Below are 144,179 nucleotides of genomic sequence, written 5' to 3'. Positions count from 1 at the left end.
TTCATTTGCAAAATGTAAATCGTACCTTGCTGTAGGCAGGTTGTGAGAATCAAGTGTGGTAATCTTTTTAAAGGACCCAGGATGCACTAGGTACTTAAGCAATGAGTGCACCACTTCATGAATTCACATACAGGAGGAGAGCATTATGGTGCTTGGTTTACCTCCTCTCCTTCCCCATTCCCCTAACCCCCAGCTGTTTTGACCTAGGCATAATTAAGTTAACATGTTTGTTTCCTTTTCCAGGACCAGCAAATTTCCTCAGAGGTTACTCGGGAATCCCTTTGGAAACGACACCACTGTATTCTTCCTGTAAAGCTACAGGTAGCAGAGGAACCGGAACTTTGCTGAGCTCTGTGCTGACATCTGTCGGTGCCAACTATGACACTTTACATCAAGGGTGAAGAGGTTCAGCACCTATCATGACTTGCTAGGTTTTCTCACACTCTGCTCGCTGGAGGGTGCCTGTTAACTGGCTGTGTGACAGGGGTCTCTGTGTTTTCTCGCCTGTATAGAGTCATTTATTGGGAGGTGATTTAATCATTGCAATTCAGGTGAAAACATTTGGCAATTTGAGAGAGGGGAATATGAAATGTTCTTAGATGGTTTCAAAGAGACTTCTAACCTTCTGTCTCAAAGATACCCCCAGTTCCTCTACTTTTCTATTAGCATGGGTTTTACTGACAAGGCGGCATCACAGAGTATGAAGTTCAATTCTTTTTTACTAGGAACCAGAGAGTCTGTGTAAGCTCTGTGTAGCAAGTGAACGTTTCAAGTCTAGGTTTAATCCTCTAGGTGGTTAAATCACTTTAAAATGCTCTAAGGTGGGGTCCATTGTTATATCCCAACCCAGTGAAAAACTGAGGCCTGAGGTTTTTACAAAAGGCTTTCCTCAGACACACTTAGTAGGACTATGCCAGTGATGTTCCTTCACGAAAGGTGGCCTACTTGTTACTCCAAAACAGCTGTAAAACTTAACTATAACTGAGGCCCATCCTTCTCAAGCCACGCTATCTTGTCGTGCCCTCTATGCGTCCCAATCATTTTAGGCCTCTTCACGTGTCAAAACCAGAAGTGAGTGGTTTGGTTTAATGGAAAATTCCACTGAGTATTGGTATAGGAGAGAGGATTCAAAAATGGTTACTGTTTCATTGGGGTAATTTCAACAGTTGAGGGCCTCGGGGAAAGAAAAGGTGATCCTCTTGAAAATTAAAGGTACGGCCTTGTCCTTGGAACTTTCTGAGGGTTCCTTTCCTATGCCAGACTTGACAGGTAGGCACCACTATCATATAATCAGTGAACGTCTACTCAGATGGGAATGGTAATGTACTGCAAGTTCTTGATCGTATTCCATGTCAAGCTTAGCTATCTTATCACTTTCAAAGTGAGCTGGGGCCTTTGGGAGATACTTACAAAAAATGAAATGCTGTTGCATAAGTATACTTCCAGCAGCCTCCAACAGACTCAGCCTGTCATTAGTAGACTCACAGAGCTGAGATATCTTGCATAATATCAAAGAAGTGAGGGCACACTGATACTGGTAATATCAGGAACATGGGATATGTTGAGTCCCGAGGAATGAATAGACAGTGGTCCTTGGTAGGTCTCCTTTGATCTGATACTAATATGCTGCACATGATGATGTGCACATTGCATTACAGTGAGATATTATTTACCATTAGGCGGCCGATCCTGTTTGGGATGGCAGTTTCACTACTAGTCAACCAGTCTCTAAGATCAAATACTGCCCCTGGCTTTGGCTACCACTTAGCATATTTGTGTTTGGCGAACCAAAGTGTGTGTTTTGCAAACATTTCTGTAAGAATTTCTTGCGCTCTAATTCTGCTCATTCTCTGCCAGTGGTGTTGGCGGTGGGGACACAAAAGTTGCCTGGGTAGTTCTGGAATCAATAACCTGATATTGATTCCTTTTGCAACCTCATGGCCATCTGCACATGGAACCGGGATCCGGTAACCTATAGGACAAAGGTCCACATAGAATGACTAAAACGTCCTGTACTCAAACCCGAGAGGACAAATTCTGTCCCTGCTTTGGAGATTCCATATTGGATTTTGGGAAAGCAAAGTGAGGGATTTGCAAATATGTCTCTCAGAATTTCAGCACTGCTCTGCTGCTCTTCCTCTGCCAGTAGGTGGGAACACCAAAATGACCTGGGTAACTCTGTAATCAATGAGTTGAGTTTGATTCCTTGTGAATTCTCATTACCATCTACAGATGACCCCGGGATTCAGGAACCTATCACGGCAAGTGTCCACATAGAATGCCTGACACCTCTTGTATCTCAGAGTGTAAGAACTCCAATTCTTTCCCTGACCTTGGCTGCTACTTTCCGTATTTGTGTTCAGGAAACCAAAGTGAGGGTTTTGCAAACATTGCTCTAAGAATTTCTTGCAGTCTTCTGCTGCTCATTCTGTGCCAGTGGTGGTGATGGGGGGGAACACAGAATTGACCCGAGTAACTCTCTAATGTAAAACTTGAGTTGGAATCTTTTTTGAATTTGGATTGTCATTTAGAGATGATAGTGGGATCCAGGAACGTATCAGAATATGTGTCCACATAGAATGATTAATAACTCCTTGATCTCAATGCCCAAGAAATCAATATCTTTCCCTGTCTTTGGCTGCCACTTTCCATATTTGTGTTTGGGAAACCAAAGTGAGGGTTTTGCAAACATTTCTCTAAGAATTTCTTGCACTCCTCTGCTGCTCTTCCTCTGTCAGTAGGTGGGAACACCAAAGTGACCTGTTGTAAGTCTGAAATCAGAGACTTGAGTTTGATTCCCCATGACCATCTGCAGATCATACCGGGAGACAGGAACCTATCACGGCAAGTGTCCACATAGAATGCCTCACACCTCTTGTATCTCAGAGTGTAAGAATTCCAATTCTTTCCCTGGCCTTGCCTGCCACTTTCCCTATTTGTGTTCAGGAAACAAAGTGAGGGTTTTGCAAATATTGCTCTTAGAATTTCTTACACGTTTCTGCTTCTCATTCTCTGCCAGTGGTGCTGATGGGGGGGAACACAAATGTGACCTGAGTAACTCTCTAATATATAACTTGAGTTAGATTCCTTTTGAAGTTTGATTGTCCTCTGCAGATGGTAGTGGGATGCAGGATCCTATGCGAATATGTGTCCACATAGAATGATTAATACCTCCTTGATCTCAGAGCCCAAGAAGTCAATGTCTTTCCCTGTATTTGGCTGGCAATTTGCATATTTGTGTTTGGGAAACCAAAGTGAGGCTTTTGCAAACATTTCTGTCTGAATTCCTTGTACTCTTCTGCTGCTCATTCTCTGCCAGTTTGGGGGGGGGGGTGTGATACGAAAGTTGCCTGGGTCATTCTGTAATCAATGACCTGACTTTGATTCCTTTTGCAACCTCAAGGCAATCTGCACATGTAACCAGGATCCGGGAACCTATCAGAACAAATGTCCACATAGAATGACTAAGACCTCCTATATATCAAATCCAAGAGGTCAGAGTCTGTCCCTGCTTTGGAGATTCCATATTTGAGTTTGGGAAACTAAAGTGAGGGTTTTGAAAACGCTTCTCTAAGAATTTCTTGCACTCCTCTCCTGCTCTTCCTCTGCATCTGTGACCAGGATCCGGGAACCTATCAGAACAAATGTCCACATAGAATGACTCAGACCTCCTATATCTCAAACCCAAGAGGTCAGACTCTGTCCCTGCTTGGGAGATTCCATATTTGAGTTTGGGAAGTCAAAGTGAGGGTTTTGCAAACACTTCTGTAAGAATTTCTTGCACTCCTCTGCTGCTCTTCCTCTGCCAGTAGGTGGGAACACCAAAGTGACCTGTCGTACGTCTGAAATCAATGACCTGAGTTTGATTCCTAATGACCATCTGCAGATGATACCGGAATGCAGGAACCTATCACGGCAAGTGTCCACATAGAATTCCTGACACCTCTTGTATCTCAGAGTGTAAGAATTCCAATTCTTTCCCTGGCCTTGGCTGCTAATTTCCCTATTGGAGTTCAGGAAACAAAGTGAGGGTTTTGCAAATATTGCTCTAAGAATTTCTTGCACTCTTCTGCTGCTCATTGTCTGCCAGTTTGGGGGGGGGGTTTACGAAAGCTGCCTGGGTTATTCTGTAATCAATAACCTGACTTTGATTCCTTTTGCAACCTCAAGGACATCTGCACTTGTAACCAGGATCCGGGAACCTATCAGAACAAATGTCCACATAGAATGACTAAGATTTCCTATATCTCAAACCCAAGAGTTCAGAGTCTGTCGCTGCTTGGGAGATACCATATTTGAGTTTGGGAAATCAAAGTGAGGGTTTTGCAAAAACTTCTGTAAGAATTTCTTGCACTCCTCTGCTGCTCTTCCTCTGCCAGTAGGTGGGAACACCAAAGTGACCTGTTGTAAGTCTGAAATCAGAGACTTGAGTTTGATTCCCCATGACCATCTGCAGATCATACCGGGAGACAGGAACCTATCACGGCAAGTGTCCACATAGAATGCCTCACACCTCTTGTATCTCAGAGTGTAAGAATTCCAATTCTTTCCCTGGCCTTGCCTGCCACTTCCCTATTTGTGTTCAGGAAACAAAGTGAGGGTTTTGCAAATATTGCTCTTAGAATTTCTTACACTCTTCTGCTTCTCATTCTCTGCCAGTGGTGCTGATGGGGGTAAACACAAATGTGACCTGAGTAACTCTCTAATGTATAACTTGAGTTAGATTCCTTTTGAAGTTTGATTGTCCTCTGCAGATGGTAGTGGGATGCAGGATCCTATGCGAATATGTGTCCACATAGAATGATTAATACCTCCTTGATCTCAAAGCCCAAGAAGTCAATGTCTTTCCCTGAATTTGGCTGGCAATTTGCATATTTGTGTTTGGGAAACCAAAGTGAGGCTTTTGCAAACATTTCTGTCTGAATTCCTTGTACTCTTCTGCTGCTCATTCTCTGCCAGTTTGGGGGGGGGGGTGTGATACGAAAGTTGCCTGGGTCATTCTGTAATCAATAACCTGACTTTGATTCCTTTTGCAACCTCAAGGACATCTGCACATGTAACCAGGATCCGGGAACCTATCAGAACAAATGTCCACATAGAATGCCTAAGACCTCCTATATATCAAACGCAAGAGGTCAGAGTCTGTCGCTGCTTGGGAGATAGCATATTTGAGTTTGGGAAATCAAAGTGAGGGTTTTGCAAAAACTTCTGTAAGAATTTCTTGCACTCCTCTGCTGCTCTTCCTCTGCCAGTAGGTGGGAACACCAAAGTGACCTGTTGTAAGTCTGAAATCAATGACTTGAGTTTGATTCCTCATGGCCATCTGCAGATGATACCGGGATGCAGGAAGCTATCACGACAAGTGTCCAATAGAATGCCTGAGACCTCTTGTATCTCAGAGTGTTAGAATTCCAATTCTTTCCCTGACCTTGGCTACTACTTTCCATATTTGTGTTCAGGAAACCAAAGTGAGGGTTTTGCAAACATTGCTCTAAGAATTTCTTGCAGTCTTCTGCTGCTCATTCTGTGCCAGTGGTGGTGATGGGGGGGATCACAGAATTAACCCGAGTAACTCTCTAATGTAAAACTTGAGTTGGAATCTTTTTTGAATTTGGATTGTCATTTAGAGATGATAGTGGGATCCAGGAACGTATCAGAATATGTGTCCACATAGAATGATTAATAACTCCTTGATCTCAATGCCCAAGAAATCAATATCTTTCCTGTCTTTGGCTGCCACTTTCCATATTTGTGTTTGGGAAACCAAAGTGAGGGTTTTGCAAACATTTCTCTAAGAATTTCTTGCACTCCTCTGCTGCTCTTCCTCTGTCAGTAGGTGGGAACACCAAAGTGACCTGTTGTAAGTCTGAAATCAGAGACTTGAGTTTGATTCCCCATGACCATCTGCAGATCATACCGGGAGACAGGAACCTATCACGGCAAGTGTCCACATAGAATGCCTCACACCTCTTGTATCTCAGAGTGTAGAATTCCAATTCTTTCCCTGGCCTTGGCTGCCACTTCCCTATTTGTGTTCAGGAAACAAAGTGAGGGTTTTGCAAATATTGCTCTTAGAATTTCTTACACTCTTCTGCTTCTCATTCTCTGCCAGTGGTGCTGATGGGGGGGAACACAAATGTGACCTGAGTAACTCTCTAATGTATAACTTGAGTTAGATTCCTTTTGAAGTTTGATTGTCCTCTGCAGATGGTAGTGGGATGCAGGATCCTATGCGAATATGTGTCCACATAGAATGATTAATACCTCCTTGATCTCAAAGCCCAAGAAGTCAATGTCTTTCCCTGTATTTGGCTGGCAATTTGCATATTTGTGTTTGGGAAACCAAAGTGAGGCTTTTGCAAACATTTCTGTCTGAATTCCTTGTACTCTTCTGCTGCTCATTCTCTGCCAGTTTGGGTGGGGGTGTGATACGAAAGTTGCCTGGGTCATTCTGTAATCAATAACCTGACTTTGATTCCTTTTGCAACCTCAAGGCCATCTGCACATGTAACCAGGATCCGGGAACCTATCAGAACAAATGTCCACATAGAATGACTAAGACCTCCTATATATCAAACCCAAGAGGTCAGAGTCTGTCGCTGCTTGGGAGATAGCATATTTGAGTTTGGGAAATCAAAGTGAGGGTTTTGCAAAAACTTCTGTAAGAATTTCTTGCACTCCTCTGCTGCTCTTCCTCTGCCAGTAGGTGGGAACACCAAAGTGACCTGTTGTAAGTCTGAAATCAATGACTTGAGTTTGATTCCTCATGGCCATCTGCAGATGATACCGGGATGCAGGAAGCTATCACGCCAAGTGTCCAATAGAATGCCTGAGACCTCTTGTATCTCAGAGTGTTAGAATTCCAATTCTTTCCCTGGCCTTGGCTGCTACTTTCCATATTTGTGTTCAGGAAACCAAAGTGAGGGTTTTGCAAACATTGCTCTAAGAATTTCTTGCACTCTTCTGCTGCTCATTCTGTACCAGTGGTGGTGATGGGGGGGAACACAGAATTTACCCGAGTAACTCTCTAATGTAAAACTTGAGTTGGAATCTTTTTTGAATTTGCATTGTCATTTAGAGATGATAGTGGGATCCAGGAACGTATCAGAATATGTGTCCACATAGAATGATTAATAACTCCTTGAGCTCAATGCCCAAGAAATCAATAACTTTCCCTGTCTTTGGCTGCCACTTTCCATATATGTATTTGGGAAACCAAAGTGAGGCTTGTGCAAACATTTTTGTCCGAATTTCTTGCACTCTTCTGCTGCTCATTCTCTGCCAGTAGGTGGGAACCCCAAAGTGACCTGTTGTACGTCTGAAATCAGTGATTTAAGTTTGATTCCTCCTGACCATGTGCAGATGATACCGGAATCCGGGAACCTATCAGGGCAAGTGACCACATAGTATGCCTAACAGCTTCTATATCTCAAAGCCAAGAAATCAAATTTTTTTCCTAGCTTTGGCTGCTACTTTCCATATATGTGTTCCGGAATCTAAAGTGAGTGTTTTGCAAACAATTCTGTAAGAATTTCTCGCACTCTTCTGAGGCTCATTCTCCACCACTATATTTGCGGTCAGAACACAAACGTGATCTGAGTAACTGTCTGATCAATAACTTGAGTTGATTACCTTTGAATGCTCATGGCCATCTGCAGATGATACCGTGATCTAGGAACCTATCAGTACAATTGTCCACATAGAATGCCTAACACCTCCTATTCCTCAGTACCCAATAGGGCAAGTGATGTCTCGCTTTGGCTGCCGCTTTGTATATTTGTATTTTGGAAAGCAGATCCTGAATCCCATGGTCATCTGCAGATGATAGTGGAGATTCCAGAATCATTCCCAGTAAGTCTCTCCATACAATTCCTCACACTTCCCTTTCCTCACTTCTCAAGGGGGCAAATATTGTTTTTCTTCAGCTGTTACTTTCACTATTTTTCTGCTGCAAACCTTTGGGTGTTAGACAGACAGCCACAATTACATTATGTCAAGCCCAATAGTACATTATCCTCTTGTGGCCTCTGTCCATTGAAGTCTAATTGGTTCTCTTTAATGTGTGCTAAACAGAAGGAAATATTGGATAATCCCACTGAGCATTGCCATGAAAAATGGTGTAAAGATTCAAATGTCCAAGATGATGACTAATTGATGGTAATTTCATGAACCAGTCCCCTCTGAATGTACGGTGTGTCCTGGTCCTTGGGTCTTTCTGAGGATTTCTTTCCCGTGCCAGCCTTGTCATTGATGCATCTCTGGCATATATTCAATGAATGTCTACTGACGTGGGAATGGTAATGTGCTGCAAGTTCTTGATGCGATGTAGTCCTCATCAAACTCAGCCACCCTGTTACTCTTACAGTGAGCTGGGGTCATCTGGAGATATTTTTGAAAATGAACAGCTGTTTGTTGTAGATTGTTCCCACCTACACTGTTCCCCCAGACATAGCATTCCCTTACTGTATACTTGTATAGCGCAGATGTTTTCTTTAAGGTCACACAGGAAAGCTTCCTGCCATTGGCAATATCTGAGGCATGGGAATTTCATGTCCCAGGGAAGAAACTGGAGATGGCCTATTGTCAGATGCGCATGCTCTGACACTGATCAGCTGTACAGTACAGTTTCTACATTGCAGAACAGTGGGATATTAGTAACCATAAGAAATCCTGATCCAGTCTATGAGAATGCCATTTGAGTTTTTAAGTGTTTTCCTAATAGCTTCCTGCACTCTTCTGCTGAGCATACTCTGCGTGTTTGTGGAGAAAAAAAACGTTCCGTGGAAACTGTCATTAAGCAGGAACTGATGCTGGTGACTTCTGAGCTCAGTAGTCATCTGCATATAAGACTGCTTATTCAGGGACCTCTCTAAAGGTGTTCAGTGTATGTTCAAATTGTGCCCACTACTCTAGAGTTGGGTTTACGTTCTTGCTTGCTCCAAATCACAATATACACATTAGGGACTGCCACCAGGCAGGACACCCAGCATTGCAGGTGTGGGTTGACATTTTGAGCTTCCCTTGCCCCTTCCTATTCATAGTGAGTCTCACTGTACTGCTCTTTATCATTTGGAAAAAGAACAGTGGTGGGAGGATGCCTAGTCGGCTTTAATGATTTTCTTAGTCTACCCCTTTAATTATAAAAGCCTGTCCTATACAATACTGGAAAGGCCTGATAAAGAATCCACTAGCATTTCAGCTGGGAGACTACAGGTTTTCCAATCAGGGTGCTCAACTACAGGCTGTAGAACGCGGTTTAGCAACGAGATAGCTAAGCTTCTTCTCCATAGTCCTGAACAGAGGAATCTGGGAACTTGGGCTAAGAAGTGATCATAGTACTTCCCATGATTACAGGGAGCACCACACCGTGACACCTCCACTTTTCTTTGTATGTGTAAGGATTTTGGAACCCAAGGGTAAAAAATATCTTCATGAGGGGAAATGCATAATGCTAATTACGGCTTCTATATAATTGGTTTGCCTTGATTTCTCAATTTGTATTTCTTTTAGAGGTTTTAAAATGTAACCTTTAGTTCATATGTTACTAAATGTCAGAGAATCACATTAGTTCTACAAAAGCCATGAATGTCACCTGCCCTACTTTGACTCCAGGGGTGGCCCGGGAGGTTAGCTATTCAAAGATATGACTGGATTTCCCTGTGGCTGCTGTGATTTTGTATTTGACTTTGGCTTGTGCTTTGGGGTTTTTTTCCTAGGTCTACAATATCTGCATTTGTGCTAACACAGGGACCTTGAAATGATGCTTATGGGGAGATGACAAAATGTGTATGTACTGTGTTTGTGTACAATACGGTGGAAGACAGTAGTCACGGGATATTGGTACCTTTTGTCTGAGATCTGCACGCTGCATAGACACCCTTGTTTGCCCTGTGCCTGAGTTCCCAGCCCATAGATTCTTACTGTAATACTTGTCACCTTACCCTATGATTACTGTAATGTGAGGCAAATATGTTGTTTGTCCTATTAATTTTGGAGTTGAAACTAGACTCCAAGACTGAGGGATTCTCTGCTAAGTGTCACGAATGCCATTGCTTTTAAGAGAACCTTACTTAGTAGACTATTTCTTGAGTTCTTCCAGGCTACCTTCATTTCTGTACTATGTGGTATATGTCTTAGAATGTGTAAAATCCATATGTTCTTCCAATAAAACTGATTTGTTGGAGAAGTTCCTAATTGTACATTTGTATTATTTCCGCTGAATACAAGCAAGATCAAAGAAGCTTGTGGCTCTGTCACGTTCATCATCAAGTGTACCAGGGCAGAGTATGGGGTATTGAGGACAGGGGCTTGGTGGTAGAGGTGTGGGAAGAAACTTAGTGGGGAATCTAATGCATCCCTATGAGAAGGGGTCCTTTTGGCTACCACTACGTGAAGGCCACAAACACCTATTTGGTGGTAATGGGGTTGTGGCAAATCTCCTGATCCTGCCAAGTGTAAGGCAGGGTAGGTTGACCAGCATGGTTCTGCAGAAGATCAGTTCAGAAATCATTTGGACCTGAACTGGAAGCGATGGGCACTCAGTTAATTCTTGGTCAAAACCTGCATTAGCGTCTTGGTCCCTTGATCTGAAGAATTTTCATTTCTCCACTCAATCTGGATTTCAGGAAGAAAATCCTCCTTTGTTTAAGGAACAGAAAGAAAAGAGTTTGAAGTTCTGGGCAGATACCTTTTGCGTTGTCTGTTCCTTAATAATACCAAATACATCAAACTATTATTTACAATTCTTAATTTACTATAATTACAATTCCTAGCGCAACTGAGTCTTATTTAAACATTTTATCAATTAACATCTTAAATTGGTAAATGTCCAGAAGCCCAGCTCCAAAGAATTTTGAGATAAGTTTTCAGCTGCCTATGGAATTTTTTACATTGTAGTTATTAAACCTTTGCCCTAGGAAAAAAGAGAGCAAGACTGTGGCAGTTTGCCCTGCCTGTAGATAGGCCATCCTGGGTGGTTACTCCCAGGTCTCTCCCTGGGAATTCTAAAGAATTTCGGCTGCGAGTGTCAGTATCTCTGTCCTTGACATTCAGTCTAGAGGGGTTTAAGCTGGAAGGGTTTACCTACTGCCTAAGGTATTCCTCAGCTTGCCAAGATCAAAAATCACTTCTCCTGTTCTCCCATAAGAGCTGGAACTTAATTTCTGAACTTTCATTAGATCTGTTGTGTTAAATAATGAGTCTACCATTAGGAGACCCCTACCCATGCCCCCCTCCCAAGGAGAGAGCGACCTCCATAGTATGTGTCCCTCTCCCAAGACATTCTCTGGAATGCTGCTTTGGGAGGTGAGTTTGTAAGGGACTGAGGGTGAGGTGAGCTGGTGGCCAGTGACATTAAGAGTATTACTGCTTAGCCTTGCTTCTTGAAGGAGGCTGTACGACTCTATGGCTTTTGCAGCATGACCGTGTGATTGTGAAAACCTTGTGTCTGACGCTCCTTTTATCCAGCTAATGGATAGATGAGTAAAAAATAAGGATAAAAATGAATAAATAATAGCGGGAGATAAAGGGTAAAAATTGGGTAGATTGAACATTGTGGGTCAACGAGAGAAAGGGGTTGGGGATGTATGAGTTCTTCTTTCTTCTTTTTATTTCTTTTTTTTTGGAGTGATACAAATGTTCTAAAAATGGTCATGGTGAAGAATACACAACTATGTGATGATTTTGTGAGCCACAGATTGTATAATATGGTTGGACTGTGTGTGTGTGTATATTTCTTAAGAAATATATTTTTAATAAACATGCTCAGAGAAAGACTCAAATAAGAAGAGAAATAAGTTCAAGAGTATAAAATGCTGCTTGAGCTGTAGAAAGTAAAATTTTCTGAAAAGGTCATGGGAGGGAAAGGGAAGAAGAGAGGGAAGCAAGAGAGAACGAGAGTGAAGAAAGAGGGAGAACAAGAGAAAGCATAACTGTAACAACAAGAATTAAATTTTAGAAATTCTCAAGATGGTACAGTACGGGAGGAAGGAAATGGCAAAACTAAAGGATGTAAGAGTACTTTTCTTATTAAGGGGAATAAAAAAAAAAAGAGTATCACTGCTAGCCTGACTGCGTCCAGCACCAGCAAAGCCACCGTTGACCACAGATGGACTTCTCAAGCTTGAGATGTTAGCTCAGTAATGAATAATTTTTCGTATGACGCTTGCAGTGCCCGGTTCCATCGCCCACCCTGCCCCAAGCTGATGGGAACGTTAGCCATGTATATAATGTCATCCCTCAGCCCAACTGCAGGAATGTGTGAGTTAAGGTGTCTAGGTTCCTGAAATCCAAGGTCACGCTGAGACAAGGATCGCTGCTACTGGACGGTCTCTGAGCTGTCATCCTCTGCAGAGCGGGGATCCTCTGGGGATGGTTCACCTCTTTAAGAGGTTCTTTAAGAGGTAGTGTGAGAGATAGCCAGCCTGGATGGCAGGGAAAGAGGCCTGGGAAATGAGACATTAGAGGAAAGGCAAGGAGTGCTAAACAACTTCAAGAGAGAGGTAGGGCCTACAGGGCAGGAGCAGAAAGAAAACTTGGTGAGAATGGAGTATTTCTCACATTGAATTTCAACTCAGGATTGGCAAGTATCAATACTTAGAAAGACGGGCATGTAATCAGATAGACAAGTTATGTACTTTCTGTGAGAGAACGGAACTGTGAGACTGGTATAAGTCTTAAGATGTGTAAGTAATTTCAAATACATAGTAATGATTGCTTCCATTTATTGAATCAATTTATTGGCCCATTCCTTTTATGGGCCAGGACCTATGCTGTTTCCTCATAATCATCGCCCTCGGTATAAATTTGAAGACTGAAGGGAAAGTCCCTTGGGCCCTGGACACCCTGGTACTGAGAAGTAGCCGCCATGAGGTGCATGCATGTGTACTACAGGTGTACATAAGGCATGGGCTGTGTGCAGATACACACTTCCCTCATTCCAGAGAAGGGTGAGGGTCTCTGATCTTCCCCCACAGCACAGATCACTCTGCCCTCTTCAGGGGGCCCCTACCCCCTTCTCCCTTGTCCATAAAAGTGGCACCACCTTGGGTAGGAGCTAGTGGAAGGAGAAGTAGGGAGGGTTAGGGGGCCTGCCCCTTGTGGCTCCTTTCTTTTTGTTCTGGTTCTGGTCAACGCGTAATGAAGGCTAAGGCCTGAAATGCATCAGGCTTCCTTTGCCAGGACCTTCGAAGTGACTGAGGACCTTTTTAGGACATCCGGGATTGGTCCTCCAGGCACTGGATGAGGGGACTTTGTCAGGCCCCAAGGTAGAGCAGACTCGGTTCAGAAGAGGGCTGGGAGTGTCCAGGCTTTCCCTAGGGCAGGAGCCGTGGACATGGCTGACCCCGTGCAGCAAGTCCTCAGCTGCTTACTCTCAGTCTTCCTCTGCTCCTCCCTCCCTCACCTCCTCCATCCCCCTCTGTATTGTTGCAGACCACTGTCCTGACACAATCTGCTGTGAAGGAGCTACTATTATTTCTGGTGAACTATCACCCTTGGTTGAGTTGACCACTCATTCTTATCACTTTTTTAGTGAGCTGGGGTCATCTGAAGAGATGAATGGAAATGAACTGACATGCTATTCCCAGTTGCCTACTCCAGAAAAAATAACACACACTCACACACACACACACACAGATACCTTTTTATTGCACACTCACGGGGCACATCTGCCTTGTATTAAGGTCACAGAGTAAACTGGAACTGAGGGCATCGAGGCAAGGTGATGTCCAAGTGTTTGACTCTTGTGCTTTTTACTAATGTAATGAACAGGGTGATTTCCACATTGTAGTGTAATGAGATATTGGTCCTCATCAGGCATCCTGATTCAGTGTCTGGGAAGGCAGTTCTCAATCTGGGTCTCTTCTCTGTCCATTCTCTCTCTCAGGAATCTTATCTATTGACCCTATTCTCAACAATGCTCTTGGTTTTCATGGGGATCGATTTTGCAGGGACTTTCTTGGCTGCATAAGTGCAGATTCCATAGATGCTTCTTCATGTCATCATACTCATCATCATTCTTAGCCTCGTTGTCTTTCTCATCTTTGTCTTCCTCAGCATTCTTGTCCTCTGAAGTATGGGTGGTTGCTGCTGCTTTAATCACCACTGCCTCCTATTCATCCTTATTATCATCGTCTTCCTCACCCCTGTCCTCCTCCTTGGCGTTGTCATTCTTTACTCTTAACTGGGCTGGTGGCTCCCTATTTGCCAGGGATTGCTACAGCTACATTTTCCAGTGTGGCTCCCTTCTTGCCAGCTCTTGTGGCTACTCTGGCTGGTATGATTGTCTTCTTGACCCACATGACTGGGGTGATAGCTGCTTTCTCAGCAAGTGTGGTAACAGCAATCTTTTTGCTGGGGAAACCACCACCTTTTCCGGAATTGTGCCTTCTTGCTTTTTTTCCTGAATGATGCTAACCTCTTCGTCACTGCTCTCTTCTTCCTCTTCTCACACTTCCTCCTATTCATTTTCTTCTACTTCCTTTGAGAGAGGCAAATTTTTCTTAGGTTCATCTTGAGTTTTACCAACCTTCACGAGATTCACTATGATGGTGGCCTGTGAATGCGGAGCACATGGCAGGAGACTGGCACAGATGAGCCCAGAGGAACTTAAGGAACATTGATGGTTACTGAAGATTTTGGAACATGCATGCCTGGCTACCAGCTCGAGCTTGAGACTGAGGCAAAAGAATGGGGATGCTTTTTAAAACAGCTTTAATAGGAATGATTTACTTCTCATGATAGAATGTGAAATATGTTTCTATGTATTAAATTATACTTCTGTATAATTGTCTGTAATAAAAATGTTAGCATTTCCATTGGATGTTTTCAGGTCATGACTGTTCTTGGATCTTTGTGGCCACTTTGTGTTTTGCCGACATCTTAGTATTTATGTCTATAGCTCTATTCATTGATTTATTGCATTTTAAAGATTTTGACCAATGCACTGTTTTGTCCTCCCTTTGCAATTTCAATGTGTGTTTGTTATGTTTCAATGATGGCCCTAATATTTATATATATATAAATATTTTCTGGGTGTCCTTACTTTCTTTCTCCTTCTTTGAATGCTTTCTGGTTGAATTCTCTGTAGATTCATCTGGGTGCCATATTCGAAATGCCCCTTTTTAGAATCCAATTTCAATATTTTATATGTGGCAGGATGTCTTGAGCTAATTCTAATTTCTTTTGTACTTTGATATTGTTTTTAATTAATAATATTTAAAGATAAATTTTATTTTAAATTCTGATTCTTCAACGTAGCTTAGAGTATAAATTAAAAACTCAATTTTAATCCTATTTAAATTAATTGGTACTTAATAGAAAATTGGATTAAATGTAGCTTCTAAATTCAGTTTATTCATCTGTAATTTTAATTTATAATCACAGGAAATCAAACGTCAGCCTAATATAGTACCTGAGGAATTTGAAAAAGAAAATTCGAAATGATTACTGTTAGAAAAAACTGGATTCTAACAAGGGGCATTTCGAATATGGCACCCAGATGAGTCTACAGATATATATATATATATATTAGTGCCAAAAATTGAAACATAATCCAAAAGTGGGAGGGGAGAGAGAGAGAGAGAGATGACATATAAAATTCATAGGAAAAAATGGTGGCCAGAGTATTACCTTTACAATAATGACGTTAAATGTTATTGGATTAAACTCTTCAATCAAAAGATATAGAATGGCATAATGGATTAAAAAAAACAGGATGAAACAAGACACAACAAAATAGGATCCATCTATACACTTTCTACAAGAGACTCACTTTAGACCCAAGGGCAGAAATAGCTTGAAAGTGAAAGGCCAGAAAAGGATATTTCATGCAAACAACAACCAGAAAATAGTGGAGTAGCTACAGTAATATCAGACAAATTAGATTTCAAATGTGAAACAATTAAAAGAGACAAAGAAGGACACTATGCATTAATAAAAAGGACTGTTCATCACGAAAAATAACAAACAGAAATATTTATGCACCAAGCCAGAGTGCCCCAAAATACATGAGACATATACAGACAACACTGAAGTGAGAAGTATACGTCTTTACAATAATAGTTGGAGACTTCAATACACCACTCTCATCAGACAGAGTTTCAATAAGGAAACAGAAATCTTGAATAATATGATAAATAAATTAGACTTAACAGACATTTACAGGACATTGCACCCCACAACATCAGGATGCACATTTTTCTCAAGTGCTCATGGATCACTCTATAGTAAAGATGCATGTTGGGTCACAAAGCAGGTCTCAATAAATTTTAAAATATTGAAGTCATGCAAAACACTTTCTCAGACCATAATGGAATGCAGGTGGAGGAGGGCTGGAAAATTCACAAAAACATTTAGGTTAAAAAACACACTCTTAAACAACCAGTGGGTCAGGGAAGTAATTACAAGAGAAATCAGTAAATATCTCGAGGCAAATGAAAATAAGAACATAACAAAACAAAACTTATGGGGTGCAGCAAAAGCAGTGCTGAGAGGGAAATTTATTCCTTAAATGCCTATATTAAAAAAGAAGAAAGAGTCAAAGTGGGTAAATTAACAGATCACCTGGAGGCAGTAGGAAAAGAACATCAAACCTCAAAGCAAACAGAAGGAGAGAAATAACAGAGTAGAGCAGATATAAATGAAATTGAGAACATGAAAACAATAGAATCAACAAAACCAGAAGTTGGTCTTTGAAAAAATCAATAAAACAGAGACCCTTAGGTAGGCCGACAAAGGAAAAAGAGAGAGGATGGAAACAAATAAAATCAGAAATGAATGGGGGGACATAACTACTGACCCCACAGAAATAAATGAGAAAATGAGAAGTTACTAAGAGCAACTATATTCTACAAACCACACAACAAATCCAAAATGGACAACTTCCTAGAAAAGCAGGAACTAACGTTGGCTTGAGAAGAAATAGAAGACCTCAACAAACCAATCAAAAGTAAAGAGATCGTGGGCAGTGCAATGGTGGCTCAGTGGCAGAATTCTCGCCTGCCATGCCAGAGACCTGGGTTTCATTCCCAGAGCCTGCCCATGCAAAAAAAAAAAAAGAAGACAGAGATTGAATCAGTCGTCAGAAAACTCAAAAAAGAAATCCAGAACAAGGCGGTTTCACATGTGAATTCTACCAAGTATTCAAGAAAGAATTAGTGCCAATCCTGCTCAAACGCTTCAGAAAAGTTTAAGAGGAGGGAAAAGTACCTAAATGATTCTGTGACGCTAAGATCACCCTAATACAAAGCCAGACAAAGGTACAAGAAAAAGAAATTGCAGACCAATCACTTTAATGAACAAAGAGGCAAAAATCCTCAAGAAAATGCTTGCAAACAGAATCCAGCAGCACATTAAAATAAGTATACACCATAACAAGTGGGTTTTATTCCAGGTATGCAAGGTTGGTTCAACATAAGAAAATCAATTAATATAATAGACCACATGAATAAATCAAAGAGGAAAAACCACATGATCATCTTGATTCATGCAGAAAAGGCATATGACAAAATTCAGCATCCTTTCTGGATAAAAACACTACAAAGGATAGAAATAAAAGGAAACTTCTTCAACATGACAAAGGGTGTATATGAAAAGCCAACAGCTAACATAATTCTCAATGGGGAAATGCTGAAAGCTTTCTCTCTAAGATTAGGAACAAGATAAGGATGCCCACTGTCATTATTGTTATTCAATGTTGTGCTGGAAGTACTCGCTAGAACATTAGGCAAGAAAAAAAAATAAAAGGCATCCGAATTGGAAAAGAACTTGTGAAGAATTTTCATTCTTTGCAGATGACATGATCGGATATGTAGAAAATCCCCCAAATCTATAGCAAAGATACAAGAGCAAATAAATGAGTACAGCAAAGTGGTAGGATACAAGATCAACATGCAAATATCAGGAGTGTTTCTATGCACTAGTAATAAGCAAGCTGATGAGAAAATCAAGAAAACAGTCCGTTTACAATGGCAAGCAAAAGTATCAAATATTCAGGAATAAATTTAACCAAGGACATGATACCTAAACACTGAAAACTACAAGACATTGCTTAAAAGGAATGAAGGAAGACCTAAATAAATGGAAGGACAAACTGTGTTAATGGACTGGAAGACTGAATAGTAAAGATGTCAATACTACCCAAATTGATTTATAGATTCTATGCAATACCAAATAAAATCCCAACAGCCTACTTTGCAAAAATAGAAAAACCAATCATCAAATTTATTGTAATGGCACAGTGCCCCAAATAGCAAAACATATCTTGAGAAAGAAAAATGAATTGGCTGGTCTCACACTACCTGTCTTTAAAGCATATTACAAAACTACAGTGGTCAAAATAGCATGGTACTGGCATAAAGATAGATATACTGAACAATGGAATGGAATTGAGTGTTCAAAAATAAACCCTCTCTTCCATGAACAATTTTTTTTGGTAAGGCAGCTAAGTCCACTCAACTGGGATACAGAAGCCTCTTCACCAAATGGTGCTTGGAGAACTGGATATCCATAACCAAAAGAAAGAAATAGGACCCCTATCTCACAGTTTATACAAAAATTAACTCAAAATGGCTCAAAGATCTAAGCATTAGAGCTCAGACCATAAAACCTTTAGAATAAAATGTAAGGAAATATCTTTAAGATCTTGTGTTAGGTGGTGATTTCTTAGACCTTATTCCTAATGTGCCAACAATGAAAGAAGAAATAGATAAATGGGATCTCTTAAAAATTGAATACTTTTGTGTGTCAAAGGACTTTGCCAGGAAAGTAAAAAGGCAGCTGACACAATATGAGACAATACTTGGAAACCACATATCAGATAAGGGTTTAATATCCAGAATATATAAACAGATCGTATAACTCAACAATATAGGGACAAACAACCCAATTGAAAAATGGGCAAAAGACATGGATAAACACTTTTCTAAAGAGGAAATACAAGTGGCTCAAAAGCACATGAAAAGATGCTCAACTTCACTAGCTATTCAGGAAATGCAGATCAAAACCACAATGATCTCACCCCATACCTACTACAATGGCCATTATGAAAATAAACGGAAAGCTACACGTGTGGGAGCGAATACGGGGAAATAGATACACTTACTTACTGTTGGTAGAAATGTAGAATGGTGTAGCTGCTCTGGAAGGCAGTTTGGTGGTTCCTCAGGAAGCTAAGTATAGAATTCACATATGATCCAGCAATCCTATTACTAGGTATATACTTGGAAGAACTGAAAGCAGGGCCACGAACAGACATTTGCACACCGATGATTACAGTGGCATTATTCATGATGGCCAACAGATGGAAACATCCCAACATTAACAGCAATGAGTGGAAACACAAACTGTGGTGTATGCATACAATGGAATGTTGTGTATCTTTAAGAGGGCGTCAAGTCACCAAGCATGGAACAGCATGGATGAAATTTGAGGACATTATGTTGAGTGAAATAAGCCAGAAAAAAAAGGGCAAGTGCTGTATGGTTTCACTAATATGAACTACCTGTAATGAGCAAACTCTGAAAGGCAGATACTAGGCAATCGATGATTAAGGAGTACAGAATGTTCAATGAGGCCCATTATCATGGTTCCTAGATTGTAAACTCTTCAGCAATCACATTTATTCCAGAGTTTTAACTGTTATTTCTAACTTCTGAGATGCTGTTCTCTTTGGGTATAACCTGGTAGTTCCCTGGAACTTTAAGTACCTGTATAACACTTGAGATGCAGAGTTAGAGTTCTGCAGCTCTGAAAGTCAACATTACTCCGTATGGCAAAGATTAAGGAAGCTGAAAAGAAGATCAGACTTCAATTAGAGATATGAATGGCAAGAATCTGGTTAGGACTAACGTAAATCAGAATACAGGGTAAAGGATGATATGTCTGTATTTTTAAACACTAACTTCTATGTGAGACCAAAAGAAGAGATGTTTATTTTGTCCAAAATTTAAATTTTCTGTAACTGAGTTGTAACCGAGAAGTTAGAATTTAACAAACAACTATGCTCCTGAATCACTTATACAGATATTTCTTTTCAGTCTCCAGTGTATTAAGGCAGCTAGAAGGAAATACTTGAAATAGTTGAAATGTAATCTGGTAGCCTTAATCTTTGATAATGACTGTATAATTTTTTAGCTTTTATCATGTGACTATGTGTGCCAGTTTGAAACTATTAAGTACCCCAGAAAAATCATATTTTAATCCTGATCCAATTTTCTGGGGCCAGACCCTATTGTTTAGGGTGGGAAACCTTGATTGCATAGTTTCCATGGAGATGTGACATTCAGTTGTAGCTGTGACCTTTTGGTTAGATTACTTCCATGGAGATGTGACACACGAAATTGTGGGTGTGGTCTTTTGATTGGATGGAGATGTGATGTGACTCCACCCACTCGAGGCTGGTCTTGATTAGTTTACTAGAGTCCTTTAAAAGGGGAAACATTTTGGAGAAACCTCAGAAGCAGATGCTTGATGAACAGTTTCTTCAGAGCTGACAGAGACAGGGGTGCTTGGAGATGCTTGGAGTGCCAACAAAGAGAGCATGTCTCCCTCATTGAGATAATCCAATTAGTTGAAGGTTTTATGGAAAAAAGAGAGACATTCACTGCTTCTTCAGCCTGCAGGCCTCTCTGTGGAGTTCATCCAGACCCTTCATCAGAGCTGCCAGCTTCACAGCTTGTGGATTTTGGACTGTTTCATCCCCATCATTGTGTGAGACATCTTATGAATTTCATATTTACAGATCTCTCCTGTTGATTCTGTTTCTCTAGAGAGCCCTGACTAACACAGTTGGGTATATGCGGAAAAATACCCCTTCATAAACTATAGGTAATAGTTATAGTACTACTTTAATGATATTTCATCAATTGTAACAAGTGTAACGATGATGAAAAAAATAGAATTACAAAAAAAGTGTTATCATCAATTGTAACAAAGTTTCTAGACTAACGCAAGTGTTGGTGTTGGGGTGCTCTGTGGGAATCCTGTATTTTATGCATGATTGTTTTGTAAGCCCACAACTTCTCTAATAAAAAAATGTAAAAACAATGTTTATAATAAATGCTGTTGATGTGGAAATCACACTAGTCAAGAATCCATTCATAAGATTTCTGTGGGAAATCCCTTTGAAAAAGTAAAGAATACTGTGTTTCATAAATATTTTCATTTTTATCTCTGCTGTAAATTCACACAATTCTCTTAAAGGGTGGTACTAGGTTAACAGATTGTGTGCTCAGCACTATGTACTGCCGTCAGACTAAGCTCTTAGCATGCAGACTTCCAGACAGACTGTTTATTCTATCAATCCCTACTCTCCCTTTTTAAAGTGGAGACTTCCATCTGGAGCCCTTCACTCTCCCACTCCAAGCAGTCCTGTTGCTATCTAGACTAACTGTAAGTCATCATCCTCCAACTTCTCCACACTCCTTTTCACCCTCCTGCCCCTTCAAGATTGGTTTAGTCCTCTTTTGGGCATTAACCCATCTTTAAATAGTTTCCCCAAATGACTCCTTGGTATGTGAACTCCTTGATATAGTGCATCTCTGAAAATATCCTTAATCTGCCTGTGCCATTGATGACTATTTTGCAATGGCTTGGAAGTCCAGGTTCAAAATCTCTCATTTTCAGAGCTTTCCTGAAGTTGCTTGACTGTCCTCAAGCAAATACTGTTAGTAGGTTTTTGTCCATGTGTCCCCTTAAGTTATATTCTATATGTCTACAGATACATGCCTGTGAGATGTGTGCCTGAGAGTATTTATAAATAATAGCTTTCTTGATATTGTCTTTTATTCACTTAGTCATAGATCTTGCAAATCACTTCAAATTAACACTTGAAGAGTTGCCTCATTCTTATTAATAACTCCATAGCATTATATTGTATAGCTATTCCATAATTTATTTACTTAATGAGGCTTCTCTTATTCACTTGGTTTGTCAATTTTTTACTCTTACAAATAATGCTATAATATATATATATATTATATATATTTCCACAGGGTAAATTCCTAGAAATGGAATTATTTGATGAATATTATATAATTTTAAAGTTATTTTGTCTAGAAATATTCCTGATTGTTTACATTATTATATGCAACCTTTTTTGTGTGAAATAACTTTCCTTGTCTCTAATTCTTCTCTCACTGATAGATTACAACTTCAGCTTGACTTTTGTTTTTCTCTGTCTATCGTGCCTTTGCTTAGGTAGAGGCAGAGAGCTCAGAGTTTTAACTCTTATATAGGCCCCTCAATATTACTCTCTGTTCAGTTTTTCAGAAACATTCCACTTATGTCATCATCCTGGATGTTTAATGCCTCACTCTAACCAGGAATAAACGCCAGGCAACTGATATGTGTATATTGTGCTGGACACAGAAGTAACTTCCTTCAGGTTTGGATAATAACTGAATCTGGGATAGGCCTTACTTAAAGGCAACAATTTGGAGTAGGTTTTTCTCAGACTTTGACTCACAGACTTATAGCATTAAATCTTTCATATTCTTAATACCTATAATTCCATTCACATCTATCATTTTGGCCAATGTCATAACCTTGAACTTGACCCCACTCCACTGAGTTAGTAATCCCCCCTTTTGGGCAGTGTCCATCATACCTCCCTTGGATCTACACCCCCCATCTTGAGCCCCTCTCGTGATCATACAAAGAACCTCTCTGGGAAGACGGTTGAGTAAATTGGTTGGGGCTGGATTGGTTAAGTATTTGCATAGAGTAGCTAAAATGGCATGGGCTCATTAACAGGAAATAACCACATTTTGTTCACAGAAGAGATAGATCCCATTTGCAAATCAGGAAGCCAACTCTGAGAATAAGAATAAGTTAGAGGTCAAGAGCCTGAGACTAAGTCTAGAGATCAGGAGCTGGTCACCATCAAGAAAAGAGCTTAAGGGAAGGAGCAAGGGAAAGAGCGATGATATACCAATCAGGTCATAGTCAAGGAGTGTGTGGGGTTGGATCAGCTTTTATTAAGCACACACTGTTCAGGAATAGGTTCTGCTCTCTGTAGCGGCTCTAGAAAAGATTGACCTTAAGGTTCTTGAGATTAAACTTTAAGTTTGAAAGGCTAATTCTCTGGTGGATATGACCTGTTCACTGCCCCGCAGCAAGGATCACTGCTGGGATGTATCCTCCCCTGACCCCGAAGGGTTATTCATTACTTCTCAGCCTGTCCACATGTTGTGATCTGCTTCCTGCATTTTAGGATAACAGATACTCCAACTATGATAAAGTTCCCTGCACTCTCGGGGAACGTTCCCTCTGATAATCAAACTTTCTGTAACAGGGCTCAGTTTCTAGGACAGAAAGAGTAGGTTCAAGTTGTCATGGAGGTGTAAAGGGCACAATTGTCATCTTCAGTTCATCCTTTGGTGCCACTCCTTTTGTTTATTATTTCTTCAAATATTCTTTCTACCTTTTTCTCTCCCTCCTCTCCTTCTGCTAGTCCCATTATGTGCATGTTGTCATGCACGTTTTTGAGTGTTCATTTTCCTTCATTATTTTTTCTTTCTTTTCCTCATACAGGATAATCTCAAGTGACCCATTTTCAAGTTCAATGATTCTTTCATCTGGTTAAATCAGATGTTGAGCCACTTTAGTGATTTTTTTCACTTGAGTTATTCTAATTTTATCCTCCAGAATTTGTATTTGGTTTCTTCATATAATCTGTATAATGAAAATTTCCTCAGACTCAAAGGATGAAGATTCTGATGCAGGCCTAACCCAAAATGAAGTGTGCTGACTCCTTCCAATTCAGGTGCAAATGACTTCTGTCCACCTCCCTCTTCCTTACCTTTAGCAGGATCCGGAGATTCCCCTGCACCTACTACAATCCCCAAACATGTATTCATGGCCTTCTTGTAATAGCCAAAAGGATTCTTTCTCATAAGGAGATATTAGATTACCCATGAACTTTATCACCTAGAGGAAGGGTTCAGCCTGTGGAGTGACAGTTTAGGGGACATGGTAACTCCCAGTGGGTTGTTCAGTCTCCAAGCAGGGCTTAGGTCAATCCAAGTGAAATAAAGAAAAGGTGAAGACAGCATGGGCTCTCTCTAAAACACTAGTTTATATAAATAAGAATTTCATCTTGCAGTTTACCGCAGGCTCCACAAAGCAACCTGATATGCTGCAAAAGCACTCCCATGTACATCACACTTCCTGGTACAGTTGCTTGTATTATAGTTTGAATCATCTGGAAAAGTTTCTTCCCCTATAGGGCTGGATACCTTACACATAAATAAAAACCCAATAAACTACTCCAAGTCAGTCAGCTTGCCAGCCCAGTCCATTAATTGTGAAATAATTCACAAGCCAATAAAAATGCATGTGTCCTAGTTTGCTCGGTGCCGGAATGCAATATGTGAGAAACAGAGCGGCTTTTAAAAGGGAGAATTTAATAAGTTGGTAGTTTACAGTTCTAAGGCCAAAAAAATGCCCCAATTAAAGCAAGTATATAGCTATGTTCAATCTCAGGCATCCGGGGAAAGATACCTTGCTTCAAGAAGGCCGATGAAGTTCAGGGCTTCTCTCTCAGCTGGAAGAACACATGGCGATCACAGTGTCATCTGCTAGCTTCTTCTCCTGGCTTCCTGTTTCATGAAACTCCCCGGGAGGCATGTTCCTTCTTCATCTCCAAAGGTCACTGGCTGGTCGACGCTCTGCTTCTCGTGGCTATGTCATTCTGCTCTGCTCTCTGAATTTTTTTCATTCTCCACAATGTTTCCTCTTTTATAGGACTCCAGAAACTTATCAAGACCCACCAAATGGGTGGAGACATGTCGTCACCTAATCCAGCTTAACAACCACTCTTGATTAAATCACCTCTCTACGGAGACCATCTGATTACAGTTTCAAACATACAGTATTGAATAGGGATTATTCTGCTTTTATGAAATGGGATTTTGATTAAAACATGGCTTTTCTAGGGGACATACATCCTTTCAAACCAGATGAGCATGTAAAAGAACAAATCAGCACATTGCATGGTAAGAGTCAGCATTCTAGTCTTCCTTTTCAAAGCTCTCTTCCTTAAATTCTCATGCAGTACATATAAAGTTTATTTCAAAATAATCCTGAGGTGGCAGAAAGGAGGAGGGAGCAGAGATCAAACATGATTGACCATGAGTTGATAATTGTTGTAGATAGCCAATCGGAACATAACCTTTCTTTGTATTATTTTTCAACTTTCATGGTAAAAATAGATTAGAGCCACAAGGAAAACTTCATACCTGGACGTATGCAGCACAGAAGGGGAAGGAGACAAGGATGACGTGGGGCCCCTGTTGGGAAAGTGGGCAGAGGGACAGTGGTGCCACCAAGCAGAGTGTGGAGAGGGGAAGAGCAGAGTAGGGGTGGGCTCAGGTGAGCTCTTCCTGCCTTGAAGTCTCCCTGGAGGCGTTGGATGCTCAGCGTTGGATGCTCAAGCTGCAGCCTGAGGAAGACCAGGGACAGGTGCTGCACAGGCTCGCTGGAGACAGAAGCCATTTCAGACTGGAAGGGGGCTTGGCACTTGGGGAATGGAGTGATACAGACCACGAGGTGGCCAGGACACCTGGCAGTGCAGGAAGGACCAGTCAGGGACTGCAGGTGGCACCTGGGAAGCCCTACAGGACAGTGCTGCTGAGTGGGCTACAGGTCAGGGCCCTTCTGCAAATGCTTTGATACTAGTCTGTGACCTGGTAAGTGCCAACTTTCTAAATATGCATTTAGAAGTGTTTATAGCTATGTGACAGAGCAATGTTATGACTGTTAGATCATATAATGAAGAAATGAGGCCCATTTCATTTCTCCTAGAACTTCAGTTAAAAGTAGTTTACTAGAGTATTGTTTTATGATGGAGCAGAAATTGCACAGCTGAGTTCTTTGCCACAGCTATTTATCCCAGAAGTAGAACTCTCAGGTCTGGCCAAAGGGAATTTGAGACAGGCACTGTGTAACACCTTAGGCACAGAAGGAGCCAGGCAAAGGCAGAACTGTGAATATGAAGGAATATCATTCCAGTGACTGGGTCACTAATCAGCTGACTTTGAGGTCCTCAAAAGGTAGAATATCCTGGGTGGGCCTGACCTAATCAGAAGAGCCTTTCCATGAAGGCAGAGCTCATCTCTGAGATACCTGCTCCTGCTGGCCTGGAAGAAAGGAAGCCAGTTCTGTTGTCAACTGCCTGTGGGGCCACTTGGCTAGGAATTAAGGGCTGCCCCTAGGAGCTGGGAATGACCCTGTTGACAGTAGGTAGAACATAGGGACCTCAGTCTTAGAGCCACAAGGAAATGAATTCTACCAGCATGCAGTGAGCTTAGAAGAGGGCCCTGAGCCTGAGAGGAGACTCTCAACCGCAACCGATGCCTTGATTTCAGCCTGGTGTTGACCAGGGCAGAGGACCCACCTTATTGGTTCCTGCACTACTGACCCTCATCCTTCTTGTCCTCGGCATGGCCTTTTTCCTCCCAGGCCCCAGTTCAGAAGCAAAACCCTTGGTCCAGGACATTTGAGCAGCTTTGCAATAATGGAGTGAATTTGCACAACTCTCCCCTTGATCCATGGAACCCAGAAGTCTTTCATGCGAGGATGCTGTTGGGAAGTGGCCAGGTAGCGAGGAAAGAATTTTGCTTTTCCACAGTGGCATCTATCCCCTGCACCCCCCTGGGATACTACTGGCCCCACGGAATTTGCAGAGTTCTGGCGAATTGCTCTTGTGAAGGGATCATTGTTCCTCAGCTTCCCCCTGGTGCTGCAGAGCTTTCACCAGCTGCTTCTGTGTTTATCTAATACCCTGAGGCAGACGTCAAAGGACACAGACCATCGAAAGAGTCCAATCCCCACTCATACTCGGCATCGTGAGCCAAAATCTAGCATGAATGCCCGTGATCTCCTCAGATGTATCTCAAACTCTTAAAACCTCCCTGGACAGCAGAAAGTTTTCCCTTCTACTGATCAGTAGCCATAAATTGCTGATAATAACCCACCCTGGCTAATCTCACCTGCATAAGACCCAGTACCTGCTTTCCCAGCAGAGCAATGCATATTGCATTCAGGGATATCATCCACAGGACTGTCTCATTCTGGCCGTTAAAGGTATTGAAAAAAACCCGTGAATATTCCAATCTTGTCGGCTTTCTTCCTTCTTCCTTCTTCCTTCTTCCTTCTTCCTTCTTCCTTCTTCCTTCTTCCTCACTTCCACCACTGGAGACACGCAGGGATTGTGAGCTTTGGAAATGCTCACCGCAGTTCTTTAACCTAAATCTTTCCTCTCCAGCAAATCAAGCCCCAAAAGCCCTGAGTCACTTCAGATTATAGGGTCCTTCTCCCCTGATCCACGCCCACAGCCCATTGATGCGGAGAAAAAACCTTGGTACTAGCTGGAAGGCTTCTTCCCAGCCTGGCCTTCTACTCAGAAGGTTCTGGGAGTCCGGAGGCGAAGCTACCAGGACTCAGAGGTTTGGATTTCCCAGAGTGAAGCCCAGGAGGGAAGAAGGGCCGGGTTGGTTTCCTTCCCTCCTCAGCCCCATCTGCTGGTAGATTGCTGCATTGCAGATGTGCGCGGAGAGCCCAGTTAAATGTGGAGTGCCAGCCTGCTGCTGAAAACAGGGTGTGGGGACTGGACCGAGGCGTCCATTCCCGCAGTCCCGGTGAGGACTCCACACGGCCTCCAAGCACCCCTGCTCCTTATTTGACTCAGGCCAGTGGGCCCAAGACAAGGGCTGCATCCAGCACCCCCAGCCTCAGTGGGAGGGATTCTGGCATCAGGAATCAAGAAACTAAGGCTTTCCATGGAAGGGGATTCTGCTGTAGCCACTATGTCCTAAAGAGGTCTTTAGAAGGAACAGGGATGACACGTTTGTTGTCGGTGGTAACTGTCTTGCCGTCCTAGACCTCTTTGCATTAGGTTGCCACACCCAGCAAAGACACTTTCTATCAAGGACTGGACCCCAGCTCTGGGGTTGTTGAGTAAGGAAGCAAGTCATGGATTTGGGTGCAGGGACGTGAGACAGGGGCCCTGCTCGGAACACCAGGGATAAGGCTGGGACTTGGTCTGGGGAGTAAATCATGAGCCTAGCCTCTGGGACCAGAGGAGGATATGTCACAGGGTGGAGCTGACAAGAGAAATGCAGAAATCACTGGACTGAGAGTCAAGCAACCTGGATTCCAACCTTTGCTCTCCCACTGGCTAGTTGTCTGACACCAGCATGTCATGGTGGGCCTTGTTTAGACCATTTGTAAAATGGAGGAGTAAGGCACTGGGTTCCATCTCTAGAGCCTCAGGCTACCACGGAGCTGGATGACTGACACTCGAATGCGCACTGGAATCACCGGGGAATCTGGTCAGATGCAGGTTCTGATTGGGTAGGTCTGGAGTGCGGGCTCGCGGGCTCGAGGTCTGCATTTCTAAAAACCTCCGAGGGGAAGCTGAGGCTGCTGGACCTCCCTCGGCGCCGCAGCAAAAGGAGCCGAAAAGGAGCAGACACGTAGCTCAGGGCCGCCCTCTGCTGGCCGGCAGCGAAGGCAACGAGCAGGACCAGCCCCGCCCCGAACACCCCGGCTCCCCCCAGAGCCGCTCTCCTCTGGTTTGTTTTACACGTAGGCGTTTCCATGTAAGATTTCACGGGGAAAATCCTGCTTTATAAAACAGCTTGAATATTATTGGATTAGAGACCTTCCTGCGCGGGGGTAGGGGGGGTGGGGATACTTTAACCAATTTTTATTATCGAAAACTTCACACACACACACACACACACACACACACACACACACACACACACGACGTGGGAAAGAAAAGTACAACTCCTCACGTACCCACTACCCAGCTTCCACAGGTGTCAACCCCCTTCGTCCATCTCCTTTCATATCCAGCCGATAGGAACTTGGAAAACAAAACCTGAACGTAAGGATGACGTCTGGTTTCTGGAATTCTGTAGTTGCGGATTCTCCCGGCTCCAAACGAGCTGGGCTCGGAGCCTCGCGGGGCCGGGAGGAGCCTCCCCGGGGGCATCCACGGGCCGCGCTCTGGAAGTCGGCAGGACGCAGGGCCAGGGAACGGCAGGGACGCAGGGACCAGGTCGCGGCCGGGGCTCGAGCGGGGCAGGAAGGCGGCCGAGCCCTGCGCTCTTTTCCTCCCAGGGGAACGAGTGAGGAGCGCGCGCCCGAGGGCCTTGCTCTGGGGGCCGCAGGAGCCTAAAGGCCAGCAGACGGGAGCCCAGCACCGCAGCGCGAGGTCCTGGGCCCGGGGGGAGGGGGCTCGCTGTGGGGCTGAGCCGCGCCACAACCGTGGCTGATTGAGACCCTGCAAGGCATGGGAAGGCCGAGGCCCAAATTACCCGAAAAAAAGTCGAGGGATAGAATTCCCTCGATTTCGCATTTCCTTCCCTCCCTTTCTCTTCCCGCCTCGCGTCTGCTGCCCCTCTCCGCAAGACAGGTGGCAAATAGCTGAAGGAGATGCGCAGGGCGCGAGGAGCGGCGGGCGCCTGCCCCCCTGGAGAAGCGCTCTCCGCGCCTCGCCCTGCTGTGCTTGGCTTTGGGACCACAGCGGCTGCCTCCCGGGCGCCAGGCACGTGCCTGTCGCCTTCCAACTCCGCGGCAGGGGGAACGTGGGGGTCGGGTCCCTGCCCTGAGGCGGAGGCGCAAGGAAGTGATGTCCCCACGCGGTCTTCTTGAGCGCAGGAGCTGTGGGGCTGAACCACAAAGCTGTTGCCCTTTACCCAGCCACCAGGCTGCTTTTTGGGTTCCCTGAGACGGAGGAACTCAGCCCGCCCAGTCACTAATAAGGCCAGTGTTAGTAATAAAAACGGGTCCCTGTCCCCCGGCCACTCCCACGGGCCAGGTGTCGGGCTGAATGCTCACCCTTTCCCGCCATTATTTCAGTGATTCATCACAGAACCCTGTGGACATTTTGTTTTGAAAATGAAGAAAGTGAAGCGGAGAAAGTGAGGGACTTAGTCATCCAGGCCTTAGCCGGCAGAGCCAGGACTCCAAGCCAGCGGGTGCCGCCTGCGGAAGCCTGCTCTGCGGCATTGCGCCTGGTTTAATCCATGGGCCCCACAGTCGCCCATATGTAACGCTGTTCTGAAAAGAGCCTCGGGATTTGCTGGGGTGCTCTGTCCTCCAGTCGTATTTGCGGAGTACCATTGACATGAGGGGGGGGTGCAGTAGGAAGCACATAACTGGCTCATGGGTCCTTATTTGCTTGAGGTCTTGCATAACTTGTGAAAGGCGATGTATCTTGTCCTCAGGGCTTATTTCATTGACCGACAGCTAGCTTTGTCCAAGCTGGTGAATGCGCTTTACTCCAGCGCCAGTCTGGGCTGTGCCAACGAGAAGCGCGCCACCTGCTGCCACTTCTGGGAACTACATCAGAAAGCCCCAGGAGAGTGTAGCTCAGCCCTTCAGTGTGAGACGCTCACCAGCGCTGCAGCTTCTGATAACCCGGGAGGCCTTGGGGCGGGGATGGGACCGTGGGGGGGGGGGGGTGCGTGTCTGTGTGGCGCCGTCTGCTCAAATCCTTTGCCCGGTTTTTAATTGGGTTGTCTTCTTGTTGAGTTGTAAGAGTTCTTTATCTGTTCTGGATACTAGATATTTTTCAGATACACGATTTACAAATATTTGCCCTATTCTGTAGGTTGTCTTTACACTTTCGTGGTAGTGCCCAAACAAAAGTTTTGAATTTTGATGAAGTCCAACTTATCCGTTGTTTCTTTTGTTGCTGTGCTTCTGGAGTCATATCTAAGAATTCACTGCCAAATCCAAGGTCGCAAAGACTTACCCCTGTTTCCGTCTAAGCATTTCATAGTTTTAGATCCTCCATCTTTGATTCACTTTGAGTTAATTTCTGAATATGATATGAGGCAGGGGGCCGGTGTAGTTCTTGTTTATGTGTATGTCCAGTTGTCCCGGCTCCACTGTTGAAGAGACTATTTTTTTCTTTCATTGAATGGTCTTGGCACCCTTGTTGAAAATCAGTTGGCCATATGTGAGATTATTTTTTGACTCTCAATTCTATTCCATTTATTTGTGTGCCTGTCCTTATGCTAGCACCATACTACTTTGATTATGCAGGTTTGGAGAATGTTTTGACAGGGAGGTGTGAGTCTTCCAATTTTTTTTTCTCAAGTTTTCGCTATTTGCTCTTCTTGAAATTGCATATGAATTTTAGGATCACCTTTTCCATCTCTGCAACAACAAAAAAGGACATTGGAATTTTGTCAGGGATTGCATTCACTGAATCTGTAGCTTGATTTGGATCATATTGCCATCTTACCAGTCTTCTATTTCATGTACATGGAATAGCTTTCCATTTATTTAGGACTTCTTTACATATTTTCATCCATGCTTTGTAGTTTTCATTGTATAAGTCTTGCACCTCCTTGCTTAAATTTATTCCTAAGTATTTTACCTTTTGATGCTATTGTAAATGAGATTATTTTCACAGTTTCATTTTCAGATTGTTCATTGCTGGTGTATGGAAATATACCTAATTTTGCAGGTTGATCTTGTATCCTGCAGATTTGCTGAATCAGCTCTAATCGTTTTTAGGTTTTTTTTTTGGTGAATTCTTTAGGATTTTCTATTCATATGATCATGTCATCTGTTGTGCTGGTTTGAAATGATGTATAGACCCTAGAAAAACCATGTTTTAATCCTAATCCCATTTTGTAAAGGCAGCTGCTTCTTCTAGTCCCTATTCAGCATTGTATGTTTGAAACTGTAATCAGATCATCTCCCAGGAGATGTGATTTAATCAAGAGTGGTTGTTAAACTGGATTAGTTGATGATATGTCTCCACCCATTTGGGTGGGTCTTGAGAAGTTTCTGGAGTTCTATAAAAGAAGAAACATTTTGGAGAATGAGAGATTCGGAGAGAGTAGAGAATGCTGCAACACCACGAAGCAGAGAGTCCACGAGCCAGAGACCTTTAGAGATAAAGAAGGAAAATGCCTCCCGGGGAGTTTCATGAAACCGGAAGACAGAAGAGAAAGCTAGCAGATGATGCCGTGTTCGCTATATGCCCTTCCAGCTGAGAGAGAAGCCCTGACTGTGTTTGCCATGTGCCTTCTCACTTGAGAGAGAAATGCTAAACTTTATCGACCTTCTTGAACCAAGGTATCTTTCCCTGGATGGGTCCCTTTGATTGGACATTTCTATAGACTTGTTTTAATTGGGACATTTTCTCAGCCTTAGAACTGTAAACTAGCAACTTAATAAGTTCCCCTTTTTAAAAGCCATTCTGTTTCTGGTATTTTGCATTCTGGCAGCTAGAAAACTAGAACATCTGTGAATAGGGATAATTTTACTTCTTCTTTTGGTATTTGGATGCCTTTTGTTTCTTTTTCTTGCCTACTTGCTCTGGCTAGAACATTGAATGGAAGTGATAAAAGCAAGCATCCTTGTCCAGTGCTAATCTTAGGAGGAAAGCATTCCATCTTTCACCACTGAGTGTGATGTTAGCTGTAGGATTTTTAAAAAACACCTTTTAGGAGGTTGAGGAAGTTCTCTTCTGTATAAGTTTCCTAGGGTTGCCATAACAAAGGATCAAAACACTTATGTGGCTTAAAACAGCCGAAATTTATGGTCTCACAGTTCTGGAAGCAGAAGTCTGAAATCAAGGTGTTAGCAGGGCCATGCTCCCTCTGAAACATGTAGGGGAGAATGCTTTCTTGTCTCTTCCAGACTTTGATGTTTTCTGGAAACGCGTTGTGAGCCTTAACTTATAGATCCATCACTACAATCTCTCCCTGTCTTCAAGTGGCCTTCTTTGCTGTTGTCTGCATCTTCTTCTTATAAGTACTCTGGTCATTGGAGTAGAGCCCACTCTAACTCAGTATGGCCTCATCTTAACTTGAATACATCTACAAAGACCCTATTTCCAAATTAGGGGGCATTTGCAGGGAATTGGATTTAGGACTAAAGCATATCCGTTGGAGGATGCAACTAAACTCATTCCACATTCTGTGGAGTCCCAGGGCCCGGGTCCCACCTCCATATTGAGAATAAGTCATTGCACGGAGCCACCTACGATGACCAGGACATAAAGGTCATCACACTTCCCGGGGCAGGGGGAGGGCAGAATGTTCCAATGGAATTGTAAACAAAATGTTGAAACTCCCCTCCCTTGATCACTGTTGATAATAAACCGCCAGACCTCTGTGTCACAAGACCCTGCTGAAACTCTGTTCTCTCATCCTTGTCCTAAATCCTTATAAGCTGTCCCTTGCACGCCCAGCCCCTCTGCAGAGCACTGACTTCCATTTTCCAGATGGCTGCCACTGGGAAGGATCTTCTGTTCTAAGTCCCAATGAAACCCATGCCTAACTCTTTGCTAGCGTGTTCTTTGGTCTTAGGGCTGCGCCCACCCGGCTCTTCAAAGACTGGGTTGGAACACCGTCTGTTCCAAGTTTGTTGAGTATTTCCATCATGACAGGGTGTTGGATGCAAGCCTTTCCTGCATCAATGGATACAATCATATGATGTTTCTTCTTTAGCCTATTGATATGGTACATTACCTTGACTTTCAAACTCTGAGCAAGCCTTGGTTGTGGCATGTAATTCTTTTTATAATACTATCTTGATTTGATTTGCCAATATTTTGTGGAGGATTTCTGCATCTATAAAATATATGTTGCACTGTAATTGTGTTGGTCTTGGTATTAGGGTGTTAATGTAATGTTGGCCCCATAGACTGGATTAGGAAAATTCTCAGAATTTTGGCAGTTTGTCAAGGAATTGGTCCATTTCATCTAAGTTTTCAAATTTGTGGGCACAGAGGTGTTTGTAGTACTCATTTTATCCTTTTAATGCCCATGGGATCAGTATTGATGCTCCCTGCTTCTTTTTTTTTTAAATTTTTTATTCATTTAATTTTTGCATGGGCAGGCACTGGGAATCGAACCTGGGTCTCTGGCATGGCAGGCAAACACTCTGCTTGCTGAGTCACCGTGGCCTGCCCCCTGCTTCATTTTTGATATTGGTAAGTTCTGTTTTCTCCCTCCTCCACCCCCCACCCCCTTCTTTGCCTAGCCTGGATAGAAGCTGATCATTTTGTTAATATTTTCAAAGAACCAGCTTTTGGTTTTGTTGATTTTCTCTATTGTTTTACCATATGCAATTTCATTGATTTCCACTCTAATTTTTTATTATATCTTTTCTCCTGCTTCCTTTAGTGCTAAACTGCTCCTGATTCTATAGATTTTTAACATGGTATCTTAGAATGATGATTGTAGATCTTTCTTCTTTTCCATCATATTCACTTAATACTATTCAATTTCCCCTGAGTATTCTTTTCACTGCATCCACAAATTTTGCTTACTTGTATTTTCAGTACAAATTAAAAAAAAATTCTCTCCAGACATTTTTCTTTGATCCATGTGGTTTATAGAAGTGTGTTATTTAATTTTCTAATATTTTGGCATTTGTCAGCTATCTTTCTGGTACTGATTTTCAGCTTTATTCCATTTTGGTCTGAGAACATACTTTGATTTTTATTTTCTTAAATTCGTTGAGGTGTGTTTTATGGTCCAGGATGTAATCTATCTTGGTGAGTTTTCCGTTTGAGTTTGAGGAGAATGTGTATTCTGCAGTTGTTTTATTGAGTATTCTATTCTCTAAATGTCAGTTAGATCATGTTGATTGATAAAGTCAGTGAGGTCAACTATCTCCTTACTGATTTCTGCCTGCTCAGTCTATCAGTTTGTGAAAAAGATGAGTGACAGTCTCCAACTATGATGATAGATTTGACTACTACTCCTTTCAGTTCCATCACTTTTTTTTATGATTTTTTTTATTAATTAAAAAAAATTAACAAAACATTTAGAAATCATTCCATTCTACATGTACAATCAGTAATTCTTAATATCATCACATAGTTGCATATTCATCATTTCTTAGTACATTTGCATCGATTTAGAAAAAGAAATAAAAAGACAACAGAATAAGAATTAAAATGATAATAGAGAGAAAAAAAAACCTATACCTCACATGCAGCTTCATTCAATGTTTTAACATAATTGCATTACAATTAGGTAGTATTCTGCTGTCCATTTCTGAGTTTTTATATCCAGTCCTGTTGCACAGTCTGTATCCCTTCAGCTCCAATTACCCCTTCTCTTTTTTTTTTTTTTAATTAACGGAAAAAAAGAAATTAACCCAAAATTTAGAAATCATGCCATTCTACATATGCAATCAGTAATTCTTAACATCATCACATAGATGCATGATCATCATTTCTTAGTACATTTGCATCGATTTAGGAAAAGAACTAGCAAAACAACAGAAAAAGATATAGAATGTTAATATAGAGAAAAAAATAAAAATAATAATAATAGGAAAAAAAAGACACAAACAAACAAACAAACAGACAAAAAAAACACTATAGCTCAGATGCAGCTTCTTTCAGTGTTTTAACATGATTACTTTACAATTAGGTATTATTGTGCTGTTCATTTTTGAGTTTTTGCATCTAGTCCTGTTGCACAGTCTGTATCCCTTCAGCTCCAATTGCCCATTGTCTTACCCTGTTTCTACCTCCTGCTGGACTCTGTTACCAATGACATATTCCAAATTTACTCTCGAATGTCCGTCACATCAGTGGGACCATACAGTATTTGTCCTTTAGTTTTTGGCTAGACTCACTCAGCATAATGTTCTCTAGGTCCATCCATGTTATTACATGCTTCATAAGTTTATCCTGTCTTAAAGCTGCATAATATTCCATCGTATGTATATACTACAGTTTGTTTAGCCACTCGTCTGTTGATGGAGATTTTGGCTGTTTCCATCTCTTTGCAATTGTAAATAACGCTGCTATAAACATTGGTGTGCAAATGTCCGTTTGTGTCTTTGCCCTTAATTCCTTTGAGTAGATTCCCAGCAATGGTATTGCTGGGTCGTATGGCAATTCTATATTTAGCTTTTTGAGGAACCGCCAAACTGCCTTCCACAGTAGTTGCACCATTTGACATTCCCACCAACAGTGGATAAGTGTGCCTCTTTCTCCACATCCTCTCCAGCACTTGTCATTTTCTGTTTTGTTGATAATGGCCATTCTGGTGTGTGTGAAATGATATCTCATTGTGGTTTTGATTTGCATTTCTCTAATGGCGAGGGACATTGAGCATCTCTTCATGTGCCTTTTGGCCATTTGTATTTCCTCTTCTGATAGGTGTCTGTTCAAGTCTTTTTCCCATTTTGTAATTGGGTTGGCTGTCTTTTTGTTGTTGAATTGAACAATCTCTTTATAAATTCTGGATACTAGACCTTTATCTGATATGTCATTTTCAAATATTGTCTCCCATTGTGAAGGCTGTCTTTCTACTTTCTTGATGAAGTTCTTTGATGCACAAAAGTGTTTAATTTTGAGGAGTTCCCATTTATTTATTTCCTTCTTCAGTGTTCTTGCTTTAGGTTTAAGGTCCATAAAACCACCTCCAGTTGTAAGATTCATAAGACATCTCCCAAAATTTTCCTCTAACTGTTTTATGGTCTTAGACCTAATGTTTAGATCTTTGATCCATTTTGAGTTAACTTTTGTATAGGGTGTGAGACATGGGTCTTCTTTCATTCTTTTGCATATGGATATCCAGTTCTCTAGGCACCATTTATTGAAGAGACTGTTCTGTCCCAGGTGAGTTGGCTTGACTGCCTTATCAAAGATCAAATGTCCATAGATGAGAGGGTCTATATCTGAGCACTCTATTCGATTCCATTGGTCGATATATCTATCTTTATGCCAATACCATGCTGTTTTGACCACTGTGGCTTCATAATATGCCTTAAAGTCAGGCAGCGCGAGACCTCCAGCTTCGTTTTTTTTCCTCAAGATGTTTTTAGCAATTCGGGGCACCCTGCCCTTCCAGATAAATTTGCTTATGGTTTTTCTATTTCTGAAAAATAAGTTGTTGGGATTTTGATTGGTATTGCATTGAATCTGTAAATCAATTTAGGTAGGATTGACATCTTAACTATATTTAGTCTTCCAATCCATGAACACGGTATGCCCTTCCATCTATTTAGGTCTTCTGTGATTTCTTTTAACAGTTTTTTGTAGTTTTCTTTATATAGGTTTTTTGTCGCTTTAGTTAAATTTATTCCTAGGTATTTTATTCTTTTAGTTGCAATTGTAAATGGGATTCGTTTCTTGATTTCCCCCTCAGCTTGTTCATTACTAGTGTATAGAAATGCTACAGATTTTTGAATGTTGATATTGTAACCTGCTACTTTGCTGTACTCATTTATTAGCTCTAGCAGTTTTGTTGTGGATTTTTCCGGGTTTTCAACGTATAGAATCATATCGTCTGCAAACAGTGATAGTTTTACTTCTTCCTTTCCAATTTTGATGCCTTGTATTTCTTTTTCTTGTCTAATTGCTCTGGCTAGAACCTCCAACACAATGTTGAATAATAGTGGTGATAGTGGACATCCTTGTCTTGTTCCTGATCTTAGGGGGAAAGTTTTCAATTTTTCCCCATTGAGGATGATATTAGCTGTGGGTTTTTCATATATTCCCTCTATCATTTTAAGGAAGTTCCCTTGTATTCCTATCTTTTGAAGTGTTTTCAACAGGAAAGGATGTTGAATCTTGTCAAATGCCTTCTCTGCATCAATTGAGATGATCATGTGATTTTTCTGCTTTGATTTGTTGATATGGTGTATTACATTAATTGATTTTCTTATGTTGAACCATCCTTGCATACCTGGGATGAATCCTACTTGGTCATGATGAATAATTCTTTTAATGTGTTGTTGGATACGATTTGCTAGAATTTTATTGAGGATTTTTGCGTCTATATTCATTAGAGAGATTGGTCTGTAGTTTTCTTTTTTTGTAATATCTTTGCCTGGTTTTGGTATGAGGGTGATGTTGGCTTCATAGAATGAATTAGGTAGTTTTCCCTCCACTTCGATTATTTTGAAGAGCTTGAGGAGAGTTGGTACTAATTCTTTCTGGAATGTTTGGTAGAATTCACATGTGAAGCCATCTGGTCCTGGACTTTTCATTTTAGGAAGCTTTTGAATGACTAATTCAATTTCTTTACTTGTGATTGGTTTCTTGAGGTCATCTATTTCTTCTTGAGTCAAAGTTGGTTGTTCATGTCTTTCCAGGAACCCATCCATTTCATCTAAATTGTTGTATTTATTAGCATAAAGTTGTTCGTAGTATCCTGTTATTACCTCCTTTATTTCTGTGAGGTCAGTAGTTATGTCTCCTCTTCCATTTCTGATCTTATTTATTTGCATCCTCTCTCTTCTTCTTTTTGTCAATCTTGATAAGGGCCCATCAATCTTATTGATTTTCTCATAGAACCAACTTCTGGTCTTATTGATTTTCTCTATTGTTTTCATGTTTTCAATTTCATTTATTTCTGCTCTGATCTTTGTTATTTCTTTCCTTTTGCTTGCTTTGGGATTAGTTTGCTGTTCTTTCTCCAGTTCTTCCAAGTGGACAGTTAATTCCTGCATTTTTGCCTTTTCTTCTTTTCTGATATATGCATTTAGGGCAATAAATTTCCCTCTTAGCACTGCCTTTGCTGCGTCCCATAAGTTTTGATATGTTGTGTTTTCATTTTCATTCGCCTCGAGGTATTTACTAATTTCTCTTGCAATTTCTTCTTTGACCCACTCGTTGTTTAAGAGTGTGTTGTTGAGCCTCCATGTATTTGTGAATTTTCTGGCACTCTGCCTATTATTGATTTCCAACTTCATTCCTTTATGGTCTGAGAAAGTGTTGTGTATGATTTCAATCTTTTTAAATTTGTTAAGACTTGCTATGTGACCCAGCATATGGTCTATCTTTGAGAATGATCCATGAGCACTTGAGAAAAAGGTGTATCCTGCTGTTGTGGGATGCAATGTCCTATAAATGTATGTTAAGTCTAGCTCATTTATAGTAATATTCAGATTCTCTATTTCTTTATTGATCCTCGTCTTGATGTTCTGTCCATTGATGAGAGTGGGGAATTGAAGTCTCCAACTATTTTGGTATTTGTGTCTATTTCCCTTTTCAGTGTTTGCAGTGTATTCCTCATGTATTTTGGGGCATTCTGGTTCGGTGCGTAAATATTTATGATTCTTATGTCTTCTTGTTTAATTGTTCCTTTTATTAGTATATAGTGTCCTTCTTTGTCTCTTTTAACTGTTTTACATTTGAAGTCTAACTTGTTGGATATTAGTATAGCCACTCCTGCTATTTTCTGGTTGTTATTTGCCTGAAATATCTTTTCCCAACATTTCACTTTCAACCTATGTTCATCTTTGGGTCTAAGATGTGTTTCCTGTAGACAGCATATAGAAGGATCCTGTTTTTTAATCCATTCTGCCAGTCTATGTCTTTTGATTGGGGAATTCAGTCCATTAACATTTAGTGTTATTACTGTTTGGATAATATTTTCCTCTACCATTTTGCCTTTTGTATTATATATATCATATCTGACTTTCCTTCTTTCTACACTCTTCTCCATGCCTCTCTCTTCTGTCTTTTTGTATCTGACGCTAGTGCTCCCTTTAGTATTTCTTGCAGAGCTGGTCTCTTGGTCACAAATTCTCTCAGTGACTTTTTGTCTGAGAATGTTTTAATTTCTCCCTCATTTTTGAAGGACAATTTTGCTGGATATAGGAGTCTTGGTTGGCAGTTTTTCTCTTTTAGTAATTTAAATATATCATCCCACTGTCTTCTAGCCTCCATGGTTTCTGCTGAGAAATCTACACATAGTCTTATTGGGTTTCCCTTGTATGTGATGGATTGTTTTTCTCTTGCTTCTTTCAAGATCCTCTCTTTCTCTTTGACCTCTGACATTCTAACTAGTAAGTGTCTTGGAGAACGCCTATTTGGGTCTAATCTCTTTGGGGTGCGCTGCACTTCTTGTATCTGTAATTTTAGGTCTTTCATAAGAGTTGGGAAATTTTCAGTGATAATTTCTTCCATTAGATTTCTCCTCCTTTTCCCCTCTCTTCTCCTTCTGGGACACCCACAACACGTATATTTGTGCGCTTCATATTGTCCTTGAGTTCCCTGATACCCTGTTCAAATTTTCCATTCTTTTCCTGATAGTTTCTGTTTCTTTTTGGAATTCAGATGTTCCATCCTCCAAATCACTAATTCTATCTTCTGTCTCTTTGAATCTATCATTGTAGGTATCCATTGTTTTTTCCATCTTTTCTACTTTGTCCTTCACTTCCATAAGTTCTGTGATTTGTTTTTTCAGTTTTTCTATTTCTTCTTTATGTTCAGGCCATGTCTTCTTCCTGTCCTCTCTCAATTTATCAATTTCGTTTTTGAAGAGGTTTTCCATTTATGTTCGTATATTCAGCATTAGTTGTCTCAGCTCCTGTATCTCATTTGAACTATTGGTTTGTTCCTTTGACTGGGCCATATTTTCAATTTTCTGAGCGTGATCCGTTATCTTCTGCTGGCGCCTGCGCATTTAGACAGATTTCCCTGGGTGTTGGATCCAAAAGTTTGGAAGATTTTTCTGTGAAATCTCTGGGTTTGTTTTTCTTATCCTGCCCAGTAGGTGGCGCTCGTGGCACACGTTTGTCTGCAGGTCCCACCAGTAAAAGGTGCTGTGGGTCCTTTAACTTTGGAAAACTCTCGCCGTCCGGGAGGTTCGCTAGCCGAAGCGGCTTGGAAGAGTGCCAGCCGGCCCGGGGTCCGAACGTGGGGAGGGTCGCTGGCTGCCGCAGCCCGGGAAAGCGCCCGTCCGAATTTCCTAGTCAGCCCGGGGTGCCAAGCGTGGCGGGAGGGCACCAGCCGCAGCAGCCCGCCCGGGAGAGTGCACTGTTCCCAGGGAGTCACGGGTTTGAAGGGCCCCCCCCCCGTCACCGTTCTCCGTGGCCTGGGGATTTCCGATCCAATTCTCTCAGTTGGTCCGGGGGGCCGCGCGTGGTGTGGGCGCCAGCCGCCGCGGTTTGAGGGGACCGCCTGTCCAAATCTCCCAGCCGGCCTGGGAAGGGGGAAGGGAGTGACTCCGGCCGCTTGCCGCCCCGCCCGGTGAAGCCCACGCCCCTCGGCGATCTCACCAGCGCGGGTTCTCTCAGCCAGCCAGCCGTTCCAGGATGGGGTACGCTGTCTTTTTTATCTCTGTTGTGGCTTTGGGGGCTGTTCTGTATCGTTTCTACTCCCCTAGTAGCTGTTGTGGAGGAGAAACTAAGATCCGCGCGTCTTACTAAGCCGCCATCTTCTCCGGAAGTCCTCCATCACTTTTTGTCTGCTCTGTTATTAGGTGCATAGACATTAAGATAATTGTGTTTTACTGCTCTGTTATTAGGTGCATAGACATTAAGATAATTGTGTTTTCTCAAAGAATTGATTACTTCATCATATGCCCCTCATAATTTCTGATAATCTTCCTTTTTCTGAAGTTTGCTTCTTCTGAAATTAATATAGCTAATCTAACTTTCTTTTGATTAGCATGAGCATGGTATATCTTTCTTCATCCCTTTTCTTTTAACTTATCTGAGTTTTTAGATTTCACGTCAGTTGCTTGCAGGCAATATATAGTTAAATCTTGTTTTTTTTTTAACCTACTCAGTCTAAACTCAGTCTTTTACCTGGTGTATTTAGACCCTTCAAGTTTAAAATGATTATTGACATGGATTAATATCGACTTTATTTATAACTTCTCTATTCATTGCATTTGTTCTGCCCGCCCCCTCATTTTTGCCTTCTCTCATTTTAATTAAGCATTTTATGTTATTCTGTTTTCTCTCCTCTATTAGCATATCAATTAGCCTTCTTTTAGTGATTAATATAAAGTTTACAATGGATCTTTTTAATTAATCTAAGTCCACCTTCAAATAACAGTATACCACTCCACGTTCACCCCAGGTGCCCTATAACGACATATCCCCAATTCCTCCTTCCCATCCTTTATGACATTGTTACCATTATTTCATTTATCCATATGCCATACCATCCAATACCTTGTTACTATTATTATATAAACAAACAGTTATCTTTTAGATTGATTAAGAATATGAAAAATAAAATGTTTTATTTTAGCTTCGTTTGTTCCTTGTCCAGTTTTCTTCCTATATGTGGATACAAATTTTTGACCTATATCATTTTTTCCTTCTACCTGAAGAAAATCTTTTAACATTTCTGCAGTGTAAGGCTTCTGGTGATGGATTCCCTCAGGTTTGTTCATCTAAAAAAGTCTTTGTATTTTGCTTTCAGTTTTAAGGATGATTTTATGGGATATAGAATTCTAGGTTGGTGTTTTCTTTTTTCTTTCAACACTTTAAATATTTCACACCATTCTCTTCTTGCTGGCATGGTTTGTGATGAGATGTGCACTAAAATTCATATCCTTGTTCCTCTTTAGGTGAGGTATTTTTCTTCTTGTTTCTTTAAGAGCTTCTCTTTGCCTTTGGTTTTCTGCAGTTGAATATGATTTGATAAGGTAACTGTTTTGATATTTATCCTGCTTGAGTTCTCTGAGTTCCTGGGTCTGCGGTTTAGTGTCTGTCATTAGTCTTGTAAAGTTCTTACCTATTACTCCTTCAAATATTTCTTTTGCTCCACATCTTTTTCTCCTTCTACTTGGTATTTTTATTACGTATGTTATAGGTTTTGAAATGATCCCACTCTTTGATGTTCTGTTTTGCTTTTTAGTTCTTTTTTTCTCTCTGCATTTAAGTTTTTTTCCTAAGCTGTATCCAGTCCAATAAACCCATCAAAGTTTTCTTTGTTTCCTTTGCAGTGTTTTTTACTTCTAGCATTTTCTTTTGTTTCTTTCTTAAAATTTCCATCTCTCTGCTTACATTATCCATTTTGTTACTGGGTGTGGTCTACTTTTTCCATTAGAATCCTGAACGTATTTATCATAGTTATTTTTAATTCCCTGTCTGATAATTCCAATATCTGTGTTATGGTTAGGTCTTGTTCCAATGCTTGTTTTGTCTCTTGATACTGTAATTTCTTTTGCCTTTTTGAATGCCTTCTAATTTGGGGTTGAAAGCCATAGGTGCTATATTGGGTAATAGTAACTGTGATAAATAGACTTTTAACATGAGGATTTATGTTAATACTGGCTTAGTTTAATGTTTGCTGTATCTGTAAGTACCAGAGGCTTCAAATTCCTCTGGTGTCTTTGTTTTTGTTTCTTCTTTTGACTTTAGGCTTCCCTACGTTCTCCTTCTTAGAGAGACCTTGCATCTCGCAGCTCTTTCACCTGTAGTTCACTGCTATTATACTGGATCCCTGTTGGTATCATCATAATTTGTGGAGAAGGGGAAGCACTCTATAATCATATGAATAAATCTCTTTTGATGGTACTACCGCTCTGGGTTCTTTATAGAGATATTTCTTCAGAGATATAGCTTTTTCTATCCTTTTGTGAGACAAGACAGCTAGAGAGGCTGGAGTGGAAGCAATATGCTTCCTCCATGTAGCTAAGGCTCTGGTAAAGCCTCTTCCCCTGGACAGTAAGTCTCAGCAATGCAAAACACTTAGGGCACAGTTCATGATTACATTTCCTCTCCCTGCTGCCAGAGCCACGGAGGAGGGTGTCTTTCTTGGTTCTTCCTAGTGAGATCCTAATGGCTCTCCTGGAGATAAAAAGCCAGGACAGCGTGAGTCCCCTAAGGCTGCAGAACCCAGGAGTTTCTCTCTCTCATGCTGGTCCCCACGCCATCTCCTACAATTCGCCACACTCACTGCTCAGGATTCTCTCACCTTCTGGATCCCAGAGTTTTTCCTATTTTACTTTGAGGCTGCATACAAATTTTAAAATATTTGTAAAACATATTTCACCCACTGTCCTGATGTGTTTGGAAAAGAGGGTCAAGATGGAATAGGTCAGGATGTGGTTTCAGGGTAATTTCAAGCTGATATTCTGACCTGCAGTCACTTCTCACCTCCTGTCTAAGACACATCTTATTTCCTCTTTTGAAGAAAATCACTCCTCCTAGTTGAAAAGAGAAGTACAAGTGTCCAAGAAGCATATAAAGCATTTAGTCCTGATGTATTCAAAGAACTGCACAGTAAAATAACTTATCTTGCTCTACGAAATTGAGATTTTAAAACCAGCTGTGAGACCAAGGGGCAGGTTGTATGTGAAAGGGAGGGGAGAAAGGGAAGGGCCGGGTTCCCTATCCTCGGAGGCTGGGAGATGGGATTTAACTCTAGCCATTCAATGGGGAAGATGCGGAAGGGAATGGTCTAAGGAAGCAATGGGTTAAATTAAAGATATGCTGATCTGGAAGGGACAAAAATGCATCCAGCTGGAGACATTTAAAGGTGGTGTTAAATTAAGAAAAATCTGCTGTGACTCGGAATTGTCCCTCGTCTCTACCCAACTGGAGCAAGTAGAGTAACTTCGTACTGCCATTCTGGAGGGCAGGCTATTAGGCAGAGAATCAGGGGCCCCAAAATATGCTTATGCTTATCCTTTGGCCCAACCATCCCACTTCTAGGAATATATATTAAGGAATTTAATATATATGTTATGCCACAGCATTTATCCACAATAACATCTGTCACTGTGTCATTTATAAAAACAAATATAAAATAATGAAACAGAAAACCCGATTTTAACAACAACCAAATAAGTAACTCTCCTGCAAACAAACAAACAAACAACAACAAAGGCAAACAACCAGGTGTTGGGAAATGCATGGTAACTTTCACACAAGGGAAGAGTAGACTGCTTTGGATGTACAAAAAAACCCACAAAAGTACAAAAAAAACATGGTCTTGGGGTGCATGGGTAGTTCAGTGGTTAGAATGCCAGCCTTTCATATCGGAGACCCGGGTTGGATTCCCGGACTATGCACCCACCCACTCCCAAAATATATATATATAGTTAATAACATGAAAAGATGAACTTGAAGAGTAAAACAAATTTCAAAGTAGTATATTGTTAATTATACTTATATAAAACATGTGCATAAAATGTATATAAAAGTATATGTATATAATGCACAGAAAATGAAAACTCATCTCAAACTCAGCACTTTACTTTGCAGGTGAGGGACCATGGTATTTTGCATGCCTTTTATTGTTCCTCATTTTCTGAAGGCATTTGCCCTAGTACTGGTGGATCTGCCTGCACAGGGGCGTGTTGCCCTCTCCTGACTCAGTTGTTTGGGTCGCAGTCAGTGTTCTGTGTTCTGAAGGGAGGGAGAGGGAGAGGGGAGAAGAGGGGAGAAGAAGACTGGGCCCATCTCAGCAAGGCTCCAGCTGCTCCAGCTGGGAAACCCCATTTTGTGGACGATCCAGGGACCCAGGCTCAGGCCCCTCCCTTAGCCTTACATTTCTCATCTGTCTCTGGGACCCCACAGAGAACGAACATCCTTATCCTTCATCACCTGCCACCCCCTCCAGCCCAATTCTCTGGCCCCTCTGGGGAGGCATTGGGGCCTCCTGTAAAGAGCTTCTGCTTGGGGTTCCATTGCAGACATGGGCTTCCAGCCTGCTTCTTTGTAAAACGGGATAACAGGCCGTTGTGGGATCATGATGAGAGGAGGGTCAGAAAGCACTTAGCGCGGTGTTTGGCTCAAGGCAGCTCTGTCCCGCATTGGTTCCCTTCGCCTGGCTTCCTTCCCTCACAGTAAGAAGGCTGCCCGAGGGGAGGCCTGATGAGAGATGTTTGATAGACATTATCACATCTCCTGCCCATAGCCACCCTAAAGGATCCTTATTTTAAAAACAAGAGTGTGCATGGCTTGCCCTGGGCCACGTAGTAGGTGGAATGGCTGGGTTCAGGGCACAGGGCTTCGGTCTCCCAGGCTCTGTTCTCGAGCGGAGAAGGAGGTGCCTCCTCCATAGGAGGGATAGGTGACTCCCTCGTCGCCAGGCGTTGGACTGCGGGCGCTGACCTGATTCTCTCTAATCTTGGTTGCATGGGGCTGTGCGCCCACTGGGGAAAAAGGGGAGGGGCGCACACCAGGGCCGAGTCCTGCGATGGCCACAGGCCATCGCCACCATTGCTGCTGGGAGGGTCCCTCTTGCCAAGGTGCTCAGACCCCTGGGGGGCTCTTGGTGACAAGTGAGAGGTGTACCCAGGGCCCCGCCCTCCAGACTGGGCTTCTCAGACCACCCTGACCATAACCCTGTGCCCTCAGGGGCCCTGAGGGCCTTCCCCTTGCATGCCCTGCTGCCCCGTCTCCCAGCCTTCTGCCCACTTGCCAAACCCTCCCATGACTGCGACCCGGGGGCCTGGCCGGGCTTCTTGGGGGAGCCACCAAGACTGGGTTCTGACGGGCAGCATTTCATCTAAGGTGGAGGGAAGGGGCCCGAGGTTCCCAGGTTCCCGTCGTTTGTCTTCGCCAGTACTCAGCCCCGACCTGGCCGGCAGGGAGGCAATGGTTTCTTCAGCACCTGCTGCTGCAGACGGGTCTCCGGGCTACCCCAAGTGACCCACAGACCAGCCCTTCCTCTTCACTGTGCTCCAGCGCAGCCTCGTGGATGCACCGAGTTGAGCGCGTCTGAACACCAGGCTCTCAAGTGGAAGAAAAGCCTTACCTATGCGGGTGTTCGCACCAGAAACAGGAGGCCTTGTCTTTGTTTCATTTTATTCTTTTCCCATAACTTAGAGAAACGACGAAATTTGACAACACCAGAAACGAGAACATTTCCCTGATCAGACTGTGCTGACCAGTACAGAGGTAATCACACACAGCAAAGAAAAAGCCTTCGGACCGGGGTGCTGTCTCCGAAATTTGGGACGTGCCACCTGGAAAACAGACTGCAAATAAATAAAGTGCATCGAGAGCCTGACACACAGCAAGGACCCAGGGGAGAGAAAGCAGAGCTGGAGAAGCAGAAGCACAACAACTACCCAAGGCCAAAATGGTAAGAAAAGCCGTGGCGGGAACACAGTGCCCAGGACGGGGCCATGCCCCCTCCCCTAGTCCACCCCTTTGAGCCGCAGCCACAGCCAAAGCACAGCCGAGTTCGTGTGCCTTCGGCCCGGGGGCGGGGCCTCCTGGGGGCGGGGCCTCCTGGGGCGGGGCCTCCCGGGGGCGGGGCCTCCTGGGGGCGGGGCCTCCTGGGGGCGGGGGCTCTGAGGCCGAGGGAGAGACCCCTGAGGCTCTGACTCACATCCGCCCCACCCCCCAGAAGGGAGCCTCCTGCCCCAGACAGCTCCAACGAAGCCCTTGCACCCAGCTAGGTTCATCCTCTCAGTGACTCCCACACCCACCTCACACTCACCCCACATGCCACACACACAACACATACACTCATCCCCCACTCTCACACCACATACACTTACACCACGTACACCCACACACACTCTTACTTCATACTCACATACACCCGCACCACATACACACATACCACAACACACACACACACCACATATCCTAACATTCACTCACACACTCACCACACATACACCACATACACTCACCCCCACATGCTCACACCATAAACACAGAAAACACACTCACACCACATATACCAACATTCACTCATATACTCACACTCACCACACACATGCCACACACACACCACATACACTCACCCCAAATGCTCACAGCATAAACACAAACCACACACACATCACTACACTCACACACTCATACTACAGACACTCAAATACACTCATTCATACACACCACATACACAGACATACCACATACATTCACACTCACACAACATCCACACATATCACATACTCAAAAACACACTCACACCACAAAGACACACGCCACATACACTCACACAGTCACACCACATACACTAACATTCACTCATACACTCACACTCACCACACACAAACCACACACCTCCACAAACTTACACTTACCACATACACTCACTTATACACTCATGCCATGTACACACCACACACACTCTTAGATCATATACGCTTACATACCCCACATACTCACACATACCCCATACACTACACACACAGTACACTCACCATATATACTCACACACACACCACACACACTCACACACACACACACACACACACACACACGCACGGCACTCAGCGAACAGCTTCCCGCAGGCCACCATTGCCTTTCTACCCTCTTCCTGGCTGGGCCCAAGAAAAGGCTGGGGCTGAGGATCCCGTCAGCCAGAGGGTGAGCCCTGGGTCTGAGAGGGAAACATCTTGTGGCAGATCCAGGGAGGCCCCTTGCTCGTCCGCTTTCACCCAGCCCTGTAACAGTTTTCCCTCACAGAGGCTGCCCCAGAGATCTAGTATGGAGCGAGCAGGCTGACAAGCGCCCAGGGGTGGTCCTGGGTGGGGCGGCTGGGGTGGATGAGAAGGACCACCAGGAGCAGGGCTTCCAGTACACTTGGCACATCAGGAAGCCGCTGGGCCCTGGCTGTGGGAAACTGTGGGGAGCCCGCTCCAGCCTCATTTCCCGGCTGGACGCCGGAGGGGGGAAGATGGTATGAGACTGGCCCACTCTGTCGCTCAGCTGACCCGACTGCCGCCATTTTCAGTCCTGGAAAAGGTGTGGGTATGTGGTGAGTGGCGAGGGCCAGGGCCTCTCTTGGCCCCCTCTGGGCTGCTCCTGGCCACTTGGGTTCCCCAGTTAGCAGCACACACAAGGGCCTTCAGGGCCAGGTCACCCGGAGAAGCATCTGCACTGTGATCCTGGGGATTGGGGGGGCCAAGCCTGGGGACAGAGAGATAGGGGTAAGCCCCAGGTCCCAGGCCCAAAGCACCCCAGGTATAAGCCTTGACTCTCCCAGGAACCACGGCCCCCACTCCCATTCCACCACCAGAGTGGGGACACTTGTGCCATTCAAGTGCCGAAGAACCCCTGGTCAATCGCTGGGCAGGGAGGTGAGGCCTGTGGTGAGGAAGTCGGCTTCCCAGTGGCTCTGGGACTCGTCTCTCCTGTCCCCCATCTCAGCTCAGACTGTCCTCCTGGCCTTCTCTGTGAACTTCAGTACCACCCAGATTCCCTAACCCCTAATCCCCCTCTCCCAGGCCTCTTGGGTGCCCTGTGCTCCCCTCCCCCATCCCACTGAGCTAGATCTTGGAGAAGCTGGGGAGGCAGGGGCAGTGGGGCAGTGCAGGTCCAGGGGCTGACTCAGCTCTGCCCCTGCTCACCCGTGTGACCAGGGGCAAGGCCCTACCCCCCACCCCCAGCCCTGCCCTCCCACCACAGAGCCTGGTTTCCTCAACCCTGAGGTGGGAAGGATGTATCTCCTTCACAGTGTCCTCGTCATCTCAGTGCCCAGGTGACAAGGTCCTGCCCTTCCCATGTCAGAACTGGATCACTGGGCCATTCCACCCCCCGGCCTCTGCCCACGCTGTGCCTCAGCCTGGATGCCCTTTGTCTCTTCCTGCAGGCCCTTGCCTCAGACACTTCCCAGCAGCTCCTGGGCCAGGGGGCCCCCTCTGCAGGGATCTGACTCTGTTGACAAGGCCAGAGAAGTGGGGGTCACCAACTCCAAACGCCAAGTTCTGAAAGAGAGAGAATGAGATGGAGACTTGAAGACTGCCCTCTCACTCAGAGACCTCCTTGTTTTCCCCAGTGCATCCTCTTCTGTGGGCCCTTTCTCCACCTGCCTCTCCTCTGCTCCCACCACCCGAGCCTTAGGACACTGCCAGCTCAAGTAGAGCCTCATTTCCCCAAATCCTTCAGGTACACCGGGCTTCTCCAGGAGCCCATGGCTGGAGAAGGGCCTCTGTGGCCCTGGGAGGGCACTGGGAGCCGCTGTGGGGAGCATATCCTGTGAGTGGAGAACACAGAAAAATCGAGGGGAGGGCGAAAGGAAGGGGCACCTCTTCCCCACGCTTCTATGTCTCCAAAGATACAGCTTTGGGGAAGTGCCAGAGCGAGAGGTGTGAGCAAAAGGGGCAGCAGGGGCAGGCAGAGACCATGGTCCTGGCCCCCTCCAGACAGGGCGGGAGGCAGTGCTGTGAGGGCAGTGCCAGGAGCTGCAGAGAGTCCGAGCCTGAGGGCTGAGACGGGGTCCACCTGGAGTTTGGCCTAGAACAGAACCATCTTAACTCTCCACCTGCCCATGAGCGCTGTGGAGGACGGTGGGAGGCTGTTCCTCCTCCGTCAGGACCTTCCCTGGAGATATTCTCCCCAGAACATTCCTGTCTGCAAGTGACAGAACAGGGTTTTCCCCGCAGAGGGGGAGGGGACTGGGCTGTGGGCGGGAGGGGAAGGCCCCCGTTGCTCCGCAGATGATGGGCGAACACTTCCACAACGCTGACGCTGCTGTCACCCCCAGCTTTGCCCCGCTGCAAGGGAGTGGTGGACACCTGGGTCTGCCCTGCTTTTCCTCGGCTCGGGTGCTCTTCGGCTGCTTTACCCGGGACCTTCCCTATCCCCCCCCCCCAAACCACCAAGGGGCCTTGCTGTCTGGATTTCAGGCAACCGCCTCCCTCCACCCCCCAATTCCAATCTCTCTCGTCTCCTACCTTTTTGGAAAGGGCCAGACCTAGCTACTTAGAAATGCTCCAAAAGAGGCCGGTTTGTTCTGTTTCCCGATGTCAGGCAACAACAGGTCGGCCGGGCTGAAAGAATCTTCCCGAGGCCGACGGAAAGGGCCCGCGCTGTCAGTTTCCGCGCGATGTCACCAGTCCGCGGTTGGGTACGGTGGCCGTCCTCGCGTCCTTCTGTCCTTCCTTCCTCGCGCACAGTCTCCAGCCCAGGGTTCCTGCGCGCGCGGCCTGCTGCCTCCGCCGCTCACTCGATCCGCACCTGCAGGCGGACATTGAGCATCACCGAGGCCACCACGTAGAAGTAGGGGAAGTTCATGCGCAGCCGCCAGGCCAGGTCGAAGAAGGTGAGCAGCGTGCGTGTGAGCCCCTTGCAGAAGGCGCCGTACGAGCCGCGGGCCGCCGCCGAGCGCGACAGCCGCACCGCCAGGCCCGACAGGGCCGCGGCCGCCGCCGCCGCCGACAGAGCCGCCGACGCCGCCATGGGCCCGGCCCGGCCCTGCGCAGGCCCCGCTGGCCACAGCCGCGCGACGCTTAGAGTGACCGCGGCCCGCCGGGAGCCCCGCCCCCGGCCGCTCCTCCTCCCCGCGGGCTCGGGGCGCCGCCGCCTCTGGCCCGCCCGCAGAGCTCGCCTCTAGATAGCCTGCATGGCGCAGGCGAAGCCAAGCACAGGCCCGCCCCCAAGGACCCGCCCACCCCGCAGGTAACCACTCCGCAGGCACAGCCCCGCCCCAAGGGCCCGCCCCGCAGGCGCAGCCCCGCCCCAAGGGCCCGCCCCGCAGGCACAGCCCCGCCCCAAGGGCCCGCCCCACAGGCGCAGCCCTGCCCTAAGGACTCGCCCCGCAGGCGCAGCCCCGCCCCAAGGGCCCGCCCCGCAGGCGCAGCCCCGCCCCAAGGGCCCGCCCCGCAGGCACAGCCCCGCCCCAAGGGCTCGCCCCGCAGGCACAGCCCCGCCCCCAGGACCCACCCCCCAGAATGACCCGCCTCCATGGGACACGCCCACAGACTTAGCCCTGCTCTCCTTATCAGCCCAGCCCCGCCTCCTTCCCGGTTGCAGAGGGTGGAGTCCCGGTGCCTGAGCCCGCTGTGAGGTGGTGTTCTCCCGGGTTCGCTTCTGCGAGATCCGCTACAGTGCAGTCAAGGGCCAGAGTGTCTGGACCCCTGTGTTGATGCTGTATAGATTGCCCACTCAAAAGGCCCAACGCGTTCACCCCACACACTGCCCGGTCTCCAGAAAACCCGCCAGCCAACCCATTGTACCTTTCTTTCCTCTGCATTTCTCTAGTAACTGTGCTGGGGAGTTCCACCAAGCACACGCATGCACTCTTTTCTTTCAGGTTTATTTCCTGGCCATGTTTCTCTATTGCGAATTGCCCTATTGTCCTTCCCTTTACCGCACAGTGATTTCTAAGCATTCCTCTTCATTGTTCGCCCCGATACCGCCCAGGATCTTCTCAGGCTTTCATTTGTGCTTCTTTATGGACTTTTCGCGCTAGCGTGCTTAAAAAGCCCTCGCGTGGTTTCATCTACTCTTTATTCTGTGTCTACGAAACCTAGCCCAACCCAAATCATACCACGTTTTCAAAACTATTTAAAGAAGCGGGAAAATGCTCAGGCTTCATTATGGTCATGACTTGCTATAAACATTCTGCAAGAAGGTACATTCACCGCAAACCCACGCATCCCTATTTTCACCTAACCTGAGTGTTTGGGCCCTCCCAAAATACCTGTTCAGTGTCACACTTGAGGGCCTCTGTGTCATCCCGTGCAACTGTTTTAGGAACCAGCATATTCACATACGCTGGAGCCCACCTCCAAAGTAAGGTAAAAAGGGCAAAACTGCAGCAGCAAGGAAACTGAATGAGGTGGTGCGGAGCAGGAGGCAGGGTGTGGCAGGGCTGCCTAGCACTCCGCTTTCCCACACACTGCCAAACACAAATTCTATAGCCAGTGAATACATCCTTCAGGAACGAAGGGGGATTTAAGACAATTCTCAGATGAAGGAAATCTAAAAACATTTGTTGCCAGCAGGCCTATTCCTCAAGAATGGCCAAAAGAAGTTCCCCAATTAGGAAGGAAATGATAGCTAGAAGGACGCTGGCACTTCAGGAAGGAAAAAGAACAACTGAAAGCGCTAAAAACAGGGACAAGTATAATAGACCATCCTTCTTATGAGTTTTTAAAATCATGTTTGATGGTCGAGGTGACAGTTAGAAAGTCATCAGAAGTGGTGCTCAATGTATGTAGAGAAAAATCTTACAACATTTACATATATAAATGAGGAGGATAAAAAGACTTAAGTGGAAGTGAGGTTTCTACACCTCACTGGAAGTCGTTTAAAATGCCAATGCCCGTAAACAGTGATCAGTTATATATATATAAATATATATACAGTAACACCTAGGGTAAGAACTGAAAAAACTATACAAAGAAATAAATGAAAACAGCATAAATAAATCAAAATGGAATTCTAAAAAATGCTTAAGTTACCCACCGGTAGGCAAGAAAAGGGAAACAGAAGAATAAGAAATCAAATAAACAGAAAACAAATGGCACACTTAATACCTAACATATTAATAATTACTTTGAATGTCAATGGTCTAAATATACAAATTAAAAGAAAGAAATCGGCAGGATGGTTAAAAAAAAAACAGCAACTAAAACCTAGTTCCTGTTCATAAGAAACTCACTGCAATTCTTCTTAAGTGGTTTTACAGATTTCTTTGTTCTTAAGCATGATGTTATACTTCTTATGAACAAACCATTTCTCCCCTCAAGGACCATACTTAATTTTACAACGAAAATAAATATTAAAAAACTGAACTCGGAAGCACGAAACCCTGAAATTGGAAAGGATCTTTCAAGCCACATAGTTTAACCTTCCTCTAGAAACACTCCTCTTTACCAATGTTCTTTTAAAGATGAGATACCTAAAATGGAATAGTACACTACATACGGTGGGTACTTGTTTTATTTTTTTTCCTATCCACATATTTGGCATCTTACAGATTAAGAAATCTGTATGAACAAACCTGTGTCTCTTTTCTTTTTAAAGTAACAGGTTTATTGAGATATAATTCACATACCATAAAACTCAATAGTTTTAAGTATAGTCAGAGTTGTGCAACCATCACCACTATCTAATTTTAGAAGATTTCATCACCTCATAAAGAAACTCATACCCATTAGCAGTCACACCCTATTCCTTCCTCCCCCCAAGCCCTGGAAATTACAAATCTACTTTCTGTCTCTATGGTTTTGCCTTTACTGGTGATTTCATATGAATGGAAAAAGATCCCAGCCAGCAATATTGAAACAGGATTAAAGAACACGTCTTTTCTGCGGTACACAACAGTTTCAAACATGCACTGCAACTTTTTTTTTCAATTTTTTAATTTGTACATTTAGTCACTAACATTATATACTCTAGGCATTCCTAGATTATACCATCTCAGTCTTTATAGCTTATCTTTCCTTCTGATTTCATTTGTGCCCCCAGCTCTCCTCCCTCTATCACTCTCACATTCAGCTTTATTTAGTGTACTAACATTATTGTATTACAGTTAGGTACTATTGTGCTATCCGTTTCTGAATTTTTACAATCAGTCCTGTTGCACAATCTGTATCCCTTCAGCTCCAATTACCCAATATCTACCCTATTTCTATCTCCTGATGGTCTCTGTAACTGAAGTTCTCCAAGTTCATTCATTAATGTTAGTTCATATCAGTGAGACCATACAGTATTTGTCCTTTGTTTCTGGCTAATCTCATTCAGCATAATGTCCTTAAGGTACATCCATGTTGTTACATACTTCATAACATTATTCTTTCTTACGGCTGCATAATATTCCATCATATGTATATACCACAGCTTGTTTAGCCTCTCGTCTGTTGATGGACATTTGGGCTGTTTCCATCTCTTGGTAATTGTAAATAATATTGCTATAAACATTGGTGTGCAAATGTCTGTTTGTGTCCTTGTCCTCATGTCCTCTGAGTTGATACCTAGCAATGGTATTGCCAGATCATATGGCAATTCTAGACTTAGTTTCCTGAGGAACCACCAAACTGCCTTCCACAGCAGTTGTACCATTTGACATTCCCACCAACAGTGGATACGTGTGCCTCTTTCTCCACATCCTCTACAGCACTTGTCGTTTTGTTTTATTGATAATGGCCATTCTGGTGGGTGTGAGATGATATCTCATCGTGGTTTTGATTTGCATTTCCCCAATAGCCAGGGAAGTTGAGCATCTTTTCATGTGACTTTTAGCCATTTGTATTTCCTCTTCTGAGAAGTGTCTGTTCATGTCTTTTGCCCATTTTGTAATTGGGTTGTCTATCTTTTTGTTGTTGAGTTGAACAATCTCTTTATATATTCTGGACACTAGACCTTTATCTGATATATCATTTCCAATATTGTCTCCCATTGTGTAGGCTGTCTTTTTACTTTCCTGACGAAGTTCTTTGATGCACAAAAGTGTTTAGCACAGCATCTTTACATGTGCTTTTTGTTTGTTTGTTTTTGCATGGACAGGCATCAGGAAATGAACCCGGGTCTCCGGCATGGTAGGCGAGAACTCTGCCTGCTGTGTCACTATGGTCTGCCCTTAATACATGTGCTTTTTAGCCATGTATAACTTCTTTGGAGAAATGTCTATTCCAGTCTTTTGCCCAGTTTTAAATTGGGTTCTTTGTATTTTTATTGTTGAATTGTAGGATTTCTTTATATACTCGGTATATTAAACCCTTATCATGTATGTGTTTTCAAAATATTTTTTCCCATTGAATATGTTGTCTTTTTACTTTCCTGATAAAGCTCTATGATGCTCAAAAGTTTTTACTTTTGATGAGGTCCCATCTATTTTTTTCTTTTGTTGCTTGTGCTCTGGGTGTAAAGTCTAAGATACCATTGCCTACCATAAGGTCCTGAAGATGCTTGCCTATATTTTCTTCTACTTATAGTTCTGGTTCCTATATTTAAGTCTTTGATCCATTTTGAATTAATTTTATATTAATTATTGTGAGATAGGGGTCCTCTTTCATTCTTATGCATATGGATATCCAGATCTCCCACCACCATTTGTTGGAAAGACTAGTCTTTCCCCCTTTAAATTACCTTGGTACTCTTGTCAAAAATCAAATGACCGTAAATACAAGTGTTTGTTTTTGGGCTCTCGTTTCTCTTCTAATGATCTATCCTTATGCCAGTACCATACGCTGTTGATTACTGTAGCATGTGTATCAGGTTTTGAAATCAGGAAGTGTGAGTCCTCCGACTTTGTTCTTCTTTTTCTAGATTGTTTTGATCATTCTGAGTCTCTTGTATTTCCATATCAATTACAGGATGAGGTTTTCCGTCTTTGAAAAACATGCAGATGGTATTTTGATAGGGTCCCTTCAAATTTAACTATTGGTAGGTAGGTGGAAAGTGAAAGGATGGAAAGCTATAGACCCTGCAAACGTTAATTTAAAGATAACAGCAAGACTAGGTGTATTAATATCAGATAAAGTATACTTCAGAGCAAGGAAAACTGACAGGAGTACGAGGAGCAATGAGGGACATTATACAGTGAAAGAAATGGTGAATATGTGAAGAAGACCTAGCAATCCTAAGTTTGTGCATACATAAGATCTGAACAATGCATTTAACCAACTGATTCTAATTCTCATATATAGAACAAGCCATCCAACAGCAGCAGAAAACACATTTTTTTAAGTGCCCTTAGAACATTCACCAAGATAGACTTTATCCTGGAACATAAAAGAAACCTCCACAAATTTAAAAGAACTGAAATTAAGTAGAGTTTTCTCTGACCATAATGGGATCAACCTAGAAATAAATACCAGGAAAATCTCCAAAATTTGGAAGTAAAAAATTCATTTCTGGAGGTGCAAGGGAGTTCAGTGGTAGAATTCTCGCCTGCCATGCGGGAGACCCACGTTCGATTCCAGCCCATGCACTTGCCCCAAAACAAAGCAAGCAAGCAAAATAAATAAAAAACAAACACAAACTCAACAAATGGTGCTGCAATAACAGGACAGGCACATGAAAAAATAACGAACTGTGACCCCGCCATACAGTGTACAAAAATAAAAACATAAAAAATTCATTTATAAAAAATCCATGGGTTAGAGGGAAAGTCTTAAAAGAAATTCTGAAAGTACTTAGTGTGGCACAAATATGAAAATACTATATTTCAAAATTTGTGAGATGCAGCAGTACTGGGAGGGAAATTTGTGGCATTAAAGTGCATTAAAAACAGAAAAGGTCTCAAATCAATAACATCAACTTCCACTTTAAGAAACTAGAAAGAGAAGAAAGGAGATAATTACTATAAGAACAAATCAGGGAAATTGAAAGGTGAAAAAGAACAGAGAAACCCAGCGGAACAAAAAGTTGTGTCTTTGAAAAGACCTGTAAAAGTGATAATCCTCTAGCAAGATTGAGAAAGATAAAAAAAAAAGAAAAGACACAAATTACCTAAATCAGGAATGGAACACTGGATATCACCACAGCTCCTGCAGCCATTAAAATGGGGAAAATTTTCGACAGTAAATGCCATATTAGAAAAAAGGAAAGCCACTTTAAATTTCAAGACAGAGATAGATTAAAGATAATGGGATTCAAAACAGATATGCCACATGGGCACTAATCAAAAGAACACTGAAGAGGCTGTATTAATAGCAGATAATCTAGACTTCAGAGCAAAGAACATCACCAGGAATAAAGGATATTTCATAATGATAAAAGACTTAGAGAACATACTTTGTGTGATTTAAATCTTTTTCTTTTTTTTTAAATACAGAAATGTATTTAGAAACTGTTTAAAGTGGAAAAAAAAAAACAAAACCCTGTCAAGAAAGACCAGGTGGAAAATGCGTTCCCAATAAAATGGAATTTTAGAGCATCAAAAGTCTAAAAAGCCACAAAAGAGAAATAGCACCACTGTCATTTGAACAATGGCTAGTTATTTACATTTTTTGGCACCGTTAATCACTGAATCTGGGTTTTCCTCTGACTTCCACACAGAGCAGGCATTACACAACAATTTCCTTGCTTTCTACACACATTTTAGGACAAGCTACCAGTAGAAACAAATCAATACAAATCTGTCAGGGGCTGAACAATCTCAGTAGTGGGTGACACGCATTTTGCAGAATTTTTTCAAAGGGACTGAATAGGCTGTGGGCAAAAGCAGATGAGGGAGAGTTAAGGAATGGAGTATTTTAAATATTGATAATTAAATCAGTCTCGGTACTGTGTTTTCTGCAAAAGAAAATTAACATTTAGTAATATGCTAACGAATTTATCTCCAAAGAGATTATGCACTGGCAAAGTATTCCGATAGCTTGGAGAGCTGTGGACAGCAAGTACCCAAAAGAGCCCCACCTTGCAGGTCCAAGGGAGCGGAATGGGCTTCACTGATTACTCCCTTTGTCAGAGGTTCAGAAAGAACTTGCAACATGACCACCTGCCTGCTGTATTTCACTCTAAGCAGCCAACTTTCAGGAGTCAAAGAGGAGTCCCCAGTGGGCAAGGAAAGCAGAGAAAAGAAACATGTTAAATGTAAACTTAAAAAACCAGTAAAATGGGACACAACCTCCATTCAAATCCCAGTGATGTGGGCAAGTCCCCCAAAGTAGTTGTTAGATTAAAAAACTGGGCACACCTCATTTCCCAAAATATGCAGTACACAAAAATTTGTAGGATAACTGTAAAAATCAGAGAAATGCTCAATGAAAATAGAACTCTTAAGCTTAAATATTTCAGGGTTGAAACACATTCTGTATTCATCCAGGCAACAACGCCTCTTGGTTTTTAGCAGAGATGCAACTGGTCAGTGACACCAAATGGCAACTTTCCTTTTGAGCCAATGTCGAGGCCTACAAGGATTCCAGCAGTCCTGCAAAGCTTTGTGAATAGCAGGTTACAAAAGTTTCAAGATCTGACCCTTTCTTCCCAAACACAATGTTAAACACATAAACTCGGTCACGTTACAGTTTATATTTTGAAATATAGAAGCATATTTTAAATACCCTTAAGGTATTTATTTATTAAAACTTTCTCTGCCAAGATTTCACATTAGTTTAAGATTCAATTCAGTCTTTCCATTTCTCTACTGAGGTCTCCACTTCATCGTATGACATAATACCTTCTCCAGCTATCAGAGTTTCCAGCAAATCCACGGTGAGCCCCAGGGTCAACCTCTCTGTTCCCCAGGTGAACCAACCAGACGTCAACACTGCTCTGCTACAAGGGAAAAGCTCCTAACTCCTACTTAATGGAGTTAAAGAACTTAAAAGTTCTTCAAAGTGCACTTTTTAAGAAGAGGTACTTTTGCTTATGTAAAGAAACCAATGGGTCCTCTAAAAATAATAAAAGGGAGAATTTTACAGTTAAGCACATGATTTGGCGTGAAGAATTTTGATGTTGCTCTCCTGTTTCAGGCTGTTAATACACTGTCTTGTTCCTCCTGGGGGTCCCTTTATCGGATATCACAAAGCTTCCATCTGTGGCATAAGGGAATGTCCACAGCGCTCTGCAGTACAGCGTCATTTCCCCCCTCATTCTCCTGACAAGTCAATTCAATGTTCCTTAGTCTCCCAAAGTAGGAATCTCTCTTCTCCAAGTCTTCTACCTTGAGTTTCAATACATTGACCTGCTGCAACAATGCAGCTGCTTCATCATCCGCACTGCCCACACCAGGATTCTTTCTCCCCACACCTGGACCAGCCTTAGGAACTGCAGTAGTTCTCTGTGTTGAAATGGGCCTCTGTGGAGCTGCACTGGCAGAGCTGAGAGGTTCCTTCGATTTATTTAGAGCTGGAGCAACAAGGCAGGAAGCTACTGTGGTCTCTTGACCTTGTCTAGCAGCTACAGGATCTGTCTTTCCCATCATAGTTTGAATCAAAAAACTTCTTGAACCACCGAACCAATTCGAAACTTGTCCGGAAACTTTCCTTTCACTAATTTATCCACAGGAATTATTTTGTCAACACCCATTCTCTTAAAACCTGCTTGTAGTATTATGAAGTTCTGGATGCATTTATGTTGTAACTTAGCTTGGACTTTCACCTTTTTCAAAGCAATGGAGACAGGGAACAGCATGTTCATAAATGGACAATAGGCAGCCCTGTTCATTCTTTGTCAACTTTAACTGCAGAGACTCATTGATCCATGCCAGCATGTCATGTGGACTTAAGTTATCACTGGTCACAGGTCAAGTATACGTTCACTGCCGTCTTTGACTCTCAGCTGGAAAGGTTTACAGCCTGTACCCGGCTTAGGTTCCGTCTCCGAATTGTTCAAACTGCCAGACCATGCCTGCCCTTCCATGCGATGACCACACACACACACACACACACGCCCCTTATGCACAACTCTGAGTCCTTTTCAATTTAATGAGACTTTTTTGTAGTCCAGAATATGGTCCATCTTGGTAAATATTCTCTGGGCAGTTGAAAGGCTCATAAGGGACTATTATGAATGACTCTATCCACATAAATTTGGCAACTTAGTTGAAATGGATCAATTTCAAGAAAAACAAAGTACCATATTTCACCCAATATGAAATAATATGAATAGGCATATAAATAGTATGGAAATTATAGTCATAAGTTAAAAATTTCCCCCAAAGATATTTACATGCCCAGATCATTTTACTGGAAAATTCTAACAAAAATTTAAAGAAAAATTAATACTAAATCTACACAATAACTTCCAGAAAAAAAAGAAGGGGACTTTTCCCAAGTAATTACAAGAGGCTGATATTATCCTGAGGCCAAAACTAGATACAGGCAGTATGAAAAAGAACAAAAAGGTAAGTACATACCAATATCTTCCTTAGCCATTGGCCTTGTTAGTCCAACAACATTTGTTGAGTCAATCTGGCACCTGAATCTGTACATCTAAACTCACAGAAGTACCGTGTGGTCTTGCTTACTAGCTTTATACTAAGTCTTGAAATCAAGTAATGTCCTGGTTTGAAATGATGTATGTACCCTAGAAAAGTCATGTTTTAATCCTAATCCCATTTTGTAAAGGCAGCCATTTATTGGAATCCCTATTCGGTATTGTATGTTTGAAACTGCAATTAGATCATCTCCCTGGAGATGAGATTTAATCAAGAGTGGTTGTTAAGATGGATTAGGTGGAGACATGTCTCTACCCATTCAGGTGGGTCTTGATTAATTTATTTGAATCCTATAAAAGAGGAAACATTTTGGAGAAAGCAAAAGATTCTGAGAGAGCAGAATGATACAGCCACGAGAGGCAGGGAGTCCACCAGCCAGCAACCTTTGGAAATGAAGAAGGAAAATGCCTACCAGGGAGCTTCATGAAAAGAAGCCAGGAGAGGAGGCTAGCAGATATTGCCATGTTCACCACATGCCTTTCTGGATGAGAGAGAAACCCTGACTGTGTTCACCATGTGCTTCCTCATTTGAAAGAGAAACCCTGAACTTCATTGGCCTTCTTGAACAAAGGTATCTTTTCCTGGATGTCTTAGATTGGACACTTCTATAAACTTGTTTTAATTGGGACATTTTCTAGCAACTTATTAAATTCTCCTTTTTAAAAGCCATTCTGTTTCTGGTATATTGCATTCCGGCAGCTAGCAAACTAGAACAGGTAGTGTAATGCTATCAATTTGTTCTATTTCTTGAATTTCTTTTAGCTATTTAAGATCCTTTGAAATTTTATGTTTCATAACCCTTCTGTCAAATTCTATAAAAATCTCCATAAGTGCTGCTTCAGCAGCATCCCACAAATTTGACATGAGACGTGTTTTAATTTTCCTTTAGTACAAAATACTTCTTAATTTCCATTTGGATTTTCTTTTTAGACCCACTTATTATTTGGGAGTGGATTATTCAGTTAGCTCAAAATCATACAAATCATGTCTTGAATAAATAATACAATTAAACTCGAAACAGAAATATATATAGAAAATTCACAAATATTTGAAAATTAAACAATACATTTCAAAATAACACAGGGTCAAAGAAATATGACGAAGAAAATTAGAAATATTTTAAACTAAATGAAAATGAAAAAACATCATGTAGAAATTGCTGGGATGAAGCTAAACAAGTGCTTAGAGGAAAATGAATTGTTTTCAATGCTCAGATTAGCAGAAGAAAGGGCTAAAATATTTGTGGTAAGGTTCTCCCTTAAGCAGTTGGAAAACAAAGAACAAAAACTCAAAGTCAGTAGAATGAATGAAATAATAAAAGTAAGTGCAGAATTAAATGAAATAGAAAATGGACAAATGGGGAAAATCAGTGAAACCAAAATCTGGGCCCTTAGAACTGATGAAACTAACACATCATTGAAGATGAGAGAGAAGACACAAATTGCTAATATCAGGTTTGAGACAGGAGAGCAGAGGGTGCAATTGTCAAAAGAATAGTAAGAAAATATTACGAACAAATTTAAGCTAATAAATTTGACAACTTAGATAAAATGGACAAATGCCCTGAAATGCATATACAAGTTACCAAAACATACTCAAAAAAGAAATAGGAAACCTGAATCAATTAATATATAGTAATATGCTTAGTATCCATTAAAGTAATTAAATCCATAAGTAAAACTCCTCAAATAAAATACAACAAGATGGCTCTGCTGGTGAATTGTATCAAATATTTCAAGCAGAGTAATACCAACTGCTCACAAGCACTTCCAGAAAATAGAAGCAGAGGAAATAACCTCCCAGCTCATTTTATGAGGCCTCTTTCACCCTGATACCAAAATCAGTAAAAGACTTTAAGAGAGAAGTAGAGGACAATTGCCTCATGAGCATAGATATAGACACACACACACACACACACACAAATCCTTAACAAAATATCAAATCAAATCCAGTAATATACACGGTATAAAGGATAATATTTCATGACCAAATCTGGCTTATCTCATGAATGCAATGTTGGTTTAGTATTCAAACCTCAGTCTATGTAATTCACCATGTAACCAGAATGAAGAAAGAAAGCCTTTGTTCATCTCAATAGATGCAGAAAAAAAAACATTTGACAACATTCAACATTCATTCATGAGAAAGCAAAGCAAAAGAAAACAAGTAGTCGCTCAGCAAACTGGGAAGAAGGCTAACTTCCTCATTCTGACAAGGAGCATTTATGAAAAGCCTCCATGTAACATCAGACTTAATGGTGAGGAACTGAATGCTTTTTCTCTAAGCCTAAGAGCTGGACAAGGATGCTCATTTTCTCACTTCTATTGATATCGTATTAGAGAACAGGCGACATGGCAGGGAAAAAGAAATAGAGACTCTATGGTTTGGGAGGGCAGAGGCAGTACTGTTGTCTTTATTCGTTGATTACAAGCTCATACACAGAAATAATCCGAAAGAATCTCCAAAAAAAAAGCTATTGGAACTAACAGCATTTACCAAAAACCTACTAGAACTAATAAGCATTTAGCAAAATCATGGGATACAAATGTGAAAATCCTTTGTAATTTATATCGTGGCAATTACCAATTGGAAATTGAACCTTTACCATTTTTTAATAGCATGAAAACAAGGGCATTTGATTCTGAAGGAGATGTAACAGCTTCAGAAATGCACAGATCTTTTGATAAGGAAGCCACCCTCGAGCTTCGTGGTATAACCAAAAATTCAAGAATGATTACAAGTACTGATTTTTTTTTCTTTCTATATTGTAGAATACTGAGGTTAATACCTGAAATTACTGAAAGTCAACTAGTCTATACCTATTGCTGTAATGGTTATTCTAGCCTAGTCTCAACTTTGTTTATACCTACTATTGTAATGGCCGTTCTAGGCTCGTCTCAGCCCTGTTTATACCTGGTATCATAATGGTAAGAAATCCCCCTTCCCTCACCTTGTTTGAATCCATAAAATCCTTGAACTCCTTAGACTCAAGGAGACAGATTTTCGGGCTGAGAGGCTATTTGATCTCCTGCTTCACACACAGCAATGAACTCTTTCCCTCTTCAGAACACCAATGTCGTGGATTGGCTGTTATGTGCCATCAGGCAGAGAACCCTCCAATTGTTCAGCATCAATCTGGCAACTCTGGTGGAACCAGGCTCCTAAGAAGCAAGGACTCCAACTGCCCGAAGTTTTGGATCCCCGGCACGACAGGAAGACATGGTAACTGAGCCTTTTGCAGCCTCTAGACTAAAAGAAAAAGGCTTGACAACCGGGTTTTCTTCCGTCACTCCAGGCCCTCGGCACTTCAGAAAGCTTCAAAGACAGAAAACAGTGTCTAGTTTCAAGTCCAGACATCCGACTGGGTGAGTGTGTCATCAAGATAAAAGCGGGTCAGAAAGTTCCTACAGAGGTTCGAGGCCCTGAACCTTGCTTCCAGAAAGATCGCCCTTTGCTCTGACCTCTACACCTTTCTGTTTTCTGAGTACCATGCTGTATGGTGCCCAAGGCCGACCTGAGATTTTCTGTTGCGTATATTCCTTGAATAAGGAATCCCATAATTAATTGGTATTCAATGAAATTAAGTGTATGATGCCTGTTTAACTGTTAATTGGTGTGTTGCTTAGGTATAGTGTTTACCTGTTTAATTGTTAATTGGTGTGTTCAGTGTAGTTATTAATTGGTGTGTTACTTCAATACATAGTAAGTGTTAAGCATCTGTTTCAATGTGGTAGTTGGTTGTGTTACTGCATTTGTGTTATGCAAGTGTTCTAATTGGTTACTGATTATGGAAATTCTTTAAAATGGGAAGTTCTAATAGCATTCCTGAATAGAGCCCTTTGGGATGTATTTTGAAAAACAGGAAAGATTTTAGTTAGAAACCTAAGGAAAAAAAATAGTTTATTTCTGCAACACAGTCTGGCATCAATATGATTTAGAATCAGGAGAGAAGTAGCCTGAGAATGGCTCTGTAGAAAAGAACAATGAACTAGAGTTGTTCTGCAAAAAAAGCAGAATAAGTATTCAAATATAAAAAACTTTTAAAAATTAAATAAAAAGAAGCAAGGCAAGTATATAATATGCTCTACCTGTTGATTAAAATAACCCTGGTATTCTAGTCTGCTAGCTACCAGAATGCAATATATCAGAAACAGAATGGCTTTTAAAAAGGGGAATTTAATAAGTTGCTAGTTCACAGTTCTAAGGCTATGAAATTGTCCAAATTAAAGCAAGTCTGTAAAAATGTCTAAGCTAAGGCATCCAGGGAAAGACACCTTGGTTTCAGAAGGCCGATGACATTCAGCATCTCCCTCTCTCAACTGGGAAAGCACATAGAGAACATGGCGATGGCTACTAGCTTCCTCTCCAGGCCTCTTGCTTCATGAGGCTCCCCCGGGGGCAGTCTCCCTTCTTCTGTCATGCTTCAGTGGCTCTCTTCTTATTCTCAAAAGGGAACTCTCTCCAAAATGTCTCCTTTTTTATAGGATTCTGGTAAACTAATCAAGACCCATGTAGAATGGGTGGAGACATGTCTCCATTTAATCAAGCTTAATACCCACAATTGATTGAGTCACATCTCCATGGAAATGACCTAATCAAGTTTCTAACATACAGTACTGAATAGGGAGTAGAAGAAACCATTGCTCCCACAAGATTGATTGGTATTAAAACATGGCTTTTCTAGGGTACATAAATCCTTTCGAACTGGCAGACCTGGTAAATGTGTAAAGGTGAGACGTGACAAAACTTCTGCTATGGTTTTTGGTTCATGACCACGATATACGTGAACTGCCAAATGTTTTTATTTCAGGAAATTGCCTCACTTAGAAGATGCTTAAAAGAAAATGAGGGCCTAGATGGTAAGCTCTGACAGTAGTCACATTTTTTTTCTGAGCTTTAACTGTTATTTCTAAATTTTGGACAGAATAAATCTCTCCTTTGGTTTCACAAACAAATTAGAGTCATAAAATACAGACAATATCATCCTTTACCCTGTATTTTGATTCACCTCAGTCCTAACCAGTTCAGCCCCATTCACATCCCCAGTTGAAGTCTGACCCCTTTTTCACTTTCTTCAACAACTGCTATATGGAGTAATGCTGTTCCTTCAGTACCTCCAGAGCTGGAGAACTCCAATTCTTAGTCTCAGGTGTCACACAGACCTAAAAATATTCCAGGAAGCTACCAGGTCTCTTTCTTTCACACACACGCACGCACACACACGGAGCAAAGCAACTCAAAATTTAGAAATAACAATCAAAGCCCAGGAAAAAATGTGACTGTTGCAAGAGTCTATAATCTAGGCCCTAATTCCCTTACTCACATTTTCTGAATGAAGCTATTTACCAAAATAAAAACATTTGACAATTAACTTAGCTGGAGGTCATCAACAACAGACCATCGCAGAAGTTTCTTCCTATCTCACCTTTACACTTTTACTAGGGTTATGTTAATTAACTGAATTAATTTACTAAGGTTGTGTTAATTAATTAAATATATAGTTTATATATTTACCTTACTTCCTTTTTAAAATGCTTCATTGTTGGAGATGAAGCTCTGACCTGTAGCTGACGGCAAGCACTTTTTTTGTTTTGCATGGGCAGGCACCAGGAATCAAACCTGGTTCTCCCGCACAGGAGGCGAGAGCTCTGCCACTGAGCCACCACTGCCCACCCGACCGCATGCACGTTTAGAGAAGCATCAGAATAAAACAATCAGAAGCATCAGAGTAAGACAAGGAAATTTGGTTGTTCTTGTGCTATACAGAATTTTCAAAGAATAGCTAAAATTATGACAATAACATTATATTATTGTTTAATATCGTTTAGATTAGAATCAGAACATCTCATGTACAGTGAGAACACTGCCAAATCTCTTGGAATTCTGTACTATTTCTAAATATTCATACAAATAATATTTTACCCACCAAATTCAACCTGCAGAAGGTTAGAAAATCCCCTTTGATTTGACAACACTTCCTACGCACCCATAACATGTCACATAAATTTAACTATTTCTAGCACCTCTTTCTGTCAAGGCAAAAGAACAAATCCCCTGAGATTCTCCAAGGGTTCACTAGAAAATCCCAAAGACAGTTTGAATATATAAAATGCATTCTTTAGAGTTCGGCCTTAAGAAGACAGGATGTCAAAATTTGTCAGGTTTCAACATTGTTTAGCAAGAAAGTGGGCAACTGTGAAACATTTGATTCCTTATTTAACTAAGGGTAGGGAAGTGTCATGGTCAGGTTCATGTGTCAACTTGGCCAAGTGGTGGTACCTGTTTGTCTGGTTGGACAAGTGCTGGCCTGTCTGTTGCTATGAGGCCGTTTCATAGAATCAAATCATGATCACATCGGCTGCATCCTCAGCTGATTCCATTTGTAGTCAGCCAAGGGGAGTGTCTTCTGCAATAAATGATGCTTAATCTAATCACTGGAAGCCTTTTGAAGAGGATTCAGAAGAGACAGGCTCTTCCTGCTTTAGCTGGCGAACCTCTCCTACGGAGTTCGTCCAGACCCTCCATCAGAATTGTCAGCTTCACAGCCTGCCCTACAGATTTTGGACTCTGCATTCCCACGGGTATGTGAGACACTTTTATAAATTTTATACTTATGAATATTTCCTGTTGATTCTGTTTCTCTAGAGAACCCAAACTAATATAGGAAGAGACTCAGTTCTTTTAAAAGTAAAAAGATTTGTTTTCTAAAACAATTAAGGATGATAAAATCAATAGAAACATCAACAAGAATATTATTCTGAGATAACATAGAATTTTTGTCTTCTAGGCAGAATACCAGATGGAAAAACCTTTTATTTCTCATCAGCAGGAGGCTAGTAATCCAAAGAAACCTAGTAATTTTAGCAGAGAGAAAACCAAATTCTAGTTTTTGCATGAAGTGACTGTTTGATATGATCGCTCTTAATATTATATATATATAAGCCTGTCAAAACTTAGCATTGCCTGTGACAAATACAATGCACTTCTACAACCTTCTACATCCATTTAGGTGTTGTCCTATATACGCTTGTTTCTCATTTTGGCAAAACCAGTCATTTTATTTTAAGACTAATCTACCCCTTTTCCTTAAAAAAAATATACCTTGCATAATTCATATACCTCATATCTGCATACCTTAAGTTACCAAAAAGAGCTTTGAAGTGTCTTCAAACATCCTACATAATGCAATTATTCTTAACGTTTGTTGAAGTAGTAACTTTATTTTGTTAAACACAAATTTACATTTTACATCATTTTTTCCCTTTAAATTCCAGGTTTAATAACGTCTTGTTTGAGGAAAGAAGGTCCCAAATATCAGGCTGTTCACAAAAATAACACATGGTATTAACTTTAGAAAACAAATCTGAAGACTGTTTCATTAATTATTCTTCTAGAGGATGCATTTGGTATGCCATCTGCTATTCCACAAAAATTCACTGTTACATTTGTGTTTTACAGCCCCACACCGTACTCTTATGTGGGATATAACACACATATCTCTAATGCAAAACTGTTCACAGGTGCTACTCAAATACTTGAGATTGCCTTTGCAGCTAGGGAAGCAACTACTGAACTCACATTGAATGGTGAGAACTGTATTCCCTAAATAAAAAGAGATTATTTTGGAGACAGCTGATAGAAAACATACATCCTTTTTATTGTTGTTATAAACAGGTATCAAAATTAAAAGCAAAATTTACAGGGTAAGACTTAACATAACTAGTAGGAGTGTCAAAGGAAGTGAAAAATGGAACTAAGAGCAGAGCAATATGAGTTAATAAGCATGGGATGGCTGAGAATGGGGAGAACAGTGAGCATGTGCTGTAGATACTAGGGGAGAGGACTGGGTGAAAAAAATGATCTTAGACCAGTGGCTAAGAGTGTCAAGAGGCTATTCTGGAGGCTACGCTTGTGCAACCTTCAGCTAGATAATGCTAATTTTCACACACTGCCAATCCCCAACCAACATCATTGTTGTTAATCTTAAACGCCAGGGCTCTATTGGAGATCCTACAAAAGTTGTACGTATTAAGTTTACTTCTCGGAAACCTAAACCTTCAGATGGCTCCTAGGCCAGGTAAGTCCTGAAATCTAGAGGAGCCGGTTTCTCTAAGAACATCAACTAGTTCTGAGCCCTTATCCCATATTGCCAACATCCCCTTTTTAACAAAAAAAAAGTTACACCGGGTATAACCCAAATATCCCTAAAGATTGGGCAAAGGCTCATAGGAGAAAAAAAGTTATAACAATGAAGTTGGGATTTCACAAATGAGTCTGACTACCAAATCATCATATTGATATATATATATTTTCTCCAGGGTTTTGGAGAAGCTAGAAAGAAAAGCCTGAAATGGTGGAACTGTAATCCAAACCAAACTGTGAAATCTGTTACATAACTACTTGCTAAAATATACTTTGAACAGTATTGCTTTTTGTATATACTTCAAAATAAAAAAAATGTTAAAAAAAACTCCAGTTGTACATTTGGCATATAGTAAGTTCTTAATAAATTTTAGCTATTATTACAAAAAATTATCTTAAACAAGTGCCTAGAAAAAGAAATAATGGGATAACATTTCTAAACCCTAATATGTGCTTTAGAGTCTTCCTCGCCACTGATGCTGTCTCTGTCATCCTCTCCTTCTTCTGCCTCTTTTTCAGCATCCTTAACTCCAGCTGTGGGAAACACATGCAAATAGGAAGGAGTTAGAGGCACTTCATGTGTCCCCGATCCCCACTCCACCACCCCTTTCCTTTCCCATGGTGTTCACCTGGTCATGCCCCCATCTTCACGATCACTGTCCGGTAGGCTCAGCTCCTCAGCAGAGTCATCCTCACCCCCTTCAGACTCGATCTCCATAGGCATCTCACCACCCTTCATGGAACTGCTGCTCTGCTCCTCGTCTGAGGTAGCATTCTTCCCCTCTCGTTTGCTCTGTTCCTTTTCAATTTTGTTGAGCCTGTCCAGTAGAGAATCTACTTTCTGTTTTAACTGGGCTAGCTCCTTCCTAATGATCTGAACGTCAGCTCCTTTGACCTTTCCAGACTTCGAAGACCCTTGCTGCTCACTCTTGGAATTGAAGCCACTTCTGCCTTTTGGTGATGTGTTTTCTGATACACGCTGGTGTATTGTGGGCACTAGAGCCCGAATCAGAGGAGGAGGAGGAGGAGGAGGAGGAGGAGGAGGAGGAGGAGGAGGAGGAGGAGGAGGAGGAGGAGGAACACATGCTGGGTAGCTGTATATACTGCTGTAATAATCCCAACGCAAGTCAAAAGAAGACCCGAGTGGCCAGAGCGGAGAAGGGTGTTTCGGCTCTGACGTGTACGTCTTTGCTGCCGATAGCTTCCAACCTGCTTTTCTTCGCTTCGCCTTCGGCTCTGCAGCCAGATTAACATCTAGAACCCGGCCAGCAAACATGCTGCCATCCTCTCCTGCTACAGCAGCCTGGGCACTTCTCCTGTTACTATACTGAACGAAGGCAAAGCCCTTGTGAACAGAGCAACCCACAACCTCGCCATACTTGGAGAAGAGCGCCTCCACGTCAGCCTTCTTCACCACCAGGTTATTGAGATTCCCAATGAACACGCGGGAGCCCACGGAGCGCAGATCCGTCCTGTTGGTGATGTTGCTGGCCATGGTGTTTGATGAGGAGCTTCGTCACAAAGCCAAAAGTGTCGCTACAGATAAAAAAAAAAAGCTCACTGTAAAAATAATAATAAAAAAATAAAAATAGCCCACATTAGAAAAACGGAGGTGTAAAAATGTCAAATCAGTAAAGTTCATTCCTTTTTCTTTCCAGAAGCAGTTTGCACAAAAACCGCGAGGGCAAAGTTCTCTTTAGTAGACTAGCAAAGCTCTTTCCACATCATTGTTCAATCTTAAAAAACCATGAAGGGGCGGGTCACATGGCTCACAGAATTCTCGCCTGCTACGCCAGAGACCCGGATTCGATTCCCGGTGCCTGCCCATGCAAAAAAAAAAAAAAACCAACCAACCAACCAAACCCCCCCCCCCCCGCAAAAAAAAAAAAGAAACAAAACAGAAAAAGAACGAGGAAGCAGAGTGGTCAGTTTATGAGAGGCTAAAGAGGTTCCTTCCTCTAACCCAGCCGCTGCAGAAATAAACAGAAATAGAAATTTTAAAATTTACATCTTAAATCCGGGTCCCCTTTCTGGAAACAATTTTTTAAAAACCCCTATAAATTTGCCGTAGCGCACAACAGGTCGCTTTATGTTTAAAATGTCTTTCTAAGGTTGATTTTGGAGTGGGAATGTGCGCGTCCCGAAGGGTGGGGAAGGGAGATTAAAACTCAAAACCGAGCTCCAGCGAGTAGGGACAGGGTTTGCCTTGCTGCCCTCAAGCAAAGTTCCACTAACTCATAAACTTCAAGTGATTTGCAACCAGGCGGGGCAAGGGAGAAGGGATTCGAAGCTGAATCTCCCACTCGCCAGGTCCGCGGGAAGAAGCCGGCTGCTGCTCCAGGTCACCACGCGGCCGCAACCGCTCAGGCGGTTCCCCCCAATCCATTTCACATCATTTTAAAGATCAGGTAAATATAACGGCGGCTTATTTTATTAGTAAACCTACATAAATTTAGGGAGAACATACCTGAGAAAACTTGTAGGTTTTTATTGTACTTAACTTTCATAGCTCAAAGAGTCAGCTGTTTTAGGGGATTGTTTTTCTCAGTTTACCGTATTCTTAACATTTTAGTGAAGAAATAAATTATTCATAATAATTTATTGAATTATTGAATTATTATGAATTGAATTATTATTCATAATAAATTATTGAATTATTGAATAATTCAATAATTATTCATAATATTTTTATATTATGAATAATTTCCAAAACAACTTTCTGGACACAAGTAGAGGTCTGGCTTTTATTAGGGCAAAGCTATGATCTAATTGAAGGTTTATAAAAGCAGCCAGCATTTTTCTACTTTTCCTCCATCACAGGCTAATAAAAAACCTCATTGTTTTTCTAACATTTCAAAATTACAAACAGCCAATCTCTCAAGCATAGTAACTAACAGGCAATGGGAAGTATATTATAATTGTTTAATTTGTCTTAAGGATAATCCAGGAAAACTCTTTTATGACTCTCAAGGACATTTTTTCTTTACTTACTGGACCTTTTGAAATTTGGCAATGTATTCAATTACCCCATTTCAAGGTTATAAATAAGCTTTAATAATGATTTTACTACTGCTACTATCGCTAAAGTATTATTAGAGGAAAAATAATTCCAGATTGGGGAAGTCCCTTGGAGCACCACAGTAAGTGAGGAACCCATTTTACAGAACAGATTATGCCCTATATGGCTCAGTTTGCAATATTTTCATTGTGCTTATCACCTTCAATCCTCAGGATTACTAGAAAGTGCTCCAAACCAAAACGTTCCTGCACCCAGCCTTTCCCCACAGCTGCCCTATCTGGCTAGGTTTGTACACCCACCTTTTGAATTGTTCCTGTACCTGGGAAGAAGGGTTACTGAGGGCAGGGGGAGTTTAATAAAAATAAGGTGGCCCTAGTATCTATTAGAGCCCATATGCCCCCGTTTCTAATTGTTTGCAATTATCAGATCTATTTCACCTAAAGATGTGTCCTGGAGAACCGGAAAAGCCTCTGCCATTTCCCAGGGCAACCTTAGTAGTTTCCTTGAAAAGCATTTCGCTTTCTCAGAGGGCAAAGAGCCTTTGGCGGGGGTGGGGTGGGGGTGGGGAGCTGCTGTTTCAGGAAGCTCAGGGCAGTCTCCCCGCCAATGGCCAGCTGTCCACAGCTACCACAAACATCAGCACCCTGAACCCTGCCCCCAGGAAGACAGAATAAATGGGGCCAGGAGCTCCAGATAATCCCTGAAAAATGAAAATGCACCTAAATTTTTAAAACATTTGGATTTAATCCCATTAAAATTATTTTTACATTGGATGTATTAGAAGTTCAGTTTTTTTAGTGTCTAGAACTCCAGTATTAATTTCTATAGATTATCTATCACAGATAGATATTTTGATAAATACTTACTTATCTTTAAGCAATTTGAACAGAGCTCATTTAAGATGTTTTTATTTGCAATTTGGTAATACCATCCACAAGTATAAACAAATATACAGTAAACAAACAGACACAAAACTTACAGCTTCAATTAAAAATCTTTTGCCATGATCAGACACAAAACCACAGAAACCCAGAAATACAAAAATCCACTACCTTGAATCATAATTTTGCACCTTTTCTGTAAATTTTTATTCTGATACAAAGGCATAAAAGACTGAACATATGGGATTGCTTCATTTCTCTTCTCTTTTATAACGTAAGCCCAACTGTAATATGGTATATGTTTAAGAGGCTCTTCTCTGGCCACTGTTCCCAAGATTCTTACAGCGGTCATGCCATGTTACAAAAGAATACCGTCCCTTTCCTTTTTCATTGATTTATAGCTAAACATAGACCAATTACCTAAAACACATTTTATGCTGTTAATATTTTTCCACGGTTATAACTTTTTTTCTGGCACTGAATACCAGATGTTTACAAAATTAAACAGCAACCCAGAAGACCATAGCGGGAAACTGGAAAGGTGTAGTGTGGCACTGCCCTGATTCTTAGTTATGGAATATACACACTCTGGACAGGGGGAGCTGGACTGCGTAAGAGCAGATCATACTACCCGTAAACCAATAACAAAGTGGACTTTTATTTTTTTTCTCTATATTAACATTCTATATCTTTTTCGGTTGTGTTGCTAGTTCTTCTAAACCGATGCAAATATACTAAGAAACGATGATCATGCATCTATGTGATGATGTTAAGAATTACTGATTGCATATGTAGAATGGTATGATTTCTAAATGTTGGGTTAATTTCTTTTTTTCCGTTAATTAATAAAAATAAAAAATAAAAAATAACAAAGTGGGACTCGAACCCACAGAGACCAAACTACGACTTGACTCACATCCAAAATATGACTACTTCAGTGATGACTGACTCTCATATGCCTGGGACCTGATCCTCAGTACAACCTGGTAGGAGTAAAGTGGAACTGGAACTCACAGTCCTACAACTGAGGTGGGACTCGAACCCACAGTCTTAACCCAGTAACCAAAAACAAAACAAAAAATCCCAAACGAGTTCGCGTAAAAATAGACACTTTAATGGGGGTGCAAGGGTAGTTCAATGGTAGAATTCTCGCCTGCCATGTGGGAGACGTGGGTTCAATTCCCAGTCCCTGTACTTCCCCCAAACAAACAAACTAACAAATTCAACAAATGGTCCTGCAATAACAGGATACTCACGTCGAAAAATAAAGAAATATGATCCCGTCATACAGCATACAAAAAAAAAAAGTAGGCATTTTAGGAAGTTACTCACCCAGAAGACGTCTTTACCCAGAACTGTTTTTTTTTCTCAAAATTAAACTGGACTGAAGGAGGGATGACAATTGGCAGGAATGGGAGAAAGTTGCAATCGTAGAGCCCCTACACTAAGTGGCCTAGGCCACCGCTCAGAGTCTGTGACTGGCTGTGGAGCCTCAGGGTGGGCTCTCTAGGACTGTCCCTTCAAAGTTGCCAAGCTGTCCCTTATGCACAGAAGTCAATGTCCTGACAACAAAATTTTGAGAAGAGAGATTATCACTTAGTCAACTAGCAACGAAACAGGAGAAAAATCCTCACCTCCGTTTCCCCGAACAAAATGGCGTCTGGGCTTTTAAGCTCTCTGGAGAAGGTGGGCTTAGGGGAGTGTCTAAAGATGGGATGAGATGATGTGGACCAATCCGATTGGCGGAAGGCGGGTTTAAGGGGCGGGGCTTAGTGGAGCATGCTCTGTGGCAACCAATTGATATCTTAAAATGGAGGCTTAGCGTGCGCCACGTGGCTAGAACTGGTCAAAACCAGCCTTAGCAGGTGCTGCAAAGGTAGAACAGTCAGTAACTTCTTGCAGTGAAGCAAACTTCCTCTGAATAAACATGAGGAGGTGAGAACTCAGAGAAATGGAAACTTTTCCAAACTGCTAAGAGAGGGTCAACTTCAGTGAAAAAGGGGTTAGTAAATGGCGGTTTCAGAGTCTCAGCAGCACCTTTGAAGAGCTGTTTGGTCGCTTTTCTCTGTGACTCACAAATTACATTGGAACTAGCTGCCACTGAACTCGGATCCTTAAATGCAAGAAGGATACTTGGATCCCAGGGTAGCAGGAGCTGAGTGGTGGCACTTAATCACAAACCCCATTATTTAATAAGTATTTCTTATACAAGCATACCTATTATGCATTTTAAAATAAATAAGGCAAATAATAACCCTAGTAACAATAAGAAAATAAAGTTAATCATAGAAACAACTTTTAGAACTTTTAATTCTCTCTGCCTTTATTTTTTTCTATATTCAACTTCATATACCTATTTGTGTTGAGTTTGTGTAAAATAAGGTCCTACTGTATACCCTCTACCCAGATTTACCAACTTCATTTGCCACATTCATTATATTGTTCTATCATCTAAACATTTGTGAGTAAGCTGCATTTATCATGCTCTTTACAATTTAATAGTTCATATATATTTCCTAAGAACAATCGGCCTGTGTTTTGAGGCCATGTGGATGTGAAAGCTTGGCTCTTCCACAATATCTACGGCAGCATCTAACACTACACGTCTCTTGCTTAGAGCTGACAACTGAACCCTTTGTTCAGGGGAGGAGGGTGCCCCCATGAAAAGGAGGGACCCACAGGCAGCAGGGAATGCGGGTTGGACACCTGGGAGCCAGAACCAGGCCCAGTTTCCCATCTCAAGGTAGGCGGCTACTCCACCTTTCAAGCCACACTCCAGATGCTCCCTAGAGAAGCCTATAGTCGAGACTCAACTCTCTGACCCACTCTTAGGAGTCACTTTCCAACAACCACTTCGCGTTCTCCTGCACTTTTGGTGGGAGGAGCCACGACTTCCTGCCCACCAGCCAATGGCATTTCAGTGGCCTCAGTCTGGTTCACTACATTCCCATTGGGTGGATTATGCAGGAGGCGGGCACAGAAAGTGAGGGCTGCTTATTGGTGGTTGGTCCGCACAGAGGAGGAGTGGCTTCTGAAGTGGTTACTTTGCACGAAGCAGAAGCGAAGGCTTGAAGAGAGAAGGACCTCGTGGTGGGTGTCGCTCGGTGACTCAGCGGGCTGACTCTTGTACCATGTTTCGACTCATTGCCAGGGCTCTGAACTTCTGGAGGAGGGTGGACAGCACGGAAGAGGACTCCAAGCAGCAAGAGAGGCTCTTGGAAGGTACCCACCGATAGGGGCGCCGCTCCCCTCCCCCCATCCAAGGCTTCTGGGTTCCGGAAGGACGCTGCACAACCACGGTGTTATCATATTGTGGTACTGTGGTGGGGGGTGTCCCCAGGTCACTGAGTCCTCAAGAACTAGGCTTGCGTCAGCCACAACCCAAACTCTCAGCTCCGAAGTAATAATGGTGTCGGCCGAGAAGTCACCGCGGGGGGGGGGGGGGGGGGGGGGGGGGAGGGGTGGCTATGCCCCACATCTGCATTTCCCTAGATGCCTTTAGAGCTTGTGCACATGCCAAGTGTTCAGTTGTGGAAAATATTCTTTTTATATTTCCAGTAGTGGTGAAGAGGGCTGGGGCTGTGCATTTACCTTGTGACTTTTGTGTCTAGAACCCACTCCAGAGTCTGGCATTGAGCGTATGCTCAGTGGCTGCTTGTGAAGACATGCATTTAATTGGCAGGAGTTTTTCAAAATGTGACAGGATTTTGTTGAGTGGCTCGTATGCCTGCTCTGAATAACATAAATGTCTCAAATGTCTTACGTTTGTTGGGTACTTGGATGTGCCAAACATTGTGCTTCAGGGCCTTATGAGCTTTTGTGTCATAATCCTCACAATAGAGCCCACGAGGAATGTGGTAGTATTGTGAAGTTCATTTTAGAGCCGAACCAGGGAGACACAGACGGGTGAGCTAGAGTTGTGCGTGGCTGGTACTACCCTTATACTAGTATGTGGCTGAGCAGAATTCACGTCCAGACCGTCAGGTCCAAAAACCATATTCTTAACCTCTGTGATCCCCCAGCCTCTGGATGCCAGCCCTCCCAGGGGAGTCACAGCTCCTTAGGGTGGTAATTTGGAAGAGGTGCCTCCTCTCTAGTTAGCATTACTCTCTGGAGCAGGGCGTCTGCCTTCCAGCTGCTTCAATCTCCTGGTAACTTCTCCACTAGCTCGGGAAACCCCTCCAGGGGTGGCTGAGCCTTAGCACACCTTTGATTTAAATGCTATTCCTTAAAGTTTTAGTTGAAATCTCTCAGTGTAGAGTTCACTAATGAGCATTACTTTTACCAACAGACCCACGTGGTAGAGCCTTTCACAGGTTTTTTAGTGCTTAAATGGCATTTGTCTTCATTGTCACTTCTACTTTCTTCTATATGATTTAAATGAACAAATTTGACCCATTTTTTTCATTTTGTTAGGATTTTCTTGTCTTATGATTCTGTAATCTGGTATAATCAGGATTTCTCCCAGCCATCCAGTGAATCCAAAACTTCCTGTTTTGGAGGTGGTGGCTGTGATGTTGAGGTTCAGAGTGTGGGCTCTACAGGCAGACCACCAGCTTTCCAATCCCAATCTATTGCTTGCTAACAGTGTTAGTTCAGAAGCAAACGGAGAAAAACACCACTCCTCCTCCAGGTGATTCAGATGCACCTTTGCACCAGATTTAAGGCCCAAAATCTTTTAAGCTTTGGTAATGAGATGTTAAAGAATTTCCAGATGCTCTTGCTCTGCTGTTGATGATCATGATGAAATTATATGACAATTATGGATGGTTAAAGCCTCTCTAGATACAGTTATGATAACTAATATTTTTGTTTGTGTTGTTTTATTGAGAAATCTTCACACATATACAGTCCATACATGGTGTACAATCAGTGGCTTACAACATCATCACATAGTTGTGTATTTGTCACCATGATCACTTTTAGAACATGTGCATCAGTCCAGAAAAATAAATAAAAAGAAAACGCTTATACATCCCATACCCCTCCCTCTCACTGACCACTAGTATTTCCATACACCCAATTTATTTTACTCCTATCCCCCTTATTATTTATTTATTTTTTATCCATATTTTTTCACTCATCTGTCCATACCCTGGATAATAGGAGCATCAGGCACCAGGTTTTCACAATCATACAGTCACATATTAAAAGCTGTGTCATTATACGATCTTTTTCAAGAATCTAGGCTACTGGAACACAGCTCATCAGTTTCAGGTACTCTCCTCCAGCGAATCCAATACACCACAAATTAAAAAGGGATATCTATATAATGCATAAGAATAACCTCCAGGTTAACCTCTTAGCTCTGAAATCTCTCAGCCACTGAAACTTTACTTTGCCTAATTTCTCTCTTCTCCGTTTTGGTCAAGAAGTCTTTCTCAATCCCATTATTCCAGGTCCCTGCTCATCCCAGGAATTCTGTCCCACATTACCAGGGAGACTTATACCCTTGGGAGTCATGTCTTACATAACGGGGGGGGGGGGGGGGCGCAGTGAGTTCACCTGCTGAGTTAACTTAGAGAGAGGCCACATCTGAGCAACAAAAGAGGTTCTCTTGGGATAACTCTTAGCTTATCCTCTGTAGGATTAAGTTTCATAGGGGCAAACCCCAAGATTGAGGGCTCAGCCTATTGAATTTGTTGTCCCCACTGTTTGTGAGAATAGGAGGAATTCCCCAAATGGGGAAGTTGAATATTTCCTCCTTTCTCCCCAGTTCCACAAGGGAACTTTGCAAATAGTTTTTTTTATTCATTGCCCAAATTACTCTGGGATATATTGGGGCATCACACTAACCTGGACAAACCAACAAGATCTCACACCCTAGACAAAATTCTCTGTACTATTGGTGTTCAACTAAACTGGCCATACAAATTAAATTAGATAATATGATATACAAAATATAAATTTTGCACCAAATAAACATCTTTCCCTTTTGTCTCACATAGAAGTTGAAGTTTTAAAATATGAAGTATATCATCCTTTACCCTGTAATCTGATTTACCTTAGTCCTGTCCAGATCAGCTTCATTCATATCTCTACTTGAAGTCTGATCCCTTTTTTCTCAAGTGTTTAAACAGTTCCTGTATGGGATAATGCTGACTTTCATAGCTTCCGAACTCTAACACTGAGTCCCAGGTGTCACATAAATACCGGAAGTTTCTGAGACCAACCAGGTTATATACAAACAGCTCAGTATCTCAGAATTTAGTAACAGTTCCTGGGTATATATGAGCGCTGTCAGATCTTACAATCTAGGACCCTTTATAGTAGGTCCCAAGCTGATAACCCATGTTCTTGACTTCAGTTCATGGTGTTTGTATATTATAGTTAGTCCAAATGAATGAGACATGATAATATTTGTCTTTTTGTTTCTGATATTTCATTCACCATACAATCCTTAAGGTTCATTCACCTAGTTAAATGCCTCACAACTTCATTCCTTCTTGCAGGTACTCAGTAATCCATTGTATGTATACACCACAGTTCCTCCTTCCATTCCTCAATTGTTGTACCCTTAGGCCACCTTCATTCATTTCTAACAACTGATATTTAATCTCGAACCTGTAGGAGGCTCTAGCAGTTCTCTAGCCTTTACATGAATGTGTCAGATAATTCTCATAACAACACTATTAGGCAGACATTGTTTTTGTCCTGGTTTCACAGCTGAAAAAAGTGTCAGAGAGGTTAAGAAATGTGGTGAAGGTATACATTTGGTAATTGGAAGAGCCGTGATTCAGAACCAGGCAGCCTGACTCCAGGCTCAGTGCTCTTACTACGGCACTCCACTGCCTGTGGCCACTGGCTACCCAGAGAACCATGGAGCCAGGATTTGAATCCCGGTCTTCTGCCTCCAGAATCCTACATGCTTAACCACTATGTTCTGCTGGCACTAACATCTATATATCAAATCAATCCCATTATATTTCTAGATTTGGATCATTATCTACCATGTCTTCCTCTGGTAGGGCTCATTTGTAGTGTGCGTTTGCTTTTGAGATTGATTAACATGACCTTTTGTTTATTCATCTCATAGGTGACACCGGGTTGAAAACTGTGCACGGAGTTGTGACAAGGTTCTGTTGTGAACATGGCTTGATTAATGAATCAATCTGCTTTAATAGTGATGCTGTGAATGGCAATGTGCTTCTGAAAGTTGGACAAAAAGTGACTGCACTTGTGGAAGAAGATAAAACATCTCATGGATTGAAAGCAGTCAAAGTAAGATTTGCATGAATTTGGGGACAGTCTATTCCTGGCAGGCTTCCAACCTTTCTTCTACTTATTCATTCTAAGTTGACCTGGTATAGTCGATGTGTTAACTTGAGTAATTTGAATTCCCATTCACATGAGTGTGTGGTGCTTTTAGTGTTACCTTTGTAGTGATTTCTGTTTAAAAAAATATAAATTATATATTCTTCTACCATTTAAAAATATGATTGACAAGGATAATTCTTGACTCTATACCGTTCTACAAATTCCTTTTGTCAGGTAAGAACCCATTTTCTGTAGTATGCATTCATAGAAGTAGAATTGCTAAGTCAAAGGTTGTGCATTCTTTTTTTTTTTTTTTTACATGGGCAGGCTCTGGGAATCGAACCCGGGTCCTCTGGCATGGCAGGCAAGCATTCTTGCCTGCTGAGCCACCGTGGCCTGCCCAGGTTGTGCATTCTTTATACAGCTTTATAAAATTTGTTAATTTTACCCCTTTAAGAGTTAAGGATACTGATTTACACTGTCAGCAGCAGGTGTGACTCTGTCTGTTAGTAATGGCAAGGATGGAAATATGATCAATCTTTGATGTCTCTGCTTATCTGAGATGCAAAAAGCAGCCTCATAAATTTATTTTGCATTTCTTTAAGTATTAGTGACAATAGAGCAACTTTTCTTTTCTTAGAGCTCTTTATACATTAAGATCATTAGATCTGTCTGTACGTTAGGGAAATCTAAACATTGTGAGGAAAATTATCATATGAAGGTTTTGCCACTACTTTCTCTAAGGCTTTCTTTTAACTTAGTTTTATGGATTTGAAATTCTATATAATGTAAATGTACTCACTTTTTCCATGTGTCTTTTGGTTTTGGTAAAAATCCTCACAGAAGCTTATTTCACTTCATAATACACACAAGTGTTCACACAGGTTGTCCTCTGAAAGTTTATTTATGTCTAAACATTCTGTCTTGCCTTGTTTTAGAGACTGAGGGAAGGATCCAGATTTTATTTCGCTAATGGCTATCCTGTTGTCCCCATACCTTAAATTATATAAGTAAATATTTAAATTTAAAGAACTAAATAATTTCCCTACTGAGTTGAAATGCCATTTCTATCATATACTACGTTCCCATAGGCATTTGAAACCACTGGGACATCCTATTGTGTTCATTTGATTGTTTTTTTTCAGACTGGTGGTATGACCAAGTTATTTGAATTGCCAAAGCATTATAACACACTTCAATGCTTGGTAGCCTAGTTTCTCTCTTAAAAGTTTTTTTTTTTTTTTTAATTTTTCGTACATTCCTTCCCATTGGTTTTTCTGCATGAATTTAAAATCATTCTGCGTAGCTCACCAAGTCCCAACAACAAAAACAACAAGAATAAAATGCGTTGAGATTTTTAATTAGAATGACATGGAGTTTATAGAATTAATTCAGGAAGAATTGACATATCCATAATGATCTTTTCACCTACAAAGCAGGTTTGCCTCTTATATGCTTCTAAGTTGTTCTATAGTTTTCACTGAATAGATTCTGTACATTTCCTCCTGTTTTTTCCCCAGGGTTTTAAACATTTTGTTCCATTATAAACCTGCATTTTTCTTTACATTATTTAACTTTTTTAAAAAAATTTAATTTTTTTTTAAACATAGCAACATACAAACATGAACATTCTTACCATGTGATCATTCTTGGTATATAATCAGTAACGCACAATATCATCATGTGAGTTTGATGATCATTTCTTAGAACATTTACGTCAATTCAGAAAAAGAAATAAAAAGAAAAAACTCATACATACCATACCCCTTACCCCTCCTTCTCATTGACTGCTAGTATTTCCATCTACCCAATATATTTTAGTCTTTGTTTCCCCTATTTTTTCTATACCCCTTTCATTGATCACTAGCATTTCAATCTACTAAATTTATTTTAACATTTGTTTCCTATATTAATGTATTTTTAATACATATGTTTTACTCATCTGTCTGTACTGTAGATAAAAGGAGCATCAGACACAAGGTTTTCACAATCACACAGTCACATTGCGAAAGCTATATCATTATACAATCATCTTCAAGAAACCTGGCTATTGGAACACAGCTCTACATTTTCAGGCCCTTCCCTCCAGCCTCTCCAATATACCTTAACTAAAAAGGTGATATCTATATAATGTGTAAGAATAACTTCCAGGATAACCTCTCCACTCTGTTTGAAATCTCTCAGCCATTGATACTTTATTTTGTCTCATTTTTCTCTTCCCCCTTTTGGTCTAGAAGGTTTTCTCAGTCACTTGATGCTGAGTACCAGCTCATTCTGGGATTTCTGTCCCACGTTTCCAAGAAGGTTCACACCCCTGGGAATCATGTCCCACATAAAGCAGGGGAGGGCAGTGAGTTTGCTTGTGATGTTGGCTGAGAGAGAGAGGCCACATCTGAGCAATGAAAGAGGAACTCTTGGGGGTGACTTTTAGGCCTAATTTTACGTAGAATTAGCCTATCCCTCACAGGGATTAGTTTCATATGAACAAACCCCAAGATTGAGGGGTCGGCCTATTACTTTGGTTGTCCCCACTGCTTGTGAGAATATCAGGAATTCTCCACTTGGGGAAGCTGAATTTTCCCCCTTTCTCATCATTCTCCGAAGGGGACTTTGCAAATACTTTTTTATTCACTGTTCAAATCACTCTGGGATTTATCAGGGCATCACTCTAGACAAACCTCTTATATGCTTCTAAATTGTTCTATAGTTTTCATTGAATAGATTCTTTATATTTCTTCCTGTTTTTTCCCCAGAATTTTAAATACTTTGTTCCATTGTCAATTTGTATTTTTCTTTACGTTATTTAACTTTTTAAAATAAAATTCTAGTAAAAAATTTCAAAGCATTATTATATTGTATTTTCAAACTAAATTTTTCTTCTTGTTTAGGAAAGTATTGACTTTTGTTATGTAACTTGGTAGATGTAAACTTACTGAATTCTTTCTGGTTGCTTTTATTACGTGCTTGAGATTTACTTTATTACTATCATTTATATAGCATCTGCATCTGTTATCTGGAGCTTTGAGAAAGTTGATTCTACCAGTTCTTACTGTTTGTTTAAACATTCTGTGGTGGGACAGAGCCCTGAATCGTCTCACTGCAGCATCTTTATTGGGGTGGGTTCTTTTGTCTTCTTATAGTTTTTTTCTTTTAAGCTATTAATATGGAGAAAGCTATGGATCATTTTCCTAATATTGAGCCACTCTTACTTTATGGAAATGATCCTTATTTGGTTATGATGTATAATTCTTCTAATGTACTGCTGGATTTGTTTGCTTGTTTTTTAATTTAAGATTTTTGCATCTCCATGCAAAAACTTAGTTTTCCTAATGCTAATGGCTATAGAAATTGATCTATAGTTGTCTCTCTTTATGCTAGTTTTATCAGTTTATATAATCGTTTTTATAATGGGTTGTGGTAGTTAGGTTCAGATGTCAACCTGGCCAGATGATGTTGTCCCGTTGTTCTGTTTCTGTGGATTTAAATCATCGGTATATGAAATTCATCTATGGCTGCTTACATTTGCAGTCAACTGAAGGGAGTGCCTTCCATAATGAGTGAGGTTTAATTTAATTCACTGGAGGCTTAAAAGAGAGAGGTCAGAAGAGAGCTCAAGAGCTCAACATACGTCATCTCAGCACTCACAGTTAAATCCAGATATTTGGAGATGCAGAAAGGAATTGCCCCGGGAAAAGCCATTGGAACCCAGAAGCCAGGAGAGAAGGCCAGCAGATGTCGCTGTGTGCCACCCCATGTGACAGAGAAACTCAGATGAAAGCTAGCTGCCTTTCCTCTGAAGAACTATAAATTTTTAACTAAATTAATCCCCTTATTAAAAACCAATCCAATACTTACCTGGCAGGGGAGACACCATGATCACGAAGGTGGTTTTCCCAGGGCGAGGCTTGTCCATTGCTCTCCGGGCGTGCTGACCCCTGCGATTTTCACACATGTGGGAAACTTGACTGTGTAATTTGTGGTAGTGGGGACTGCGTGCACGCTCTCCCCTAAAAAGAAAAAAAAAATCCAAATTCCTAAAGTTAAATTTTAGGGGGGCAAATATTTCCCAAAGTTATTTAATAATGTAACACACATAATTTGACTTAAAAATAGTTTTATTAACATACCAAACAATCCACTCAAAGTGTCCATGGTTTAATTTTTAAGAACTGCCTATTAATGAGAAAATTGAATTTCGGGGGGGGCCGCGGTGGCTCAGCAGGCAGAGTTCTCACCTGCCGTGCCAGAGACCCCAGTTCGATTCCTGGTGCCTGTGCATGTGAAAAAAAATTGAATTTCACAAGAAAAAAAAAGACCCAGTAACCTGGGTAAATCCTAAGATCCCCTTGATTTAAAATACTAAGCATTTATTCTAGAAAATATTTATTGATCACCTCCTATGGGTTACTGTTTGAAGTACTAGAGATTTTTTAATTAATAAAATAGAGATTCTTCGTGAAGATTATATGCAAGACCAGAGAGACATTATACAATGTATACTACAGGTCCAAAGAGTGATAAGTGTTGTGAACATATGTAAAGCACAATGAAGAGATGGAGGTGCTCTGTCAGTGGTCAGAGTGGACCACTTTATGGGAGTAAGATTTGAACTGGGATGTGAATGAAGTGAATCATGTGACAATCTGAGGGAAAAGCTTTACACAAAGAGCAAGTGGAATAACTGGACATGTTGAGAAATAGAACAGCATGGCTAGAGCAAAATGAGGGTGGGTATAGGAAGTGAGATCACATAGATAGCAGGTGGCTAGCTCATGTGTGGCCTTATAGGCCATAAAAAATAATTTGGGTTTTGCTCTGAGTAAGGTAGCATTTCATTTAGATGGGGAGTTTTGAGTCAAGGACTGGCACAATGTGGTTTTCACCTGAAAAAGATCACTCTACACCTCCCGTTCGGACCATGATGGAAACAATGGGTGTTAGCCTGACTCTCCAGCCTTAACTAACTATAAAACTGGATAAAATATATGAAATAAAATTTTCAGAAATTGGACAGCAAACCCTGCAAGGCTGTGATCCCTGAGAACAGGGAAACACACAAAATGAGTTCCCCATTCATTTTAGCTTTTTGCCTGAGGGCACTTTCTAGTCTAGTACAGGAAAATGGAGCCCAAACATAAAGAAAAGGTACTCTGCTAGATGGAGAGAAAAAAAAATCGACGTTTGAAGCTATTCTGGCGAATTTGTGGGGTTTCACTGATAAATTCCATCAAACATTTATGGAAGATATAAAAACACCAGTGTGACACAAACTCTTCCAGAAAGGAGACAGCACTTCCTAGCTCATTTTATAAAGCCAGCATAAATAACCCTGATTTTAAAACTAGGAAAGAGATTTACAAGAAAATCAAACTACAGATTAGTATCTCTCATGAGCAAACGCGGCAAGGAAGCAATTCTTGCCACTATTCACTAACATACTACAGATTCTAGCCAGTAAGGCAAGAAAAAGAAATAAAAGCATACATTTTGGAAAGGAAGTAGTAAACCTATTTTTATTTGCAGCAACATGGTTGTGCATATAGAAAGTCCTAAAGAATCTGTAAAAAAAAAAAACTAGAAGTAAGAAGTGAGTTTAGTTTGATCATAAGGTAGAAGTCAATATTCAAAACACCAATTGCACGTTTCTATACTAGCAACAAACATCAGGAAAATAAATCCTATTTAAATATAGCATTAAAAAAAAGCAATCCATCTCTGGTATATTGCATTCTTGCAGTTTTAGCAAATTAACACGTGGGTTTATACAAAGAATTGGGTGCATTCCTTCATTCTTTATGTTTCTGCACATAATTTAGCATCAGGATTATATATTCTGTGAAGATTATAAATAAGTCACCTATCCGACTGAAGTAGCTTTTCATTTCCTTCCAAAGCTAGTAGCTTGTTCGTTTTTTTCTTATTGCTTGTTTAACAAAAATACCCTGCAAATCTACCCACATCTTCATCTATCCCCTCCTCCTCCCATCCTATTAGAATGGAAAAAGTGTTCCTGCACCAAAGGCGAAGTTTCTGGTCTCTGTGGTGTGGATCTCATTCACTTTGCTTTCTCAGAACTCTTTCTCACACTATTGAGTGTCTCTGCTCTTCTTGTCTCACACTTTAAGTACCAGTATCCATCAACATTTAAACGTGCCCGAATCTGAGTTCAGAAAAAGCAACATCTGGCCTTCAATATTGCTTTTTCTTTTGATCTCTCCCCTTTCTTTTGCAGTCAAGCATTTTGGCATCCTTATCTGTTTCATTATCTTCCCTTCCAGTCATGGGTCATCTCACTGATGTCTGATTTCCCCTCCCACCACGTTCCATGAACCCCAAGCTACCTCTGCTCACATATGCAGAAATCACTTGTCAGGGAGTGTGGAAGTCCAGTGTCAGGCTTTACCTGTTTCTCCCTCACTGCAGCTTTACCTTACTACACAGAAGAGCCCTCTAAGTGCTGCTCCTCAGTCCACCTGGATGGCTTCTTCTCCTCAAGGCCCTTAGTCTCTGAAGATGTAATTTTTTCATCACATTTAGATTTTAGGATGCATGTTCGATAGATGGAACTGGTTCAAGATGCTGAAGCTTGTTGAGGTAGAGGGATAGTGGCAGGAGATGAGAACAGAGAGGAAGAGATCACAACAACCCTAAGGATTGTAGATTAGGGTAAGGAGTTTGGATTTTCCCTGAAGTTTAGTTGAAAGTCCATTAGAAGATATTAAACAAAGAAAAGACGTATTTCAAGTACCTGCAAAAATAATCATTGGTTGCTGTGTGGAGAATGGATGGTAGTGAACAAAGAGGTAAGCAAGCAGATAAAGGAGAAAGTTTGCAATATTGTTAGGTGTAAATAGTAATGGCTTGGACTAGGTAGTAGGAATAGAGGTGAAGAAAAGTGGTTGGACTACAAGTTAATTTTGAAGGTATTGATAGGATTTGCTGATTGGTTGGATAGAGGTGTGAAAGAAAGGGAGAAAGTTGTGGGTTATCCAAGGGGTTTTGTGTTCAGTCATTAGGTGAACTGAGTTACCATTTTCTGAGCTGGAGATGGGGAGAGAGTAGTATTTTGTGTGGGAAGTTCAGGGCATGTTAAATTTTGGCTATGTTAAACTTGAGATGCCTATGGGACAGCCATGTCCTAAGTCATTGTACATGTGAAAGTCAGTCATGAGCATTTAGATGGCATTTAGATCTGTGGGACTGGTGTGTGGATAAAGAGGAGGCTCAGGAACAGGAGGAGGATCTAGCAAAGGAAGCTGAGAAGGATCCTCTCCAGGAGAGGGTGCTGACACAGAAACCAGGCAAAGTATTTCAGGACATAGTGAGTGACCAACTGGGTCACGAACAGGTTGAGTGATGAAAGCATAAAAAATTGGACATTGGATTTGGCAACCTGGAGGTTACTAGTGATCTGAAGAGCAGTTTCAGTGGCATGTTGGCATAAAAGCCTCCAAAGTTTGCCTTGGAGGATGTCAGAGCTAATCAAGGAAAAAGATAAGACCACTAGATGGTAGCAACGCACAAGGTATTCAGTGAGGCTGTGCTTTGACAGGTTGTGTGAGCAGGAAATCCCTCACAGCAGGAGACCTTTCAGGGACTGCGATGCAGGGAACCATCCAGAAGGGGAAGCTGGGTAAGGAAAAGCTCCAGAGGAGAGCAGGTATTAGGACTACTTTTAAAGCAGTTAGATGTGTAAGAATTTGAGTTTGGAACTGGTGGTCTTTTTTGGGGATGCAGGGTTGGCTAACAGGCTTAGGCTGATGTGAAGAAGTAAAGAACACGCAGGACCGACACACAGAGGCCATCACTAGCTCATTTATATAACAAGTGGTTGAGGAAGGAAGTGAGAAACTGAGTCTGGAGGATTATTTCAATATCTTTTGCTGAGGGGGGAGCAAATGAAGCCAAGGGAGGCTGATTTGTCTTTTTTTTTTTTAAGCTAGGCTATTCTGAAGTATATTGATCCATTAGAGAGAAAAATTGATGTAGGAAGAAGAGAAGCAATAACTATAGAAGTCAAAACCTCCTGGAGGTGAGAGAGAGAATGGTATTGTGTCCACAACTGGGGGTAAGCCTTGAGTTAGGGCTTAGATGTCTCGACACTGTTAGGACAGAATCCAGAGAAAGCCAGAACAGGTGCCAGGAGGTTGATAGAGGAGCTGTCTAAAGATCCTTATTTTCTCAGAGAAGTAAGAGGCAAGCCTACTTATCTGTGTCTACTCTTTCATTAATGAGCATAAAATATTTGTGTAATTAAAAATAAAATTGCAGTGGTATGGTTTTGAGGTATATAGAGATTGTTTCAGATTGTGGAAAGGAATATTTACTAGGGAAATAGAGTAAGATTATTGGGTAGCATTGATTGTTCATGTGAGAATTATATCCATCATGGTAGGTTGTCCCAGACAGCTGAATCTGTTGTTTGTCTGTTTATTTTGCTGGAGAATTCAGTTGCTTGGGAAAAGTAGAAGAATAGCTGGATAATTGGGCCTTACTGGGCTTTGGGTTTTGCCAGCTGAAAGTGACAAAGAGAGTGAAGTTCAAGAGTTGATGGTGTTTGCACACTGAAGAAGATATTTGGGCTTCTTCAGTGTGCGTGTTCATATCTTTCATTAAATTTGGGAAGTTTTCTGCCCTTATTTCTTTAAATATTCTCTCTGCCCCTTTTTCTCTTTCTTCACTTTCTGGGAGTCCCAGAGTGCCTATATTGGTACGCTTGATGGTGTCCCCCAGGTCTTAGGTTCTGTTCTCTTTTTCTTTTTCCTTTCTGCTCCTCAGCCTGAATCATTTCAATTGTCTTGTGTTTGAAGTCATTGATTCTTTCATCTGCCAGCTCCAATCTGCTGTTGAAACCCTTTAAAGAATTTTTCATTTCAAGTATTGTGATCTTCAACTCCAGTGGTGCTGTTTCTGAAAGTTCTATTATTATTATTATTATTATTTTGGGTGCATGGTCTGGGAATTGAACCTGGATCTCCCACATGAAAGGTGAGCATTCTACCACTGAACCACCTGTGGAACCTCTGCAAGTTCTATTTTTAAAAATTTCTGTCTCTTCGTTGAGATTCTCATATTGTTCATTCATTGTTTCCCTCATATCCTTTAGTCCTCTTACCATGTTTTCCTTTGTGTCCTGGAGCAAATTGAGGCTCTGTTTTTTTCTTTTTTTTTTTTTACATGGGCAGGCTCTGGGAATTGAACTGGGTCTTCAGCACTCAGGCGAGAATTCTGACACTGAGCCACCAGTGTTCCACCTGAAGATCTTTTTTTTTTCTAAAGTCTGTCTTGTATGTCGAAAGTCTTGTCCTCTTCTTTGATGGTGTCTAGATTTTTATCTTGATCCTGTAGGTGGGCCATCCTTTCCTGTTTCTTTGATTGTCTTGTATGTTGCACACTGTGCATCTTAATATTTTAAAGTGTTAATGCTGGAATTTAGTCCCTGCGCTATCTGCTCCTTAAGTTTGTATCCAGCTAATGATATGACAAAGATTTCCTTGAGAGACAGGAACTGATAAAAACAAACAAGCCAAAGCAAAAAAACACCTTCCACAGCCTTTGTAAATTGGCTCTGCATTGGCTAGTGGTCTTCTTCAGAGCTCAACCCTCCTATCAAAAAGATCAGCCCAAGGCAAATGTGAAATGCAGACTCCTCTTTGTCTCACTGAGTCTGTATGGGGCCTGCTTCTTGTCCTACTTGTTGCCTTAGGAATGACCAGTGTACAGGAATTCTGTTGCCCCTTTTCTCCCTTTGAAATAGACAGTCTACCTCTCCTGGGTTCTCTATTGTATGACATAATGTAGATACTATTTGCCCTGGGCCTTCTCAGCTTAATTGTTTCTTTCACTAATTTAGCTTTCTTGAAGGTGCTTCTTTGCCTTCAGGATAAATTCTCAGAGCAGGAGCTGGAGACAAGTTTCCACCTGATTGGCACTGACATATAGGCACCCCAGAATGTGCAAAGGGGTTCTCTCTTCTCTCTGCCAGGGCCAGGGCCCCACAGTGGGGATGCAGGCTGGCTCCCCACCTCATTGGAGATGGGGTGGGAGAGGAGCTAGCAAGGGCACCAGGAATTTTGTTTGTTTATTCTTGATTCGCCACTTGCCCAGTTACCACAACCTTTTGACTGTTTTCCAGCGTTTTGAGGGAGATGGTTCTGCTAATTTTTGCTATCTGCTCAATGATTCTGGGGATATCGTGCCCTGGAGCATGTTAGGCCACCATCTTTTTTTATTGTTAAATAAAAATATATATACAAAGAAAAGAAAGAAAAAGCAATGATTTTCAAAGTATACCTCAACAAGCAGTTACAGAACAGATTTTGCCACCAGCTTTTTTTTTTTTTTTTTTTTTACATGGGTAGGCACTGGGAATTGAACCCAGATCTCCGGCATGGCAGATGAGAACTCTAACACTGAGCCACTGAACCACTAAGCCACTGTTGCCTGCCCCCATCATCCTTTTTTAAAATATTTTTATTGATAAATCTTCACACACATACAGTCCATACATGGTGTATAATCAGTGGCTCCCAGTAGTATCACATAGTTGTGTATTCATCACCATGATCATTTTGTAGAACATTAGCATAACTCCAGAAAAAGAAATAAAAAGAGAAAAGAAAAAACTCACACATACCATACTCTTTACCCCTCCCTCTCATTAACCACTAGTATTTCCATCTGCCCAATTTATTTTACTCCTTATTCCCTCTTATTATTTATTTATTTTTATCCATGTTTGTTTACTTATCTGTCCATACACTGGATAAAAGGAGCATCAGGCACAAGGTTTTCACATTGTAAGCTATATAAATTATACAGTCTTAAAGAATCAAGGTTACTGGAACACAGTCCAGCAGTTTCAGGTACTTCCTTCTAGCCACTCCAGTACACCATAAACTAAAAATAGATGTTTATACAATGCATAAGAATAACCTCCAGGATAACCTCTGCACTCTGTTTGAAATCTCTTAGCCACTGAAACTTTATTTTGTCTCATTTCTCTCTTACCCCTTTTGGTCAAGAAGGTCCTCAATCCCATGATGCTGGGTCCTGGCAAATCCTGGGAGTTCTGTCCCACATTGGCAGGGAGATTTACACCCCAGGGAGTCATGCTCCGTGTAGGGAAGAGGGCAGTGAGTTCACCTGCTGAGTTGGCTTAGAGAAAGGCCACATCTGAGCAACAAAAGGGGTTCTCTTGGGGTGATTCTTAGGCATAATTTTAAGAGGGCTTAGCCTATCCTTTCCAGGAATACGTTTCATTGGGGCAAACCCCAAGATCAAGGGCTTGGCCTGTTGATTTGGTTGTCCCCACTGCTTGTGAGAATATAAAAAATTCTCCAAATGGGAAAGTTGAATATTTCCTCCTTTCTCCCCAGTCCCCCAAGGGGACTTTGCAAATACTTCTTTATTTATTGCCCATGTTACTCTAGGATATATCAGGTTATGCCACCATCTTGGCTGACCAGACCAGGAAGATATTAGAGGTGGGAGAATTGAGAACTTGGAAAAGGTTCAGTTTCGGGTGTGATTGTGAGTGGCAGTGGAGTCAGGGAACAGAGGACTTGCGGATCATCCACCTGGATAATGACAGATGTGGTGGAGAAAGGGGAACCTGGGACTGAAGTCCTCAATAAAGTGAAATGACAGTGAGGTTGGTGTGGAAAGCGGGAAAGACATCAAGAAATAAATGGTAATATGTCATGAATTAGACTATTAAAAATTGTAGGCTATTCATGAACTAAGCTGTTGAAAAAAGGAGCATGAAAAAAGAGAATTTACACCTCAGTGGATTGTTTCCATCAGGAAACTTTGAATAAAAAATTCCATTCCTAGGAGAGTATCCTACAGAAATAAATCAAGCAGAAAGACAGTGGGTCAGGATACAAGCTAAATGTCCAACAATGTGGAATTAGGTCAATAAATTGTGACACAGCCATTCAGTGGGATGCCATGTTATCTATTAAAATAATATTTCAACAATATGTTGACATTTTTGTAATCATTTGTGACACTTTAATAACGTATTCAATTTTCTTTCCTAATATTGTATGTATATTGGTACATATAGTAAAAACGTGTGGAAACAGTAAATAACAGAATGTGGTCAGTGGTTTCATTCTAGATAGGTAGAGGAAATATGGATTGTAGGTCATTGTTTTATGCTTTTTGCTCATCTGTACTTTCTACTTTTTATATCATGCACATACATTATTTGTGTAATTAAAAAATCAAAATATAAATTAGGGCCATTTTACTTCCAATAAACAGAAAATGTGGATGCCTCCTATTGCACTTAAATTAAAGCCCTAGTTTGACTTGGCCTTTGTTGACCCTTTCCCAGTTAGAGATTGTTTTTCCAACTTTATCTCATGCTGTATCCCCATAGTATCCCGATCTTGAGTCTTATAGTTTTCTTCCATATTCCCTAACTTGGCTTGTGTTTTTCTGCTCCTTTGCTTTCTCCTTAACTCTGTTCCCCAACTTACCAGGTTAATTTTCACTTCTTTCACATCCCAGGTCAAATTCCCCTTTCTCTCAGAAACTGTCCTCTGTTCGCCCAGTCCGAAATTCTTCCCCTCCTGGGAATTTCCAGAATTCAATTTTTGAGCTTGTAAATCATTTATCACAACTTACTTTGAAGTGGTTATTTTTGCCTTCTGTTTCCATTTGATTGTGAATTCCTGGAGGGAAGGAACAGTATGCCTTTTATCTTTAAACCTAATACTATCAGAGCGTAATGCATTCAATCTGGTAGATGTGAAAATGATGTTTTTAGATGCATTGTAAAAATATACAAAGCTAAGGCATTACTTTTTACCAACATTTCCTGCTTATCACATATTATTCAGCTGAAATATATTCACTACTGTTTATGATAGTTGTTTAAATCATTTATTGAACAATGATGATATAAGCATGTGTTTCCCATTTTTCAACTTTTGTTATGTTTGAACTTTTCTTTATCGTACAGGTGTATGCTTTCTGTGATAATTGCCATGGCGATGGATCATCATCCTCCCAAACTAGAGTTTTAATTGGTCGTGTTACCTCCATGATGAAAGGTGGTGGCTACATTAATCACACAACTTACTTCACTCTGGGTGTTGTGTGTCAAGGTACAATTTACATTTTTTATATAAAATTCAGTTTTGCCTGTTTTTAAAATGTTATAGCTTGGATTTAGAAATGGTTACAGGAATCATTTTGGGGATCAAATTTAGAAGATGATTAATTTTTTGAAAATATTGTAGTACTCAAACTACTTCTCCAGTGTATTTGCTTCTGTTAGTGGATCTTTAATGCTTGAGCAGTTGAAGATGGTACCGTAAAGCATCAGGTCAGATGCATAATGTTTTTACAACATATGCTATCATTTTTGCGTGTTCCTTTATCAAATAACAGTCACTAATATCTGTGTAACTTTCTTATTCATACGGGTATTGAATTTCTAATATAACTGCAAAGTATTACCAGTATGCAGGTGTACTATTTCTCCATGAGAAAGAATTCAGGAACAAGAATGCCTGTAGCAGTAAGTAGTAAAGTTTATTGAAAAGTTAGTACACCCTAAAGAAATTAGCGCAGACGTGCTCAAAAGTGAGACATGCCTCGAGTGGCATGAATCTAGCCTGTTTTATAGGGAGGTTCTGCTACTAGTGACTTTTCATCTCAACCTTTGAACCCCAGATATCTTCCTTGTCTCGGGAGGAGATAACTCTTGGTGCTTGTGGAGCTCTGTCATGTACTCAAAAATTGTTTGGGGGCAGATTTTTAACAACCTTCATGATGCCAAGCTTTCTGTTATTAACTGAGTCCATTTTGAGCCCTTGATTTTTCAAGCTTTATGGCTTTTAGGGGGTTTTGGGCTTTAGGGGAAATTTTGTACTAAGACTCCTAATGCTACTCCTTTCTTTGCAGTCACATAGAAGAAAAAGGGCTAATCTAAGTCGGGCAGGCTCAGGGCAGGCAGGCTGGTGAGAGTGCCTTGAGGGTGGTGAAGGCAGTAGCCTGCTTTGCTTCCTGTTCTAAGTCCTCTGATAGCTTCATAACAAGGCTGTGCAATTTCTCCAAATTGTGGTATCTAGATCCTGCAATATCTGGCCATCCCCAGGGAGGCTCTTAATTGCTTTTTTGTCTGAGGGGGTGGCATTGCGAGTGTAGCCTGGACTCTCTTGGATGACAAGGAGCACTCCCCTGGGTGAGGACAAAGTCAAGGTAAAGAACTCTTTGTAGGGCACTTTGAGCTTTAGAAGATGAAACTCAGTACCCTCGTTTGGCTAAGAAATGAAGAGCAGCACTAGTGTCCGTGAGGGTGGCGTCCATAGTAGGGCTGCGTATTAATAAATCGTCCACACATTGCAGAAGGGGGTTAGATTCTAAATGCAGAAGGGCTAGGTCCAGTACTAGTGCATTCCCAAAAAGATGAGAACTGTTCTCTGAATCCTTGAGGTAGAACTGTCCAGGTGATCTGGGTTGGGATAGCGTCCACCGGCCTTGCCACTCAAAGGCAAATAGAAACCGAGAATGTGGGTGTAAAGGTATACAGAAAAAAAAGCATCTTTTAAATTAAGGACTGAATACCACGTGGTGGAGCTCAGGATTTTATTGAGGCTGGTGTAGGGGTAGGTACGATAGGGTGGAGGGGAATGACAAATTGGTTTACGGCACTAAGATCTTGCACTAACAGAGGTCCCATTTGGCTTTTTAACGGGCAGAATGGAGGTATTAAAAGAGGACCTGCAGGGAATGAGAAGTTCTGTCTTTAAGAATTTTTGGATGACAGATTGAATAGCTTTATGTCCCCCCTGCATAAGGGGGCACTGTCTTTCTCTGGGAAATGATAAATCCTTTCTGTACTGGATTATAATAGGAGGAATGTGAATTCCCTTTACAGGCAGTTCTGGTTCCCAGATTTAGGGGTCCACTTGACTTCTTAACTCGGAGGGGAGGGACTCTAGAGAGTTTTCAGTCCCTTAAGACCATACTTCAGGCCACAATATTTTCAACGGGGCCTTCAGGTTCTTGCTTTGGCAGACAGCCTATTATTTGGTTTGGGTACCTAATGCCTTTAGTATTTCCCTTCCTAGAAGTGGGATGGGACACTCTGGTATTGTTAAAAACTGGTGACCCAAAAGAATATTGCCAATTCGACAGGAGTTATGTGGGGTGAAAGCTCAAGCCCGAGCCTTCCCATCTATTCTTACTATGGGACAGGTCTTTGAGGAGAGAGAGCCGGACTGAGAGGTTAAGACAGAATATGTGGCTTCCATATCAGTTAAAAAGTCAATTAAAAAGTTAATCATCGCTCCGCCCCCTGCTCGCCTGAGCGTCTTTGGGTGGCGCGTGGCCAGTGGCCCCGCGTCTCGGAGCAGCTCCCAGCGCCCACCCAGGATGAGGAGAGGGCGGTGCCGGTCCGGCAATTCGAGGGCGCGTGTTGCTAAGAAGAGGCATTTCCCACGAGGGGAATCCCATTGATGGGAATATGCAGCGTGGAGAATACCCCCAGCCGCCGCGGAGCCGTACGGTCAAAACCGAGCAGGAGTTGGAGGAGGTTGGGAGGCGGCCGACTGGCCACCTGCTGAAAGCATCCTGCCGGATTCTGTTACCTTCGAGCCTGGGATAGACAGTCTCGCCCCTTTATTCTTCATTTAAAACGGTGTTTCTCAGAAACACTGCATACAGTTTTAACCTCACTTAAATCGCTCCCGAGAGTCGCTTTTCTCCAACCAAGTTAACGTGCAACAAAGTTTGTTTTTCCCCTTCGCTCTGACCATCGTGCAAGCATTCAAAACCATACTCAGGGCTTCTCTGAGTCGGAATGATTGGATGAAGGTCTTGTTTTTGACCGCCTAGCGTAGGGCGTGAGGCAGTGGCGAAGGAGCCGGGAGAGGAGGGTGGTCGTCTCCGGCGGTGGGATTGTTCCCGGGCGCGCGCTAGCGCCAGCAGGCCGGGGGAGGGTGTTTCCTCTCTTTCTGCAACCTAGGAGAGAGGCTGCGGAGCCTTGTGCCCGGGTTTACTGTCTGTGTAGCTTCTAGAGCAGTGGCTACTGTGGATGCGTATTGACATTATTATACATAAACCTAATAGTTATTAACCGTTGGGCTATTTAATGGTAGAAACTGCTTTAGCTATCCAATATATATGCAAATAACCCATGATCCCGCAACTTTCTTTCAAACTGGATTCACTTTTGAAAGAGGCATTTTCTTGCCTCCTGTTCCTCAACTGTTTGTCTTTCTACTCCATGAGACTGGAAGTTAATTGAGGTGGAGACCTTAGCCACCTCTCACAGTTCCCAGCCTGTGTTCATTAAACATGTTGGATGAGTAGATGCCCTGGATTTCCTCCTTGTTCCAATGCTTTTCTTGCTTTAAAATCCAATGTGGGAGATAGATTTTGCAGTTGTTTATAATAATGGAAAATTGGAAACAAATGACTAAATGTAGGGGATTGGTTATGTAAATTTCGGCAGGCTTTAAGTGATGTAGTAGGAAATACTGTGTATGATGTTAAATCAAGAAAGAGATTACAAAGATATAAGTTACGATTTTTATAAACGTTCAAAATACATATAAGTATATTTTATAATATACAATTACATATATATACCGAAAAATATGAGAAATTATATACCAAAATGTCCATTGATTCCCCCCACCCACCCGCAGTTGTGGAATTTCACATGCGTTTTTAGTCCTTGTTTATCTCTATCTTCGAAGTGTTCTGTAATTAATATATATCTCTTGTACAATAAACAAAAGTTTTAAAAAGAAAAAAAAAGTTACTCATCAAGGGTCACCCAGGATTTGGTGAGATCCAGAAAGCCACTTGTGCTGTGCTTCTTCAGTTGAGATCAGGGACAATCAACAGGACCTTTGGAGAGGCTTCACTCTCCCTTGGGGGCTTGACGCACTCAGGCCCAGTGTCTAGCCTTCCCGCATTTTGGACAGGGTCCAGGGGGCTCTCTCCACCCTCGGGTTTCCTTCCATCTTTGTGTGCATTCTTGCCTCCAGTGCCCTGACTCTCCAAATCAGTGACAGGTTCCAGGTGATTTCTGCCCAGATGTGACCCTGAGGTGGCTGCTTACCATTTACATCTAAAACTAGGAGCTTGCTTTATTCTGGCCTCTCTTTATTCTCTCCTCCTCTGCACTCCTGTCCTGGTTATTAAAGACAGAAAAGGTCTTTCATAAGTTTTTGGGGCCCTGAGGACATCTTTTGCAGTTTTCTCCTTACTTCTGAAGCTGACTGACGTATAAAGTATGTCTTTAACATGACTCACCCTTCCTCAGAGTCTGGATCTGCACCAGTATACTTTTTCATGGCCTCCACTAGCCTCTCCTTAAACAGCAGGGTTTTCCTTGTCTTCCTGAGTTATGTTCTGTAGCATGTTGTAATTTACAGGCTTGATAATACATTTTTCATACCCTCTGTTAAGCAAGTAGCCATATGGTCCCGTGTATCAAGATCTCGCTGCCGTCTTTGATAATTCAGATCAGGGCCTGTGTTTGGGACAGCTTTGGCCCCAACCTTATACCATGCTGGTCGTTGCCTGTGCAACTTGTCTGCATGCCCTTGGGCTTTTGCCCCAGTCCTTCATTCCTCCTTGGGAGCACAGCAAGAGGAGAGAATGACTTGGACATCTCCCCAGGTGAACTTGTAGGTTAAGACTAGGTTTTTTAACTCCTCTAGAAACTTGGAGGAATCCTCAGGAAACTTTCCTAATTGTTTATTTTTTTGTTGTAGGATTTCTCCTTTTTTAAAAAAATATTTTTATTTAAGAAAACAAACAATACACTTAGAACCACCAAAAATGGTTATCTTAGTTAGCTTATCCATAGGCATATTTAAATAAAGAATCCAAATAATCATTGTAAAGCCTGTGTTTGCACAGTAAGTTCCATAAACCAATTTAAAATTAACACAACAAAGACAAAATCACAAACTCAGCAGTTTCTTAGATTCTAAATATTAAACACTAACTTAAGTACCATTTGTTCAGCTGTCAAAACTGAATATTCTCAGAATATCAAGTAGAAAGTTATTACAAATATCAGCGCTGCTATAGTAATGATGTACGCTACTAAACATTTTCCTGATTTTAGGAAAATATAAAGATACAAATGTTTTTTACAATCACCATATGGAACTCTTAACCACCAAAAATGGATATCCTAGTTAGCTTATCCATAGGCATATTTAAATAAAATATCTAAATAATCATTGTAAAGCCTGTCTGTACAATATGTTTCATAAACCAATTTAAATTAAAGCAAGGAAGGAAAAAATCCATAGATACAGATACCAGAGTTTCTGTCTGACTCTAAATATTAAATGGTATCTTAAATACATTTGATTAACTATCAAAACTGTGTACATTCTCAAAATATCAAGTAGGAAGTTATTACAAATATCAATTTTGCTCTAGTAATCTGTATCACTAAACATTTTGAAAATTTTTGATTTCAAGAATTTATTTTATCTAATGTTACCATAGTTACCTACGTTTTTTTTTTTGCTGTAAAATATAGATACAAAGCAAAGAAAGAAAAAAGCAATAATTTTCAAAGCTCATTTCAAAAGCCGCTACAGAACAGGTCCCATAGTTTGTCATGGATTACCATTCCCTCATTTCAGATTTGTCCTTCTCCAAAACACTGGAGGCTTTACCAGAGTTATAATAACAAAATCATATAGTATTTGTCCTTTCGTGTCTGACTTATTTCACTCAGCATTATGTTCTCAAGGTTTATCCATGTTGTCGTATGTTTCAGGATATCAGTTCTTCTCACTGCTAAAATTCCGTCATATGTGTATACCAAATTTTATTTATCCACTTGTCTGTTAATGGGCACCTGGATTGTTTCCTTCTCTTGACAATTATGAATAGTGATGCTGTGAGCATCGGTGTGCAAATATCTGTTCATGTCACTGCCCTCAACCCTTCAGGGTATATATCAAGTATTGGTATTGCCAGGTCATAGGGCAATTCAATGTTTAGTTTTCTGAGGAATCGCCAAACTGACTTCCATACAGGCTGAACCATTATACATTTCCATCAGCAGTGAATAAGTGTTCCAATTTCTCCACATCCTTTCCAACATTAGTAGTTCCTGTTTGCTTACATTCTTATGGTGTGAGGTGATATCTCATTGTCATCTTAATTTGCCAGTGAGTATGAGCAGCTCTTCATGTGCTTTTTAGCAATCTGTATTTGCTCTTAAGAAAAGGGTGTGTTCATATCCAGTGCTCATTTTATAATTGGTTTGTTCTTTTGTTGTTGAGCTGTATAATTTCTTTATGTACATAAGATATCAAGCCTTTATCCAATATGTGGTTTCCAAATATTTTCTCCCATTAAGTTTCCTGCCTCTTCGCCTTTTTAATAAAGTCCTTTGAGGCCCAGAAGGTCTTGATCTTAAGGAATTCCCATTTGTCTAGTTTTTCTTTCACTGCTTGCGCTTTAAGTGTAAAGTTTAAGAAGCTACCTACTATTACTAGATCTTGAAGATGTTTCCCTACATTTACTTCTAGAAGTTTTATGGTACTGACTCTTACATTTAGGTCTTTAATCCATTTTGAATTACTTTTTGTGTATGGTGTAAGGTAGAGGTCCTCTTTCATTCTTCTGGCTTTTGAAATCCAGTTTTCCCATACCCATGTATTGAAAAGACTATTCTTTCCTAGCTCAGTGGATTTTGGGGCCTTATCGAAGATCAAATGCCCATAAATTTGATGGTCAGTCTCTGCACTTTCCATTCTATTCCATTGGCCAATCCTTCTATCTTTGTGCCAATACCATGTTGTTATGACCACTGTGGCTTTATAGTAAGCTTTAAAGTCAGGAAGTGATATCCTCCCACTTTTTTTTAGAATATCTTTAGTTATCCAGGGTCTCTTTCCTTTCCATACGAATTTGATAACCAGTTTTTCCAGGTCTTCAAAGTAGGTTGATGGGATTTTAATTGGTATTGCATTGAATCAGTAAATCAGTTTGGGTAGAATTTATATGTAATAACGTTTAACCTTCCTGTCTGTGAGCATGGAATGTCTTTCCATCTATTTAGGTCATTTTTTATTTCTTTTAACAATTTTTTTGTAATTTTCTGTGTATAAGTCCTTGACATCCTTGGTTAGGCTTATTCTTAGATACCTGATTTTCTGGTCCTATTTTGAGTGGAATTTTTCCCTTAGTTGTCACCTCAGAGAAGTCATTACTTGTGAATAGAAACATTACTGATTTTTGTACATTAATCTGGCATCCCACCACTTTGCTGAATTTGTCTATTAGCTCGAGTGGCTTTATGTAGATTTCTCAGGGTTTTCCAAGTATAGGATCATGTCATCTGCAAATAACGAAATTTTTACTTCTTTTCCTATTTGGATGCCTTTTATTTCTTTCTCCTGTCTAATCATTCCAAGTAGGACTTCTAATGTAATGTGGAATAATAGTGGTGGCAGTGGGCATCCTTGTCTCTTTCCTAATCTAGGGGGAATGCTTTCAATTTCTCACCATTAAGTATGATGCTGGCTATAGATATTTCATATATGCCCTTTATGATATTGAGAAAGTTTCCTTTGATTCCTAACTTTTGAAGTGTTTTTATTGGGAAAGATGGTGGATTTTGTCAAATGCTTTTTCAGTATCAATACGATCATGTGATTTTTCCCTTTCAATTTGTTAATGTGCTGCATCACGTTGACTGATTTTCTTATGTTGAACCACCCTTGCATTCCTGGTATGAATCCACTTGGTCGTGATGTAAAATTCTTTTAATATGGCGTTGGATTCAACTTGTTAGTATTTTGTTAAGAATTTTTGCATCCATGCTCATTAGGGAAATTATTAGACTGATGTGAGCTTCATAAATTGAGTTAGGTAGCATTCCTATTCTTATTGGAATGGAAAAGTTTGAGTAGAAGTGGTGTTAGTTCTTTTTGGAATATTTGATAGAATTCTCCTGTGAAGCCGTCTGGTCCGTGGCTTTTCTTTGTGGGAAGATTTTTAATGACTGAATTGTTACTTGTAATTGGTTTGTGGAGATCTTCTATTTCTTCTTGAGTCAGTATAGGTAATTTGTGTGTTTCTAGGAATTTGTCCATTTCATCTAAGTTGTCTAGTTTGTTGACATATAGTTCATAATATTTGCTTATGATTTTTAAAATTTCTTCATGATCTGTGGTAATGAGTCCCCTCTCATTTCTGATTCTGTTTATTTGCATCCTCTCTCTCTTACTTTGTTAGTTTGGCTAGGGGTCCACCAATTTTATTGATTTTCTCGAAGAACCAACTTTTGGTGTTGTTGATTCTTTCTGTTGTTTTACTGCTCTCCAGTTTGTTTATTTCTGCTTTAATCTTTACTATTTCTCTTCTTTTCTTTGTTTTGGGGTTAGTTTGCTGTTCTTTCTTTGAATTCTCTAGGTGAGAAGTTGAATCCTTAAGTTTTGCTCATTCTTATTTTTTAATATAGACATTTAGGGCAGTAAATTTCCCTCTCGGCACTGCCTTTTCCACATCACAGAAGTTTTGATATGTTGTGTTCTCATTATCATTCATCTCCAGATATTTGCCGATTTCTCTAGCAGTTTCTTCCTTGACCCGCTAATTATTTAAAAGTGCTTTGCTTAATCTCCATATATTTGTGAACGCTCTGGTTTTTGGTGATTATTCATTTCCAGCCTTATTCTGTTGTGACCAAAGAAAGTACTTTGGATAATTTCAATCTCATTAAATTTATAGACTCATTTTGTGTCCCAGCATATGATGTATCCTGTAGAATGTTCCATGTGTGCTAGAGAAGAATGTATATCCTGGTGCTTTGGGGTGTAACGTTCTGTATATGTCTATTAGAATTTATTCGTCTATTCCATTGTTTAGGTTCTCTATTTTCTTGTTATTCCTGTCTGGTTGTTCTATCTGTAGTGGAGAGTGGGATATTAAAGTCTCCAACTATTACTATTTTTTTTTTTAATTTTTATTTATTTATTTATTTATTTATTTATTTTTTTACATGGGCAGGCACCGGGAATCGAATCCAGGTCCTCAGGCTTGGCAGGTAAGCATTCTTACCTGCTGAGCCACTGTGGCCTGCCCTTTTTTTTTAATTTTTAATTTTTTAATTTTTGCCTAGGCAGGCACCGGAAATTGAACCCGGGTCTCCAGCATGGCAAGCAAGAACTCTGCCACTGAGCCACCGTGGCCTGCCCTATTACTATTGATATATCTGTAGCTCCCTTCAGTTTTGCCAGTGTATGCCTCTTGTACTTTGGAGCTCCTTTATTGGGAGCGTACACATTTATGATTGTTATTTCTCCTTGATGAAATGTCCCTTTTATTAATATGTAGTGTCCTTCTCTGTCTGTTATGACATCTTTACGTTTAAAGTCGACTTTGTCTGATATTAGTACGGCTCCTCCTGCTTTCTTTTGGTTACAGCTTGCATAGAAGGTCTTTTCCCATCTTTTCACTTTCAATCTGTGCCCTTGAGTCTAAGACGAATCTCTTGTAAGCAGCATATAGGTGGATTATCTTTTTAAGTCAATTCTGCCAGTCTGTATCTTTTAATTGATTAGCGTAGTCCATTAACATTCAAAGTAATTACTATAATAGTGGTTCTTGACTCTACTATTTTGTCCTTTAGTTTTTATTTGTCAGATCTAAATATTCTTCTTCTCTCTCTTTTTTCCTTTAAATTACTATTACTCATATTCTTCAATTCTATGCCTTCCCTCAGACTTCCTTCTGTCTTTTTTTTTTTTCAGCTGACAGGATTCCCTTTAAGATTTATTGTAGGGGCTGCTCTCTTGTTGACTAATTCTCTCATTCTTTCTTTGTCTTTGAAGATTTTAATCTCTCCCTCAGTTTTGAAGGACAACTTGGCTGGATAAGGAATTCTTGGCTGAAAGCCTCTCTCGTTCAGGATCTTAAATATACCATACTCCTGCCTTCTTGCTTCCGTGGTGCCTCTTGAGCAGTCTGAAGTCAGTCTGTGTGTTTTCCCTTGTATGTAGTAAATTGCTTTTCTCCTGCTGCCTTCAAGACTCTCTGTTTCTCTTCAACACCTGACAGTTTGATTAGTATGTGTCTTGAAGTAGGCCTGTTCGGATTTATTCTATTTGGAGTTCTTTGGGCCTCTTTGATTTGCTAATTTATATCTTTTATAAAGGTTGGGAAGTTTTCCCCAATTATATCTTCAACTAACTTTCCCAACCCTTTACTCTTCTCTTCTCTTTCTGGGATGCCAATGATTCTTATGTTTGTGTGCCTTTTGTTTTCCATCATTTCCCTAAAGATCCAGTTGCATTTTTTTTCCATCTTTATTGCCATTTGTTCTTTTGTGTGCTCTAGTTCAATTGTTCTGTTTTCTAGCTCTTATATTCTTCCTTCTGCTTCTTTGAATCTGTTATCATGTGTCTCTAGTTTATTTCTAATTTGGCCTACCGTATCTTTCATTTCTGTAAGATCTGCCATTTTTCTCTTTAACCTTCCGAACTCTTCTTTATGCTCTTCTAGAGTCTTCCTGATGTCCTTCATTTCTTTATAAATATTCTTGAGTGCTTGTTTTATATTCTGTGTCCCCTCTACATTTTGATTTGGTCGTTTGGCTGGGCCATTTCTGCTTTTATCTTAATGTGCTTTGTGATTTCTTGTCGTGTTCAAGGCATTTGATTATCTGGATATGTTTATCATATCAAGATATGAATGTTGGTTTCCTTCACTCTTCTAAAGTTTTGTATTTACTTGATTTTCAGTGAAGGTTTCCTTTTTCACTTGATTTGTCACTTATTTTCCTCCAAGTCAAGGCCCAGATCTTATGCAAGGGGTACAGTTCAACTTGAGGGTCTATTAGAAGCTAGGCTGGGATGCACGGCTACTTCAGTGGCATAATGGCCATCTGCCATGCTAGACTCCAAGCCTGTGCACTTCCCCAAAAAAGATTATAAAATAAAATAAGAATATAATAAAAATATAAAATGTGAAAAAACAACAACAATATCAACAAAACACACCTCAACAGTGGTAAGTCCCCCCAAATCAAAAGGAGACATCCCAGTATATACTGGGATGAAGTCAGAATGGTGCCCACCAAAGGGAGAGAAAATTTAAGAAAAAAATATAAATTAATGAAATGGACTAACAAAAATTTATAAGAAATAGAAAATGAAGAATCAATAAAAAATCAAAATAATGAAAAAACAATTATACTACTAATAAAAATGTACAGAAAGAATTTATTTTTAAAAAGAAGGAAAATAAAAAAGAATATTAAGAAAAAGAAAAATAAAGTAGTAAAATCCTAGGCAGGTAGGGAGTTAGCCTGCCTGCACTTACCCGTTCTTGCCAGTAGGTGGCGCCCCTGAGGCTCTTCCATCATCCCTTCCCACCCTGGCTGAGCCGCTTGAAGATGGCATACTTGGCAGCGCTGGGCTGCTCCTGGCCTGGAGCGGCTGATCTCTCAGCTGTCAGGACTGCAGAGCCAATTAGTGCTCTGGGGTGCAGCCAACCTACAGAGCTTGTGGGTTTGCCAGACACCGCGTTTACAGGCCAGCTATTCCTGTACCCAGACGGGTGATTGCTTCCCTTGCCCTAAGACTCCCCCCTCCACCCCACGGTGGATGACTGGGGCCACCTCTGGTGTTCCCTTGAGTGCTGTCAAATACGGTCTGCTGCAGGGAGGTTTCCTCAGCCGGCAGCGGGTCAGGCTCTAGTGGGGTTCCCTCCAATTGCACCTCTCCAAACCCCGCAGCCTGCCCCCTTGGGGATCACAGTCACCCGACCCACACCCCACTCTCCCCGTCCCAGTGCCCTCACTGCTCTCCTAAAACTGCCTAAAAACCCTGTTTGATTACTTACACCCTGGGATCGCGGTCCTGGTCATTTTCTCCATGTCACCTATCTTGTTTCAGGAAGCAGGAGTGAACTCACTCCACCACACTCTACCATCTTGCTGGAAGTCTTCCTAATTGGTTTTTACAGTGTGCTAAGTCAGTTATAGAAAAAAGCATGTGGACCCTTATAATTCCCGTATCCCAATTGGCTACTTCTTGGAGAGGGTATTTTCCATTTCCTCCTAAATCCTACTTTTCCTTCTCCAGGTGTGCTAAGAGACTCCACTGAGAGTATGTCCTGTCAATCTTGAATAAGGAGGGGGTTCAGTGGGCTTGGAGGCCTCTTCCTTTAAGGGAGGAGGTTCTATGGGATCCTCAGGTCAAGAAGGTTCAAGGTCTGGACTTGGGAAAGAATGATCTATGAGTCTTTGGGGATTTGGTTAACAATAGATCATCTAGTATATCTGCCTTCTTCTTTGCCTGAGAGAAGAAGGATTCATCTTATAATAATTCCTTAAGATAACTATTTTACAAGCCCCTCTCATGGCCTTGTCTTGATATAGAGCCCCCAAAAAGCTAGACATAATGTTATTTCAGACCACTTTCTTCTCCTTTTGCAGAAAAGATCTAATTGGAGAATGGTATTAAAGCCAAGAGTGCTGTTTTGAGGTTATTCCTCTCCACCTTCCAATTCATTTTGAGGCCAAGCAACATTACAATAAGAGATCAGCTTTTTCTTTTTAAGTTTGTTGGTCAGTAGGCCATTCCAGTTTTTCAGGATGCAGCACAGGGGCTATCAATCGGATGCTGGCTACTGCCCATACTCTGAGAGAGACAGAGAGATACTCATTCACTGAGGCCCAGTGTCCTGTGTGTCCTACAGTTGAGGGAATCCCCTATAAACCTTCTTACCCCTGGGTATCCCCATGAGGGAGCAAACTTGAGACTCAGGAGATGGGTGGTTTGTGCACCCTTTGACTTCTGAGACAGACTTAGAGGGTTCGTGAGCCAGATTTCTCACCATGGCCGCTCTGAGAGGAACTTTTTCCTCCTTTTCCAACCATGGAGCAGAAAGTCCTTTGGTAAGCTTCATGTATGACCCAATCTAAAAACCACCATAAACAGAGGACTTGAAGCAATGGAATTCCTGCTTGGCTAACCTTAAGGGTTGTCTTTTCCTTTGGGAAGAGAAGTTTGATGTCTTTGAGAGAATAAGAGTTATTATGAGATTCATATAAAGGCCATATAAAAGGGAGAAGATGGGTGAGAATATCCCGGAGAATTTCCTTAAGGCAAAGGGAGTGGAATAGGAGGGGGCAAGACCAGGAATGACTATTACATGGAAGATTTTAAGGATGGTCCCTTGGGAAATCCACAACCTCTATACACCCCAAAAAAGTCTTCCCATGCAAAATCTAAACCCAAATCCAACACTGAGTCTGCATCAAAGAGAACAGTGGAGAAGATGAAGGAACATATTCCTGGACTTAGCAGTTGGAAGCAAAGGGAAGAGAAAGAGGCAGAATGAAGAGCCAGTGTGCCCAAAGCAGGGAAGGACCTAGGTGAAGGATTCATGGTGAGCAACCCACCACAATGGGAGGAAAACAGGGACCAATGAGAGTGATAAGAATAAAGACAATGGCAGCCAGGAAAAGGTAGATAAGGAGAAAGGACCAAGCTGAGAAGCAGGAATCCGAGTCCAGGGGCATGACTCACAAAGTGCAGATTCTGTTGATGGTTCCTTACATGGAAAATGTCATTCCTGGCTGGCTCGCCAAAAAAAACGTAACCAGAGCTCAGCCAATACCAGGACCAAGCTCTGCCCCAGATTCAGGGTCTTGCCATGAAAAAGAATTCAGGGACGAGAGGGCCACTAGCAGTAAGTAGTAAAGTTTATTGAAAAGTTAGTACACACTAAAGAAATTAATGTGGATGGGCTCAAGAGAAAGACGTGTCCTAAGTGGCGTGGATCTAGCTTGTTTTATAGGGAGGTTCCTCTAGTAGTGACTTTCTGTCTTGACCTTTGAACATCAGGTGTCTTCTTTGTTTCAGGAAGAGATAATGTTTGTGCTTGTGGAGCTCTATCATCTACTCAGTTTGCTTTGGGACAGATGTTTGACAATCTTTATGACCCCAGGCTTTCTGTTATCAGCTGAGAGTCTGTTTCAGACCCATGATTTTACAGGCTTTATGGCTTTGGGGGATTTCAGGGTTTTAGGGGAGATTTTTGTCCTAGGAAGTCTGCAGTTGTACTTTAACTCCTTTGGAGCTGGATAGGAACCAGGGACCACAGCTAGTCTCTCCTGCTTCAACTAATATCTGTGTAATTTTTTTATTCATGTGGGTATTGAATTTCTAATGTAACTACAAAATATTACTAGTATACACGTGTACTATTCCTTTTAAAATGAAGTTTGAAGATAGCATTCTACCTTTCCGTGTGTGTACATTGTTGAATGCTCTTTGTAATTAACAGTATAACCTTTTGGGCTTTTTTAATCCCTAAAGCAATGGTTTGTTAATTTGCTCATGCTATTTGAGTTTAATTCAACAACTACTATTGAGTAACTGCTATGTTTTACAATAGAGTGCTAGATATTGGAGAGACCAAGATGAATAAGACTTTATCAAATCCTGCCTGCAAAGAGCTAATGGACGGTTTTATTGTTGGCCCTTTCATATATTCACATAATGTGAGAAAAGCTTTACTGAGCAAAGCAGAGAGAATGACTGATTGCTATGTGAAGAATTGGGGAAAGCTGAGTGGATGAAGTGCTCTCTGAGCTGGACCCCATACTCTGCCACCACTACTGGGCTGAATTTTGAAAGATGGATGGAAGCAAAAGTGTGGTACCTGTTTAAACCCAATCAGGTGCCATTTAGCTTGGTACAAAAGTGAATGTTAGCTCAGTCCCACCAGGCAGCTTGCTACTTTACTTTTTGTGGATGTAAAACCCAGGATCTGAAGTTGCTGTTTCGGTTTGCTAAGATGCCAGAATGCAATTTCCAGAAATGGATTGCCTTTTATAAAGGGAATTTATTAGGTTACAAATTTATAGTACTAAGGCCATGAAAATGTCCAAATTAAGGCATCAACAAGAGGATACCTTTACTCAAGAAAGGCCAATCCTGTCCAGGGCTTCTCTGTGACATGGAAGGGTATATAGTGATGTCTGCTGGTCCTTCTCTCCTGGATTGGTTTAAGAATGGCACTCTCAGCTCTTATGGATCCTTCTGGCTTCTGCTCTGGTGTTTTCTTTCTCCAAGCATCTTTCACCTGGTTTCATCTCTCTGTTCTCTGTGTCAGCTCTGAGCTCACTCTGTTCTCTGCCTTTTGTTCTCTTCCTAGTGGACTCCAGTAAAAGGATTAAGACCTAGGGGTGGGTCACATCTCCATAGAAACAACCTAAACATAAGGGTCCCACCCACAATAGGTCTTCACTCACAAGTTTGGATTAGAAGAACATGGCTGTGCTGATTTGGAACTGTAGTGTGTCCCAGAAAAGACATGCTCTTTTAATCCAATCTTGTGGGTGCAGACTTACTGTGGGTGAGATATTTTAATGAGGTTGTTTCCATGGAGATGTGACCCACCCAATTGTGGGTGAGACCCTTTGGTTATATTATTTTCATGGAGAGATGTCCCCACCCAATCAAGGTGGGTCGTAATTAGTTTACTGGAGTCCTTTAAAAAGCTCAGAGAGAGAGAGAAAGAGCACAGAAGTGACACCAGGGCAGAGGATGAAAACAGGACACAGATGTTTGGTGATGCAGACAGAAATACCCTGGGTGCTAAGCAAGGATTCATAGAAATAGCCAGAATCTGGAGAGAGCCAAAGAAAGCTAAGAGATGAAATCCACAGTTTGCCCCAGGGAAGCTAAATGAGGACCCATAGACACTTAGAGAGAAAGCCACTGAAATCAGAAGATGAAAGCAACGAACCAGAAGCAAGGAACTTAGACGCCAGCCACATGCCTTCCCAGCTGACAGAGGTATCAAAGATGCAGTATGCCTTTCCTCCAAGAAGATATCCCCTTGTTGGTGCCTTAATTTGGGCATGCTCCTTAAAATTGTAACTTGTATCTTAATAAGTCACCCTTTATAAAAGCCAATCCATTCCTGGCATATTGCATCCTGGCAGCTTTAGCAAACAGAAACACTGACTTTTTTAGGGTACATAACAGTTTTAAACCAGCACAATTGCTAGCCTCGTGTTCCCCAAAATGACATGGCCAGGGGGCCAGCTAGGATTTTGAGATCTGTTGAGTTAGAAATCCCCAGTTCTTGGAGAGGGGATCCCAGTGGTTGCTCACCTCCCAAGGAATCTCTCAGTTCCTATAAACACACCAACAGTGTGATAGCACTCACTAGGAGAATTCTTTGCAAGATGGGAAAGACTTAAACATGTTTGTAATGGCAGAGGGATTGGTTGAAGGTGCAGAAGTGGTCAGGAAGGACTAATGGAAGGAGCTCTCTGAGGAGTAAAGAAAGATTGGGATCCAAAGTGCAGGTGGAGTAATTGCTGCTGAATAAATGATGTGAATCAAAGTAAAGACCTCTCCAGGATGAGAGAAAGAAAATAAAAATGAACTGTCGAGCCCCCTATCAGCCCTATTTGGAGTTGTCTGATAGCTCTTTTAATCTGCTTATGAAATCCAATGAAAGTAGCAAAAACAATTCTTATTTTAAAAATAAAGGGAATCTCAAAAACAGGGAAAAAGAAGAAAAATGACATTTTTTTGTCCCACTTAACGAAAAGTCAGTATTTGCTGACTCCTTACTGCTGTTCATTCAAAAGATCTTTGAGGACCCCAGTGTTCTAGGCACTGTTTTCAGACCATTTGCATTCTAATGGGCTAGACTGCAGATGGTCAGCACATAAACCAAAACTTAGTTGCAGATTGTTTTCAGCTCCAAATGATTTAAACAAAGAACTTGGGTACTAAAGCTGGGGGTGGGTTGGGTTCAGGTTCACTGGAGATCGGGGACTAGGGAGGGCCTCTCTGAGGAAGTGACACATGAGCTGAGACCTGAAGGATGAGAAGCAGCCAGCCAGGGAGAGTGCTCCAAGGCAGAAAAGAGCCGGAGGGAAAGTTCTAAGGTGGAAAAATCTTGGCCTGTTCTACGAACTGAAAGGAGGCCATGCTGTCAGGACTGTGTTGGGTGAGTGCATGACTTGAAATAAGGGTTGGTATCAGACGAGATTGTCAGTGCCAGTAGGGTCCAGGTGGTGTAGGGCCAGGCGCTGTGTTAAGTACATTTTTATGATATTGAATCTCATTCTCAGAAGAACCTTCTGGGTGTAACCTTGATAGATTCAGTTTCATTTAGATGGAAGAAATGAAAAAAATGATTGTAGGAGAATGAGGAATGCATGGGAGGTAAACCTAGGCAGCCATGCAGGAGAGGAGTGGGAGAGAGGGAGGGGTTGGGTGCGTGTGCTCATGTCTGCACACCAGTGAGTTTACAGATCACTGCGAGGGGGCTCATAGGTGCTTCACAGGACCCAACCATGGGATGGTGGCGACCATCAGTTCTGCTTTGCAGACAAAATTTGAAGTCTTGTAGCTTCAAATTCCATCAGTGTAGCTAACGGGAAATGTTAACATCAGTAGTGGGTCTCAGATTTTTCTTTATATATGAGTAAACAGTACATTTTTAACCATTTTAGTGAAGAATACTAAAATGGAATTGGGCATTCCACCTGCAGGAGTGGCGTCTACACTCAGTGCACAATGTGGCTATTTCTTTCCTTTTTATTTCTCAGGTTAAGCACTAGTGTAGGCCTGTAACATCCTGCATTTCTTTAGGAACCAGTGTGACCTGAGTTACAAACATATATAAAGTTATTTATTGTTTTAGAATAAACTGGTTTGAGTAGCCACTTGCAAGATTAAAAGGAAGTCCGTGTAGTCTTCTTGAGACTTCTCCCTAGGACTTGAATTGGCCAACAGTCCAGCCTCTTACCCAGTCTTGGAGTGGCCGCCCTGTTTCATTATGCCTCTTTAGTGACCATGATTTTGCTAAGGGGCCATGCTTTTGGGCAGCTGACATTCTTATGGTTGGATGTAGCCAATGACAGGCACAAGCAGCAGCCTGGAGGGTGACAAGGGCCATAGCTTCTGTCGGGCTGCATACAGCTGTACGTGGCATATGTTCTGTTCTCCAACTGAAGACATTTTTTTGTTTTTTATTTAATCAAGGTGTCGTTAAAGTTTGAAACTAAATAGAGGAGTTACCGTGATTTTAAAAAGCATATTGTTTTTTAAAGTGAAGAGGCATTGGCTAAAACAATAAGGAAGGAGTGATCAACCTACATATCAATAAGTATACTGATTACTATCTGTCTATGTCTTATCAATAAGTATATTGGTCTACATACATATCAGTAAGTATATTGGTCTGATAAGACATAGGCAGATTACTAAGGCAGACTACTCAGATGGTTAAAAACCTTTTATAGCTTCTCACTGAGGGCAAGCAAATAATCCAAGAAAACATTGTCGTTTTCACAGAGTGAAAACCAGATTCTTGTTTAGCTGGAAAATACATCTGATAAGAAAACTATTAAGAGTTGTTCTAGTTTGCTAGCTGCTGGAATGCAACACATCAGTGATGGACTGGCTTTTAATAAAAGGGGATTTATTTCATTAGTTCTTCAGAGGAAAGGCAGCTAACTTTCAACTGAGGTTCATTCTTACACGGAAAGGCACAAGGTGATCTCTGCTGGCCTTCTCTCCAGGCCTCTGGGTTCCAACAACTTTCCCCGGGGTGATTTCTTTCTGCATCTCCAAAGGCCTGGACTGAGCTGCAAGTGCTGAGATGAGGTATGCTGAGCTGCTTGGGCTGTGCTACGTTGCGCTCTCTCATTTAAGCATCAGCCAATTAAATCAAACATCATTCATTGCAGCAGGCATGCCTCCTAGCTGCCTCCTAGCTGACTGCAGATGTAATGAGCAACAGGTGAGGTTCATGTACCATTGGCTCACGTCCACAGCATCAGAACTAGGCACTTTCACCTGGCCAAGTTGATATCTGAACCTAACTACCACAAGAGTCTTATAAAACTATAATCTTAGCCAAATTTAACCACAACCAGTAAAATTCACTTCCAACAAAACTTCTACAACTTTCTATATCCATCTATTTTGTCTTGCACAATCCTATTTCTCATTCTGCACCAGTTATTTTACGGTAAGGGAAAAAGTACTCTCTTTTTCCTTAATGAAAAACACTTCCTGCATAATTACATATTTAAATTGCTGAAAAAGATCTTGAAATCAATCTTCAAGCCAACATCCTTCAAAACACATTTCCTCTTTTTTTGTGTGAAAAATAACATATATACAAAGAATAATAATTTTCAAAGTGCATCACGACAATTAGTTGTAGAACAGATTTCAGAGTTTGGTATGGGTTACAGTTCCACAACCTCAGGTTTTTACTTCTAGCTGCTCTAAGATACTGGAGATTAAAAGAACTATCAATATAATGATTCAGCAATCAAACTCATTTGTTAAGCCCTACCTTCTCTGTATAACTCCACCGCCACCTTTGATCTTTCTCAACTGGGGACATTTTTGAGACTAAAAGAGGGTGTTGCAAGTAAAATTAAATCAGTTTTTTTAATATTTTGCATATTTAATCAAATAGAGAGGGAAAGGGAGAAAGAAGAGGTCCTAAGGATCCAAGGCTTGTGTCTTGGGTCAATCTAAAATATAGTTGTAATGAAAATTAGGACTGTGAAGGAACTAGGAAATGCTGGGTCAGAGAGTAAGTGAATGCGTAACTTTAGTAGATATTGCCATTTTTCTGAAATAGATGTACCAATTTATACTCCTAACAGCAGTATTTGAGAATTTCAGTTATTCTAAATCTTCCCTGGTACCTTGTATCTTGTGACTTGCTTTAAACTTATTGTGAAAATCTGTAACTATTTGTTCATAACTGTAAAATATAAGATATATGATTATATTAGAATTTTTAAAACTTGGGAAAATTGCTTCTTTCTCACTGTAGCAGTATTTCCTACTGCTGCTGCAAGTAATAGTGGTAAATGTTTACTTGGTACTGTGAGTTTGACATACATCGAATAACTGTCCTGCAGCTCCATGTGCTAAGTACCATTAATGTGCTTCTCATTTTTAAATGAAGAAACTGAAGCGCAGAAGCTTGAAGTGCCTCAACCAAGGTTGCAAACTATGTGGCTATATCAAAATTTGCATGCAGTCAGCTAAGATGAAACTTGTACACCTACCTGTGTGCTTTACTGCCTCTCTTGAAGGAGTTGGGAATGTGACCAGAGCTTTTTCAAACCCTGTGCTGCTCCTGGCAAGATTGGCCTCTCAGTGCAAGTTGAGGCATTACCCCATTTGATGTTGTGGAATCAGCAGAGGAGAAACAGTGCCTAGAGGGTTACAGACTTTCTTTCTTGCAGGAACACTTACAGGATTCTTGTTTCAAAATGTACCTTAGGTCTAAAAGAAACTAGTGCATTACAGCTTCATCGTAATTTGCGAAATTTAACATTGCCAAAAATAAGTGATAACTACAACTCAGTTTTTCTCCGTGGCGGCCTTTAGGTTTTGAACCTTACCAGGGTGACTGGATAGAAGCTAAGGTTTTGAACCATCCAACCACCTGCATCAGAAAAGCAGTATCTGTGAAGCCTCTGAGACATAAGCATGTGCATGAGGTAATTCATTTGCATGATAATACTGTCATTTGTTTCTGCTAGTCCTTCCATTAGTGATATTTTTTCCTGCTGAGTGTTCTCTTAGGTGTTCTGGGAAATCCAGAAAAATAATAGAAAATCAAGTTTTTGCTGAAAAGGTGCCAATTTTCTTATTGAAAAGGGTGTACTTCTGAAAGAAAATACAAAACAATATAAAACTCACATATTATTAAGTTCTAAATTATGTAGTTTATTTGGGAAGTGTTAGAATTTTCTGAGAACAGACAACATTCGTGTGCCATAGAGTTACAGGAAAAGAATGAAGTGGGACTTGAGCTTACTGGTACGAGCTGGGTATTATTTGAGTAGTGGGGGCTGAGTGGAAAATGAGTTGGAAATTCAGTTTGCACAAAGGTGCAGATGGGAGAATGAGCCTGGAATGTGACAGAGGAGGTAGGAGAAAATGATAGTCAACTTAGCACCACGTTCCGTTCTGACTCAACTCTTCATCCTCTCAACCATAACTCCATAGGTCAGTGTACATTTTGTGCAATATTTAGAGCAGTTTTTCTCATCTGAGACCCGGGCCCCATGCCCAGAGGTTCTGATCTAATTGAGCTGAGATAGGGCCTGGTAATGGGTATATTTCAAAGTACCCCTACTGTTTCAAGTGTGCCAGGCAGGCTGGGAATCAGGAATTTGGGGTGATCTGCAGTTGGGAGTCAGAGGGAGGAGATGCATGCCCTGTTATTGTGTTTGCTTTTAATTGGACATTTTTATTTCTTCTATTTCCAGGTCTACATCACTGGTTTCTATGGAAGAAATGGGGTGATAGATAATACTATCTTCTTCACCTTGGATTCTCTGAAACTTCCTGATGGATACATACCTCAAGTATCCGATGTCGTCAGTGCTATCGTGGTGGAAAGCACACAGTCATGCTATTTTTGGAGAGCAATTTCTATAACCCTAGTGGGAAGGTGGAAATAAGAGAGCATAAGTTTATGCCCTATGCAGTATTTCTTCTTTTGGCAGAAAAGGGCATTGTTTAAACATGTTTTGAAAAAAAAATAGCCTAGTTAACTTCAACATTTCTTTAAACATTGTGAAATATAGCACATATATAGGAAAGTGATATGTTTCAAAATATAGTTATAGTAGTATAGTATAGTAGTTATAGGGTGAATTTCAAAGTATAGTAAGTTATAGTTTCACAGTTACAGATATTTCCTTCTGGTTGTTCTGATACACTAGAAACAATAAAGAAATATCTATATGATGATTCCGTAGTCATAAATCCTAACTTCTCCGTTAACAACTCCTCCCTCTCATATAATTGTTCTCTCAATCTTCAGGGATATTTGGGCAAAGACAAAATGCATGTCAACATTATGGTGCGAAGGAATGAAACTGGCTGATGTTCTGGGAGATACTAGTATCTTTAAGTTTCAGGGCTTATTTGGCATAAGAACAATATGGAGGTTTTAAGTTTCTGAAAAATAATAAGTAAAACTTTTATAGAGCCTTAGATAGATCCCTGGGTTTTCAGGAGTACTGTTGGCTGCAGCTTGGCATACCATGGCAATTTGTGATATCTGGCTGAAGCTTGCATAAGAGTCACCTCCAGAATGACATTTCAACAGTATTTGAAATCTCTCAGCCACTGAAACCTTATTTTGTTAGATTTATTTTCCCTTTTTGGTCAAGCAGGCTTTCTTGATCCCACAATGCCAGGGCTCATCCGTGTAAACCTCAGAATTTTATTTCCAAGACAACTTTTCAAATCCTGAATAAAGTTGTCTAATTGGATATATCTTCTGGAGAGTGCTCAGCAGTTTTCATGATTGACTAAAGAAAATTTCATCATAATCCTTTGTGATAATCTTACCTTTTGTGTTTCTCTTTGTAGTAGTTCTGTTGGGTTTTTTGGTTTGTTTTTTAGTTTATCTACGTTCTTTGTTTATTTCCCTTTACCTTTGACCTTTTATTTTTAGGATACATTGTGCTTTACAGGTTTTTTATTATTCTGAGTTTGCTTTACCAGTCCACTGACACCTCCCAAATATCTTGTGGTTGTTTCCTCACTTTTTGGCTACCCAGTAGGAAAGAATACCCTTTAGAGTTTATGGGTTCACGCCACAAACACTTACTTATCAATGGCCATTTATGTGCGAAACACTGGTCTAAGCATTGGGCTTATAGCCTTGAACACAAAAGGCAGAAATCCCTGTCCTAACAGAATTTGATTTTTGTTGATCCCTGCCTTGGCTTCCTGACTCATGGAATAGCAGCTAGTATGATGGAAAGCGTTGGAACTCCAGGTCCCTGAGAAAGTAGTCATTGAAAAACAGTACCACCTTCCTATGGGAATTACAGAGCTACCTACTGTTGCACTTGAAAGATGTATGGGCCATGGATTCTACCACTTCTCCATTTAATTCTCCAGTTTGATTGGGAATTTGAGAATACCGGTGGATTAGTACAAGCTTGGTCAGGTCGTGATTCAGTCATAATTGCTTTTCCCCATATATCTTCTTTGGATTGGGTGAATCGCTTCGGCACCTGTTATGCACCTGTTGTGCTGGTGAATATTTTTCCTTTATCCTTTTAAATGACAAAATCCCGAATAAGTTTGCTTTCTTAAGGCTGACCAGTAGCAGTTCACTTTGAACTTTTTGCCCCACAGATTTCTCAACCTTGAGACTCTTTGCCATAATTTAGAATTCAGGGTCCTTAAGCATCTCAACTTCACTAAGGAATCACACTGGTTTCCCTAAATGGATGACATCATAGCTCTAGGATTCAGGTAGCAGGAATTAGCAAGCTGAGTTAGAAACATGTTTTTCTGAAGTTGGGAAATATATAGCAAGCAAATACAGGTGAACATGCAACTATGAATTTCTGGGGCCCCAGTGTTATGTAGTGGAAGTTCACAACTGGTGTGCTGTGAGTGGGTTGCAGATTTGCTAGGACACAGATTCCTATCAGCTCATTTAGGGATAAATGCAATGAAGAAAAGGGATTAAGAAAATTATTTGGAGCATAAGTTGGCAAACTACACCTCTTGGGTCATATCTGGCCTGCTTTGTATGTTGCTTAAACAGCTTTACTGACATATAATTCACATAACACACAGCTTACCCATTTAAAGTGTACAGTGGTGGTGTGAATCCTGAAATTACTGTTGTGTGCTGCTTTGACATCTGGAGCAAATAGGGCAGGATGGGGGGTTGAATAGCCTAATCACAAGTTTCCCTGCCCACTCTGCTCCTGGGGAGAAGGTCTCCTCACTGAACAAGTCTTTTTAGCATAGGGACCAGGCAGAGCACCTCTTTATCCTTTAGTAGTGATCTTCGGTTACCTCCCAGCCCATGGAATTATTCAAACAAGCTAGTCACATCCTCAGTGGGAATCAACGAGCACCCCAAACTCCTGTCACTACAGAGCCTGCCTATCAGTGCCCCTGTTTGTTTGCTCTGGGCCCAAGTGCAATCTCCATGTGACCCTGTGTGGTGTGGTGTCCTTCTCCTCTGAGTTGCGCGTGTATGTAACAAACTGCTGTTGGTTCATCTGTCCCATGTAGGGTGTCTCTATAACCACAAGACCGGGATCCCTTCCTCAAAATGGGGTGAAGAGGAGGCGAATAAAACAATTCGATGATTTTTTTTTGTATATTTACAGAGTTGTACAGGCATCACCACAATCCTAATTTTAGAAAATTTTCATCTCCTTTTAAAATAACCCTGTAATAGGAGTAAAAATCAGATTCTATGTTTTACCTTTTTAATAGAGTAACAAACACATTAACTTCCTTTTCTGCACTTTAAACTGGTTCTGAAGCCTTGTAGGCATGGAGACCTGCTGCATTCAGTCGTTCACACTTATGACATCAGAAGCCACTTGTGGTGTGAATGTCAAGTCTCCATTCCCACCCAGGTGTGCTGACTAAGCTCCCTAATTGTATAACCAGTTGCCTACTGTATTCTTTATAACTCTATCATTGCTTGTCAAAATCCCATCCCTTTTATTACCCTCTCTTTTGTTACAGAATGAGTGTCCCATTAGGCTCTGAGCCACTCCTTCCAGCTAACCTCCCTCAGGCCCCTAACTGGCCTGGTGTTCTCCATACTATGTGGCCTCCTGCTTAGGGATTTTCAGACATGCAATTTCGGGTGATGGGGACTTTGTAAGGGCTGAGGGTTTAGGTGAACAGATGGCCATTGACATTTAGGCTATTACTGTTCACTTTACTCCATTCTAGCACCAGTTCAGCCACTAGTCACCCTTCTCAAGTTTTGATGGAAGTCTGATAATGAATCTTTGTCACAGTTGAGATGAGGTTTGCAATGCTCAGCTCTGGTGCTCCCTAGCTGATGGGGTAAGTTGGCCAAGCATGTGGTGTCTTCACTCAGCCTGGCTCTATAAGAGGGAGCAGATGATTTATGGTGCCCAGGGTCTCAGAAAGCTGAAGGTCTTCTGAGCTTTCATCCTCTACAGACCATTCAGTACTTAGGGCCACTTTACCCGGCCATCCTAACTCTCCCACAGAGTTTCTACGTGATAATGAGGGGTATCCAGCCTGGATGGAGGGGCCAGGGTCTGGGAAAGATACATTGCAAGAGGGGCAAGATATGTTAAAATCCCTCGGGAGGGAGGTCAGACCTGCAGAGAACAGAAATTTTTTGTGTGTGATTTGGAGGGGTATTTATCCCATCTATTTCCAACCCAGCATCAGCGAGTATCAATGAATAAATAAATGAAATGGGCAGGTTATGTTTGCTATTCATGAAAAAATGAACATGGTTCTTGATTGCATTTATCCTTAAATGAATTGATCGTAATCTATACCTCAGCATATCTTCAGCCTACTCATAGCATAAAATGAGGAGGTTTTTTATTTATCAGACCCCATGCTCTACACTATTTGCAGCATCTCACTTAATAATCAAAACATATGTTGGTAGATATCTTAAATAAATTCTTGCAAGTCCCACACTTGGTATGCTAAGTCCTACATGACACTCATTTCTGACTTTTCCAGACCACATGTCGTGAACCAGTAGAGTGTGCTTTTTTGACAATAAGATTGTCACAGCAGCAGGATAAAACACCCTGAGCCTCCTGGCCTCTTTGAGGTTGAAGCATTGAGTGTCGTTATCTACCACGGAGCTGGGAAGTCTCCCGGATTCCCAGACCCTTGACTCTACACTAAGGTTACCTCCTCAGCCAATGTTCCTAGATTTGAATTTATATTTTGTTTTCAAAATCCGTTCTCTCTCAGGCCTTCTTCCCAGCTATCTGATTAAAGGAAGTCCCTAAAATAGGCTAATAACCTTGGTGTGTGATTGATTATAAGGCAGTGCAAAGACTCCATTTTAGTAGATTTGGGTACCAAAGCACAGAATTTAGTGGCGGATCATCAGTCATTGTGAAAACTAATGGAAGAAATTTTAAGAATTCCTCTTTGTGTCTGCATGTGCGCTTCACTAATATACTGTAATGCACATTTCATAAATATCAGAGAGGTGGATATTGGTCTGAGTCATACCTCTGAGTTGAAACCTTTTAATAAACTGAAGAGTGTGCACAGTGGGAAGTAGCTGGTGGGAATGTAACCAAGGGCAGAGATATCTAGTAGTGTGGGTTAGAGGGATTGGGAAGAAACACATCTCCAAGCTCTCATGTCCTGTCTACTGTCTTGCTACACACTGACTCTAGAAGACCTGCTGGCCTTTCTTTATGGGGCCGAGGGGAAGCAAAACCAAGAGAGAAGTGAAAATAATTCAGTGAAATCCCAAACTCATAAAGCTCCCTATTGCACTGGTCACAGAGCCTATTTACTGCCTCTCATGGGCCCCTTTGCTAAGCAATCAGCCCTCATCATCTTCCTGCACTCTCATGGTTATCTTAGGAGCCAAGGACTTCTGGCATGTCTCAGAGAGGTAAATAACTTGCCCAAGGACACACAGGTAGTAAATTGCAGAGAAATTGCCCAGCATTGGAACAGCCAGTAATAGCCACATAATGACTTCTGAAGCAGGTGATGGGATTCCAGTAATGAGTATTTGTCAAAATTTTCATACTGGTGAGAATTATGCAGATATATAGATAGATGACAGATATCAATAGATAGATAGATAGATGAAGCAACAACCATTTAAAGTCTCTGAAAATAGTCCTAAGGGCATACAGCAAATGAAGAAACATTTAGCCACGATAATCTACTAAAACTCAGTAAAAGCAGTGAGTCTGCTTTTAATAAATAGTCCTAAGGGCATACAGCAAATGAAAAAACATTTAGCCAAGATAATCTACTAAAACTCAGTTAAAGCAGTGAGTCTGGCATTTGAACCAAAAGCCACTCCCTCCTAAATCCCTCCCAGCTCACTGTGATGGAAACTTCTCTCCAAACAGGTGCAGCCAAAGATACAGGGAAAATTTGGGCCCCAGATCCCTGTCAGACGAATAGGGTGTCCTCCTGGGTATTGAACGGGGTAGTGAGGATGTTAGCGTTTCTCACCCTGCCCTCAGTTACCTGGTGCAGAAGCTAAAGTCTTCACTTGTTCCTGTGATGATGACAGCTTGTGATAACTTGAATCCCCAACAAATGAAGAAAATTGAAAATGGTAAATAAGAAGGCTAACATAACAAAAGGTTTCCTCTCTCAGTTTTTCAAAACCAAATATATAAAGTTACAAATTATAAAAATAAATCTGTAGCTTTGTAACATATAAATGTAATAGAATGGAATATGTGATATAACAATAATACCTTAAAAAAGGGGAAAATGGAATAAAGCCATTTTGGAATAAGACAATGGAGAAGGAAAAGCAATCCAAACCTAAAAAAACAAAGTAAATGAAATAATAGAGTGAAAATTAATGATACAAAGAATAGAAAAGCAACACAAATCAATGAAAGCAAAAGTTGGTTCTTTGAAAAGATTAAAAACAAATTACAAACCTTTAGTTAGACTGGCCAAGGAAAAACAGAAAAAAGAGAGGAGAGGACTCAAACTGCTAAAATGAGAAATCAAATAGGAAACGTTAACATTGGTCTTTCAGAAATAAAAAGGATTTCAAAGGAGTATTGTAAACGATTATGTGACAATGAATTAGATAACTTAGATAAAATGGACAAATTCCTAGGAAGACAAGAACTACCAGAATTGACCCAATAAGAAATACAAAATCTAAATAGGCTTATAACAAGTAAAAAGATTGAATTAGTAATTTTAAAAACGGCACAAAGAAAATCCCGAGTCCAGATGACTTCACTGTGAATTCTACCAAATGTTTACATAAGAATTAATAACAATTCTTCCCAAACTCTTCCAACATATAGAAGAGAGGAAAATTTCCCAATCATTGTATGAGGCCAGGATTACCCCGATAATATAACCAGTCAAATATGTCACAACAAAAGAAATCTATAGACCAATATGCCTTTCAAATTTAGACGTAAAAATCTTTAACAAAATACTAGTAAACCATAACCGCAGCATTTAAAAATAATTATATACCATAACCAAGTGGATTTACTCCAGTAATTCAAAGTTGGTTTAATATCTGTATATCTATATATCTGTATCTATCTATCTCTCTACATATATGTAGCAGGGATTTCTGTTCATTGAACGACAGAGTTTCAGTTTTCCATATTTAATGGAAAAAATGATAGCAAAAGAAGACTATGTAGACAAACCATTATCACAGTGATTTTAACATAAGTCACTCTGAAATAAGTTGATTAAACAGTTGAAAATCACATGCAATTATAGAGAATTTGAGAAACAAAACTAGGTTATATAGTTCACACGTTACATTGTAAACTAACAAGCAAACCAAAGAGAATACCTAGTCTTTCCAAATGTCCATAGAACATTTTCAAAAAGGGATTTTGAATTTTACTATAAAGAAAATCTTAACTAATTAAAAAATATTAAAATCATATAAGACACATTATTGACTGAAAATGCAGTAAGTTGTCCTGGTAATAGTAATATAGTAAAAAATAAATGGTTAACCAGGTAGAAATTTTGAAGCACTCAACTGTAAAACTCAAGTTAAAGAGGAAATGAAAACTCAAATTTCAGAGTATTTAAAACAAATAGCGATGGGAACTTTTGGTTTGAGAAACTAAGTGCACAGCCAAAGTGGTTATCAGAAAAAAACTGTATAGCCAACTGTACATGCATATAACAAGAAAAGCAAAGTAAATTGGCTAATCAATTTATCAATGTTAAAAGAATGAAGAAACAATACAAATAAAAGCAGAAGGCAATACAAAATACAGAAAAGTTTGACGTGACAAGTAAATCTAAAAATTTTTGAAAATATAAATAACACAGGCACATCTTTGCTGAAGAAGAGAGGGAGAAAATGAGAATACATGTGAGGAATGGGCACATATTAGCTGGCTCAGTGAAGTTAGGAGATTATATTACATACTGTGATGGCTAATTTCACATGTCAGCTTGGCGAGGTTATGCTGTTCAATTGTTTGGTCAAGCGTTGGCCTGCTTGTTAATATTGGAATACTTTGTAGGTGGGATTTGCGTTTACAATCAGTTGATTGCAATATACAAGCAACAGAGGAGACTGCCCTCAGCAATGTGGGTTATTTCCTCATCCAATCAGCTGGAGCTCTTAAAAGCCAGAACTGAGGGTTTCAGAAGTCAGAACAATTTCTGCTTCAACTTCAGCATTGGCTTTGCTGGAATTTCAGCCAACCAGGTTACCCAGGGAAATTCAGACTAAGGATTTCAGTATCACCGTTATAGGAGTTTCCAGCTTGTGGCCTGCCCTGTGGAGTTCTGACTTGGCCAACACCAGGGTCGTGTAATTAATTCCTTATACTAAATATGTTAATTATATTTTATGTGGCCTATTGCTTCTGTTTCTCTGTAGAAACTTGACTAATGCATATATTCTCTGCAAGTAAGTTTGAAGCTTAAATAAAAATAAAACACTTGCCAAGAAAGCATAAATTCACCAAAATATATCACAGAAGAGGTAAAAAAAAATCCCTCAATTAAATAAGAAGAAAAGAAAAAGGGTCTCAAAGATTTAACCTTTAAAAAGATGGCAAACTCAACCATTAGGGAATTTATCATTTCTGGTATTTTAACTATTCCAGAACAGAGAAAATGATAGAAAGTGTCTATATGCGTAACATGGAGCAAGCATGATCTCAGGAAAACCAGAAAAATAAAACCTATCTTCTCAATAGAAAAGCCAAAATTCCAGTTAAAATAGTAGAAAACCACATAGAGCAGTTTGCAAATCAAAGAGTGCAATGAATTCTAGAGGCTTGTGCATATGAAGTCTGCAACCTTCACTTACTAAGTGTATCCACCCTGTTCTGGAGCTCCTATCCACACTTCTCTAAAAGAGGTGTAAATTTGGAAAAGGCAAAACCCTCACTATTTGCATTGAATTTTATTATACACTATAAACATCGGTGTGCAAATGTCCATTTGTGTCCTTGTCTTCATTTCTTCTGAATAGAGACCTAAGTAATGGGATTGCTGAATCGTATGACAATACTATATTTACTTTCCTGAGGAACCGCCAAACTGCCTTCCAGAGTGGTTGCACCATTCTACATCCCAACCAACAGTGAATAAGTGCTTCTTTCTCCATATCCTCTCCAGAACATGTCGTTTTCTGTTTGTTTGTTTTTGCTTTATAATGTCCATTCTAGTAGGTGTGAGATGAAATCTCATTGTTTTGATTTGCATTTCTCTTATAGCCAGTGGGGGTTGAGCAGCATCTTTTTTTTTTTTTTTTGAGCCATTTGTATTTCCTCTACTGAAAAGTGTCTGTCCATGTCTTTTTAAAACATATTTTTTTATGTTTTTGTTTTGTTTGTTTGTTTGTTTGTTTTTGCATGGGCAGGCACCGGTAATCGAACCTGGGTCTCCGGTATGGCAGGCAAGAACTCTGCCTGCTGAGCCACCATGGCCCACCCTAAAACACATATTTTTATTGACAAATCTTCATACATATAAAGTCCATACAAAGTATACAATCAATGTCTCATGATATCATCACATAGTTGTGTATTCATCACCAGGATCATTTTCAGAACATTTGCATCACTCCAGAAAGAGAAATAAAATGAAAAATCTCACACATTCCATACCCCTTACCTCTCCCTCTCATTGAAGACTAGTATTTCAATTTACCCAACTTATTTTACCCTTATCCCCCATTATTTATTTATTTTTATCCATATATTTTTTTACTCATTTGTTGATATCTTGGATAAAAGGAACATCAGATGCAAGGTTTTCACAATCACACAGTCACATTGTAAAAGCCATATGGTTATACAATTGTCTTCAAGAATCAAGGCTATTGGAATATGCCCATGTCTTTTGCCCATTTTTTAATTGAGTTGTTCGTGTTTTTGTTGTTGAGTTGTAGAATCTTTACACATTCTGGATAGTAAACCCTTATCTGATATGTGGTTCTCAAATATTGTCTCCCATTGCATAGGCTACCTTTTAACTTTCCTGACAAAGTCCTTCGATGCACAAAAGTACTTCCATTTGAGGAGATCCCATTTATCTATTTCTTTTTTCATTTTTTGTGCTTTGGGTGTAAGGTTTAGGAAACCATTTCTTATTACAAGGTCTAAAAGATCTTTCCCTATATTTTCTTCTAAACTTTTATGTTCTTAGGTCTAAAGTTCATGTCTTTGATTCATTTTGAGTTAATTTTTGTATAAGGTGTGAGATATGGCTCCTACTTCATTCTTTTGGATATGGATAGCCAGTTCTCCAAACAACATTTATTGAAGAGGCTGCTCTATCCCAGTTGGGTGTACTTGGCCATCCTTAATAAAAATCAATTGTTGGGTGCGCATGTGGTTCAGTGGTAGAATGCTTGCCTTTCATGCAGTAGACCCATGCACCGCCCCCCCAAAAAATATCAGTTGTCCATAGATAAGAGGATCTATTTCTGAACACTCAATTTGATTCCATTGGTCTGTATATTTATCTTTATGATAGCACCATGCTGTTTTGACCACTGTAGCTTTGTAATATACTTTCAAGTCAGGTAATGTGACACCTCCCAATTCATTCCTCTTTATCAAGTATTTTTATCTATTGGAGCACACTGCCCTTATAAATAAATTCATTTATTCATTTTTCTCTTTATGCAGAAGAAATTGTTGGGATTTTAATTGGTATTGTATTGAATATGTACTTCAATTTGGGTAGAATTGACATCTAAATTATATTTAGTCTTCCCATCCATGAACACAGTATATCATTCTGTTATTTAGGTCTTCTTTGATTTCTTTTAGCAATTCCTTGTAGTTTTCTGTGTATAGGTCTTTTGTGGCCTTCATTAAATTTATTCATAAATATTTGATTATTTTAGTTGCTATTGTAAATGTACTTTTAAAAATTTCCTCTTCTGATTGTTCATCACTAGTGCCTAGAAATGCTACTGATTTTTGGGTGTTGATTTTGTATGCTGCAACTTTTCCATACTTATTTATTACCTTTAGTAGCTTTGCTGTAAATTTTTCAGGATTTTTGACATATAGTATCATGTCATCTGCAAACAGTGAAAATTTTACTTCTTCTTTTTCATTTTCTTAACTTTTTTATTGTATAAAATAACATATATACAAAGCAAAGAAAGAAAAAAATGATATTTTTCAAAGCACTCTTCAAGAAGTAGCCCAGAGTTTGTCATGGGCTACCATACCATCATCTCAGATTTTCCCTTCTAGCTGCTGCAGAATATAGGTGGCTAGAAGGAATAAATATTTTTTTATTATCACAATCGACTTCTTTCTTTTTTTGAAAAATAACATATACACAAAAAGGCAACAAATTTCAAAGCAGAGCACAGCAATTACTTGTAGAACAGATTTCAGAGTTTGGTATGGGTTACAATTTCACAATTTTATGTTTTTACTTCTGGCTGTTTAAGATATTGAAGACTAAAATAAATGTCAATTTAATGATTCAACAATCATGTTCGTTTGTTAAACCTTACCTTCTCTGTATAACTCCACCATCACCTTTTGATCTTTCTATCCTACTCTTTAGTGGTATTTGGGCTATGGCCATTCTAACTTTTTCATGTTGGAAGGGCCTGTCAATAATTTGGGGTAGGGAGATGGAACTAACTGATGTTCTGGAGAGGCTGGGACCTCTAGGTTTCAGAACTTATCTGATCCAGAGACCCATTTGAGGTTGTAGTTTTCTGGAAATTTTACCCTAGTGCATGGAACCTTTGTAGAAGCTTATATATTGCCCTAGGTGCTCTTTAGGTATGGGTGGAATGGTCCTGGTTGGGGTTTAGCTGATTATGATACGTAGCAATGTCTAACTGCAGCTTGCATAACAGTGACCTCCAGAGTAGTCTCTCGACTCTATTTGAACTCTTTCAGTCACTGATACTTTATTAGTTACACACCCCTTTTGGTCAAGATGGAATCGTTGATCCCACAGTGCCAGGGCCAGACTCATCCCTTGGAGTCATCTCCCATGCCACCAGGGAGAGTTTCACCCCTGGATGTCATGTTCCGTGCGGGGAGAGGCCAATGATTTCACTTACAGAATTGGACTTAGAGAGAGGGAGGCCACGTCTGAGCAACAACAGAGGTCCTGCAGAAGTAACTCTTAGGCATACCTATAGGTAGGCTAAGCTTCTCTGCTACCTACATAAGCTTCACAAGACTAAGCCTCAAGATCCAGGGCACGGCCTATTGATTTGGGTGTCCCTAATGTTTGACATAGTGTCAGTGAATTCCTTGATGGTAAAGTTTAACAGTTCTAGATTTTTTCTCCCATCTCTCAAGGGACTTTGCCAATGCTTTTTGATTACCTGCTTAATATATTCTAGGATGTATCCAGGCATTACATTAAGCTATATAAGATTAAAGGCCATCATTCCTTTCTTTTTTTTTTTTTTTGACATGGGCAGGCACTGGGACAAGAACCCGGGTCTCCAGCACGGCAGGCGAGAACTCTGCCTGCTGGGCCATCATAAGGCCGTCATTCTTCTTCTTTTGAGAACCTGGTTTACATTGTTTAAATGAGCTATCCAGACAAGCTGAGTTAGATTATGTGCTACAGAAAATTTAGGTTCTGGGCAAAATAAATCTTTCTTCCTTTGGTCTCAAAGATTAGGTGCAGTACTAAAATATAGGCAATATTTTCCTTACCACTGTGTTCTGAATTACCTTAATCCTGACCTGATCCTCTTTGTACTTATCTCTAAATACAAGGTTATACATACATAAAACAGCCTCTTAAAATCCAGAAATAATAATTACTACTCCAGACTAAATGTGTGTTCTATAAGAGCTTACAATCTAGGCCCATTTTCTTATAAGCATTTTTAAAGGAGACCATATAACAATTGTTCTTCCTTTTCTGGCTTATTTTGCCTTCCCAAATGTCCCACAAGTTCATTCACATCATTGCAAGTCTCATGACTTTGTTCCTTTATGTAGCAGCACAATATTCGATCATATAGATATATATACCATCGTACACCAATCTACTTCTCAGTCAGCACATCCTTCAGCCACCTGCATTCTTTAGGCGTCATGTATAAGCCCAAAGTCTACAGTCCATCAGCACCCTCAATTTTAGATAATTTCATTGTCCCCAAGAGAAAGATGACCAATAAACACACCCTCACCAAATAGTAAATCTAAACCTCCTCTTAACTCTCGCCCCTCCCCCCATTATTTACCTCTGATGTTGCTGTGGTAATGCTGATGGTTTCCTTTTGAACATAACTCGTAGCATGCAATAGTAGTTTCCCACCTGTACCCTGCACTTAAACACTCCTTATACAAGAATCATATCTTTGGAGTAATTCTTATGAGAACTCATTCATATTTCTAGTGTGAGTCAGTGGGACATGTAGGTCTATACAACCTCTTTCAATCTTGTTCATCTTCAGTATGGTAATATCACTTACAGATCCACTAGAGAACCACCTTCACTCCTATCTGTTCCCTTACATTGGAGTTCAACCTCATTAGATAACCGTTCACCCATCACTGGCTTCTGTGTATCTCTATGTCCCCTATATTCTGTATTATAAGCCTTTGATTTTACCTTTACCATGGTTATAAAAGTAGAGTCATACGAATCTATCATTTAGTGTCTTACTTATTTCACTCAGCATTATGTCTTCAAGGCTTCTCCATCTTGTCATGTGCTTCAGGATGACATTTTTTCTTACTGCTACATAATATTCCATCCTATGTATATACCACATTTCTTCCTTTCCAATTTTGATGGCTTTTATATTTTTCTTGTCTAATTGCTCTAGCTAGAACTTCCAGCACACTGTTGAATAACGATGGTGCCAGTGGGCATCCTTGTCTTGTTCCTGATCTTAGAAGGAAAGATTTCAATCTTTCGCCATTAAGTATGATGTCAGCTGTGGGCTTTTCATATAGTCCCTTTAACAAGTTGAAGACATTCCCTTCTATTCCTATCCTTTGAAGTGTTTTCATCAAGAAAGGATGGTGAATTTTGTCAAATTCCTTTTCTGCATCAATTAAGATCGTATGTTTTTTTCACTTTAATTTATTGATACAGTGTGTTAGATTAATTGCTTTTCTTCTGTTGAGCCAGTTTTACATACCTGGAATAAATCTCACTTGGTCATAGTGTATAATTCTTTAAATGTGCTGCTGGATTCAATTTGCAAGTATTTTGTTGATAATTTTTGCATCTATATTCTTTAAAGGGATTGGTCTGTAATTTTTTTTTCTTGTAGTATTTTCGTCTGGCTTTGGTGTTAGGGTGATGTTTGCTTCATAGAATGAGTTAGGGAGCTTTCCATCTTCTTCACATTTTTTTAAGAGATTGAGCAGGATTCGTACTAATTCTTTCTTGAATGCTTGGTAGAATTCACATGTGAAACCAATCTGATCCTGGACTTTCATTTTTGGGGAGTTTTTTCATGACTGATTCAATCTCTTTACTTGTGATTGGTTTGTTGAGGTCATCTATTTTTTTCTTGAGTAAATGTTGGTTGTTCATACTTTTATTAGTTTATAAGCTGCTGGAATGCAGTATGCCAGAAATAGAATGCCAATTTTTTTTTTGCATGGGCAGGCACCAGGAATCAAACCCGGGTCTCTGGCATGGCAGGCTAGAACTCTGCCGCTGAGCCACTATCACCTGCCGAGGAATGGCTTTTAAAAAGGGTACTTAATAAGTTACAAGTTACAGTTCTAAGCCTATGAAAATGTCCAAACTAAGACATCCAAGGAAATATACCTTAATTTAAGGAAGGCCAATCGGTCTGGAACAGCTGTCAGCTGGGTAGTCACGTGGCTGGTGTCTGCTTGTCCCTTGCTCCTGGGCTCTATTACTTCCAGTCTCTGTACCTGTGGGAGTTTCCTCCTTTGCTTCTCTGGAGCTGGCTTTCAGCTCTTGGCTTCCCTTGGCTCTTTCTAGGTTCTGCCTTACTTAACATTTCATAGAGACATCTCATGGGCTCCAAGCATCTCCAAACTTCCATATTTCTGTTAGCCAAGCATCGGCATCTGTGTCAGCTCTGCTCTGAAGTTTCTGTCAGCTCTATCATTTCTGTCGGCTCTGAGGCTTCTATCATTTCTAAGGCTTCTCCGAAATGTTTCCCCTTTTAAAGACTCTAGTCTTTAAAAGACCCACCTGGAATGGGTGGAGTCATATCTCCATCTAATCAAAATGTCACACCCACAGTTGGGGGAATCATCACCATGGAGATTAGCTAATCAAAAGTTTTGAACCTATAGTGTTGAATTAGGATTAAAAGAAACGACTGCACCCACAAGATTGGATCAGGATTAAAATTTGGCTTTTCTGGGGTATATAATAGATTAAAACTGGCACAGAAGTTAAAACATTTTATTTTTCATATTATTAATCGATCTAAAAGATGGCTGTTTGTTTAAATAATAATAGTAACTATGTATTGGGTGATTTGGATAAGTGAGACAAATGATAGCAACGTACATAATACTTTCAAACCAGCACAGTGTGTTTCTAGGAAGTTGCCCATTTCATCTACGTTGTCTAGTTTACTAGTACATAGTTGCTCATAGCATCCTCTCACTATCTCCTATTTTTCTGCATGGTCAGTACTTACGTCCTCTCTCCTATTTCTGATTTTATTTATTTGCATCCTCTCTCTTTTTTGGGTCAGCCGGGCTAATGGTCCATAGATTTTTATTGACTTTTTCAAAGAACCAACTTCTGGTTTTGTTGATTCTCTGTATTTTTTTCATGTTCTCATTTTTTTTTATTTCTGCTCTAATCATCATTGTTTCTTTCCTTCTCTTTGCTTTAGGGTTAGTTCGCTGCTCTTTCTCTAGTTCCTCCAGGTGAACAGTTAATTCCTCGATTTTTGCTCTTCTTTTTTAATAGAGGCATTTAAGACAATACATTTCCCTCTCAGCACTGCCTTTACTCTATCCCATAAATTTTGATATGTTGTGTTTTCATTTTCAATTGCCTTGAAATATCTACTCATTTCTCTTGTAATTTCTTCCTTGACACACTGGTTGTTTGAGAGTGTGTTGTTTATATGTGATGGTATTGTGAGCCATTGATTGTAACCATGTCAAGAATGTTTGTATGTTTGTTTGTTGTTTACAATTAAAATATTTTTTAAAAAGTGTGTTGTTTAGCCTCCATGTATTTGTGAATTTTTCAGTCTTCTGTCTGTTATTGATTTCCATCTTCATTCTATTATGATCTGAGAAAATGTTTTGCATAATTTCAATCTTTTTACATTTATTGAGACTTGCTTTGTGACCCAAAATGTGTTCTATCCTGGAGAATGATCCATGAGTACTTGAGAAAAATGTGTATCATGCTGTTGCGGAGTGTAATGTTCTGTAAATGTCTGTTAAGTATAGTTTATCACATTTTTCAAAATCTCTGTTTCCTTATTTATCTTTTGTCCAGATATTCTATCCATTAATGAGAGTGACATATTGAAGTCTCCAACTATTATGGTAGAGGTGTCTACTTCTGCCTTAAGTGCTGTTAGTGAGTGTCTCATGTATTTTGGGGCACTTTGACTCAGTGAAAAAATATTTATGATTGTTATGTCTTCTTGATGAATTGTTCTTTGTATTAATACATAGTGTCCTTCTTTGTCTCTTTCAATTGTTTCACATTTGAAATCTAATTTGTTGGATTTTAGAATATCTACTGCTGCTCTTTTTTGGTTGTTTGCATAAAATATCTTTTTCCAACCTTTCACTTTCAATCTGTTTTTATCCTTGGATCTAAATTGAATCTTTTGTACACAGCATGTAGATAGGTCCTGTTTTTTAATCCATTCTGCCAGTCTATGTCTTTTGATTCAGGAGTTTAATCAATTAACATTTAATGCTATTACTGTAAAGGCAGTACTTTCTTCTACCATTTTGTCTTTTGGATTTTATATGATGTATCTTTTTTTTTCTTCTTTTTACCCTTACTGATAGTCTTTATTTCTAGACTCTTCTCTAGATCTCTCTCTTTCCTGTCTTTTTCTACTTGCCTGTCATGCTTCCTTTAGTATTTCTTGTAGAGCTGGTTTCTTATTCACAAACTCTCTCAGTGACTGCTTGTCTGAAAATATTTTAAACTCTCTCATTTTTGAAGGACAGTTTTTCCAGATATGGAATTCTTGGTTGGCAGTTTTTCTCTTTCACTATCTTAAATATATCATAACCACTGTCTTCTTGCTTCCATGGTTTCTGCTGAAAAATGACATGTAGTCTTATAGAGCTTCACTTTTCTCTTGCTGCTTTCAGAATTTTTCTCTTTGTCTTTGACATCTGACAATCTGATTTGTAAATGTTTTGGAGTCAGTTTATGCAGATCTACTCTGTTTGTGGTATGCTGCACTTCTTGGATCTGTAATTTCATGTCTTTCATTCAAGATGGGAAATTTTCTGTGATAATTTTCTCCATTATTCTCTCTCTTCCTTTCCCCTTTCCATGTCCTGCTGGGACACTCATAACACAAATATTCATAAGTGTCATTTTGTCATTTAGTTCCCTGAGACCCTGCTCATATTTTTCCAATCTGTTCTTTCATGTATAGGATTTTAGATGTTCTGCCTCCTAGTTCACTAATCCTTTCTTCTGTCTCTTCAAAACTGCTGTTTTAAGTGTCCATTCTTTTTTTTTCATCTTTTCTATTGTGATGTTCATTTCCATAAGTCCTGCCATTTGTGTTTTAAAGCTTTTGAGATCTTCTTTGTGGTCACCCAAAGTCTCTTTATATTCTTCATCTCTTTTGCCGTCTCTTCCCTCAACTTTTGATTTGATTTTTTACTTGATTTAACATACTTGACTGAACATTAATTAGTTGCTTCAACTCCTGAATCTCATTTGAAGTGTTAGTTTGCTCCTTTGACTGGGCCATATCTTTGTTTTTCCTACTATGATCCATAATTTTTTGTTGGTTATCTCAGCATATGATTTCCTTGATTAATTTATTCTGGAGGTTGTTTTTGCTCTTTCACATAACCCTTTCTTGTTGGTTGGCTTTATTCTTGTTCTGTTTTTTGGTGTTCATTTCAACTATATCTACACCTCTAGCATAGCTTCTAAACTGTTCAGAATTTTTCAGCTCTTATTTTTCTGGTTCTTACCCTGCCTGTATGAAACCTTTTTTTTTTTTTTTGAGGATGGTCTTCCAAGATACGGTACTTGTCTGACTATATTTTTTAGCAATTATATGCATTTATTTGGCTTTCACATTAATGATGAGCTTTCCAGAGAAATGAGCCATGTTTTGTTGGCCATCATTGTTATCCTTACTGCCTGGGAAGAGTGTTGAATATAATAGGTACTACTTTTATATTTATTGAGACAATGGTGTAGATTACATCCTAATAATTTATTAATTCAATGGATAAATTCATTCAAAATCAAAAAAGACTTGACGTTTAGTACACTGTCTTTTCTTTTTAGTTTCCCCACTACCCAGCCTGGTATTAATTGCCTGGTCCAATTACTTTTTCTTGAATCAGCACGAGTATTATTTGCATCAAACAGTGTACATTTAGAGTGCAGATAAATTATATACACAAATAATTATCAGACAATCAATTCTGATAGTTGCTCTAAAAATGCAAGTTTCTGTAAGATGGAGAAGAAAGGAAAGCACGGAGAAGAAAGATGACACAAGTCTCCAAACTAACACTTAGTGGAATAAAAGCATGTGCACAAATTGCAGCTTGAAATAAAAATCATGGCTTCCATGTGCAGTTGCATAGTTTGTGCGCTGCCAGAAAAGGACCTGGAGGAGGTAATTAGGGGCTTAAATTGTAACCTCACTTCCCTGGCTAAGCAATGCATCCTGTTCTAGAGCTATGTCTTCCTAGAAGGAAAATCATCCAGCGTCAGCAGACTTTCATCAACCAGAGAGGAAACCAAACCTTACAGGCCCAGAATGCAATAAATATTTTAAGAAAAACACAAAGACAAGATAATAATTGTTTCTCTTTAGAAAGATCATGCGTTTTCCCAGACTGAGTGAGAGGAATATGCTTGGGTTAAAATAAAACTGTACTGTACTACAATCATAAAACTGAACTAATTGTGCCTCATCATCGGAAATGTTCTTCTGCATTTGAGTAGTAGAGGCAGCTTGTTGCTTGGCCTTTCTCTGTAATGCACAGTGGAAGAAATTCACTTGAGATTATTAATGACTCTTTTGTAATGAAAAGTAAGTGGATTGTTCTGCACTTCAAATTGAGAGAGTTTATTTCTATAAAGCTAATGTGAAGTTCATCAACTTAGAATGCAAATAGGATCAAATTGCTTTTAAGTTTCCAGTTTATCACTTGATTCCAGTTCATTACAATCAAAAATTCATATTAGGAATTTTGCTGGTTTTCACATTAAAAGTGAAGTGACAATTTAATTAGGACTTTACTCATAAACAGATAAAAAAGGAAATGGGATTTAAAAACAGAAAAGATATAAAGAGATAGATATAGACGATATAGGTATAGATATGTCAATATCAGTCAGAGGCCTGATCATTGATCAGTTTATGAATCCTAAAACAGAACTAAAAAATAAGGAGAGTGAAGTGTCCTAGCTATTGGCTCAGGGGCAAGGTTTATAGTTTGCCATGTGCATCCCCCAGACCATAATTGGATCAGATAAGTTCGATCAAACTTGGTAATTTTCATTCCCATTAACAAATAAAATAGAATAGGAGGCCACATTCAATAATAGGGATTTTAGAAATAGATATAAGTATCTAATTGCTAGAAAAATTAATCTGTAAATTGAAATGAGTGAATGTGATGACTTTTCTCCTCCCAAACAGCTATAAGATTCAGTCAGTCTGTGTGTTGATTTTTGGGTATCTTTTGAAAGTCAAACTCAAGGTAGATCAGTAGAGTTTAAAGTGAAATGATATGTAGAGCTTTTCCTTTTAACGAAGTAATCCACTGGCTTCTAAAATATTGGAATATTTAAAAGAGCATTTAATTGATGCATATGCCAAGGTCCATTAAGTGCCTTATAAACTGCTCAAAGAAGGCAGAGGTTTTTTTAGTTGACTAAAATAATGAAAATATGATTGATTATGGAATTATTCCGTCAGATACACAATTGAAGGAAAATATAAGCATTTTCTGAAACATGAAAAGATAAAAAGTAGCTGATAGGCCATTGTCATACTTAAATGTGAAACAAACCAGTTAAGGAAAATAAAGTAGAGCAGAATAGAAACTTGTCTTACCCAACACCCAGCCCACCCATCCCTTTTTAATTTGCTATACCATTTTTTGAAAACATTCCCTGGCTTCACTAACGTAGACTTCTATAAATAAAGCTTGTGTTTGCCTGACAAGTTAAGACATCTTAAATCCCAGTGAGGCTGGATACTACATGTAAGTGACCACAGTGGGAAGGAAGAGAAGTAACTATGAGCAATCAGAAACTGAAAACCAATTTTAGGCCAATCTTCCTTTCTCTACCTGCTTTTCTAATTGAGTGTATGCTTACTTTTTTATTTTTAGTGATTTTTCAATAAGGTGAGGTAAGACAGACTATTAGAGTGATTGCCATTACCCAGAAACAAAATCAATATGAAGAAATGTCATGAGGCAGAAGTGAAAATGGATTTGAGGAGCAGCATTTAACATTTTGATGTATAAGGATGTATTTAGGAAAGGCGGGCATGATATGGTTCTGAAACCCTGATATTCAGGAATATACACATATTTTTATGCAAATGTATATATTGGAGGTTTGGAAAATACTATTTTTGAGTCACTGTTGTACAAAACATGAAAGAGAATGTTACAAGGAAATTCTAGTTTGATCATAGGTGTGTATGCTTTCTTCACCAAACACCTATATTTGGTCAGGGTTCAAGTGATAACATTACTGACATTTCTAATCAAAAGCCTGGATTTATGGCAAAGGTCAAGTTAATCTGAATCGGAGGTTTCTAGTAGAACACTGCAGGGATCCTATTTATACTGGAAGTGTTATGTTGTCCCTATTTTCTACCTTGTCTGAATATTTCTGTCCAATATTTTACAAATAGGTAACAGACTAAAAAGGGGAAGGGAAAACTTTCCTTGATCATGGCAGGTAAATCATCCATTCTGTCATAGACCATGGATGAGTAACAAATATCAGACCAGAACTTTGACAATAAGCAGTTGAACACTTATTTGGCACTGGTGATTAAAGAAATACGTAAAGTGAGAATTCCCTTTGCTATCAGAAAGATAATCTGGATAGATATTCTTGAGAACTAATTAATTAGAACAATTCACTGGATTCCAATTGGGAGTTAATGTCTTATTCTGGTAGAAATGTGCTCATGTAATATTCATATAGTTGCAGTTTAATAGATCCAATCTCTATCAGAAGGAGACCGTATTTCCTAAGTGGCAGCTATGAATTACATTTTTCATTAATGGAATTGAGTAGAACTATGGACCTAGTGAATCAAGAGTTAAAACTCTCCAACCAAGGATCCCTCTCCTGGACTCTGCAGGCAGCCACAAGGTTGGTGGTGGAGGCTTTGACAGATTTCAAATGAAATAAGGAAGGCAATTTAATTCTATAACAATACACCAGCAGGCACCTTGTGTTAGTCAGGGTTCTCTAGAGAAACAGAACCAAATGGAGAAATCTATAGATATGACATTTTAATTTATAAAGTGTCTCAGGCAACTGTGGTAATGGAAGAGTCCAAAATCCGTAGGGCAGGCTGTGAACCTGGTGACTCCGATGAAAGGTCTGGACAACTTCATAGAGAGGCTCACTGGCTAAAGAAGCAGTGAAAGAGTCTCTCTTCTTCCTTAAAAGCCTTCAACGGGTTGGATTATCTCATTGTGGGAGACATGCCTTAGTTGATCGCAGATGTAATCGGCCACAGATGCAATCAAACTGACTCACGATTTAATCGGCCAGCCACAAAATATTCTTGCAGCAATTGTCAGGCCAGTGCTTGCCTGACCAGAAAACTGGGCATCTTGATGTGGCCGAGTTGGCACCAGTACCTAACCATCACAAATCCATTCACTTCGGTTAAGGAAATTAAGCATATATTTAAGGGAAAAACCCTTTAGCACTAATGGCCATTGATATGAGCAGCAAATTGAGTTTAATATGAGATGCTGTGTCCTTTGTATCCACCACACAACTTAATACAGTTAAAATACTGCACACCATGAAGTTCAAGAAAAAAATATTCTTCCTTTTGTCAAAAGTAACAAACTCTATTTTAAAATACTGTTTGGGGACTTTGGCAATTTACAGATTAGCTGAAGGAAGAAAGTAAAATTTGCAGGCTCATATACACAACAATTCCAGAGAATGCTAGTTCCAGGCATAGTTGTCTCTAGGAATATAGAATATATATCTGTGTTGAAGAAGAGGTAACTATCATGCTTACCTCCCCCCCGCTCCGCCCCCCACCACATTTCCTCACTTGTATCTCTTTTCTTGACTTGCCTCTGCTTGGTCACATTGACAATGTTAGGGAAATGATTTCTTCTCCCTACCACTTCATTTATATTACCCTTTCTCATGTCACCAATTCTTACCGTCTTATATTGCAACATTTCTGTGGCATTTGGTGCTGTTGAACAGCTTCTTGACACCTTCCTTTCTTATCTTTACTGACATGCTAATGTCTTTGTTTTCATTCTTAGTTGACCTTTCTTTCCATATTTCCTTAACTTGTTCGTCTTCTGTCACTCATTCCCTAAATATCATCATACCCAGAAGCAGACATTGTTGGCAGCCTACAAGATATCCATTCCCCTTGCCTAATGGGACCAGGATTTTGTTTGGGAGTTAGTTTCTCCTCTACATCATCCACCTTAGAGAAATTTGAAGGGAACAGATCCTGAAGGGTCTATTTAAGCAAATCATGGTGATTCTAGCGACCTTACCAGTGACTTGCTCAGAAATGCTCGTTAGAAACTTGAGGGCAAATCTGAAGGATTAACATTGATTCTATGATTCATTTTCTTGTTTCTAAGAAAGAGATATCTGTAGATCCAGCCTCTTTATCTGTCAGGATATTTTCATGTCTAGATATGCTACAGCCTGCTTGCAATTTGCCTGAAAATAGAGCCAACAAACAGAGGCAGGCAGCATGAAAAGAAGAGAGGGAAAGCTGGACCCGAAATCCAACCTATCTCTAAATTTCTCGCTTTAAGGAATAATATATCATCTTGTTGTTTAAATCAATCTGAGGTGAGAGTCTCTGTTACTTCCAGCCTAAACATCCTAAATGAAATTGCGTTAAATATATATTTGTTATAGATTGCATCATCCCCTCACAAAGGCATGTTTAAGTCCTAACCCCAGCCTGAGGGTGTGAACCCATTTGTAAATAGGATCTTTGAAGATGTTATTAGTCAAGGTGAGTTAAATTGAATCAGGATGGGCCCTAAGGCAATATGATTGGCGTCCTTATAAACAGAGGCAATTTGGACACAGTCAACAGTAAGAGACAGATGTAGAGAGATAGACGGCCATGTGGCAGAGGCACTGATTGAGTTATGGAGTACTGGCAAACCACCACCAGAATGCTGTTGACTGTGGAGAAAGCCTGATCTGCTGACACCTTGATTTTGGACTTCCGGCCTCCAAAACTGGGAGACAATAAATATAAATTCCTCTTGTTTAAGCCAACCAGTCTGTGATATTTGTTATAACAGCCCTCACAAACTAAGACAATATTTTTTTCTATTTTCAGCTCCTTTTCTGTTCCCCATCTTTGGCAATCTCACACACCTTCCAGGATTATGCTTACTAATTTTCTGGATACAGGGTCTCCAGATCTTGGGTTCTCTGAGGATCAGTTGCTCTTTCTTACTTACTGCTAAACATCTACACTGGCATGTCCCGTGAATAAGATAGACTCATTCAAAATTCATTATCATAACCCCCAAGATACCTTTTTCTATGGCAACCACATCCCTGATATCAACACCCTCTTTTGGTGGCAATATTTGTTCTTTTGTTCTTGTGATCTTTCACTGCCTTTTTTATGACTTCCACATGCACAATGTCACTTGTTTTGTTCCTTTAGTTTTCATTCCCTCTGCTACAACCCTAGTTGAATATAACTGTTCTAATTAAGTATAGCTTAGACTGGTAAAACAGCCTTCTAATTTGTTTACTGCCTCTGGTTCTCTCTAGCTGAGTGCTTGCTACCCATTGCATATTTATTTATAACGCAGAGCTCTGTCGTTTCATTCATTGGTCAAAAACTTCAGTGATTGTCCGTGAGCTACTGAATACTGTGAATAACTGGATAGCTGTCAGTCAAGGTTTTTCAACATCTGTCCCAGCCTGTGTCACTCATGTCTTGTTGCCTGATTTCAGTGCATCCAACAATCAAGGTAGACTGTCTCTTACACAAAACATACTTCATACTTTCTATCCTTCCTATGCTGTGCAAACTATTTCTGTGGTTTGAACTTTCCTTAAATCATCTCCATGGGTCAAAATACCATGTATTCTACTATGCCCACTTAAAATTCAAATGTTCTGTGAGCTCTTTCTTGCTCTGGCTAACGTGCTATAGCCTTTCCTTCTTTTGTACCAGCAGAACATATTCTTTGACTTTCAAATATGACTCATTTATCTTGTCCTATATTTATGCATATTTTTTCTTATTAGATTAGAAGGTCTCCTTTTCCAAGAACTATCTTATCTTTGTAGATGCTGTCACCTAAAATTTTGCCTTCCTTGATATATTTGTTTCCTAGCGCGCTGCTGTAACAAATTACCACAACCTTAATGGCTTAAAACAAAGCAATTTATCTCCTTAATTTCTGGAAGTCAGAAGTCTGAAATGGGTCTAATGAGGCTAAAATCAGTGTGTCCACTCAGCTGGTTCCTTTGAGAGGCTCCAGGAGGAAATGTGTTATCTCTTTCAGCTTCTGGTGGCTGCCAGCATTTTTTAGTTTGTGGACACATTGCTCCAATCTTTGCTTTCATTATCACATTATATTTTATTCTTCTGTTGTCAAATTCTCTCTTCTGAAGGCATGTGTGATTACATTTAAGGCCCACTTGAATAATCCAGAATAAATCTCCCCTGCTCAAGGCCCTTAATTACATCTGCAAGTCCCTTTTGCTGGATAAGCCAACATTCATGTGTCTGAGAAATGAGGACATGGATATCTTTGGGGGCCATTATTCAGCCTACCACACTTGCTAATTATTTGTTGAACTTTACCAAATAATTCAATACCACTAGAGGCAGCAAACAATCTTTTTTGAATGCTACTGTGTAACATGCTCCATTCTGGGCAAACTGGTGAAATAGTGGTGAACAAGAAAAACAAGGTCCTTACCCTTACAGATCTCGCATTCTAGTTAGAAGCACACATAATAATAAATCACTAATCACAAATTAGTTAATTAACTTGTGTTGAATGTTTGTTGTAAAGTACAAGTACAGGGTTTATAAGAATAGGATTTGAGAATTTGAGCACATGTAATTCTAGGAGGGTAGAGAAAGCTTTTTTTTTTCTTTTGAAAGTGATGTTGGAACTGTAGGCTGAAGGAAAAGCAGAAATTAACTAGGGCGAATGGCAAAGGGCATGGAGTGAAGAGTGAAAGAGAATGTTCCAGACAAACTAGACAGCCTAAAGAAAACCTTAGAGATGTAAAGAACATGGTGTGCTGAGAAACAGAAAGCCAGAGTGGAAAAAGTGAGGGGAGCAGGTGGGGACGATATGAAATAAGATTAATGAGCCAAGGTAGGGGTTAGATAATGTAGAAATGTGCGGCTATGTTAAAATTTTTTCCTTCAAATTTTTTATTAGAGCAGTTGTAGGTTTATAGAAAAGTCATGCATAAAGCAAAGAGTTCACATATAACTGCCTCCCCCACACATAGAGCTTTTATCATTAATATTTGTATTAGCATGCTACCTTTGTTAAAATTGATGAAATAATATTTTTGCAATTATGCTATTTATAGTCCATAATTTACGTTAGGGTTCACTCTTTGTTTTGTACAATTCTACGGTTTTTAATTTTTTTTCCTGGTATATTTAAAACTTTTTTCTCCTTAAACCTAGAGCAGTGGTTTTCAACTACAGCAATTTTGCCCCCAAGGGGATTTGGCAATGCCTGGAGACATTTTCTACTGTCACAACTGGGTGGGAAGATTGTTGCTGGCATCTAATGTGTAGAGGCCAAGGATGCTGCTAAATATCTGACAATGCACAAGACAGCCCTTCATGACAAGGAATTATCCAGCCCCAATTTGAAGAATGCCAAGGTCGAGAAACCCTGTATTAGAACAATGGGGAGACCATGAAAGGTTTTAAACTGAGAAGTGACAAATTAAAATATGTACTTAAAAACATACAAATCAAAATACTGAGACTTCTACTAGGAAAACACATAAAAAGAGAGCAAGAGTAGATATGAGGAGGACAAATGGGGAACTACTCCAGGAGTATAGGAGAAAAATGATGGCAGAGACACAGGGTGGTGGCCAGAGGGGTGGGAGGAAAACCAAAGCAGAATAATATGTAATACCTAGGGAAGAAAGCATTTCAAGAAGGATGGAGTGTTCAATAATGCAGAACAGAGCCCAGAGATAAAGTAAAATGAAAACTGAGCCTTGTCCATAGGTGGCGCTCAAGGGATTTTCAAATGAATGAACCCAAGTCATTGCAGGTCACAGATTGTGTAAGGAAAGAGAGACACTTATTGCCACCTTTAGAAGGGGCAATATATATATATATTTAAGAGAGAGAAGTAGAAAACTTGGTCAAGAGGGTAAAAAAGGGAAACTTTTGCATCCCATCCTTCCTGGAAACGTATTATCCTAGACTCTTTCTCTCACATGTAATTTTTATCTACATTTACTATAATTCAGTCCATTTTACATTCAAAATGTCTTTTAATCCCGTTCCTTACCCTGCTCTCCACTGCCAATCACTTGACTAAGTTCTTCATCATTTTTTGGCCTGAGTTATTTCAATACTGTCTATCACGACATTGAGTCCTCTCCAATTTATTCTTCATGCTTCAGCCAGAGTGATTTTTGTAAAACGCAAGTCTGATCATGTCACTCCCCTGCTTAACATCGTTCAGAAATTGTCATGTCGTAACTGCCACATACACTCAAAATAAAAATCAAACTACATCATAGCAGAAATAAAAGATCTTTATTTTCAGCCACCTGCCTGCATCACCAGCCTCAAATCCTGGCACTCTTTGTCCACAGCTACCACACCAATCATTTAAGCCCTTCCCTTTTCTTCAATACGTCATGGTCTTTTTTTCCTGCTTTTGCCTTACTCACTTTTCTTGGACCCCCCTTTGTCTTTTAATACTGTTATTTAGAGTCTAGAGTAGAGATTAAGTTAAGTGTATGGGTTCTAGAAGAAGTCTACCAAGGTGCAAAACTATCATCCACCACTCTCTAGTTATGGCCTGGAGCAAGCTACCATACCTATTTAAGCTGTAGTTTTTCTGCTGTGATGTGGAGTAGTTAACTGGGCTTAACTCATAGCTTAGCTGGTAATGATCATTTAAAATTTTTCATATAATTATTGGCTCATGTATGGGTAGTACTTGTGGTATTACCTATAGGTACTCGTGATAGTATCTACTTTGTAAGCTAAGACTACATTACTTAACAAAGCAAGGGGAGAAAACATCCCAGCCCTCATGGGACACCTATTCTAGTGCAGGCGAGCAATAAACAGAAGTAGGACACACCATGGCACAAAACCTGTACGGGCCGCGCATCCGGATGGGGAACTGGAACGAGGACCTGTACCTGGAGGAGATGCAGCTTTCCATATCTGAAGATGGCTATATCCACTATGACGACAGCATGCTGCTGGTGAATCTTGACCATCCCGACAGAGACACTGATCTGTTTCTGGGTGGGGACCTGAGCCTCTGCATGACTCCTGACAACATCACAGACCACCTGAGTGATGAAGTGGAGGTACCCTGTGGCCTGAGCACAGCGCAAACCAACATCCCCATTGGCAGAAACACTTTTATCATTTTGAGTGTAGATGGAAATGCCATTGGTCAAATTCTTCAATATGGGCAGAACTTTTGCCTTGGGATACAAGAGAGATTTGCAGACAAAATGGATCCTTTCACCAAAGGCAAAAGTAGGAGAAATATCATTTTCCAGGAGTAAAGTCATTCCACATCTGATATGGTCTGAAGTTTTGAAAAAGGTGGAGACGCATCTTCACCCATTCAGGTGGATCTTGATGACTTTACTGGAATCCTTTAAAAGGAAGCATTTTTGGAAAATACTTGAGATTCTGAGTGAGCAGGGAATGATGAGAGAATGAGAGAGAAAGCCACAAGATTCTGGGAGAACAGAATCATGAAGCAAAGTCCACCAGCCAGTAACCTTTGGAGATGAAGAAGGAAAACTCCTCCCGGGGAGCTTCATGAAACAAGAGGCCTGGAGAGGAAACTAGCAGATGACACCAAGTTTACCATGCTCCTTTCCAGTTGAGAAACCCTGAACTTCATCGGCCTTCCTTAAGTGAAGGTAACCTCTTGTTGGTGCCTTAATTTGGACATTTTTATAGACTTGCTTTAACTGGGTCATTTTCTCGGCCTTAGAACTGTAAACTAGCAACTTATTAAGTTCCCTTTTTAAAAGCCAGTCTGTTTCTGGTATACTGCATCCCGGCAGCTAGGAAACCAGAACAAGAACCCTGGTCTGGACACCAGCAGCTGCTGAAGCACCAGCTGATGAACCTTGCACATACCTAAGGACCCCGGAGAATGCCATTGGGTTAAGATTTGTCCAAGTTTTGAAGTCTCCTAGAAGAGATTGCATTCCTGCTGATATGAACTTGCAGTTTTCTAAAATGTCTACAAGATGTCACTGTGAGTTGTAATTGCTCAACTGTAGACCCCAAATACAAGCTTGCAGGTTTCAAAATATACGGTTTAAGAAAGGAAAAACTGTAAACATATCTTGGTCAGGGTATCAACTCAAAAGCTTTTTTCTTTATAAAAGAAATGGTGTATAATATATATAAAAGCTGCTTAAGACAACATTCCAAGGTTTTGTTACAAGGGGGAGTTCAAGTTAGAATATAGCTTCTCTGGGACTTTTTATGGGCATTCTGTCTGAAATCAGGAGTTCTCCCCAGGAAATTCTATTCTGAACCCCAAGTCCAGGGTCCTGAGCTTTGAAGCTGCAGTCGGTGGGAGTAGTCGGAGAGTGGCAACGCCCAACTCTTCCCTGCTGGTTGCCAGATAAGTCCTTTTTCCTCCACAAGCCCTCTGTTTCTCACCATTGGGTTAATAGTTTCCTCTCTGGAATACTTAGAAGATTAAATGAAATGAGATAATGTATTTGAGAGAGGCAGGAGAGGATCATGGTTATGACTTCGGGCTCTGAGGTCAGACAACTGAGGGTGGGTACTGGTTACTTCCTAGCTGTGTGACCTTGTCAGGTCATGGTACCTCTTTCAGTCTCCACTCACTCATAGGTTAAAAAAGGGTTAAAATATCATCCGTCCCACATGCTTGCTGTGCAGACCATGTGTATGATTATGTTCATCAAGCATTCAGCATCCTTTCTGGCAGGATGGTAAAAACAATAATCAATATCATCACTACTTGGTTATCTTATGCTTATCTCTGTATTCTCATTTTTAATATCCATCTCCTTCACCTGGCTATAAGCCACCCAAACACAGGAGCTGTATGTGAACATGTCATTCTAATCTCTGTATGCTCCAAGTTCACACAGTGCTTGGCTCATACTGGCAAATGGTAGTCCTGTCTTCTCCCTCATTTCACAAGTAGAGAAAGGAAAGTCTAGCGAGGCAGTGTGACTTGCATGCATTGACATCCCTTAGTCCCTCTTCTACTGTAGCACATATCACTGTGCTTGTCATTGTGTGCTCACTTGTCCTTCTACCAAGTTTGTAAGCTTCTGAGAACAGGAAATCTCAAACTATGTTGAGTCCCCAGTGACAGGTCCTCCTCCTTCTCATCAGAGCTTACATTTATTGAGCACCTACTGTGTGCCATCTACTCCATTATGTGCTTTCTCATGTGTTCATCAGCTTAATCCTCCCTTGTGACCGACGACATAGCTCCCATCATCACCTCACTTTTACAAGAGACAAAACTGAGCCACAGAGAGTTGGACTGACCCAGTTTTGTAAACTGCTAAGTAGGTGTATTAGTTTCCCAGGGCAGTTGTGGCAAAGTATCACAAGTGTGGGGGTGTAAAACAGCAGAAGTGTATTCTCTCTCAGTTGTGGAAGCCAGAAGTGTGAAGTCAAGGTGTCGACAGGGTCAGTTCCTTCTGGAGGCTCTAGGGGAGAACCTGTCCCAGGCCTCTGGGGATTGCTGGCAAACCTTGGCTTTCCTTGCCCTGTGGTTGCATCACTCCAACTCCTGTCTTCACACCACCTCCTCTGTGTGTCTTCTCCCCTCTTCTTCTAAGGACGTTTGCCATTGACATTATTCCACCAGGGAAAACCAGGATGATCTCCTCTTGAGATCTTTAAATTAATTATATCTGCAAAGGCCTTTTTTCCAGAGAAGGAACATCCACAGGCTCCTGGTGGGCATATCTTTTGGGGG

The 144,179-nt window shown here is 40.7% G+C and overlaps 3 protein-coding genes, 1 long non-coding RNA gene, 1 other non-coding gene and 1 pseudogene across 8 annotated transcripts in view; 3 read left to right on the top strand and 3 right to left on the bottom strand.

Moving 5' to 3' along the window:
• LOC143671616 (uncharacterized) overlaps positions 1-478 on the top strand; it is a 70,994-nt gene extending 70,516 nt beyond the window's left edge. Inside the window, exon 7 of the long non-coding RNA XR_013169611.1 lies at positions 244-478. This is a non-coding gene — a long non-coding RNA (uncharacterized LOC143671616). The remainder of the gene's footprint in view (positions 1-243) is intronic.
• A 46,016-nt stretch (positions 479-46,494) lies between these two features.
• On the bottom strand, positions 46,495-50,844 carry LOC143671615 (small integral membrane protein 10-like protein 2A). Of its 2 annotated transcripts, XR_013169610.1 has the most exons (3): positions 50,340-50,593; positions 49,264-49,370; positions 46,495-48,573 (listed from the first exon to the last, which is right to left on the bottom strand). XR_013169610.1 is itself a non-coding variant. In XM_077146863.1 (2 exons), the coding sequence occupies exon 1, from the start codon at positions 50,842-50,844 to the stop codon at positions 50,608-50,610; it is 237 nt and encodes a 78-aa protein (XP_077002978.1). In that variant the 3' UTR covers positions 46,495-49,370; positions 50,340-50,607. The 2 variants fall into 2 exon arrangements, 1 of the variants encoding a protein (XP_077002978.1); XM_077146863.1 differs by having other exon boundaries at positions 46,495-49,370; positions 50,340-50,844.
• Positions 50,845-58,815: 7,971 nt separating this feature from the next.
• LOC143671748 (microtubule-associated protein RP/EB family member 1 pseudogene) lies at positions 58,816-60,215 on the bottom strand (annotated as a pseudogene).
• Positions 60,216-67,488: 7,273 nt separating this feature from the next.
• LOC143671613 (heterogeneous nuclear ribonucleoproteins C1/C2-like) lies at positions 67,489-74,005 on the bottom strand. Of its 3 annotated transcripts, none has more exons than XM_077146859.1 (3): positions 73,954-74,005; positions 69,049-69,955; positions 67,489-68,953 (listed from the first exon to the last, which is right to left on the bottom strand). In XM_077146859.1, the coding sequence occupies exons 2-3, from the start codon at positions 69,912-69,914 to the stop codon at positions 68,944-68,946; spliced, it is 876 nt and encodes a 291-aa protein (XP_077002974.1). In that variant the 5' UTR covers positions 69,915-69,955; positions 73,954-74,005; the 3' UTR covers positions 67,489-68,943. The 3 variants fall into 3 exon arrangements, with proteins under 3 accessions (XP_077002974.1, XP_077002973.1, XP_077002975.1); XM_077146858.1 differs by having other exon boundaries at positions 73,652-73,968; XM_077146860.1 differs by having other exon boundaries at positions 67,489-68,982; positions 69,058-69,955; positions 73,652-73,968.
• A 1,358-nt stretch (positions 74,006-75,363) lies between these two features.
• LOC143671614 (cancer/testis antigen 55-like) lies at positions 75,364-114,192 on the top strand. Its single transcript, XM_077146862.1, has 5 exons — positions 75,364-75,541; positions 79,356-79,540; positions 92,550-92,694; positions 112,990-113,102; positions 113,877-114,192. Exons 1-5 carry the CDS (start codon positions 75,451-75,453, stop codon positions 114,069-114,071), a joined length of 729 nt encoding a protein of 242 aa, XP_077002977.1. The 5' UTR covers positions 75,364-75,450; the 3' UTR covers positions 114,072-114,192.
• LOC143672265 (U1 spliceosomal RNA) lies at positions 83,424-83,586 on the top strand. Its single transcript, XR_013169735.1, has one exon. It is a non-coding gene; the product is annotated as a U1 spliceosomal RNA (small nuclear RNA).
• Positions 114,193-144,179: the final 29,987 nt, after the last annotated feature.

Source organism: Tamandua tetradactyla, chromosome X, assembly GCF_023851605.1.
Source record: "Tamandua tetradactyla isolate mTamTet1 chromosome X, mTamTet1.pri, whole genome shotgun sequence".
NCBI classification, from domain to species: Eukaryota; Metazoa; Chordata; class Mammalia; order Pilosa; family Myrmecophagidae; genus Tamandua; species Tamandua tetradactyla.
The sequence above is the reverse complement of the archived record's forward strand: the minus strand, read 5'-3'. Positions and strand labels throughout refer to the sequence as shown.

Excerpts from the sequence above, each read along its gene's own strand:
- LOC143671613 (XM_077146860.1), bottom strand. The coding sequence starts at position 69,914 with ATGGCCAGCAACATCACCAACAGGACGGATCTGCGCTCCGTGGGCTCC. Across the intron at positions 68,983-69,057 it reads AGTGATCGTGAAGATGGGGG|TCCTTCCTATTTGCATGTGT; the intron begins CATGACCAGGTG and ends AGTGCCTCTAAC.
- LOC143671614 (XM_077146862.1), top strand. The coding sequence starts at position 75,451 with ATGTTTCGACTCATTGCCAGGGCTCTGAACTTCTGGAGGAGGGTGGAC. Across the intron at positions 92,695-112,989 it reads TCTGGGTGTTGTGTGTCAAG|GTTTTGAACCTTACCAGGGT; the intron begins GTACAATTTACA and ends GGCGGCCTTTAG. Across the intron at positions 113,103-113,876 it reads GACATAAGCATGTGCATGAG|GTCTACATCACTGGTTTCTA; the intron begins GTAATTCATTTG and ends TTCTATTTCCAG.
- LOC143671615 (XM_077146863.1), bottom strand. The coding sequence starts at position 50,844 with ATGGCGGCGTCGGCGGCTCTGTCGGCGGCGGCGGCGGCCGCGGCCCTG.